Source organism: Ictidomys tridecemlineatus, chromosome 12 (assembly GCF_052094955.1).
Source record: "Ictidomys tridecemlineatus isolate mIctTri1 chromosome 12, mIctTri1.hap1, whole genome shotgun sequence".
Taxonomy (NCBI): domain Eukaryota; kingdom Metazoa; phylum Chordata; class Mammalia; order Rodentia; family Sciuridae; genus Ictidomys; species Ictidomys tridecemlineatus.
This window is the reverse complement of record NC_135488.1, coordinates 83,472,124-83,594,019: the sequence shown is the minus strand read 5'-3', so window position 1 is coordinate 83,594,019 and position 121,896 is coordinate 83,472,124. Positions and strand designations below refer to the sequence as shown.

At 47.1% G+C, this 121,896-nt stretch overlaps 1 protein-coding gene across 2 annotated transcripts; it reads right to left on the bottom strand.

Moving 5' to 3' along the window:
* Window positions 1-20,956: 20,956 nt before the first annotated feature.
* Kcnk12 (potassium two pore domain channel subfamily K member 12) lies at window positions 20,957-66,331 on the bottom strand. Of its 2 annotated transcripts, XM_021725829.3 has the most exons (3): window positions 64,310-66,331; window positions 25,061-25,958; window positions 20,957-21,694 (listed from the first exon to the last, which is right to left on the bottom strand). In XM_021725829.3, the coding sequence occupies exons 1-3, from the start codon at window positions 64,698-64,700 to the stop codon at window positions 21,652-21,654; spliced, it is 1,332 nt and encodes a 443-aa protein (XP_021581504.1). In that variant the 5' UTR covers window positions 64,701-66,331; the 3' UTR covers window positions 20,957-21,651. The 2 variants fall into 2 exon arrangements, with proteins under 2 accessions (XP_021581504.1, XP_005324543.1); XM_005324486.5 differs by having other exon boundaries at window positions 20,957-25,958; window positions 64,310-66,327.
* Window positions 66,332-121,896: the final 55,565 nt, after the last annotated feature.

The window sequence follows — 121,896 nt, the reverse complement described above, 5'->3', positions numbered from 1 at the left end:
TTTCCTGGAATTAAAAAAATTTTTTTGGTTGAACTTGGACACAATACATTTGTTTTACTTACTTATTTTATGTGGTGCTGAGGATCCAACCCGGTGCCTCATATGTGCAAAGCAATTGCTCTTCCACTGAGCCACAATCCCAGCCCCTATTTCCTGAAATTTTTTGACACTTAATTGTTAGATAAATTTTATGAATGATCTTGAATGGAGATATCTTAAATGATAAACGCAGCCAATTCCCTCTTAAGATTGGGAGCCATCTCCTCACAAAGGCATGAAAAGTTAATTTCGGCTTGACTAGTAGTTATTATTTACATTGTATAGATGAAATCTAGGTTCAGAAGGTCAGTCATGTACCCAGGTCACACAGCCAGTAAGTGACAAAGTTGAGATTTGTACCTCAGCACCCTGTCTCCAGAACGTACATTTTTTTTTTTAATTTAAAAACTTAAATATGGTTGGGAATCTGAGATGCACATGTGTGATCTCATCTTTCTAAATAATAAATGTCAAAATGAGTGATGTAGGCAATGCAACTGGAATTAAGAAAAACAGAGGTGTTGTGATTGTGATGGGCAAAAGGTGCGACTTATGCAGTCCAGGGGGAGAAATAAAGAATGTCCACGTGCTTCTGCCCTTTTCAATGCTGTATTCACTCAAAGCACTCAATATAATTTCACTCTATAGGGCAATTCTAGATTAATTAATTCACAGTAAACAATTCTAGATTAATTCTAAGCATTGCAAATATAATCATGACAGGCTCATGACAGACATTCCCTCTGCGTGTTAAATTCAGGTGTCAATCAAAAGTCCCAAGCCTTAGGCTTGAAGTCCAGCAGATGTACACTCAGACCACGGTGATCAGGTCTGGAACCAAGGCAGGCTTCTCCCGGGGTGGAGTTGTGGCTCTCACCAGGGTCAAGATGTGGCTGTAGAGTTTGAGAGCGGTGAGGAAGATGCAGAGGATCAACAAATGATGAAAAGTATTAGGATGTCAGTCCAGATCCTCATAGGCTCTCCAGCTTGTGTACATCAATATTGGCTGGCTGAATGTCTGTTCATTTGCTCTATTATTTGTACTAAATGTGGAGGCTTTTGACACTCCCTCCCCCCCTTTCAATCCTTATCAGCTGCCACTGGATTTCTAGTGACATCATTTACCCTGGGGTTAAACATTAGGTCTGGTGGTCCCCACCCAGATCTTTTTTGTCTTTCCCTGTAATGGGGCAAGGACATCCTGCAAGAGGCTTCACTTGGAGTTTATAGGGGCAGGGGGGAAGTGACTTGTTTGTGCCTGAGGGCCATACTGGAGGGCTCTGTTAGACGCCTCTTCAGGTTTCATTGGAGTTTTTAAAATGGAGTTGCTTAAGCTCAGGCCCAAGGCCATCCTCACAGGTGTGTACCAGAAGATCTGTATGTTCTATTATACACCAAGAATGCTCCCCAAACTGTAAGGAATAACCCTGGTGATTCTTTTTATTACTCTGCTTTGAATATGCGCTTACTGAGTAAATTTTGGATGACCAAGTGTTCTGGGTTGGATATGCGGTCGGTGTCCCCCAAAAGCTCCTCTGTTAATGCAGAAATGTTCAGAGGTGAAGTGATTGCATTTTGAGAGCTGTGACCTAATCAGCCCATCCTAATTTGAATGGACTGACTGGGTGGTAACTCTCATCTCCCCTCCCCTTCCCACCCCTCTTGGCTACCATAAACTGAGCAGCTTCCTTCCACCACACCCTCGGTTCCCAAAAGCTTGGTCTTTGCCCCTCCAGGCAATCCAATAAGGAGGACAATGTTTTGAGTAAAAGGAAAAAAAGAAGGTTTATTGCTTTGCTAGTAAAGGAGAAACACAGAGGGAGGACTCCTGTCCCAAAGGCTGTGATTCTGCCTGTCAGCAGGAACAGGGGACTTTTAAGGAGGTGATTCAAAGGCTCCGTTCTCTGTGTTCTCTGTTGTAATTCACTTGTTAATTTGGGAGATAGTCCTTTCTGAGATCTTTGGGTACCATCCCCAAAGTCTGGATTACTTCCTATGGTGGGTGTGTACTCAGGGACTGATAACTCTGCCTACTTGGGAAAGAAAGGTAATCCTGTGTCCCCTGAGATTAGGGAGAAGAAGATCAGGGAGGACCAGGGAGAGAGGAAGAGAAAGAATCGTCCATTTTAAGAATCAGTAGCAGTGGCAGAGCAGCAAGGGCTGTATTCAAAGCATAAAGTGGGTCACTGTTAACTTCTGCCATGAAATTTTGCCTCTCCTTGGACCCAGAGCAATGGAATTGGCTGACCGTGGACTGAATCTCTGAAACTGAGCCCAAATAAACTTTCCCTTCTCTTAAATTGTCTTTTGATCACAGAGATGCAAAGCCAACCAACACAGTGAGCCACTGTGGTCTGGACACACTGGGAATTGAAGCGAGCGCCACTGTGGGGTTTTTTATTTTTATTTTTTTTATTTTTATTTTTTGGTACGGGGTTTGAATTCAGATTTGTATTTTATTTAGAGACAGGGTCTCACTGAGTTGATTAGCACCTCTCTTTTGTTGAGGCTGACTTTGAACTTTGATCCTCCTGCCTCAGCCTCCTGAGCTGCTGGGATTACAGGCGTGCGCCACCGCACCCATCACCCAGCGGCATTGTGGTTTATTAAGAAAACTGTTTGCCTTGGGATGAATCCTTGATTCACCATTTAGCTGTATGACTTGTAAATTGGTTACTTCTCTTCCTGTTTTTGTTGTTGTGTTTTTTCCCCCTTTTCTGTAATTTAAGGGAAGCGGATGATTAGAGTTCTCAAATGCCATACTTGTGTTACCGCTGTTGACCAGTGATGAGTCCTTGCTTCCCCAATGTTGAGGAATAACACCAGTGAGCACGCTGAGGCAAGGTCAGAGTAGAAATTAAAAGTTTATTAAAGGACAGCAGAAAAGACTTCTCCCGGAGGAAGAAGGGGACCCAAGAGGTAGAATCCGTGGAAGTGCAATTGTCTCCCCTTTTTATAGTTCTGGTGATGGAATGTAAGGGGGAAGGGTTGGGACACAGGTGGGCCAAACAAGTAATCTGGGCAGGAAGGACTTCATTAACACTTCTTTGGGATGGGCTATCTCCCAATCTGTTGGGGACTGTTTCCTGGGTTCCATTAACATTCCTTTGGGGTGGACTTTGGCCTAGGGCCTTTCCATTCCATGAGTTGTCCTGCATTTCCCGGAATCATTATCAGCATGGCCTCCATTTTAGATTTCACTCGATATGATATTAGACCCTGTTTACCTAACTACACTGACTACCTAATTTTAAATCTGGCTTCACTTGTAAGGCCAGGAAGGTGCAAGATATAAATAGTGGAATTAAGGTGAGATTCCCAACCTAAAAACAGTGGCTTCTGTTAGGTCGGTGGCAGCGACTTAGAACAAAGAAGCCTGCATGGGAAAAGAACATCAATCAGGCGCCCAGTGGAAACGCCTGTCAATCAGCAGGACCCCCTGGCCAATCCTGGAGTTCAGCCAACTCCCCTGACCAACTTCAACGGGACAAGGGACCCTAAGAACACCTTTTCCTGTCCCAAGCCCTTCCATTCCTGCTGGAAGCCCCATAAAAGTCCAGTCTGGTCAAGCTCCAACATGGTTTCTCCTCAGACCCTTCTCCTGTGCCCTCTGTGGGCCTGATCAAGTTTCACCCAGGAGTTGTAAGGGTTCGGCGAAACGTCGGAGGAAGAGACCACCAAGAGACTGACTCATGCAATTGCAGAAAGGGATTTATTGAGGATCCATTCCAGCGTGCTGGGCCTCCGTGCTCACCCAAGAAGGGAGAGCAGCCCAGAGCCCAGAGCAAAGGTCAAGCAGTGCTTAAGTACACTTTTTGGGGAGGGCAGGGGCTTTGCATACATGGGAACAAATCAGCATGAGGCTCGGGAAAATTGAACAACAACTCTGAGACGTGATTAGCACATTCATTGTCGGGAACAGGTCGGGCGGGGGTGATTGGTCACTCCTAAGCAGGTTACACATTTAAACTGATTGGTTTGGGCCTTGAATGCCTACGTGCCAGGCTACACAGGGTTCTAGGTTATTAAACAACCAGAGGGTCAGGGGGAATATTTACTGGGCAGTTCCGGGTATTGTCCTAACAGCTACAGGAATTTCAGGTTCTGTGTGCAGTTCAGAAACTTTACAATACCTAGTCCTTTACTTTTTAACTCAGGCTTTGCAGCTTAGAAACTTTACCCTTTCAGAGTGATATCTCAATAAAGCAGCCCTTTTTAAATCTGCCTCCTTTGGTCGCCGCCCGCCTCGCCTGATCTGACAGCTTTAGACCTGAATCTGGTTGAAGATGACTAGTTTTGTACCCTCGGATGTTCTCTAATAGTTCACGATTCTGTGAAATGACTTATTTCATTCACAATGAAAAGAAGCTCCAGCTGCAGTCTGTGTCAGCATCCAAATAGCCACCCCAAGGTGGTCTCCCACCTCTGTCCTCCTCTAAGTATTAATATTTCAGGTTATATTAGAAAATCAGCAATGGAGCACTTTGCTGCTCCATTTGTTGTAATTAGCTGTGATCCTAGTGTTACCGATGTTTACCGGTAACGAGTCCTTGCTTCCCCGAATGCTGAAATGCAACGCCAGAGAAGGGCGACGAGGCAGGTGTAGAGTGGAAAGTAGAAGCTTTATTAAAGGACAGCAGAAAAGACTTCTCCCTGGAGGAAGAAGGGGACCCAAAAGGGTGATGTCTTCCCTTTTTTATAGCTAAGGTCTTCTTTCAGCTTTCTCACACTCCTTTTCTTTGTTTCCCTTTATCTTTCAGTGATAGAATGCTGGTGGGAAGGTCCAAAAGGTGGGAGATAGGTGGGCTGGAGGAGTAACAAGGGCAGGAGGGGCCTGGGGCAGCTTTTGATTAGCACCTCCTTGTCTTATGAGAGCTGCTTCATTAATATTTCCTTAGGATGGGTTCAGAGGACTTGGGGACATTCAGTTTCCCCAAGTGCTGCTTTGCTTTCCTGGACTCCATTCTCTATAATGGCCTCCATTCTTTATTTTATTCATATTTATATTAGACCTGATTTACCTAACTACACTAACTGCCTATCTTTAAATCTGGCTTCATTAGCAGCCCTGGTCCATTGAGGCTTAGAAACATTCTAAGTGTTTTCCCTGAGGCCTTCTTGGTGACCACTTCACAAGAATCAGACTAGGAGCTGGGGGTGGGGTGGGGTAGGGGAGGGGATTGGTGGCACACACCTATAATCCCAGCTATTCAGAAGACTCAGGCAGGAAAATGGAAAGCTCAAGGCCAGACTGGGCAATATAGCCAGACTGCCTCAAAAAATAAAAAGGGCTGGGGTATAGCTCAATGGTAGAGCATCCCTGGGGTCAGTCCCTAGTACAAACACGGAGGGAAAAAAAGACGTAATGAGTTAGGCAGGGTGGTTCATGCCTGTAATCCCAGCAGTTTGGAAGGCTGAGGCAGGAAGATCTCGAGTTCAAGGCCAGCTTCAGCAATTTAGCAAGGCCCTAAGCAACTCAGTGAGACCCTGTCTCTAAATACCAAATGGGGCTGGGGATGTGGTTCAGTGGTCGAGTGCCCTTGAGTTCAAAAAATACTTTAAAAAATATTTTTAAAAAAAGACCTAATGAATTCCAAGCAGAGGGGAACAGGGGAGGAGCTAGTGAACAATCTGTGATTACCTGATTACTGTAGGAAGAGAAGGCAAGATGGTTGGAATAAAGTAACACTTCCAAGCCTATAGTAATCAGGTAATCACAGACTTAGGGGGAATAAGAAAGTAATTTGGGCCCTTCAGCATTGAGTATGACTCAGGTAGCTTGCAAGATTGGCTAATAGGAGTTTAAACATGGACAGGTCCTGAGGAGGGATGAGTACAAGTTAAAACAGATGATGTTGAATCACGATGAGACCACTGACTCCAATTTTAAATCAAATTAAAATGAGCTTGTATTTGTGTGCACTGGAGCTGGCCAGGACTGTCTCCCCTGAAAGCCCTGGGCTGGAGATCAGTACCCCAGCTCTCCAGGAACAAAGTTTAGTTGTAGGTGGGCACAATACTTTCATTTCATTTTTATGTGGTGCTGAGGATCAAACCCAGCGCCCCACACATGCCAGGTGAGCGCTCTACCTGTGAACCACAACCTCAGCCCCACATTTTTTAAAAAATGTCTTTATTTATTTATATATTTATTTATGGAGTACGGGGGATTGAACTCAGGGGCACTCGACCACTAAGCAACATCTCCAGCCTGATGGAGACAGGGTCTCACTGAGTTGCTTAGTGACTCGCTTTTGCAGGGCTGGCTTTGAACTTGCGATCCTCCTGTCTCAGTCTCCCGAGCTGCAGGGATTACAGGCATGTACCACCATGCCTAGCTGTCATCACATTTGAGGTGGGACTTCCCTGAACAGGTGTGTAGGGAAAAACCAGGCAGGACACCAGATGGGAAACAGAAAGCAGGTTTATTTGGCTGCAGCCAGGTTCAAAGGGCACAGCTTTCGCTGTAATCAATTGTAAGGGTCTGGCGAAACGTCGGAGGGAGAGACCACCCAAGAGACTGACTCCATGCAATTGGCAAAAGGGGATATTTATTGAGGATCCATTCCAGCGCGCTGGGACTCTGTGCCCACTCAAGAAGGGAGAGCAGCCCAGAGCCCAGAGCAAAGGTCAAGCAGAGCTTAAGTACACTTTCTGGAGAGGGCGGTGGGCGGTGGGCTTTGCATACATCAGAACAAATCATCATGAGGCACGGGGAAATTGAACAACAACTCTGAGACGTGATTGGCACATTCATTGGCGGGAACAGGTCGGGCGGGGGTGATTGGTCATTCCTAAGCGGGTTACACATTCAAACTGATTGGTTCGGGCCCTGTGACGAACTGCACAGGGCCCTAGGCTAAATGGCCAGTAGGGCATTGTTTTAACTATCTCAGGAATCTGGGTGTAACAGAGGAATTTAATAATACCTAATCTTTTACATTCAAGCTTTCCAGCTTAGAAACTTTACCCTTTCACAATCAATCCCCCAACCCTGAGTTCAGTTTCAAAACTTTATGTAAGGGGAGGGGCTCAGAACTTCACAGTCTGCAGAAGTTCACATAAAAGCAGCTTTTTCTTTTACTGTTTTGGACAAGTGAACCCTTCAAGGACAGCACCCTGAGAAGAGGAGGGCTTCTGGGGCCCTTTCTTCCCTCCCCCGGCCAGCTGTTACCCAGGAGCCCAATTAGTAACTTCTTCTCTTCTCTTTGAAATGTAAACATCTCTGTGTAGCTCAGGCTCTAGGCCGGTGGCCTTGTTAAAGGATCTGCCTTTCTTATCACACTTTGCATTCGCAAACACTTCTACAAACTATTGTGTTTGTTGTTACTTACACTAGATAGTCCATACATGTTTGTGACCGACTAGGAAAGGGATGTTCAGCACCTGGAGTGCTGATCCCTTCCAGGCCAGTGTAAGATGGAGCAACAGGAAATAGGAAATTTAACTACATGGAATCCTTTTGTAGAGACTTTTCTCAATTATGGTGAAGGTTTCTGGAGAAGCTTAATTAAGGTTTTCTGTGGAGGGGGGTGCAGCTACACTGTGATAACCAGTAACCAGGTAACTGTGGGTAGATGCATTTGCCCCTCTCCAGATTCCCCTTATCATCTTGGGAAAGTTTCTAATATTATTTTGGGGGTAGAGCAAACCCTGCTCTGTCTGCCGTTAGCTGACATTTCTGCTGACCACAGGGTCTCAGAAGCTGAACTCTCTTGCCCAGCTTCCTTTCTCCCGGTCTGTTTTCCCACTCCCATCTCCGTGAAGGGCAATTCATCTTTTAACTTCTAATTTTCTAGTATGGCCGCTAAACCTGTAAGTCTGAGAGCTGGCTTAGCTGTCTAATTTCCCCTGAGAGGTGTTCTTCCCTTAATTCTGAAGGGTCTTGTTCTTCATCAAGTCCAAGGACATTTCCCCCAAGCTTTTGTCATTTAAAATCCCAGGCCTCAGCCAGAGCCACTTGACCCTTCACCCTAATGGGTCACCCAAAGCCAATACATTAAGCCCCAGTGAACGGGTAAAGTTTCTAAACTGGAAGGCTTGAATTAAAATGTAAAAGATTAGGTATTATTGAGTTCCTCTGTTACACCCAGATTCCTGAGATAGTTAAGACAACACCCTACTAGCCATTTAGCCTAGGGCCCTGTGCAGTTGTCACAGGGCCCGAACCAATCAGTTTGAATGTGTACCCCGCTTAGGAATGACCAATCACCCCTGCCCGAGCTGTTCCCGCCAATGAATTTGCCAATCACGTCTCAGAGTTGTTGTTCAATTTCCCCGTGCCTCATGATGATTTGTTCTGATGTATGCAAAGCCCACCGCCCTCTCCAAAAAGTGTACTTAAGCTCTGCTTGACCTTGGCTCTGGGCTCTGGGCTGCTCTCCCTTCTTGAGTGGGCACAGAGTCCCAGCGCGCTGGAATGGATCCCCAATAAATCCCCTTTTGCCAATTGCATGGAGTAAGTCTCTTGTGTGGTCTCTCCCTCCGATGATCTGCTGGACCCCCCTTACACCAGGAATTCCCTATTCGTATTCCTGTCCCACCCTAAAGGAGGCCTACATAACTCAGAAGCTGGCTTCCGCCAGCAGCTGGAGATGTAGCTCAGTTGGTACGGTATTTGCCTCGAATGCACAAGGCCCTGGGTTCAATGCCCAGCATTAGCAAAAAAAAAAAAAAAAAAAAACTTAAAAAAGATATTTGCCAGGTGTGATGGAGCACATTTGTAATCCTAGTGTGTAATCCCATCGGCACTGGAGGCCGAGACGTGTGTGTCATTTGCCTTAACAGGGTCCCTGTAGTTTCATCAGTACAGCATTTATTTGCCTAACACTCCTGAGGCCCTGGGTCCCATCCCCAGCATGGCAAAAAAGAAAAACCCCAAACCCACACCTAGATCTGGGGAGAAGGAATAAGGAAATGTGGAGTGACTGCTGTGGGGTACAGGTTTCCTTGGGGCATGATAGAAATGTACTAAAATTATATAAAACTCTCTAAATACACTGGGAATCACTGAAGTGTATGCTTTAAATGGGAAAACTACGTGGTATATAAATTATAGCTCAATAAAATTGTTTTTAAAATGTTAGGTAAAACTTGACATAGGCAACGCCATTTTGAAGCATATCCTCCATTTTAGAACTAGAGTCACCTCAAGGTCATTCTGACTCAACCTGACCTAAACCCCAGACAATACTCCACCATCAGGCAAAGAAACCCCAGATGCATCATAAGAAAGGAAATGGTTATCTGGGACTAAAAACACCCAGTTCCTTATGCAGGTGACACCACCCAGACCCTTCCCTGAAAAGCCCCTAGCAAGGACTTAATTCCCCTCCCTTAATCCTCCATATCTACCTCAAACTGTAAGTGGAGGATGGTCTCAGGCTCCTCTGGGCACCTCCCTGCAGGTTTGTCCCAAATAAACTTGTTACTGTTGAGCCCTTGTTACTGCCAGGGAGTCCCAAACAAAGAATTGAGCAGTTCACACAAGTAACAGGCAAAGGATGGATTTTTTTGAAGGTGGAGGTGAAAAACCAGCCTCTACTTCAGAGCAAAGCCTGTCCAAGGAAGGGACATGACCTTTGTCCTTGGAAAGATTCACAGAGCACTCCTAGGCACATTTCCACCCTGCTAAGTTGTTTATCTACAAATAACAGGAGAGATCTGCTGTGCTAGGTGTCCCTGACTCAGTCAAGCTAGGTGGGGACCCATAGCAACCCCCTAGCAACCATCAATCAGCATGAGACAGGGAAATACCTGGGATGCCAGATGACCCTCCCAGTAGTTTATGGTGTTGGGAAACCATGTAGTTCAGCACGTACACCCCTCTTGGCTTAAACCAATCAGTTCAAATGAATTCCCCTCTTGTAGTAACCAATCACCCCTACCCAACTTGTTCCCGCCAGTGAATGTTTTAGAGTTGTTTTATGATTTTCCTGCGGTGTGTGATGATTTGCTAAGAGATGCTATGATGTATGTGGGGGTCCCTGCCTTCTCAAAGAATGTATAAAACTGCTGCAAACTCTGGGCTTGGGAGCCTTTCAGCATCACCAGTTGCTGTGTGTGCGTGTGGAGGACCGAGCTAGCTCGCAATAAACACCTCTTTGCTGTTTACATCGATCTTGGTCTCTGGTGGTCTTTTGGGGGTCCCGAATTTGAGCATAACAGAGGTGGAAGTAGCAATCTGCAAGGTAGAGCGGAGTGGGCTAAGGGGACACAACTTGTCTCCCTGTTTCGTCCTCCTGCTGTATCCTTCTTATACTCTGCCTCCGCCATCTTGGTGTCCCTGAACTCCTACCTAACACAGCCTCTCCTCTCCTCTCTATTTCCTTCATTTGCTTCTTTCCTTACCAAAAAAAAAAAAAAAAAAAAGGAGCAGTTTAGTTGAGTGCTGTGGCACTATAATCCCAGCAACTCAGGAGGCTGAGGCAGGGGGATTGCAAGTTTGAGGACAGCCTCAGTAAGCTAAAGAGACCTGCCGCGGCAACTTTGCAAAAGCCTGTCTCAAATTAAAAAGTAAAAAAAAAAAAGAACTGAGGATGTAGTGCCTCTGGCTTTTGTCCTCAGTGCAGAAAGAAGGGAAGAAGGGAGGAAGATAGCTCCTAATCCTCCGGCCCCTCCTTCTGCTAAAGGAGCCACCTTCCACCAATTTCCACACAGAGTCTGATCACAGGGTCATTAAGTAAAATAGAAAAGGATAATAAATTTTTATGTGTTCAGAAACGGTATCTCTCCTCCCCTGCTCTTGGAGTTGATTAACTTCATTGGAAATAATGATTTTCAGCCTGGGATCTAAGTGGTAATTACCGAGTGTGCACCTTGTTTATAGACTTTCTTTGGAAGACCATAATCCTTATTAACAGGGTCCTTTTCTCTCCCCCACTCTCTCCATTTTTCCTTGGTGTGAGAACTGACAAGCTGGAAAATAAATGAGCTGGAAGAAAAGTGGTTTCTTTTTTCAAAGAGTTGTGTCATATTTCCAAAGGGCAGTGCTATAAGTACGGTTGGTCCTCCCTTTGGAAGAGAATCTGTGTTTCAATGACACTTCAATGACAGCCGCTGCAGGGGAGAAATGCAGTTCAGGACTTACCCAGGCAGTCACTGGCCAAATTCCTTCCTTCCTAGAATTTTGCTGACAGAGGCCCCACCATCATCTCCAGCAGCTTTTTGAGGCCATTACCACTTGAGATTTTTCTCAGTAGACCGTGAGGGTTCTCTTAATGATACTCTGGCTCAGACCTGCTTGAACTCATTCCACCTCTGTCTCTTGTTCCTCTTTATATGACAGAGACCCCTATTTGTCCTTAACTGGCTGGCACAGGCCTCAAAGCCAACCTTTCCTCTGAGGCTCAGGGGTAGGGATTTGGGACACTTGGCAGTTCTGAAGGGGCTGTTAGTCACAGGTTCTGTTGTACTGGCCACAGAGGTGGCCAGTGGTCCAAGCTGTGACATCAGAGTTTATATGTAGATTCAGGAGGGAGATGCTCTTCTTCCTCCACCCTGGTTTGACTTGGATGTTTCTGGGACTGTTTATAGACATGTCCCCACACCCCACATATCATGTAACCATCCCAAGGAAACCATCAGCAGGAAATAAGAATGAGGTCAACACACAGAGGGAGGAGAGCTAGAGATGCTGGGGAAAGGTGGAAATGAAGCAAAAGTGAGCTGATCACGGTAATGGGATTCTTAGGGTTTCTGAGGCCAGCTCCACTTCTGGACTTCTGATTCATAAGGCCAACCAGTGCCCTTTTGTGTTAGCTGGTCTCTGATTCTCCGACACCAGCTTGGTATCCAACATTTCCATCTAATTCTGATACTGTCTGGAGTCAACTGAGATCACATAGGGGTTAAGGGCTCAATCCCAAAAGACTGCTCCCATTTCAGATGCCAGTCCCAAATAGCATCCTGGACATGAGGGGAGCCACTGGCAAGTGGAGCCATATCCCATCCTCCCTGCACTGGGTCCTAGTGGGGAGCTTGGGCTGCTTGGAGCACCTTCTTTATATCACCCAGAGATACCTTGGGAGCTAGCAAAACCCTGGAAGGAAGATGAAATCTTTGCACTGAAGCATAAAGAGCTAAAATCCCTGAGTTCTGCTGCACATAGTGGAACACGCCTGTATTCCCAGCAAGGAGGTTGAGGTAGGAGGATCACAAGTCTGAGGCCAGCCTCAGTATTTTGGCAAGGCTCTAAGTAGCTCAAACAAGACCCTGGCTCAAAATTTAAAAAATATATACAAAGAGCTGGGGATGAGAGTCAGTGGTAAACCACCTCTGATTCAATTCCCAGTACCTAAATAAATAAATAAATAAAAATCCCTGAGGTCACTAAAGACCAGAGTTACAGTATGAGTTTAATGGCTTGCAATGAAAGCATGAATTGGATCATGAATTTGCTGCTGGTGGGATAGCACAATGAGGAAGGGTTTTGGTAAATCATTCTCCAGGAGCCAGAAGCTGCTGAGCCTAGATTGGGTTTTCAGTGGGAATCGGACCAGGGCATCAGACGAGGTGGACACCATACATGCAGACAGACCCTCCACCTCCTGTCTGTAACCCCAGGGGACTCTGCAGAGGGGTCCTGGCAGATGTCTAGGGGAAGGGAACTAACACTTTTGAGACTAGTGTGTGTCAGGAACGCTGCCGATAGCTGGCTTTACCTGTAATGTTACACAGGTAAAAACACAGAGGCTCAGAACATTATGTGACCAAGGTCATCGAGCTAATGGGAGGCAGGACTGGCTTCTCACTGTATGTCCTGCCTCTTGTGAGTGGCTCATGGAGAGGGCATTGTCACCATCACCGTGGCTCTAGCACTCGAGCTGGTTACCTGGGCAAGGCCGATGATTTCCCCACCAACAGCCACGTGAGGGAAGATGCCCAGAGGGCCCTTACCCACACTCACCACCTCGTGAGCAGCAGGGCTGGGCCCTTTGCCTCTAAATACACCACACTGAACAGCTCAACTGGCAGCACTTTCTTAGTAATGTCTTTGCAGGAATCTTAAGGTCCAACTTCCCCCTTCATGGGTCAAGGGTATAGCTCAGCAGTAGAGTGCTTGCCTACCATGGGTTCAAAACCGAGCACCTCACATACACACACAGAAAATTCTCCCAGTAGGGGGTGCATGGCAGCTGTGGAGGATGGGGCAGGGGGAAGGTTTCACTCTGCATGTCAGTGGGCCTTTGTTCTCCCTGTGCCAATGGAATGTGTGCGGTTTCTTTTTCTCCTGCATCAGCTGTGAACTATGCTTGTAATCCAGAACATTCGTGGGAGACATTTTTTCCCTTATTTTTCCTGGAGTTGACCTCAAGTGAGGGCAGGACTCAGGAGACAGGGAGAGGTCATAAGGGGTAGAAGTTACTGCTGACGCTGCACAGCCCTTACCCTAGGGCCGACCTGCTCACTGTCGTGCAGGGAATGTCAGGCCCTAAAAAGGGCATCTCTAATGGACCCATCATCTCATTTAGATCATTTTGTGGGTTTCAAAATCCCTCGTGGAAGGTCCAATTAAAATCTTGGAAGAAATCTAGGCTGTGTACATTGCCCTCAGTGGAGCAACTTAGTGCTGAATACAGTAAAATGAGAAACAAGACGAAGCCATTGCCCAGATTACGATAATTAGAATTGGAGGCATCTTCCTGTGTGAAAAGGAAAAAAAATGTCCTGGTGGTCTTCATTAGAAAGAGAAAGGATTTCTCAAATAAAATGAAATCCTGGCACTTGCCTTTGATTGGAGCTTGAAGTCTCCCAATGCAGCCTCTGCACATCTCTTATGACAATTTTCACTTCCTGCCAAGTTATTTATATCCAGGTTTGGATATTTACTTTTTGCTTCTAGATTATATTGTCCCATATCTACGTCTGTGGACAAATTGCAGCGGTTTGTGCTCAATAAATGATGCAATAAAAATATACAAATGGGTAGATGGATGAATGGATGAGTGGATGGATGGATGGATGGGTGGGTGGACAGATGCATGGATGAAGGATGCTGGGGAGTCAGGTTGGGCTGGGCAAAGCTAAATTGTGGGCTGATGAGAGAAGGGAAGAAGGGAGGTGATACTTGGTATGTCTGAGTTAAATACTGTCTGGCACTTTATAAACATCACTTCAGTTAAGACTCGTACCAATGCAGCCTGTTGTTTTTCTATTTCAACATTTCTATTTAGGCAGGTTAAGAATTTGCCCAGTGGGACCTTCATCTAGGTCAGTGTGAACAAAAATGCCTACTATACTCTAAAAGTCAACTGAGTACCAAACAGACACCAAAAAGTTGATTTCTGTGATGTCGTTTACTCAGAGGCATTGGCTCAGGACACATGTGACTACAGGATTAAAGTGAAGCAGGTTCAGCCGTGACTTGGGGTCAGTGGCAGGGACCAAAAAGTTGGCTTCCCCAAGGCCTGTGTGACTCAAGTGCCCATCCCCTGCTTGCTGCAAGAGGAGTCTTAGAATAGGTATAGTGGAACTCTCAGCAGCCCTGTCCTAGAACATTGTGCTGGGTTCCAGGCTGAAGTGGCACCCCCTTTCTCCACAGAAAAGCCCTCTTCCCCATGGCTGATTTTAGGACTGTCAGCAAAAGAGTCTCTGCAAAAGAGTCCAATGTAGATAATCTTCCTATTTTCATGTCACCCTGTTTTACTTGGCCGCTGGACGGGAAGATACCATCACTCCAGGTGCTGGACACCCCCTTAATAGCTTTTCACAAACGTATCCAGTAGAGTACTTTGAAGAAATGAGCAAACAAGGCCTCTGGCCTTGAGCTGGGCTTCCCAGAGATGTCTAAATTTTTAAGATAAGTTACAAATGGGGCTCCATGGTAACAGCTGGCAGGGGGAAGATAGAAAGGGGAGAAGAAGCTCCCCCCTTCTCAGGTGTTGTCTTTGAAGAGTTAATTTGCCCAGAACAATGAAAGAAAAAGCTGCTTTTATGTGAACTTCTGCAGACTGTGAACTTCTGAGCCCCTCCCCTTACATGCTGGGTATAAAATTCTGAAACTCCCTGAACTCGGGGTTCAGGGGTTTGATTGATTATGGCAAAAGCTGTGCCCTCTGAACCTGGCTGCAGCCAAATAAAACTGTTTCCTGCTATCTTTGGTGCCTTGCCTCGTTTGTCCCTACAACAAGGCCACTACCAGCTGGCCCTGTCTACCATGGCCCTTCTCCACTCCCTCGTCCCCCAGACTGGTCTCTCTGAGGGGTTGCAGACAATATCCGCTCTGTTTATTCCAGAGCATAGAAGCTGAGAGCAGGTGTCATTTGTGTGAGCAGGCCTCAGAGGAGGCGAGAGAAGAGGGGCTGTCCACACACTCTGTCTCAAGGCCTGGCTTCAAGCTGATGTCACCATCGGAAGGAACAGCTCTAGGGTGCCAGGAGATGCCGGAGTTTGGGGACCTGTAATGTGGATGTGCTTCTGGAGATGGGTCCTCGGTGTGACTTTCACAGAACCCTGGTTCCAAAGCCTGTTCCCCACCCTGGCTGCAGGCCTGTCTCTCAGAAGTGGTGTCCAGGGGAGCTTGTGATCCTCCTGTTTCAGCCTCCGGAGTCACTGGCATTATAGGCGTGCATTGCCACGCCCAACCTTACTAATTTTTGGTCATGTGATAAATAGTTCTCTGCAAGGATTCTGTTATCAGTCATTTGGAATGTAGTATAACTGAAAACCACAGTGTCTCCCTCCTCTAGGATTTCTAGTTTAAATCATTGTGGAGAAAAGTTTCTGTTAACCAAGCAAACAAACAACCCCCGAAAAAAGAAACATACAAAGCGTAACCCTCCTCATTTCTAATTTTATGACTTCCAGTAGTTGACACGTTTTTTTCACATGTCTTCTTTAGGGGATGGATTAACATAACCCCGTTTTACTCATCTCCCTGTGGGAAGTGCATTTATTTATGTGACAGGTTCTGGCAGGCAGAACTGAAATGTATTTGTACAAGGACCTTCAGGAGTCCTCATGGGCTTTGGAAAGGATGCTCACAGGTCCTCGAAACACACCCCCCTCCAAAGATGGAGGACAGAGATTCCCCCTTCCCATCCACCAGGGAGTTGGCAAGGTTGCAGACTGAAGGCACCTGCATCCGACCTTGAAATTCTCTGGGAAGAGGTCCCTGCTTGCACTGGCTGGTGCTACCCCATGAACTTCACCTTGCTGATCCTTCTTTAACTCCACCTGCTGAGTCAAGCAAATGCTCCCTTGTTTGTCCCCTCTGCCACTGCATTGCACAATGAATGTCTGAACCAAAGGAAGCAGTCCCTGAAGTTTTGATTTTGTATCCTACAATTCCTGGAACTAGGATTTTTTTTTTTAAATTTAACCTTTATTTTATTTATTTGCTTTTTATGTGGTACTGAGGATTGAACCTAGGGCCTCATCTGTGCTAGGCAAGCATTCTACCAGAGCTACAACCCCAGCCACTGGAACTAGGCTTTTAATATAATCGTGTGTGTGAGGACAGAAATATTCTGTTTGTGCTGTCCAATATGGTGGCTGTTAGCCACAGGTGGCTATTGAGCACTTTAAAAATCGTTAGTGCAGCCAAAGAGTTGCAAAATAATTTAAATAACTGTGGGTAGCTAGTGGCTACCTTAGTAGGCAGCACAACTCTAGAGAACAGAACTTTACTGGTCTCCCAGGAAACAGAAACTAGTGAAAACAAGAACTGGGCTTGCAATACCTCATGGAGCAGGGTATGTGTGTTGAAAATACATCTTCGGCAGGAAGATGGCCCACCCTCAATGGAGGACATTTCCTTCCATCCTGCATCCAGGTGGCTCAATGCAGTTCACCTGCCAAACTGGGTTACACAGTTGGCAGATGATTGCTAAATGTGGTTCTTGGTGGAAATCCCTGTGGACTCTTACATTTGCCTCCACTCCTTCCTTTCCCTTCAGAACCTCAGAGTGACAGAGCCCAAAGGTCAGATTCATTTTGCTTATATGGAAAATAATTGCTTGTGGTTAGTTGGAGAGGCAGAGCCAAGGGGGTGTCTGGTGTTTCCTGGTTAAGATTTTCTTTAGTGATTCTGTGAACATTTCCCTCAAAATGGAGTAGAAATTCTAAAAAATGGTGACACACTGTAGTCCCAGCTGCTTGGGAGGCTTGAGGCAAGAGAATAGCTTGAGCCCAGGATTTGTCTCAAAAAACAAAACCCCAAACCATCCAACCAAACAAAGGACTAGCAATGTAACTTTCTTTGCCCAGACTACAGTTCTTACAGTAAGAAAACCCTTTCTGTGAACTTGAGATGGTGGCTAAGTTGCCCTAGTAGGATGTTGGTGCTGTTATACCTACTGTCTCTGAGCTCTGCTCTGTACTGTTCAGGCTAGAAGTCTGCAAACTCCACTTCCCATAATTTCTTTGCCAGTTTCCTTCCAAATAAGTTTGCAAGTGGAAGTCGGGGAAGAGGTAGGGACTCATTTCTTGTTTCCAGCCAGGATCTGAATCACTCTATCAGCATCAGGCAACTATGATGCCAGCCTCATTGTGGGTTCTCTGAGGTACCACTATACTGCCTGTTGTCCCTTCAGTGGCCTGAACATGAGCTGATTCTCACCCTTACTTTGTTCATGGCTACCTTGAAGGAAAACTACATTTTTCAGCTCTCTTTGCAACTATATTAGGTCATATGGGAAAGTTCTGGCCAATGGCAATGGAGAAAAAGTGATGTGTATAATTTCAGTGCCAGGTCTTGAAAGGAAGGGATGAGCTCATCCTCTTCCCTTTCCCTTTCCTTTCTTGGAAATGTGGATGTTGATAGTGATCATCTTTGACCATGAAAACCAGAAACACCATTGAGTATAGTGAGGGAATTAGGTAGGAGAGGCTGGGAGCTGATGTTATGGAGCCTCCATACTGGATAGATTATGCTTGAACTCTTAGAGAAATAAACTTTTACTTTTTGAAGACAGTGTTGTTTAGAATCTGTTAACACCACCCATCTGTATTCTAAGGTGTGACCCATGAAAATTAGACATGGCGGCCCCACTACAAAGGAGCTCACAGGCACCTGCACCTGCTCTTACTGAGGCCACTGAGATCCTCCTCACCACTAAGCCCAGGAGGCATTTTTCAGCCTGTTTTACTAAATCTTTCAGTGGTACTTGGCATTTATTCCTTCTCAAAACCCTGCCTTCCCTGGGCTCTGTGGCATCCATACACTTGACTTTGCTCCTACATCTCCGACCTTTCTTTCTTAGTTTGTTTTGCCTATTCTTCTGCATGTCAATGAAGTGTTGGTTATGATCCTCTTTTTGTCTCTTTCTACTCACGATCTGAGTGATTTCATTTACCATCTTGAAGCTGAGAACTTCTGGAATGTTTGTCCAACCCAGATCATTGCTCTCAGCTCTAGACTCCTATGGCCAATTGCTTAATGGAAACCTCCTCTGGCATACCTCATAGGCCCATTAAACCAAACCTCTCTCTCCTTGCGCTCCTGTCTCTCCTGTCTAAGCCTGTTCTTCCTCCTGGGTTCTCAGGCTGTGGCAGCCCCATTGACCACACAGTTGCTTAGTTTGAAACTTGCAGTCATCTTGATTCTCAGTCTTTTGCCCACATCCAGGCAAAGTATTGATTCCGTTGACCTGCTCTTTTAGGTGTCTCTCAAACCTGTCCACATGTCCCCATTCTCACTGCCCTCGACACCCCTCCATTCCCTTATTTCCCAGCCCTGTGGCCCCAGCCATTCTTCTATAGCAGAGACATCCTTCAAAACCTTGTACCATCTTCTCAATATCCTCAATATTAAGCAAAAATACTTTGATTTACAAGGCCCTTCATGGTCTGGTCCTTGTCATCTCCTTATTCTGCAGGTCCAGTCCTACACAGTTCCAAGACCAGCCCCCTTCATACACTGCTCCTTCTGCAGGCAACCCTCCTGCTTCTCATAAGCAAGCTCCCTGTGGTTTCCTCTCAGGTTCAGCTTGGGCAGCCTGCTTCCCAGAACCTTTGCTGCCTGCAGGCTTAGGGTGGCTGTGTCCCCTTGCTGTGCCCCAGCAACTCAGGCTGGCCCATGGCCATGGAATCCTCCCCACGGTACACAGCACTCTGTCTCTTGTAGGGTACCTTGAACCTGGAATGCAGGAATAGTACTGTCCTTCCCACCTTTGTCTTTCTGACCCCTAACTCAGTGGTGCCTGGCCCCAAACTGGACAAGGCACTTAACATTTCTGATCCAGGAAAAAAATAGAGGAAAAGTATCAATTTCCTAGGGCTGTGTATTTATGTATTTATTTTATAATGAAATAAATAGGCAAGTCTCTTGTTCAAAGACCTGGCTTGGTAAATACAAGTTCCCTTTTCTTTTTCGATTTTGGTACCAGGGATTGAACTCAGGGGCACTTAACCTCTGAGCCACATTCCAGCTCTATTTTGTATTTTATTTAGAGACAGGGTCTCACTGAGTTGCTTAGTGCCTCACTTTTGCTGAGGCTGGCTTTGAATTTGTGATCCTCTTGTCTCAGGCTCCCAAGCCACTGGGGATGCAGGTGTGTGTCACTGTGCCCAGCAGTTCCCTTTTCTTATCTCCCTATGCAGAAAACAGGAAGGTAACTGATTATAGAAGGGAGAGGGTTGGCATCCAGATATTTCCCAGTTGCCCAGTGGATGTTGAAATGTCACAGGAATCACAGGCGTTAGAATGGAAAGGAAGGTGAGGACCCTCTGACATCTTCATGCATCCATCACATGCTTGGGCCATAGTGGAGACCCCAACAGGGAGGAGAGCTGCTGGGTGAGCTGGACCCAGCGCCCTTCACTGTCGGAACCTAGCTCTTGGGTCTTGGCTGGAAGCGGGGCAATTGGAAGCCCTCTCTCCAAAAACTCCGTTGGCAAAGTGTTCTTTCAAGTACTGGATGAGGTTCATAGGTGGATCATGAAATCAACTTAGTAGCTTTGTCTAGCACTAAAACAAAACAAAAACTCAAATGGAAAATGATACCGTATATTATACAGTGTGGTTTTATGAAAATTCTTGTTCCATTCTATCACATGATATCAGGAAGGCCCCTGCTCTAGACAGAGGAGGTATATTTGGTGGCTTTGGCCAGCAGGTTGGGAGAGGACTGGAGAGTGAGTTCATAGATTGTAATAGGAGGGGCCTTCAATGTATGTGACTTAATACTGTCTCTAGGACACCTGGAAGGAAAAGGATGGTGCGGGAGGGGGATGTGGAGGCAGAAGGAAGCCTTTGCAGACTTGGCACAATTATGGCGGTGACTAAGGTGGTACTGAAAGGAAGTTCACAAAAGCACCTGGGCAGAGCAATTACCTGGAAGGAGCAGTTTCCCCTGAAGAAGCAAGAGGGGCTACCTGGTCCCGTTATCCTCATGAAATGCCTTTAATTATGGTGACACCTTGCAATGGTGCAACAAATTACACTTTCTAGAGTCCCCAGCTCTGCTTACTTCTGGGAGGTCAGGGGAGGGTATCATTAACTCATATCAGAGATGGGGAAATGGAGGAGCTGAGTGGTGATGCCAGGCCTCCTCATTTCTCAGCGGGCACCCTGCCCACCTCCCTATGATGTGAGTGTGATGGTGCAGGTTCAAGACCCTGGCTGCCCATTAGAATTACCTGGGCAACTTCTGTAAAAGTTCCCAGTGCTTTCCCATGATATCGAAATCTCCAGAATCTCCAAGGTTGGGCCTGGCCTCTTTCAAAGCTTCATTTGGAGAATCAAGGGCAAGTGTGCAGTGGGCAGTTGGGTTGAAGAGCAGGGCCACGGTCCCCCACCCAGGCTCAGGCCACTCTGGCCTGGTTGATGCACAGGCTCAAATGGAGTCACTGTTTTGCAGAGTAAGTCCCCTGTGGGGTTGCCACATATCTCCAGGGACCTCCAGAGAGGAGGTGTGAACAGGAAGATGGGGAGGCAGGCGGTTCTGACAGGCAGAAAGCAAACAGCTCACAGGGGTGGCAGGCTGCATTTTATTCATCGTTAATTTAAACACCCTTCAAGTCCTCTCTTGAAGTGCCGCTTAGAAAAAGAAACGTGTTGTTGAAGAAGCCCTGCATGCTCCACCCCCCTCCTGAGAGACCGAGTAGCATAGAAAATGAGTTGTAAAGCAGGGGCAGCTTCCTCTGGGAGGAAAGGGAGGGGGCCAGGCGAGTCCAGACCCCTCATGGCTTCTCAATGCACGTGATGAGGCTGGCTTTGCTCTGCGTTGCATGAAAGATATCACAGAGTGATGTCACACCCTGGGGTGCCCGAGGGTGACAGAGCTCCTCCAGGAGTCCAGGCTCCAAGTCCCCCGCTGCTGAACCTGCTGGGAGTCAGGAATGGCTTCATTAGTCCCTCCCACCCCATAGGAGGAGCTTTAGGAATCACCAAGGCCAGGGTTATTCAACTGCTGTAGCAAACAGAGCCCCGCAGAAGTGCCCTCAGCTGCAGTCTGGATGTGCTTTCCAGGCGGTGATGTAGAATTGTGCTTTTTATTTTTGAGAGTGTAAAAGGTTACAGTAAGATGAAACTGCATGGCCCACAGCTCCTCGGTGGCCTCTGTGGACTGTCTTCTGCCTCCGTTTCCCGTGAAGGCTCAGCCACTCCTCACCCCAGAGCCTGCAGGAAGAGGACTCTGCTAGAAGGCTTGAGGGACAGAGGCCCCCGGGTCAGCTGCTGCTCAGGACGTGGCTTGATTTTGGGTGCTGGCTTCTGTGTAAAACAAACACATGCACATGGTACATAAAGCTCCGCCAAGGCAGAGAGGGGCTTCCCAGGTCCTAGCAGACCTCTAGAGAATCAAACATGAACCATCTTTCTTCTTAAAGCAGCCCAGACTGATTTTTCCTTGCAGAGAAGGGCTAATAGCTCTTTGTAAGGCTGATGTGTGTGCAGGTACACCTGTCCCAGGGCTGTCTGACCTTTTCCACAGGCTGAGGGTTGAGACTCCCTGAGCCTTAGGACTCCTTCACCAGGCCTGGGCCTCCGGCTTCACTCAACAGAATGAAGGAATCTGTCACCCAGCATTAGCAAGCAGGTGCACCACAGTGGCTTCTTAACCTGTCTCTGAGAGGGCCCAGCACCAAGACCCTTCTTGGCCACAGCTAAAATGGCAAGGGCTTCTTGGAGTCAGGCTGCCTTGATGGAGCCCCATAGTTCAGCCTGAGATGGGTGAGTGTGGGCCTGAGGTTAGGAACAGCTCCCAGAGCCTGTGCAAGTTGCAGGTTGAAGTGAGCTACCAGCTGTGGGTCAATCTAGAGAGCCCTTGGCATCTGACAGAATCGAACCCTTCTTAGCCCAAAGTTGGAAAGAAACTGCATGAAGGAAAGGGATCCCTATCAATGTCATTGTTCCTGAAATTATGTGAAGACCCCATCCCATCCCTGCTTCTCATTTTAGGCCCTCAAGCAGGATATTAACCAAACATCTTTTAGGGGTGGGTTAGTAGAATGTCCCACCCAGTCCTCTGGCCCAGCTTTTGAAGGCAACAGCCCTAAGCCTTTTGGTCTAAGGGGAAGGACAATGATGTGCTATACCCTCCAGTGTCACTGAGACTGGGGTAGAGGGATGGGGACTTGGGGGAAAATGCGCATGTGGTCCTGGATCCTGAGCTACCACCATACTTGGAGGATTAATGTTTCTCTGGGAAGTTGGGAGGCTTATGGCTCCTTTACAAATTTGCTCAGTTGGGCCCAACTGCCTCCCTCCAAAGCAAAAACATAGGGAAGGAAGAGAAAACATCTAAGGCTGGAGCATAAGCAACTTAGGATTGACTCTAGGAAGCACTATTGACAGAGGAAACTGCCAAGGAATGTTTTGTATTTCTCTTCTCTGGAGGCAGAGCCGTCCCTCCCAGGGGGACAGGATTCCATCATTGCTGTGCACCTGTTGGTGGGATGGAAACTTGGTAGCTGGGCCTTTGCCCCTCTGTGCTGTTGCCCAGGGCTCCATGGCCCTAGGTAGGCTGCTATTTTGCCTGTAACTGAGTTCTTATGTCCAGATGCCTCTACCCTGGGGATCTTTACTTCCTCCCCTGGATAGCTCAGATCTCCAAGTTATTTCCCGTTGCCTAGGTGACATCTCTAATTGGATGCCTTTTAATGGTTCCTTCTTTAAAAGAGATGAACCTGGCACTTTATTTCCAAGTCACACTAGACATGTGTCTCTCTGAGCGCATGCAGTCCCTTTTGTGTGAATACAGCCAGCATTCAGATGGGTGTTCACAGGGCTGACCTGACTGACAATCATGGTGGATCCCAGAAGCTGAACTCTTGGAGGAGCTTACCTCTCAGGATTTAGCAAGACTGACTCCCCTCCTGGTCAGCCCTGCCTCACTGGCTTCATCTCAGATGAAGTCCTATGTTTAAAAACCAACCCCAACCCAAGTTAAGAATTACCCAAAGTAACTGGAGAGTGCCTGAGATCTCAGCTAATTTTTTTCCTTCTTGCCATAAACCTGAAGGGGAGAGAGGAGTTTGATATTCAACATGATTCTTAATGCTGTGTGTACATGAGTGTGCAGGTGTGCATATTTGGGTGTAGGTATGAGTGTGTAAGAGTCTGTTCCTGTGTGTGCTCTAGACACAGTTGCCAGGGAGGGAGATGTCATAGCATCCCTGCAGCTGGTGGTGAAGTGGTACTTTTCTAAGACTTCCCAACAGAAATAGTATATAGCCTCAAGCCACCAACTTTTCAATGAAGCCTGAATATAGAGGGGGCTCTTCTGGGAGAATCTGTCCCTCAGCTTGAGGATCATCCAGACCATAATTTTAATCCAAAAATTACTCTAATCCATAGGTTCCCCCAGCTCCCTTCCTCCTGTCTTTCTCCACCTTTGATGCAAACTGTGCATGAGAAAACAAAAACAAAAACTGATTTGAGGGGCACATAGGATTTAGAATGGAACTCTGCTACTGCTGACCCCAAATACCTTATGAGCACTGAAGCCAAATGCTCTGACATTTGCAGGAAGGCTACTTTGGGTTTATGGTGACACAGGCCCTGGGTCCCCAAGGGAGTAGCTGGCAGAGCCCTAACTTGGGAGGAGGAGGGATACTAGGGGGCCATGCTCTGCACCAACAGGCTCTCTAATAATGGTAAAATGTCAAACTGTCAACAGTAGTTAAAAAAAGAAGAAGAAAATGACAACAATAACAAAAAATCTTGTCTGAGAAGAATCAAATATTCCTGGTTAATAATGAAGAAGAGCATTCCTATATGTGGATGAAGCTTGTGAATGAAAGGAGGGTTGGGGGACTTAACATGTGCCTCAGAGATGAGCCAGCTGAAGCAGAGCAGGGCTCCTGCAGTCTGAGAGCCCGGCTCCTGCGGGCCACCCTGGGCTTTCCACCATTAGAAGTAGCTGCCCGGTGTGTTGTGCTAAGTGGACTCACTCCAGGCTGAGAAAGGCCAGCTAAGCCCCTTACCATTTGCAATTTCCAAATCTGGGGGAAATGCCACAGTCTGCAAGTTGGTGCTATGTTTCATCTCATTGCATAATACTACACCATTCTCCGTGTGTAGTGGCTGTTCTATATATATACATGGGGAGGCAACATATGGCTCTCCCCACCCCCACCTGTCAAAACTGTGACTATATCACTTCTGACGACCAGAAGGAAGCTGCTAGGCTGGGCCAGGATTCTAAATGCTGAGGAGGTAATTCAGAGCCATGAAAAGCTGCACCATATGCTTTGGGGTTGCCAGCTGCTTATGTGCATGGGGAAAGGTTTAGTGCCAGTCAGCAGACCCCGAGAATGGCATTCTCCTTGCTGCAGTGTGCACTGAATGGGGGTCTGGGGTGTCATTGTTTTCTCTCTCTGGAGAAAAATCTGTTGGGGGCCACGGTTCTCCAAGAGGGGACTCACAAGGGACACAGGCTCCTCCAAAACCTGTCCTTGATAACATCAGGCCTGGCCAAATAGTATTTCTTTTTTAAAAAATAATTTTTTTTTGGTTTCATTTTATTGGATAAAGATTAAGAAAGCGCCAGCTCTGAGAGAAGTGAAGCCAATCACGCCCGGTGGCCCCGCAGCCTGGGGAGGGTCCACGGCGTTGGCAGGCAGGCGGGTGGTCTACCTGGAGGAACTGGTCTCTGCCAGCCGGTTGTTCATGATGCCCAGCGCGCCCACGCCGCCCGAGAAGCCGTTCTGGCGCGTGTTGACGCAAACGCTGCGCGGGTAGCCGTTGGCCGTCTCCGACAGCTGCTTCTGCAGCAGCGCCAGCGACACTTTGTTGGAGGCCGTGAGGTCGCGCATGGAGATGAGCTCGCCCGACAGGCGGCGGCCTTCGGTGTCGCTGTCGCGGGCCGCGGGGTCTGCGCCGAGCGCGGCCAGGCGGCGACGCAGCCGCGAGCCCGGTGTGATGGCGTTGCGCCGGGCCAGGGGCGCGCCGGTCGCGGGGCAGCAGTGCGCACAGCAGCGGCAGCTCAGCTTGCGCAGCATCCAGTTGAGCACCTGCTTGATGAGGATGGAGATGACGTTGAAGAGGGAGTAGATGCAGCACACGCCGAGGAGAATGAAGAGGAAGTTGCCCAGGCGGTAGAGCCCCTGGTTCCGGTAGGCGGCGTGCTGGCTGCTCACCAGGTCCCCGAAGCCGATGGTGCTGAAGGTGACGAAGCAGAAGTAGAGCGAGTCCACGTAGTCCCATCCCTCCACGCTGGTGTACATGGCTGAGGCGCAGCACGACAGCAGCACGGCGAACAGGCCCAGGATGAGCAGCACGTGGTACACCGAGGGCTTCCAGCCCGCCAGGCTGTCGGCCTCCGAGAGCGCAGAGCCTCGGCGGAAGGTGGCGGGCAGCAGGCCGCTGCGGCGCAGCTGGCGCTCCCGGCACGTGCGCATGATGAAGGCCAGCAGCGAGATGATGCGTTCCAGAAAGAGGTTGAAGAAAAGGATGGTCCCTGCGCAGCCAAACAGCCCATAGGCGATGAGGAAGGCCTTCCCACCCACTGTGGCAGGGGTGGTCATGCCGAAACCTGTGGAGACACAGCGCGGGTCAGCAAGGGCAGGTGGACCCTACCAGGTGTGGGTGTGTGGCAGGTGAATGCAGGTGCTGAGTGGGCAGCTATTGTGAGTGGCTCCACTTAGGTGTGTACTTTTGTCTCCCTTGGAGATTGATACTAGATCGGGTTCCTCATGTTGGCAACCCCCAAACTATAAATGAACATGGTGGAGCAGGATCATTAGGAAGGACCCAGTCCTCAGGACACACAAACCAGAAACCACTGCTCAGGTGCAAATCACTGACATGCCCAAAAGCCAACAAGTGACACCTGTTTTCCCACCCGCCAAACTGATTTAAAAATATATATTTATTTTTTAGTTGTAGGTGGACACAATATCTTTATTTCATTTTTATGTGGTGCTGAGGATTGAATCCAGTGCTTTATAAGTGCTAGGTGAACACTCTACTACTGAACCACAACCCCAGCCCCTCAAAACTGATTTTTTTTTTTTAATGAAACTTTAGCATACCTGAGTAGACAGCCTTGTTAGAATTCCATGCAACCTTCACTGTCATTGGGATTGCTCACTCTGGAACAAGGTAGACTGTACTCAGGTGGCTACAGTTTATGGTCTCTGAAACAGGATTTATGAAGCAGACAAAAGGATCATGGGAAAGTGAGTCCACCCACAGCCTTCAGAGTGCCAGCATGACTCTGCCATGGGGGGTCAGCTTCTATTCTTACAAGGATCATTATCAATCACCCTTGTGCACTGTTATGGTTCAGTTGTGTCTCCCAAAAGCTTAATGTGTGTGACATTGCAAGAAGGTTCAGATAAGCAATGATTGGGTTGTGAGAGCTTAACCTATCAGTGATTTAATCCCCTGATAGGGATTAACTGAATGGTAATAGGGTATGGCTGGAGGAGGTGGGAATTGGGACATGGCTTTGGGGTATATATTTGTATCTGGTAAGTGGAGTCTCTCTCTCTGCTTCCTGATCTCATGTGAGCTGTTTCCCTCAGCCATACTCTTCCACCATGATGTTCAGCTTTCTCCTCAAGCCCCAAGGAATAGAACAGGTCTTCTAAGGACTAAGACCTCTGAAACCGTGAGCCCCCAGATAAATTTTTCCTCCTCTAAAATCGTTCTGGTCAGATCCTTTAGTCATGGCAGTGAAAAAGCTGACTAAAACACACCCTGTGGCCAAGGATGAAGATCTGGGCCCAGCTGCTGATTGTGTGTCTAGGATTGGTCCTGGGAGGTCTGACTTGTACCTGGGCAGCTGCTTATTGCTTTAAAATCTTATATAACTATTAAGTTACCCATTTGTTCAAATCACAGGCTTTAAAGGAGTCTTTATCAATTGATTTCTACAGAAGGCCTGGCTGCCCATCTGTGCACTCACCCCAGACATCCTGGGCAGTACAGAGAGGCGAATCTGCTCCTGCAACCTGAGCTCTGTCTGAGCTAGCTGTGGTCTCTCTGTGGGACCCAAGAGGAGGGGATTTAATCTCTTGACAGGAAGAATCACTAGTTGTTTGGAGCCTGAGCTGAAAATGGACCCCCTGTCTAAGAAGCACCATGGTGCATTTCGGTAGCTGTGGCAGCAAAACTTCGGGGGCATTTCTGTCCAATTCATGCCCAATCGCAGGAAGCCAAGCTGCCCATGGAGTAGGACAACCCTGGGAAAGGGGCAGAGAAGAATTTGGTCCCATTTGGCTATTTTTCCTAAACAGACAGAGAAAACATCTCTTGTAATTTTTCATAGTACATTTCTTAAACCTATATTCTAATCATTCTCTAGATTCCCTGAGGAAATGCCTAAATGCCTGACTATGGTGTTCATTTATGTTTAATGACTCAAGTTTGGGGGAAATCTTATGCTATTATCCATGTTAAAGAAGATGGGTTATGTTCTTACATGCACACTTTGTCCACAGAAGAGTGAAAAACAAAACAAGCAAACAAAAACAACAGTGAAAACCAACCCCAAGCTAGCAGTTTACTCAGGAACTTGAGAGAAGGATTGTTATATTGAAAAGCCATACTCAAGTCCTTGATTCATTAAGAAATCACCTCTGGGCTGGGCAGGGTGGTGCATGCCTGTAGTCCCAGCCAGTCAGGAGGTTGAGTTAAGAGAGTCAAAAGTTTGAGGCCATTCTCAGTGACTTAGTGAGCAACTTAACAAGATCCTCTCCCAACAGCAAATAAAAAAGGACTAGGGATTAGTATGTAGGCCAGAGATAAAGCACCCCTGGATTCAATCCCTAGCAACCACCAAAAAAGAAAGAAATCATCTCTAAATCTATATGGCTTCATGTGGAGTGGGAGTATGAGTTTGTATTTTTAAAAAGTTCTAGCTTTTTAGCCAGAGTGACCAGCAACAGAAGAGAATACTATACAGCCATAAAAATGCAAACCACACCACAGCTACTTACAGCAACATGGATGAGTCTCAAAAAAAAAAGAATGTTGAACAAAAGAAGCTGGACACTTAAGAATACATTCTGCAGGCTGGGATTGTAGCTCAGTGGTAGAGCACTTGCCTAGCATGTAGGAAGTCCTGGGTTTGATCTCCAGCACCATATAAAACTAAACTACAACTAAAAATATTAAAAACAAACACCAAACCCCCCAAAAAAGAATACATTCTGCATTTTCCCACTAATATAACATCTAAGACCAGGTTAAAAACACACTAAAATCTCAGATTTTTTTTAGGGAAATATACTTCATTGGTCAAATTATTTTTATTGTTTGTGGTACTGGGGATTGAATTCAGGAGCACTCTACCACTGAGCCACATTTGTAGCCCTTTTTATTTTTTATTTTGAGATAGGGCCTCACTAAGCTGCCAAGACTGAGCTTGAACTTGCAATCCTGCCTCAGCCTCTCATGGTGAGATTGCAGGTGTGTGCCTTGTGCCCTGTGGCTTATAAGAAAAAAACAAAAAAGATGGTACACACAGGCTCCACTCAACAGACAAGGAAACTGCTGCTGGAAATGGAACTGAGACTGAAGCCCACGTCTGCTGACATCTGTAGTCCATGCTGCCCACCACATAAGACTGTCCCTCGGAGCTGTCTTAAGACAGCTCCACTATCTTGGGGAACCAAATCGCAGTCCTCCAGGGCTGCTGCCAGGAGAGTATTTTCACGGGGGAGTGGCTGTTCCCAAGTCCTCTGTTATGGCTCTTTGTACTGATCACTGCTGCCTCGTTGGCCAGGATCAGGACCCTGCTTTTCCTTTAATGTTCCTGCTGATTTGGGTTCATTGACTGAGAGAATCTGACCATTTAGATGAGCCTGACCCAGGACCTAGGGATAGCACATGGGAGAAGATGCGAGGGGACTGCAGCTCCTGGTAACAGCCTGATTGACCCCAGGTGGGGTACTTATCTGACCCTTGGGGTCCCCACAGTTATGCCCTGCCTGACCTACTTCCACATGGCCAAGGCTGTTTCTTCTACCACCAGGGGCATTCTCAGACTCCAGAATCCTCCATGCCTCGACATCTTCTGCCTAAGGCCTCCTTTGGAGTTTGGGTTTCCGGTTGAAGATCTGCCTTTTGCCTGGATGACTGAACCTAGGAGATCTGCCTCTCCATCCACCATTCTACCCAACTCCCTGCCACATGGGGTGGCCTTATCAGTACCTCAGCAAGATGACAATGCCAGATATGCAGCTGTTTACCCCAATCTCCACCCATCGTTCCTTTAGTGAACATTTATTAAGAACCAAGATTGGCAGCGGCTCAGAGAGATGGTGGGAAGCCAGACAGATGCTGCTCCTGTCCTCACAGACAATCTGGGCTGCCTGCTTGGAGGTTCCTTGCAACATTTCTTAGGGTTTTGTACAGAAACCCCATCTATGCTACCAGCAGGCTCATCCCTGAGACAGAGCACAGCTCTTCCCGGCTGTCCCACATAGTCTTGGCTAGAATTCATCCTGGGGTCTTGTGGCTCTGGCTCAGCTTGCATTCTGCACACCCCTTAGTCAAGTGGTGATTGCAGGCCCCACATGAAGCCAGAAGTGTGATCAGATGTGTGGTATTCTCTAGAATGAAGGGGACAGACAGGTCTGGAGTTATCTCTGACAGAGCAGAAAGCATCCAGTGAAAGTGTCCCTCTTACTACCTGATTCCTGAGGTCTGGCTCCTGCGTCTTTCCTATATAGAGTCCTATATAGCTCAGGAGACAGGCAGGGAATGGACAGTCCATTCTCTTTCCCCATCGATATCAATAGGCACCAACTTCAGGATGCCGAGGTCCCAGGTCAGGTCTGTGTGGTTCCGCTGCTTAGTCAGTTGCCTTCCAGAGTTGGGGAGTAGCCCCCTAAGCTCTGAGAACTTGTGAGAATCCAGATGGGATCTAGAGAGAGGCCTTGAAGCTTCAGCCAGGGAAAAGGTAAACCCTGCCACCCTGAGAATCTCCTCCTCCCAGTAACACCCTGCAGAGGTGTAATCAGTCCCTGGGTTCACAGCACGCCTGTGATTTTGTTTATGCCACAATTGATCTGCCATTCCAGTCTGCAAAGAGCAGACACTTGGGGGCTTTATTATGCCACTTTAACAAAAGCTGTGAAGTTGTTCCCACAGCCTGTCTGGTGCTGCCTTCGCAAATAGGCCCTGGTGACAGGGCCCTTGGAGTTCAGCTCAAGGAGCCTGGGAGTGAGACAGGATGCATTGTGCACCCCTGGGTGGCAGCCTCTGTTGGACATTCACCATGCTTCTATTCAGTTTCCCAACCTCCTACGAAGAAGGCACTGTCACATCAGCCACTTAGCAAGCGAGTGGGCCAGAGAGGCAAAGGTTGTCACCAGGTTAGCTTGCAAGAGGCTGAGCAGCCCATGCCCTTTCGGCTGGGCCAGACAGATGGGAAGTCTTGGCTCATTACCCTCTGGGTCCTTTTCCTGCTGGGCCCCGCACTGTCAACTCCAGGGAGGGAATATAATTTATAGTCCAATCTGAAGTATTTTTGAAAGTAAAACTGGCACTACTCATAATTACTCCAGGATGCATGTGTGAACCATTGTTCCAAGCAATGAAGCTGTGTGGTTACAATGCAAATTCCAAAGTTGGACCCCTTCCAGAGGCGGGTTAGGTTAGGGACCCAGGAATCTGCATTCTAGCTAATTTCCCAGACAAACCTGATATAAATAAATTAGTTTAAGATACAATGTTAATAAGGTATCTCCGATAACCCTCCTGGTTGGAATATGTCCAACTGTCACTATCTGACTTGAATATCCATTGACCCAACACCCTAGTGGCAGACATTGTATCATCTCCTTAACAATCATTCCCCAACCCTTTACTGAGCTGCAAGCCAGGCTACTTTCAGAATGACCCACCTCCAGGAATGAGCACTGATAGTCCAGGTCAATCAGGATAATCTAGTCTCTTACCATGATTGGCTCAAGGATGGGGAAGTCTAAGCCAATCAGTGCAGGGCATTTTCTTGGCTGCAGAGATGGCTTAGGAATTGGCATGTGACCTCCTTCAGGCCAAAGAGAAGAGAATTTTTCTGAGTGTTTCCAGTTAAAAGTTTCTCCCTGTTACCAGAGCTGTCCTGGACCCAGGGAGCAGGAGGTGAACCTCCTTCAGGAGCCAGGAGGAGAACCAGCTTTAGCAGGAAGCTGATGCTATAGAAAGACAATTGAGATACACCACAATTTTTCATATCTCTGTTTGTATATAAACTTTAAAACAATAAAATCAATAAAACTAAAAAAAGAAAACAAAAGGGAAAAACATAAAAGTTGAAAGCATAAAATTGTCACAAATTAAAAGAAAACAAATAAATCAATCCTGAAAAAAAAAAAAAGTCAAGATTGAGGAAATCTGATGGTCCTGGTATCTAGTTAAACAGGGAGTGATATTGCTTGTTTTACTTCTGGAATCCCATTTACATGAGCACATAAATCCCTTTCCTGCTTCAGCTTTTTGTGGCACAAACCTAGACACATTTTGGGGGCTAGCGATGGTTTGGGGACCTGGCTAAACAGTTCAGTGTCCCGGAAAAGCACCAGATTTAAATTCAAAAGTTTGAATTCTGTTGTGGCCTCCGTCAGCTAAGTGATTGAAGCAGGTCACTACAGCTAACTTCTCTGTAAAATGTAAACCACCCTGTGTGCCCTGTTTGTAAACTGCAATACTTTATTCCAAAATATGTTCTTAGGATGAGAAAAAGATGGAATGGGGGTGGGAGGTGGGGAGAAATCCTCTGATTAAAGAAAGATGACTTAAAGTGAGCAAATACAAAATGTATTTGCTTGGAGACTTTTCAGAGTGCTTACTGTGCTGATGTGCCCCATGTGATTTGTGTGTATCCTAACACTACCTGGGGGTCCCCAAACCATTTTGACCACAGAGTGTATTTGATCATTTCAATCTTTGGGAAATGTTGCACTTCATCCTCATGAAGAAGTAAGGATGAGACATTTTAAAACACAAGAGGATTTCTCATATTTGAAAAAAATCACTGTGACCCTGCAATGCCTGGAATGGTGCCTGGTATGGAGAATGGTTGAATGAATAAATAGACATCTTACTATACTTGTTTGGAGCAAGGATTCTTAAACCAACATGCCTAAGCACCCCCTGGGGATCTCAGTTGACCAGTCTGGATAATCCCAGACCATCTGGGAGAGCAAGTGCTAAAAGGATAGCTAGGAAAAGTCACGAAGGGGTAGAAATGTGGAGGGATGAGAGCTGACATGGATGGAGTCCTCACCACTTCCTGGCACTGTGCCAAGTGCTTCACGCATAGCAATTTTCATTTAATGCCCACAACAATTCTTGGAGGCACTGACCATGTGATCGTGTTTCATTGAATCTAAGTCCCAGCATTTTTCTCACGTTTCAACATCTCCGAAATCACAATGTACGTTACAATCAATGGCCTGACGTGATATATTTAGCGGCATTTAAAATTCTTCATGATACATACAATGCTGCTGCATTTATAATGGATGGTGTCTTAGATTTGATGAATGACAATGAGTGTTGTTATCATCCTGTTTGTGAGATTTGTAAACTGAGTCTATGTGATGGATAGACATTGAAATCAAGTAACTTGCCCAAGATGGCTGAGCGACGGGCAGAGAACACATCTGCAAAAAGAGGAAGGAGCTTGTGATGTGATACGGGAAAGAGGCAGATACGCAAGTTTGGCAGTTCTCAACTCTGGCTGCACAACAGAATCACCTGGAGAATTTAGAACAATTCTCAGTGCAGAGAGACCAGTTTAGATGAGAACAAAGCTGAGGTCCTCCTGGTGGAGTGATTGAGAAGATGGGGTGGGATTTCAAGAGCAAAGGAGCAGAGAAACAGGCTTGAGAAAGGCATTCTTGCTAGAAGTACTGTGTACAGGGTCTGGGGTGAGTGTGGGTTTAGCCTGCCAGTGCCCACATGTGGCTCAGTGTTCAGTAATTCTGGCTGATGGAGAAAGTGAACCTGTGGAAGAGGAAAACACTGGGGGAAGCTTCCATCCGCCTTGCACGCAGCCTGAACCTGCAGGAGCTTTGTGGGAGTGAGCGCTGCCCGGCACCTCTAGGAGCCTCTCCAGCAACCTGCCCTGCTCTGGAGAAAGTAGGAAGCCCTGGGAACTCAGGCTCAGAGGAGGACTCGGGCAGTTTCCATTCCCCAGATTCTGGAAGGGCCAACACCATCTTTCTCAGAGGGTAGAGTTGGGGCAGCAGGCTCTGGCATCCCACCTGTCTGTGGGGCCACCTGTCTATGGGGCTACATGTCCATGGGGTCACATCTCCCTCTAAGACGGTCCAGTGCTTGCTCATCTCTGGATGTTGTGAGGATAGAGGACACGCCTCCCACAGTGCCTAGCATGTGGGAAGTGACCCCAAGGCACCAGGGTGAATTGGCAAAGCATGACACATCACAACCAAAATGCCCCAGGTGAAGCATGCAAGGAACGGGCTCATCATGACATCATGGAGGAATTTTGGTGGTAAGGAAAAGCCCCATGCATGCGATTAAACCCCGCTCTACCATTGACTTGCTGTCTTCTCACAGCACCATGACTGTTTCTCCACCTCTGGGTTTCCTTCTATCTTTGGCCCTGGCGCTGGGTAGGAGGCCTAGCTAGAGGTAAGCATCAAATCCAGTGTGTGTGTGTGTGTGTGTGTGTGTGTGTGTGTGTGTGTGTGTGTGCGTGCACGTAAAGGGGGGGTGGTTAAAAATGGAAAAGCTGCAACTGTAGGCTGCTCTATTTGTTGGCATTTATGGATTTGTCTAATTTGCAGATCTAGCTGCCTTGCTCCCTGAGGACAGAAGCCCACAATTACCTTCCCTCCACTGTGGGGGTGGGACTCACCCTGGATGCTCAGTATAAAGAGGCACCACGTGTGAGAAGGTGCCCCTTCCCCTGTTTTGCACACATTTGGCTTGTTCTTTGAGGTCTTGGGGATGATTTTCTTTGTTTAATGACAGCAGGAGGAGAGGCGGGGATGGCTGAGGGGGCTGGGAGCTAGGAACAGAGGACTGAACCCAGCAGGTGCTGGCCAGTAATTTTTTTTTTCTTCCTTGGTGTTGGGGTTCTTGCCCAGGGCCTGGGACATGCTCAGAGCTCTACCACTGGCCACCCTCACACACACACTGGCCAGTGATTTTTTAACGTGGGAAAGGATTTGATAAACGGTGAACAAAGGCAAGTGACTCCCTGGAGTGGGCTCTGGGAGGCTCTGCGTTGGCACAGCCTCGCTGCCAGTGAGCTGCCTCCGACCCCCCTTCTCTGTGCTTCATCTCTGGGATTAAGCTCTTCTCTCCTCACCAGAAATCATTCAGCAAAATGAGTTATTAAAAGCCGGTTAACTACTCCTGCCTCGGGGTAGCTCCTGCTTAACAACCTCTCCTGGGGAGCAGCTGTCAAGAGCAGGCCCCGCGGAGCTGGCGGGAAGATGACTCATTTACATAGAGCTGGGCTCCATCCTGCCCCCCAGATCTGTCTCTGCTTCTTGGATGACTAATTCTCTTCAGGGGATGAGATCACACCCCTTCTGTCCCCTCATAAAAAGAGCAGAGCCCTCTACCTCAGCCCAGGACCTGGGGGGGGTGGGGAGACCAAATCCAAGACCAGAGAAGGTCTTTGATGGGACAAGACCTGGCAACAGGAGCCCTGAGTTAGGGGCCCCGTGATGCAGAAGCTCGGGCCTCCCTGGCTCTCTCCTCATTCGTCCCATCTCAGGGCTGCAGTGGGGCAACTCTGGGAAAAGAAGGAGGTGGACTGGGCTTTGGTGAGAAGGCAGGTTGATCCTCACCCCGACTGGAGTGTCAATAGAATGCCAACGCAATCGCGTCGCCTCCCTCCAGTGCGGTCCTAGAGGAGCAGGTTTTTTAAGGGAAGCTGGTGGTGGTTCTGGAAAGCGAGGGAGCTGCTCTCAGTGGGAGCTCAACTCTTCTCCGTCAGTTCAGGCTTTACATCCCTGCAGAGCACACCCTCATGGCCACCATGCAGCCAGGAGCCCCATTTGAGGGTCTCTATGCTCAGGCGGAGGGGGCACCTTGGGAAGGCAGAGCCCCTGAGAGGCTCAGTATGGAGGGGCCCTTGGGGACAACTGCTAATACACAGAGACCAGTCCTCTGGGGTCTGGCTCCATCTGACTGAGGTGTCCTGGAACTTGGCCTTCTCCCCCAGCCTCTTCCCACAGACAGTGGATGTTTTGGAGGAGTAATAAGGACAAGAAGTCACAATGAAAACACTGTAATCTGGAGCTGTAGCTGGGGAAGAACCCTGGAGGGCCCACAGAGAGCCTGGTGTTTGCCCTGCTAACCCACTGACATGCCTACCCTGGGGCACCCCCAGCACCTCAGTGCCGGGGTCTCTGTTGGGCCTGGCAGGGATTAGCAGGGTGAGGACTTAGCCTCTGGGCTGGGGCTGAACTGTGACCCTCCTCCCAGCAGGCTGGGCTGGTGCTGACTGCACAGCTTTCAGCTGCCACCGTGGGGAAGGTGGATGCCTGGTGCACAGGAGGTGAGGGTGGAGGGAAATGGATCCATGGGGCTCCTATCCCAGGCACTCTGCTGGTGTTCTTAAAGGCGCAGTCTCCAGGAGGACTTGCAGAGGAGGTGTCATCATTCACAGGCGAGGAACCAGAACTCAGGTGATAGGAGTGAAAGAGGCAGAGTGCAGGTCTAGGCCCCACAGCTACAGCTCCCTCCATGGCACCCTTTGAAGTCCCACTCAGCCTTAGATTCAGAGAATGCAACTGGGATTTTGCTCTGAAACCTGCCCCCACGGGAGTGAGGTGCGAGGGGAGGCTTGGTGTGGTCAAATGCCTGCCCTGAGTCTGAGTTGGAACCACCTCCCATGTGATAAAAGGCCATGGAAGCTGAAGGTTCAAAGACTTAATGACCTTGTCCAAGGTCAGAGAAAATGGCACCACTGGAATTGCCACTCAGGACTGCTCAGCTCCAGACCCACATTCTTTCCCTGTGTTGCTTTGCCTTTTCCCCTCTGCATGTGCACAGAGAGGCCCTGATGGCTGGGAGCACTGTGCCTCAGTCTGTACACAGCTTCACAGTGGTGTCCCTGAAGCACAGCTCTGCTGGTGTCTCCTGCTCAAGCCTCCCTGAGATCCTGCGACTCACCTTCCCAAGGCAGGAGTGACTGACTTCCTTTTCCCTTCACCTGTCTGAATCCTTTTCCTCATCTGGAAGCACTTTCAGGTCATCAGGCACTTGGTTAGGCACAGCCTTCTGCTCCTGTCCTGTTGCCTCTTGTCCCAGAGTACTATTTAGCCCTTTGCATTTTACTCTGTTACCTTGCCACGAGGACGTGCCCATGTCTTAGATGTTCTCCCACCTTCTACACCACAGGAATGTGGGGGACAGCAGCCTCATTCCTGACAGGCTCCTTGTCTAGTGATCACCCACAGATGCTACCAGGATGGTGGCTTCCATCTTGGTTTGAGTGTCATCCTTTCAATGTTTCTAAGACATAAGGGCAAGGAAGGAATACCGTGATGAGTAATACTGCCCGTGCTCCACAGCCAGACACCACTAGGAACACACTTGTGGTTGAACAATATTGGATTTATGGGCTCGTGGTGACAAGAGCTCATTATCCACCATGATAATGAGGCATCAGAAAGGACTAATTCTGAGATTTGGGCTTGAGTTAAATGAGTTAGGGGAGGGCTCATGGAAGCAGGCTTTACCCTGGATGCTACCAGGGACCAAGGTGATTCTCTGATTGGATAATTCTTGGCTAGAGGGTGGGAACAACAGAACATAGTTAGTCATTTATATTAGACACATATGAAAATGTTCAGTCATTTTTGTGGCTTGGGTGATGATGTTTTTTTGACCAGGGTTTGGAATTGAATATGGGTGAAGGTCTTGTTTTCAGCTTACTCTGTCATGGCGGAATCTGGCCTTGTCTAATGCAGGTGTTCTGTGTAATCCTCTGGGTCCTATGTGGGCACAGTCCAGCTGTGGTGTGCCAGCCCAGCTTCTGGTTCCCAGGAGCTGCCTTCACCTTTCTCTAAATGACTCTGCCCTCAGCCCCCATCACAGCATCTTAGTGGATGCCATTCATTATTTTTGGTGAAGGATTCTTTCCCAGTCTTCCTGTTTATTGGGTGATGGATGTACATGTGTGTGGGCCTGGATGTATTTGATTCCATATGTGGAACATGCCTCTAGGTTGTGGAAATATAAGGTTTTTATTTTGTTTCTTCTTTTACAAATATTCCACATTTTCTGCGGTACAAATGGGGTAGTTCCTATTTTTGAAACCATAACTTCACCCAACAAGGACTGTTATTTTTTTTTGAGTTGATGAGTAAAAATGACTAAGGTTCCTGTTCTGAAGACAATGACCATAACACTCTATGAAAATGGCAGGGGATGCCTGGGAGCAAGAAAACAGGCCAGAAGGGCTTCCCAGAGGAGGTACCGCTAGAGCAGGATAGTGAAGACAAGCAGGTGGAGGTGTTGGGGGACAGGGTCTGTGTCGGGACAGTGATGGGGTCATGTGGATAAGAATTCCAGGGAGCATGTCTGGTATGAGAAGTGTCCCTGGGGAATCCCAGCACTTAAAGAGTTACAGCCTAAGGAGAAGGTGCCATTCATCTGGCAATGTTTATCCGGGGCCTTCTGTGGCAAGGCATGGTGCTAGGCCCTTGGGATTCGTCAGTGATACAAACAAAGTCCCCTGCCCTCATGAAGCTTACCTTGCAGCACAAAGATGGGCACAAAACTATGAATAATATACAAGTACATAATGTAGCGTGATAGAAAATGTTACAGAAAATAGAACCTCTTCCTATCCCCCCCCAAACAACAACAACAACAAAACCAGAGCAGGTATAGCGGGTGGGAGTGCTGAGGGGTGTGGGGGGGTAGGTTGTGGTCATTTTGTGGGGTGGATCAGGGCAGGTCATATTATGGAAGTGACATTTTTTTAATATTTATTTTTTAGGTGTAGATGGACACAACACAATGCCTTTTATTTATTTATTTTTTAGGTGGTGCTGAGGATAGAACCCGGGTCCTGCCCTTGCTAGGCGAGCACTCTACCACTGAGCCACAATCCCAGCCCTAGAAGTGACAATTTGATGAAGGACTGGAAGCAGGTGACATTTTGGATAAGAGAGTCCCACTCAACAGCCAGAGCAAAGGCCCTGAAGCAGGAGGGTTGGAGACAGAGAAAAGGGGAAAAAGAAAGAAAATACTGCACAAAAGAAGAGTCAGGAATTGTCCCCCTCCATACACACTGTCTCTGGTGATACAGATGCCCCAGGGAGAAAACGTGTCACTCTTACTGATTTTAGCATGAAGGATAAACAGATAAACCAATGGTTTCATATATAAAAAGAAAGAAATATAATAAATATCCAAGAAAATTTCAAGCAACAATGGAGATGCTCAATATATTTGATAACTGTCTTTTTTTTTTCCTCTGACAGAAGACTCTCATGTGATTCTCAAAGGAAATTAGATTATAAGAACAACCATCAACATTTTTAATAGCTCTGGACAGTGTGGAGTAAATTTCTATGTCTTATCTAATTTAGTCGTCACTATAACCCGGTAAAGACAATGTCATCATTGTCCCCATTTGGTAGATGAGGAAATTGAATCCATAAGAAATAATGTAGCTTACAGGACATGTGACTTCCTTGGATCTGGGCTGGCATTTGTCTCTCCCTTCTCAACTCCATCTCTCCAGCCTAAAATCTTTCAATGACAACAAGACAGCTGTTTAAGAAACATCAGTTTGTGTTTTGTACTTAGTATTGTACGGTCTCCATCCAGGGTTATCTGTTAGAATTTTTATGTGGCAGGATAAAAAAGCATGTCTGTCTGTGTGGAGGACAGTGGCAGAGGCAGGATCAGGGAGTCCAGTTCAAAGCTGCAGATGGCAAAGGTGGTGGTGGGGGGCCCAGACCAGAGCCATAGCTGGAAGGGGCTAAGGAAGGGAGCCCCCAAAAACGTCCACAAAACATGAGAGAATGAACCTCGAGGACGTAGGTGGGTTGAGAAGAAAGGAAGGGGGCAGAAACCTCTAGAAGGGTCTAGTAAGAGGGAAACGTAACAGTTCCCCTGGGATTTGGCAACTGGGAGGAAGCCATCCCAAGGCCTGAGGAGAGGGAACATGATTTCATGGATATCAGACTGCACAGTGGCTTCAGAAGGGGCTGAAGGGGAAGAAATGGACACAGGGAAGCCAGTGGACTTTGCAACCACTTCCTGGGGAGGACAAGGACACCGGGACAGGGGAATTGCTCAGGACCAGGATAGTCATGTGGCTTATTTTACCTCAGAAGGGTTGAGTACCCTGCCCATGTTTCAGGGTACAGTGGCCAAAAGATAGGCTCTGGAGTCAGGGCTTTGGGTCCAACCAGCCCCATTACTCACCGAGGCCTTCAGCAAGCTACTCACTAACCCTCGGTTTCCTCTTCTATCAAATGGAGATAGTATGACCTCCAGGGGAGTCGAGGGTTAGATGGGCAGTTCATGTACTTAGCTGAGTGTTTGGTGCAGAGCGAACGCTCAGTATCACAGCTCATCAGCTCACCGTCAGGTTAGGCACCCACAAAAGGCAGGGCGGGGAAGAGGAGGCCTATCTGGGCAGGTCTCCATCGCTGCAGGAGACACGAACAACCATGAACGGCATGTCACCTCCTCATGTGTGCCCTATATTAGGAAGATGTGCCAGCCATGAGGTGTGGTCTTATGCCAACGGGCTCGCATCTGGCCTGGGATGTGACAGGGCAGAGGCTCATCATCAGGGTTTGCATGAGAGCCTGGCAACCCTGAGCAGTGAGTCTCCTCTGGTGGGAACTTCAAGTGCCATCTCTATATTTAGACTAGCAAGTCAGAAATCAGCAACCAGGGACCATGGTGTCCTTGATCCCAAAAGAAATGTCTTCTCTATGATTAAATGTGATTCCTTCTACCTTATGAAGGAATGGTAGGGATATTAATTTCAAGACATTTCTGTCTTCTGCAAAACTGAAAAAAAAGCCATTTTCCCCCATGAGCCAGGTGTGGTGGTGCATGTCTAGAATCCCAGGGACTCTGGAGGCTGAGGCAGGAGGATCATGGGTTTAGAGCCAGCCTCAGCAACTTAGTGAGACCCTAACAAAAAATTCTTAGAAATTTTTTTTAAAAGGGTAGGGATGTGGCTAAGTGGTAAAGTACCCCTGGGTTCAGTCCCTGGTACTTAAAAAAAAAAAGATCCATGAGATTGGGGCTGGGGCATACCTCAGTCATAGAGCATGTCCTTAGCAGGCACAAGGCACTAAGTTTGATCCCCAGGGAAAAAAAATTCCAAGATTCCTTCCTCCTGGAACTTGGTGTCTGAAGCATTGGTTTCCTAGGGTGCTTGTTCACTGACTTCCTCTATGGAACCCTGGGCTGGGCTCTCTTGTGCCCAGTTTGATGGTTCCAGTGGGAAGCCCAAGCCAGTGGAGCAATGGATTGCTCCAAATGTGATCCATCTCTCATTCCTTCTTCTTTTTTGTACTGGGGGTCGAATCCAGGGGTACTTTACCACTGAGCTCTATCCCCAGTGCCCCCCACCTTTTTTTTTTGAGACAGGGTTACCCTAAGTTGCTGAGGCTGGCCTGGAACTTGTGATCCTCTTGCATCAGCCTCCCTAACAGCTCCCACCAAGGCCAGCATCTAAACACCTGTCTTTTAAGCCATCCAGTCAGGGTGCTGCTATGGCAGCCCAGCAGAGCCACAAGGCCTTGCTTGGCTGCAGAAGCCCCACAGATCTGCACCCTCTCTCATTTGTTTCTGCAGCAGCAGAGGCAGCAGGAAGCCCAGGATGCAAAGCTTAGTTCCTGAGCTCTGGTGGGGAGGCTGTGTTTATATTTATCCTGCTAACTGCAGGGGACTGTTTATACCCAGAGAAATAACCTCCTCTGAGAGATGGGGGCAGCCAAGCAACCAGCTGCTTCCACCAGTCCCTCTGGGCTCAGGTTCTCATGCCCCCGACCCCAGGCTTGTTCTGATGCTGGTCTCTTTACCCCCTCAGTGGGCTTGGGGTCCAGTCTTCCTGGAGACACGTGGATTGTGCTGAGGCCAACTACCAAGGATTGAACTCAGGGGCACTCAACCACTAAGCCACATCCCCAGCCTTTTTTTTTTTTTTTTTGTATTTTATTTAGAGACAGGGACTCACTGAGTTGCTTAGCACCTCGCTGTTGCTGAGGTTGGCTTTGAACTTGTGATCCTCCTCTCTCAGCCTCCTGAGCAGCTGGGAAGGTTTTGCTTTTTAAAAATTAGTCTGCTCATACCTTAAGCTCTTAAATGCCTCTGCTGTCCATCCACCTTTCTTTCTTTTTTTTGGAGGGGGGATACTAGGGATTGAACTCAGGGGCATTTAACCACTGAGCCACATCCACAGCCCTTTTTTTGTATTTAGAGACAGGGTCTCACTGAGTTGTTTAGCACCTCATTAAGTTGCTGAGGCTGGTTTTGAACTTGCAATCCTCCTGCCTCAGCCTCCCAAACTGCTGGGATTACAGGCGTGCAACACCGAGCTTGGCTTTACCTCTCTTTCTATGGGACAGGCTGCATGACCTCAGCAGATCACGAAGAACAAGACAGTGCTCCACTGTGACATAAGACACACAGACACCACGCACTGGCTTCTTGAGCTGCTCTGGGTTCTTGCCTCCCCCTTTACATACGCAGGGTGTCTCAGGGACAAAACTATATCAAAGGGATTCTCATCATGTCAAACCTCAGGACAGTCTTGGCCAGTGATACCTCCCTTTATCAAGGACTCACCCTGGGGGATGCTGGCACCGCTGCACATAAGCCCATCTTGGTGATGGGTCTCAGGCGTTGTATGCTGCAAACAGCAGCTGGGAAAACCTTCCTTGTTCAGCCCTCCCCTCCCTGGCCCTAGTGATGGTCAACATCATTGTTCCCAGAGTCCTTATTAAAATACATGGGTCTTTTGTACTTTCCTGTCTGAGTAACTTGTAGAATGCAAAAGCTATAATTTCCCAGGATTTGTTTAACATGCCCTTTGTTGGCAAACGTGGGCTCAGTATGAGCACTCTGTAATTTTCTAGCTCCCTAAATGGACCCTCTGTAGCTAATATGTAGCACGCACAAACACAATCCACCCCCCGGGACTACCCAGTTACTCACATGGTCTTCACCAAAGCTCTCCTGAGTGGGTGCCCTGAGCTAGATTCTATGGGGGCTCTATTAATGCTTATGACACCCTGGTATATACTCCCCAAGGAACACTATGTACCTGGTGTTATGGTTTAGATATAAGGTATCTTCCAAAAGCTCATGTGTGAGTCAATGCAAGAAACTTTGGAGGCGAGATGACTGGGCTATGAGAGCTTGACCTAATCAGTGCATTAATCCACTTGAATGGATTAACTGGGTGGGAACTGCAGGCAGACAGGTGGATAGGAAAAGATGGGCCACTGGGGGCGTGCCTTGGGGTTTGTATTTTGTCCCTGGTGAGGAGAGCTTTCTCTCTCTGTTTCCTGATCCTCTTGTCCTGAACTGCTTTCCCCCTTCATCATGCCTTCTGCCTTGATGTTCTGCCTTACCTCAGGCCCAGAGCAATGGAGTTGACTGTCTATGGAGTGAGACCTCTGAAACTGAGCACCAAATAAACTTCTCTTCCTCTATGTTGTTCTTGCCAGTCTTTTGGTCACAGTGGTGAAAAGCTAATTAAAATACCTAGTAACAGGGATGCTTTAAAAAGTTCATTTCTATATTATATGTCAAAACAGGGAAAGAAAGACCCCAAATTTTTTATCCAGAAAGAAAGAATTAAAGGCAAATCTCTGTAGTATTATTTCAGTGGTGGAAATATGAGGCTTTTCTCTCTTTCACTTCTTTGTGCTGCTCTCTTCTTAAAATGTTCTATAATAAGCACATATTATTCGAATGAACTAAACACTTTGTTATTAGTTTTTAAAGGCAGGGTCTAATAATCTGAGTGGGGAGGGAGGTAATACCTTCGAGAGGAGATGGCAAGGATGTAATAGGGTTGGATTATCAGTGGCAGAAGCTAAATGGAACAGGAGGGCCCAAATGATCAGGTAGCTCTGCTGAGGAAGCGGCCCTGGAGTGCTTTGTGGACTTTGGATATTGAATCGGGAGGGAAGGTCGGAGGTAATTTGTGAGTAAAGACCTAGAGGTGGATGGTACCAGGGCTGTGGACCTTGGCTAGAGTTGAGGCTGCAGCGAGAGCAACATTAGCTTTGCTGGACTTGGAAAGGCTGGGGACAGTTTGTGAAACACAGAAAAGCAAAAGAGGGTCACCTGAAGGAAACCAGAGAGACTGCCATCAAGGTCTGGACACAGATTGATGTCATTCCCAAAGCAGTCATTCACAAGCAGCTTTAGGTCTCTAAACTCCTCCACAGTCAGGCAGCACCAACGTTGGGGGAGGGGGTGAGGACCAGCCATGGGATTGGGGACACCTGGGTTAGGATCTCAGCTGCTATTTGTGAACTCTTCGATCTCAGAAAGGCATCGAGTCCCTCTTTAGCAGTCTCCTCATTGACACACGATGACATGAATCGTTCCCCCTCCACAGGACAGCAGTGAGGACTGCAGCGCAGTGGGTAAAGCGTTTAGCATAGCGCCAGCACCTCGAATGCCCACCCCAGGTGTGACCAGCGGAGAGCAAGAAGCAGAATTTCCAACAACAGAGGATAAGGAGGGATGGGGAAGAGGAGGTGGTAGAATAAAACCCCCAGACTGAATTTTTCTGGGAGAGCGTACCAGGGGCACTCGACCACTGAGCCACATCCCCAGCACTATTTTGTGTTTTATTTAGAGGCAGGGTCTCAATGAGTTGCTTAGTGCCTTGCTATTGCTGAGGCTGGCTTTGAACTCGTGATCCTCCTACCTCAGCGTCCCGAGCCGCTAGGATTACAGAGCAACCCAGGGTCTCATGCTTGCTAGACAAGCATTCTATCACTGAGCGATGTCCCTAGTCCTACTTTTAGCTTTTAAAATGATTGTTCACATTAGCTAGGTGCAGTCGCACATGCTTATAATCCCAGCACTTTGGGAGGTTGAGACAGGAGGATCGAAAGTTCAAGGCCAGCCTCAGCAATAGCAAAGCCATAAGCCACTGTGCCCGGCCCCCAGACTTAATTTGATTTAACTTCCTTTGTTTTCTTTGGGCAAATAATTGGCTCTGGGCTGATGTCAGCTGCCATCATCCATGAGTCCTTTGGGGAGGACGCCACCTGGCATTAATCTCCTGAGTCAGAGACGGCTATGGACAGGGAAGATCGGTCGGGAAGCAAGCTTCCTCAGTTCCTCATGGCAGCCCCTCTTCCATTCATAAACCAACACCTTCGCAGGCCTGGAACTGTGGGTCCCCGTGATCTGGCTTGGACTCCTGCCTGTGGAAACTGCAGTTACCGGAAAGGGGTGCGAATCTACTTGCTCACCCAGAGTTGTCCACTGCCTTAAATTTCTCCTGCATGTTTAAGCTGTTAATTTCCAATTACATGTAAGTGGTTTTATGATGAGAAAAGATGCACTCAAAGTGCTATTGAATTAATTCAGAAGACTTTGTGAGTCGATTGTATTTTTCCTGTTAATTAGTGGAAACTAGAAGTACATATAACTTCTACCATCTGGTGCTGTGAAAATATTTGTAGCCTTTCTCTCTTGGGTGTTGTTTAGCATTAAACTCAGGGTCTCATGCTTGCTAGACAAGCACTCTATCACTGGGCGATGTCCCTAGTCCTACTTTTAGCTTTTAAAATGATGTTCACATTAGCTAGGTGCAGTGACACATGCTTATAATCCCAGCACTTTGGGAGGTTGAGACAGGAGGATCGAAAGTTCAAGACCAGCCTCAGCAATAGCAAGGCCATAAGCAACTTAGTGACACCCTGTCTCAAAATAAAAAATAAAAAGGTTAAATTCCTCCCCCCCCTCCAAAAAAAAGATGTTACATTTGAAAAGGTTGGGAGACTTGTGGTTGAAGATGATCATCTAATCACTTGAATTTATCTATTCTCCCTATTAAAATGATGATAAAAAAACATAAAGATGTAACCAGCATCTTTATTTTTATTTATTTATTTTTATGTGATGCTGAGAATGAACAGTTTGAAAGCTCTCCAGATGTTTCTAATGTGAAAATTAGACACAGAGAATGGGTGGGCACCGCCTCATAGATAATGACTGACCGCTCCACCTGGTGGCCCAAAGAGTAAGCTGGCAGTCCACAAGGCCACCTATGTGCACCAAGCTTCCAGGCAGAATTTCTGTTTTTAATTCCCCTACCCTACCCCAACGCCTGCCTGCCTGCCTGCCTGCCTGCCTGGTTGAAATTGGGAGTGTTCTACCACTGAACTGCATCCCCAGCCTTTTAAATTTTTTAATGTTGAGACAGGGCCCCACTAAGTTGCTTAGGAACTCATTCAGTTACTTGTGATCCTTCTGCCTCAGCTTCCTGGGTCACTGGGATTGTAGGTGTGCATTACCATGCCCAGCTCATTTTAAATTCTTAAATGAAAATGGACAGCTATAGCTCAAACCCTGGAGGAAACCCTGCAACCTATGTCTTTTGGATCTCTTTCTAGCTAAGCCTTCATCTTGAAGAGCTCTGAGACTCAGTCTTCAGATCTCATCTCTTGTGGCTGCCACAATCACATGCTGGATTCCAAACTTGACTGCAATTGGAATTATCTGGGGAGTTGTACAGCATGCTAATTTCTAAGTCCTGCCGCCAGAGAGGATGATGCAATTGGTTGGAGGGGTGTAGGGCGCAATCTGGGCATCAAGACTTAAAACCTTAGGGCTGGGGTCGTGACTTAGTGGTAGAGCGCTTGCCTGGCATGTGTGAGGCACTGGGTTTGATTCTCAGCATCACATAAAAATAAATAAATAAATAAAAATAAAGGTTCTTTCATGACTAAAAAATATACATATGTTAAAAAAAAAGACTTTTACAAAGCTTGTTAGGTGGGGCTGGGGATGTGGCTCAAGGGGTAGCGCGCTCGCCTGGCATGCATGAGGCCCGGGTTCGATCCTCAGCACCACAGACAAAAACAAAGATGTTGTGTCCGCCAAAAACTAAAAAATAAATATTAAAAAATTCTCTCTCTCTCTCTCTAAACAAACAAACAAACAAACAAAAAAAGCTGTTAGGTAAGGGCTTGGGATATAGCTCTTATTTAACATGTGAAAGCCCCTGGGTTCTATCCCGTGCACCACAATCCTTCCAGGGATGAGAACCGCTGCTCTAGCTGGTCTTGGAAGGCTTTAAATAATGCTTACACAAGTGGTTCTACCTGGCCCACATTAGAAACATCTGGAGAGCTTTCAAAATATTCAATTCCCAGGCCTGACCCCCAGAGATTCTGAGTGAATGAGCCTTGTTTTGTGTGTTTTTTTACATTTTAGTCCTAACCTACCCTTTGAGTTCTCAACTTGCATATCTAATTGGCATCCAGCTTGGAAGTCCAAGAATCATCTCAAAATTAAAATTCTCCAGCTGAGCACAGTGGCATATGCCTGTAATCCTAGTGGCTTGGGAGGCAGAGACAGGAGGATTACAAGTTCAAAGCCAGTCTCAGCAACAACAAGGTGTTAAGCAACTCAGGGAGTTCCTGTCTCTAAATAAAATACAAAATAGGGCTGGGGATGTGGCTCAGTGGTTGAGTTCAATACCCAGTACCAAAAAAAAAAAAAAAAAAAAAAATCCTCAAACTGAGGTCTTGAATCTCTGTGGCTCTCAATCCTTCTGCTCCTAGCTCCCACTTCAGCTTTCCCTCTCTCTAAATAGCAAATCCATTTTTCCAGTTTCTCGGGTCAAAATTATTATTATTTTTTTTCCCAGTACTGGGGATTGAACCCATGCATGCTAGGCAAACTTCTACCACTGAGTTATATCCCCAGATCTTGATTCTTTTCTTTCTCTCACTGCCCGTATCTGATCCGTTAAAAAACCTTGCCACTCTACTTTCAAAATATCTCCAAGATCTAACCACACTTATGCTTCAGGCTGTGAGGGAACTGAATGCAGCGCTCTCTCCCACCATAATCAACTAGAAAACTGGACAAAATCTGAATGGACCGGGCTTGTAGCTCAGTGATAGAGCACTTGTCTAGCACGTGTGAGGCACTGGATTTGATTGATTCATGGCACCAAATAAAAAAGAAAATAAAATAAAGGTGTCGTGTCCATCAATAACTAAAAAAAATATTTTAAAAAAATCTATGAGATTATTCTTCCAATGCTGGAAAACAGGCAGCATAGAACTATGATCACTGAGAGGAGGAAAACCAACAAGGTGGGCCCTACAACTGCTCTGGTTTTCTTTTTTTTTTTTTTAAAGAGAGAGAGAGAGAATTTTTTAATATTTATTTTCCATTTCTCGGCGAACACAACATCGTTGTTTGTATGTGGTGCTGAGGATGGAACTTGGGCCACACACATGCCAGGCGAGCACGCTACCACTTGAGCCACATCCCCAGCCCCTGCTCTAGTTTTCTATCTGAAGGCAGGTTTCAGATGGTGACAGAGGGAGGGGATCTAAACAGTGCCTCATGTCATCAGCCCAGCTGAATGGAGGAGACAGAGATTTGAGCTCAGGGAAGACAAGACCTGGAACCATCCTGGGAGTAGCATGCTGGAGAAGGAACTACCAAGAGAAAGCTCCAGAAATCTGCAGGGGTTCCCTTGAATCTTTGCGGGTGTCAGTAAAACTCCTCAGACCAGGAAAAAAACAACTTCCTGGAAAGAACAATTCTCAGAGCTCTCACAGGGCCAGGAGTCCCTTGAGTTTCCACCAGCTGAAGGTTGGGAAAGGTTTCACTGCAGACACAAGGCATCCAGTAGAGACCCCAGAAAGCGAGTGCCTGAACAGCCAGGCTGAACTGGTCCCAGAGAAAAGGCTCCTTTAGATCTGCCTTTAAAAAGATCAAAAGTAAGATCTGGGGTTGTGGCTCAGTGATAGAGGACTTACCTAAAATGAGCAACCCTGGTTCAATCCCAAGTACCACAATAAATCCCTTAAAAATAAACCTGGTTCCTGATCGTAACTCAACAATCTGCCAGAACAAAGCCCAAACCTGAGGGCTGGGAATGCAGCTCTGCAGTAGAGTGCGTGCCTCGCATGCTTGAAGCCCTGGGTTAAATCCACAGTGAAACAAAACAAGACAACGAAACAAACAAAAGCCCAAGCCTATTCAAAGAAGCACAAAACAATCCAGCATCAAGAATGTGTATTCATAATGTTCTATTCTCCAATAACAAAATGGTCAGACCTGAGCCAGGCACAGTGGCACACACCTATAATCCCAGCAGCTCTCAAGAGTTCAAAGCCAGCCTCAGCAAAAGTGAGGTGCTAAGCAACTCAGTGAGACCCTGTCTCTAAATAAAGTACAAAATAGGGCTGGGGTTGTGCCTCAGTGCTCGAGTGGCCCTAAATTCAATCCCTGGTACCCTGCTCCCCCCAAAAAAGATCAGACTTGCATTTGGAACATATGACCCTCAAGAGAAAAAAGAATGAATAGAAACAGACCCAGAAATGCCAGAGATTATAGGGAATGGGCAAGGACATTTAGATACTTGTTATAAACATGCTCATATTTAAGGAAAAAGATAAACATAATAAGGAGAGAAGTGGAAAAAAAATAAAGAGCTAAGTAGAATCTCTAGGGATGAAAAATATAATATCTGAAATGAATATTTTACTAGATGGGATTAACAACTAATGAGACTGTAGAAAAGACAGCAATAGAAAATATCTAAAATAGAGTGAGTTACAAAAAGACTGAGAAAAAGAAGCCTCAGCAACTATGGGGCACTATAAAATACACCAACATATATGTCACTGGAACCCCAAAAGATCAGATCCTGTCACCCCTCTTCTTGGGGCCCTCCAGCGGCTCCTGTTTCACACAGGGCAAAATCCAAAGTCCTTGACCTACGTAATCTAGTGTCTGGCAACTGCTCCGACTTCAGATTTGAACACTGCTGCCATCACCATCCCAGCCTCTCTAGCCTTCTGGCTGCTCCTGCTTAGGGACACAGCAGTTGACTGGGACCTTGTCCTCCTAGAAGGCCGCATGGTTTACTCCCTTGCTCCATCGAGTCTTCACACAAAGGTCATATCAGAGACACCCTTTCAGACCACCTAATCAAAAATAGCACCCCCATTTCACTGCTCTATACTGTGGGGGACTTGTTTATGTGTTCATTGCTAAATCCTTTAGGATTTTTTTTTTTTTTTTTTTTTTTTTGGTACCAGGGATTGAGCCCAGGGGTGCTTAAGTACTGAGAAACATCCCTAGCCCTTTTTACTTTTTATTTTGAGTCAGGGTCTCACTAAGTTGCTTAGGGTCTTGCTAAATAGCCAAGGCTGGCTTTGAACTTGTGATCCTCCTCCCTCAGCCTCCAGAGTCACTGGGATTATAGGTGTGCACCACCACACCCAGCCTCCCTGGGGATTTTTAGCAGTTTCTAGCACCCAGTGGGCACCCAGTAAGTGTTCATTAAGTACACTGATGAACAGGGATCGTGTTTTCTGGATGTCAAATTGAAACACAGGGCCTGGTAAATGTTCTAGAAAACGTAGATGGGAGATCAGTAACTGTCTCTGTCTCCTCGCTGCATGGCCATACCTGAAGATTTTCTGGAGCTCTCTAGTTTTAGACTCCTTTGTTCTCAAGACCATTTTGGTGCTGAATCTGGGGAAGGCAAGGTATTGGATTCAGGCTCAGCTCCAGTCACAGACTGCCCTATGCATAGGTCCAAAGGGCTGAAAAGAGCCCTGAACGATGTGTCCCTCATTACAGTGGCCTCAAGGGGCAGCCTGGAAACATCCCAAGGAGCAGGGCCAGGACCTTGCAGATGCTGGCTCTTTCCATCCTGTAACAGAGCAGCGGGGCCTCTCTCTGTAGGGTCTTTATCACCCCCTTCCTCCCTCTTCACTTCTGGGGTGGGAGCAGGGTCAGGAGCTGGGCTAGAATTAATCAGAGCATCAGCTTGGAGTCTGCAGCGTGGGTGCCCTCCAGTCATAAACAGCTATAAAAGAAGAAGATTTATGGAAAAAAAACATTAAAAAGAAATCAAGTAGGGATTTAGATGAAGGTGGAAGGAGATTGTAGGGACAAAGATGCCATGAATTAAGGCCATTGGTTGATGATCTTGCTACATAATATTCAGCCCCCAATGTCATCCCCACTCGCAGGACACAGAAGGCTGCCCTCGGCGTTTCTGAGCCAGGAGGCGGCCTTGCCAAGCCCTGCCTTGGAGGAGGGGCTTCTGCCTCCAGCCCAGCCTGACTCTACTCCCCACCTCCCCTGGGGTTGCAGCGTCCTGTCTGCCTTCTGTCCTTATTTGACTCGCACCTTCATCTCCAGATGCATTGCTGAGACCCCAGGCTCACTGCCAGCCCCTTTCCCTGGCCCTTCACTTGTGACCTTGATGCCAAAAATGGAGGAATAAAAGAGTAAGAGGACCTAGAATTAGCCAAGGTCACATAGAGTCACTAGAGAGTGCTAATCAATAAATCATACACTGGCCCCCTGAAAACGTCATTAACTCCTTCTCTTCTGCTCATCTCTAAAGGCCACATGACCGCCCCCCCACAGCTCCTATCCCCAGTGTCCTCCACCCAATTCATTCCGCACTCAAAGATTCAGCATCTTGATTTGCCATATAAACCAAATAAACACCATTTATCGACCCTCAGTCTATTCCACCAGGGGTCTCCCCATGACCCTGTGATGTCCTCCCCACAATGTCACTGTGAGAAAAATCTTTTAAAGCTTTCAATTCTAATGTGCTCTTAGGTCCAGATTCCACTAGCTGTTCAAAGTGTGTACCCAGAACCTACAAAATAAATAACCGCCGGGAGTTCAGGAGCCACTTAGAGCTCAGGAAGCAATACAGGTTGGCCATCCTCTTGAATGAGCTGGGAATCAGATTGCAATTTAAAGCTCAATAGACAAACAAAGTCCACGTTCCTCAAGGACTTACTACCAACAGAGATGTGTAAGCTCTTGACAAAGTGAGGGGACAGCTGGCAGCGGGCTGATTTAAATGTTGGACATAATGGCCAAGACAAAGGACAATTTAGGCTAACCAAATTGCCTGACATATTGGCATAACTACGTAGTGACTACCCAGCCAGAACCCTTTCCTAAAACACTCATCATCGAATTATACCCCTGCTCAAGAACTTACAATGGCTCCCGATTGCTCCCACTCCAAATTGAAACATTTCTGCCTGCTCTTCAAGCCCCTCCGATATGACCTCAACCTAGTAAGACAGTCTCGTGCATTGGTCCTGACTTCACACAGTTTCACCAGGCCTGGTAGGTGGCATTGGGAGTAGGAAAGAAAAGATTTGCATCAAGCACCTTGGCCATGGTATAGCTTTGCTACTCACTGTGGGATCTCAGCCAAACTGTCTATTAATAAAAACTTGAGTCCACTTTACAGTGCTCGTTAAATACAACAGCCGGTATTCCATTATCTACATTCATTGTTTCCTATAATTTTCCCAATAACCAAGTGAGACAGTTGCTCTTACTATTCCCATTTTATAGATGTTAAAACTAAAGCTTTGGAAGTTCATTCATTTATTCTACAAACACCTCAGGGAGTAACATTTTTAGCTTTAGACATTGAAGCTTAAATGTAATTAGGAAGAAGTCAGCCATGCCATGACTCATGCAGGGGTGCTCCAAGGAGCGGGACAGCAAGTGCAAATGCCCTGAGGTCTAATAAGAAGCCTATTGTGGCTGTTATGAATTGAGCAAAGAGGAAAGTAATACCAGGGCCTTGCAGGTCATGGAGAAGAGCCAGACTTCATGCAAGATCTTGGCTACTGTATGGGAATAGGTTGTCAAGAAGGTGAGAGGAAGCAGGAGGGTTGGTGAAGAAATGGAGTTGCCCCAGTTGACAATGATGGTGGTGACCATAGTAGACTGGAGTGATGGGCAGGGAGAAAAGCAGAGGGAATCAGAATGTGTTCTGCCAATTGAGCTGACGAGATTTGATGACGGATTCGATATAGAAGGTTAGAAGACAGAGGAATCGAGACAAGTCCTTGTGTTGGCGACATTTACTGAGATGAAGATTGAGGAGGGAATAGTCAAGAGTGGAGAGGGCTCTGAGTTACCTGGCTACACACAGAAGCCCTGGAGTGAATCCCTCGAAAACTGATGTTTCTTTTACAAAGTGAATCATCATCTGGTTTGTTAAGTGGAGGTTTTCATATTTGTACTTTTACTTAAAACAGGTGCCTAGGTAGAGTTAAGAATCTTGGCCATTTACCCAAATTTACATTCTTTCCAAAAACTATCTCTGAAGCTCCTGTGCACCATACCTGGTCCCAGGTGCTGAAAAACAGGCAGCAGAGAGACAGGGTCCTCGTTGTTCAGGAACCCAGATTTGGGCAAGAGAGGCAGATGCTAAACAGATAGCCACACAGGCAAGTAGGTGCCATACAACAGGAAGTGGGTGGGGGTGGGGTGGGCAGGGCACTGGAGGTCCAGGCCCTGCAGTCCCACTGCTTGTGCTGAAGTGGGCAGTGCCCTCTTTCCTGCCTATCGCCAGGGTGGCCAGACCTCTGTCTTGATTGGCTCACATACTATCTCAGCTTCCACTCCTGGCCTTCCATTTTAGGGGAGAACCCAACAATCCCACACTGCCCGTTCCCCCAGGAAGGGCCAAGCCACCAGCATGAGCAGAGTCTCGTGTTTTTTCAGGCCTGGGCTGTCCCCGCAGCATTTCTGGCAGGACCTGGTGATAGAAGCTAAACAGGCTCACACAAGGTGCTCAGAATTCAGAACACTTGGCAGCAGGGAAAGAGACCGTGGCCATTTGGAACAGGTTGGGAGAAGTCATGCGGAGAGCAATTTGGGGTTTGCGTTGGTCTCAACTGTAACTTTCCAGAAAGCTGGGACACCCGATTCCAATAAAAGCTTCCCCAAGTATTTCTGGAGGCATGGTGGAGGTTCTGGGCTGTGTGGGTGGGGGTGGCTTTTCTTGGTTTGTAGAATTGCACTTCTTACTGATAAAACTTCCATCCAATTTATGAACCTATGTCTGGTTTCCAAGGCTTGTGACCTGGGCAGGTGAAGGGAGGTGGGACTCTGAAGTAGAATTCACTGGGGTTGGGACTTATGGCTAAAGGATGTTGCAGATACCAGAGCCAGATAGGGAATCTAAGTCAGTGGGAGAAATGGGACCAGAAGCCAGTCCTCCTTGTTCAGAACTGAAATTCCCCGACCGCACCCGGGGGGTGTCAAAAACTGAGGTATGAGATTGTCCGCTTCAGTTTTTGCTCTAGGAATTCTGGATTGACCAAGCACCCTCACTCTTGTGGGGCCCTGGGCATGGTCAGAACAAGAACCCTGCTGACCCAGAGAGCACTCCCAGGCAGGAGAGCCCCAGAGTAAATGAGCTGGCTGCCCTGCTACCCCTCTGCCAGTCACCGAGAGATCATTAATCTAGTAGCCCCGCACAAGAGCCAGACACAGCCAGGCCCTTTGGTCACAGCGACAGGGAGTGGGGGCAGGGGGCTCTAGGAGGTTCCTGGAGACCTGCCTGGGCCCAGCTTAGCTGTTTCTCCAGCAGTCCAAGGTTTTCAGGCATTCTTTCGTTGCATCCATCCAACATAGGTTGATTAATCACCTACTTTGTGCCAAGCATGATGCTCCATGATTGACAGAAACTACCTCTGTGTTTTACCCACCTCCTTCTCTAGACAGTGCCGACATCATGGTGGTCATTTGATGCATGGCTGTGGCTGTGATCGTATTTTGTTAAGTGTAGCAGTGATCAGCACTACTAAGACAGAGCTTCTGACCTGGATGAAGAGAAGAAACTTCTTTTCTTGCACACCCACTATGTGTCAGGTCCCCTGCCATCTTCTAACACACTTTATTCCACTGCATAGAAGCTTTTGTTAGAGCTGGAGGACCCTAGCAGCACCCTGGCTTCTGTCTCCAAAGGGGCTGTGTGCTGCAGCACATGTCTGGGGCAGTAAGATGGACTTCATAGCGGGTCCCTCGCTAGGGGCTCCATTTGATTTGGGCCTTGAAGATCAAGTTGAGCAGGTGGAAAACGGGGAGAAAGAAAAGGGCATTGCAAGTGGAGAGAACAGCATGAGCAGCAGCCCAGGGGCTCAAGGGGCCTGGAGAGCAAGTGCCAGGGCCATGTGTAAGCATGGGGGGATTGAGGGGCTCAGGTTGTGGCTCAGGGGAAAAGCGCTCGCCTAGCATGTGTGAAGCACTGGGTTCGATCCCCAACACCACATAAAAACTAAATAAAGACATTGTGTCCACCTACATCTAAGAATATATATTTTTTTAAGAATGGAGGATTGAGGTACAATGAGGTGGGGTGGCCAGGAGTTAAGAATGGCTAGAGGGGGAACACTGGCAGACGCTCTGTTCCATGTATTCCCCAATGTCTGCCAGGCTAGAACCTTGGGCAAACCAAGCAGCCTGTAGGAAGCTGGGTCCTGAGTTGGTCATGTCCTCAGACTTTCTCAGTGGTGGAGGAACTTCTTTGGTTATTGCTGTCTTCATGCCCGTTGTTGCTGTCCCAAGTGCAAAGAAGCAGAACCTCAGGTCCTGGAGTCCCCTCTGGGCAGAAACTGAGTGCAATGGGCTTCCAAAAATTCCCGTCAACCACAAGCTTCCAGAATGCTGGTGAGCTGTGCATGCAGCACCATGCTGTCTGCTCAGCACCCTCCTCTAAGAGAAGCCCTGGGAGGCAGGCAGCCCTCACTTCAGTGTAGCCACGGAGGCTGCAAAGGAGCACAGCACAGCCAGATCCCACAGTCCCCAAATTGTACTTCAGCCCTTGCTGAAACCACCTCCTCCCCCTCATCCACCAGCATAGCCCAGACTGGGCTGAGGTTCTTTCTACTATGGTAGTGCACAATTCAGGACCATCAGAGAAAATCCTGGGCAGTCAGGAGCCCCAATCCTCTATCCTGCCATTGACTGATTTGCTGCATGATGCCAAGAAAGTCACTTAGCTTCTCTGAGCCTGTCTCTTCATCTATGAAGGGGGATATCATCTTTGCAGTCTTAGGGTTTGGGGGAGGTTTCTTGGAAAACATAGATAAAAACAGTAGACTGGCCATAATGACACATGACATTAATGAGATTTATGTGTCAATGAGAGTGTTGCATCCTTCACTCCCGGAATGCAAGCCTGGCTGCTGGTGCAACAGTCTGGAAAGGGGAGAGGTCAGCAGGTCCCGCAGACTCTTTCTGCCCCAGGAGGCTTCTGATTGGAAATGAAGCCCTGGTGCTTTCTCCACCCACCAAGGAGCTATGGTAGTCTGGGGTGAAGAGTGCAGCACCCTGACTCCCCAAGAGGCTCAGATACACCTGGGAAACAAGGAGGGTGGGCAGGGCGTGGCCAGGCAGGGCTCTGCTCTGGGGCTGGGGTGGGTTTGTGGTAGGAGGAGGCAGCAGAGGAGCACTGTCTTAACCTACCACTTGATCGATCTTGCAGTCATTCACCAGATCTTCAAAGTTATTAAAAAGCACCACCATGTGAGGAATGATTATGACACTGTAGCTGAGGGCTCAAAGAAAATGCATTTTAAAAATGCACCCTTCTGCCTGCATGATGATACATGACAACTCAAAAGGCTGAGACAGGAGGATCTCAAGTTCAAGGTCAGTCCGGGCAACTCAGCAAGACCCTGTCTCAAAATAAAAAATGGATTGGAAATGTAGCTACTGGCAAACTAACCCTTGGTTCAATTTTCAGAACCGCAGTTAAATAAATAAATAAACAAAACAAAATAAAATCACTCTTCTAGGCCAGTTATGTAACAGCACAGGACAGCAACAGTAGGAGAAACAGTGGCCAGAGTGCAGCGGATGCCACACTGCAGGAGTGGAGACCCGGAGGGCTCTGTGCAGGGTGGTGGGCTGCAGGGGATGAGGAGTGCTCTGGTCTCCCCCAGTACCGAGAGGCAGCACTCACAGGGTGTGTCCAGCTCTGGGACCTGATGCTCCTGCAGGTGTACCACGAAGGCCCATGTGGACTAGCTCCTCAGTCTTTAACCCAGTGGGACAAGAAGCATCATTATCTTCACTTCATAAAGGAGGAAAGTGAGGCGAGGAGTTCATTCCTCGCAGGAGCACAGAGCTTGAAAGGGGGAGAATCAGGCCTGGAACCCCAGCAGGTAGGTGGCAGAGCTGGTGCCTCAGAGTCCAGTCCACACTAGCCCAAACTGGGGTTCCCCAAGACATGACAGAAGCAGGGATGGAAGGGACCCAAGTGACCCCAGGCATTTCCTACTTTAGGGGAGTTAGAAACAGAGCCAGTGGGTGGTGATGTATCCTGCCCAAAGCCACATCACTAGTGAGCGGCAAAGCCGGGTCTAGGTTCCCAGGCCCCAATCCACCATTGGTTCCCTACACCATGGCTCTAAAGTGTGGTCTGGGGCCCAGCAGCCTGGACGTTGCTGGAGCTCATGAGGAATGAGGAATTGCAGTTCCCATCCTTGACCTACAGAACCTGCAGGGAGGTGCCAGGATCCCAGGTGATTCACCTGCATTCTATTTGGTTTGAGAAGCACTGATAAATGCTACCCTTCCCTTTCTAGCCTGTAACTTCTGTTACTGGGAGTATAAAGACGCTGGATCTGGATATTGTAAAATCTGAAATGGCAAGATTCTGGACACTCTGTGGAAGTCACCTCGTGATGAATCCTCTGAGACCCAGAGAAAATAGATGGAGCAAAGCCTTCAAAGGGCCCAGGCACACCTGTCACCAGGGACCTGCTAATGAGCCAGGAGCTAGAGATTGCCCAGGCCCAAGGAGGTGACACTCTCAGGAAGAGTCTAGATCATCCTCCACCACAGCTGGCCACTAGAGGGGGCCGAGTTGTCCTGAAGAAAGCACTAGACCTAGCAGTTGCTAGGGAGTAGCAGAGGTTAAGGCAGGACTTCTTGGGGCCAGAGTTCATGGCAGGAGTGGCAGACAAGAGCTGGCCTGGGGGTGAGGGCTATGGGTTCCAATCCCCCTTTTCCCCTCCACCACCACTTCCCTGGGACTGTGATTTGGAGTTTCTCAATCCCATGGAAAGTATGGTGCTCCGTAGCTTCAAGCCCCTGCACTCCTCCCTATATAGAAAGTTGGATTCTGTATCCTCACTATCAGAAGCAGGGACCCTGCCCAGCACAGCCTCCTTGGGCTCCACACACTTTCTGTTTGCTGGGGGCTGGCTCACACCTCAGCTCCAGAGCCTGGGGAGGGCAGTGAGCTGGACAGTGGTAAGAAAGGGTAGTGGGAAGTTTAGGGAAAACCAGGGGCTGGACAACCCCAGAGCAGACCAACGGCCTGTGGCTCTCTCCCAGTTCCCCTAAGTCTGAGACAGTCAAGTAGCGGGAGGGAAGTCCCACTTCGGTTGGCAGGAACGGGGCACTGAACTTTACCTCCAAACACAGACCCAAAGGCTGCCACCACAACCTTCAGATAGAGAAGCTTTGACGTAACTCCACCTCCAGGTCACTTGGCTGTGCTTCCCCTGGGCACCCTCACCCCACTCTCAGCAAGCTCTTCCCTTCCTTTACGTGCAGCTGAATGCCTGCCCCTCAGGACAACCTCAGCTGGATTCTGTACCCTGTCTCCCTGGGTGAGCAGGTGTGAGGAAGTCTGTGTGGTGTGTGTGTGTGTGGGGGGGTGGGGATTCATCTATCCCCAGCTACACTGACAAAACGCTTCTGGGGCAGGGTGGGAGCGCAGGCTCTCAGCTAATGCCCTTCCTGCATGCTGGGTAACATTGGGCAACCTCTCCCCCTCTCCAAACCTTGGGTAAAATGAAGAATGGGGGAAAATCGGCCCTCACTGGGCTCGTCTTGGAGGAGCTCTAGAAAAGACTTTTGGGAGTAGTTGGCATCTGAGGGGCTGCCCTGTTGTCAGGGCTCCAGCCCTCACCCCTACTGAGCAGCTCCGCCACTGTGTTTTCTATGATGGGCTGCTCTCTGGCTTTTGTTGGCAAAATGGTTTAAATGCTTGGGGTAAGTTCTGGGGGGCATTTTAATGGATACTTTAAGGGTGTACTTTTGCTCCAATGGGCCCAATTCAAGGCCATTCAAGGCTAGAGTCCTTGGGCATAGTCAGGACTGAGTGGAAGGAACAAGGGGACAGGGGAGGAGGATCCAGGTACCCTTCCATGTCTTAGTCTTGGATGGCCTGGCAGCTGCTCTAGTCTATTCCTCCTCCTTTCTCTTCTCCTCTCCCCAAAGCCTTCCCAATGGAAATAGCTCTCATTAAAGCCAACACCATAGGCTTGTTCAGGAGGCAGCTCTTCCCCTGGAATGGAGTGTGCTCCTGGAGAAAACCTAGTGGATTTGTGGTCTGCTTCCATGCAACAATTAGCCGGGTAGCTGTCCAGCTCTGATAGGCTTTGTAGAGGCAGAGGCTCAGCTTAGGAGAGACCAGACAGTTCCTTGCTCCAAAAGGGCTGAACATAAACACCCTGAAGACAGCAGTGCCCACTGACTCAGCAGTTTCACTGCTGGAAACTCATCCCAAGGAGGAACTACAGAAAGAAAGGCAAATGCATAAAGATGATCACTGTGGCATTTCTCAAAATAGCCCTACACTGGGAACCACCCAGCTACCCAGCAGCAGGGGCAGTGAATTACAGAACATTAACTAGATGGAATGGTATGCACCCACTAAAATCAGCATATGAAGGCCACATGGAAACATGGAACCAACATTGATAAAATGTTATAAAAAGGGGAAGCAGTTCAGCTTAGCTCCCTTTCTTTTCCCTAAATAAAGGCGTGACAAGAAACTGCCAGGGAACCTGAAGAAGTAAAGAGTTGTGTTAGGGCAGTAGTCTAAGTGACTTGTTCTCTGATTCATTTAAATAATCACTGAGTGGGTCGGGGTTGTGGTTCAGAGGTAGAGCGCTCGCCTAGCATGTGTGAGGCTCTGGGTTCCATCCTCAGCACCTTATAAAAATAAAACAAAGACATTGTGTCCACCTAGAACTAAAAAATAAATATATAAATAGAAAATCACTGAGTGTTTACTATGTTCTGGGTGCTGAGGATGGGGCAGTGGATGGAAATCACTCCATCTCCGGCTTCAAATGCAATGTTTTTTCGTACATGGTCTTCGAGTCTGTCACATGATCTTTCGATGAACAAAACAAACAAACAAACAACCCATTAATACTAGAAATAAGTCAGGAAAGGTGCTCCCTCCTTCTGGGCAAGGTATTTCATTCCAGGTATCAGAGCCATCTCCAGCTGGATTACATACATGTTATAAGAATCCCAAATGTAAATGTGGGAGTGACATTTCAGTCTTATAACATTTTAGTTTCCTCTGCAGGAAAAACATTTTTTTTCCCCCCAGAAAAACCCATGTTAAAAAAGAGGAAAAAAGTTAGGACTTGTTACTAAGCTCATGGTTGAATAATTAAGTGCGCCTAATTCTGAAAGTAGCAAGCTAAATTATGCAGTGCCAAAAGCGACAACTCTCATACCTACACCATCCCGTCTATACCGGCGTGGTTTCAGCTTTACAGCTGAAAAGCATTGCCAGAAAACCTAATAAAAGGAAGCAAAAATATTTCTGTTTCTATCAAGCTGCCATTTGAGAAAGACTTTAAAATATGTTCTTCCCTATGTGTAAATCTGACAGCAGATGCATAATTAAAACCCCAGTGGAGAGCTTCTTTTTAATCTTTTCAAAGTAAACCAATAATACATCCTTTAGGATGTGAAATGATGGATTAATACTCTTTGGATGGTTCAGAATATCTCTGAGGTGGAGTGATCTCTTTAAGAACATAGTTTAGAACCAGAGGAACACAAGCCACCGGCTTCACCTTTAGTTCATGCACTCACCGAAGATGCAGATAATGACATGCCAAAGGCCACACACTCATCTGCAAAGAGTTATGCTTGTCTTGGATATCTGTTAATTGGAGGAATGAATGAATGGATTCATTCACATTAAAACAAACTTCATTTCAAGCCCCCGGGAATATGTCACATAGCTCAAATGGGAGAAATAATTACCCAGGATTTCAGTTCCATGTAAGCAATCAGTATGAATAATTTAGACCACAAAATGGATTTTTAATCTTGCTTGAACTAACTAGTCAGATTGACTTGTGCTTTTCTTTTTGGTACTAGAGATTGAAACCTGGGGCATTTTATCACCATCCCTTTTTATTTTTTATTTTGAGATAGGATCTCCCTAAGTTGCTTAGAGCCTTGCTAAATTGCTGAAGCTGGCCCTGATCTTGCAATCCTCCTGCCTCAGCCTCTCAGGTCACTGGGATTACAGGTTGCGCCACCATGCCTGGCCCTATGGAGGTTTCTAAACTGTCTGACCTGTAAAGCTAGAGGCTATGCCTTGATCTGTAGTCCAGCTACTTGGAAGCTTAAGGCAATAGGATTGCTAGTTCAAATCCAGCCTGGGCAACTTAGCCAGATCTTGCAAAAAAGAAAAAAAAAATTATCTCCCTGACCTATAAGATCTGTGTGCTACTTCCAGTTTTCTCGGGATTAATCAGTGGCTGGTCTGACCAACAGACCAGTCCTTGCCATAGTGTCAGATACACAGACACAAACATTAAATACTTATATTAAATAGTCTCAAAAAGGAATGTTCCCACCAGTTATATGCATGAAATTGATGGAATATACAATGAATAATTTGGATTCAGGACCCAGGTAACCCCCTCATTAACTGTGTGACTTTAGACAAGTCCATTTACACTATGCCACACGGGCTTTAACCAAAAATGCCCTTACTCCAATTATCTTTAGTGAGGATGTCAACATTTGCTACCAATCCCACTATACATGTTGGAATATACTTTAATTTTTGCCATATAAAATAAGCTTTAATCCTCTAAACTGTGGCTCTAGGCTGGACACACACAACACATGGTATTTATGGAATGAATGAAGTGTTCTCTATACAAACGACTTGATGAATCAGGCAGGGTCTATACAACACAAAAAGAAATATTCTATATTGATTAGACAATGTAAACAATTGAACCAAATCATTTGGGTCCCCTGAATTCCACATTGCTGCATGAACTATACATACTGTGATATTCACTGATCAAATAAAACTGAGTATGAACTAATTTTCCTCTTCTTTGGATGAGGTGGCAGATAGAGAATCCTGACTGTCCATGTGGACTGAGCTTTGAATCCATAAAAGGATCAGTAATAATAATGTATCTGAAGACTCGAACATTTAAGGGAAAGGAACTATGTAAGCAGAAGAGAAACTGACATATGTAGGTCTTTAATTAAATCTCAGGCTAGGTGTAGCTTATGGTAGAGCACTTACCTGGTGTGTGCAAGGGCCTATGTTCAATCCCCAGCAGTGGGGGAAAAAAAAATCTCATCCAAGTACATTTTTGCAAAAAGAAGGTTGAAATGATAATCATGCTAAATAGGAATTCAGCACAACTTATCTGACTGACTAAAGCAACTAACTGAAACCACTACCCAAGATTGTCACAGTGGGTGGATAGTGGGCAGAGATCTGCTACTTGTGTGGCTGTGTTTGTCTCCCTGTAGAGGGCTAGTTCAATTCTGAGTGGTCCAGAGGCTGGTTTTAATGTTTCCCTGCAGATTTTGGAAGCAATGTGCTTGGTCATTCATAATGCGGCCACATGCTTCAGTGTAGCCCTCCTACACTGCTTGCCTACATCTCAAAACACAAATCAAAAAAGAGAACATTGTTCCTTTCTACTTGATGAAAGAGTAGCCAATCCTGACAGTAGATTAAAGCCTGCATGGAACAAAATTCTAACATGCTGACTTGATTTTGTGCACAGAACTGAGAGAGAAGCTTAGAAGGCATGGCGGGGCTCAGAATCACTTCTTTCAGAGGGATGAAAGATTGATGGGAAGTCATCAGACAGAGATAGACCATAGGCCACTGGAATGGGTCATCCTATTTGCATGGACTCACAGCCCATATGGGAAGAGGACACTGCCAATAGCTTCCCTTTGGCCTACAGGGTTCCATTAGCAAGCTAGAGCATATCACCAGGGAAAAGATGATGTGATTACCCAATGTGTTCACAATTGTGCTTTTAGGTGGAAGAAAGCAAAAGGACATGTTTACAAGAGGAAGAGCACAAGTCAACGAGCTATGAATACATGATGTCATCCCCAGGACTAAGCATCTTTAGTACTTTTAAAGCACTTAAAAAAACTCTAGTTGCTATAGCAACTTGATGCAGCTCTTAAAAGGGGATTTTTTTGAGGGGGTCATTTTTTTATCTTCAATCACCATAACAACATGATATAGCTTTTAAAAGGTATTTTTATCCAATTTGTGTATGCTTTGGACTCTGGCCATATTTGCCTTTTCTATTTAAAATAATCAAATCAAGCATGACACATGAAAAAAAAATCATTGAAGACAAGGAAGCCCTTTCACAGACTTTACATATACACTCAGAGAGGCATTTCTTGCTGCTCATATCCTGCACGTGGATGCACCCTCTCTCCCTGCCTCCAAACAGCCACGCACTTGGCTTTCACTGATCAGTTTGTCCATGCCCCATGCTCTTAGATGGCATACCAAACCAGCCCAGAACCCACCCAAAGAAGGTATGTCCATAAACTCCCTCTCTTTTCAGGTTCAGTAAGTACAGCCCCCTCCTCCAAAACTGCACCACCAAGAGGCAGTGCCTTGGATGGATATTGTGACCAGCCATGGGCCTTCTCCCATTCTAGGACTCAAATAGGAGCTGGTGGCTCATCAAGTCTTGCAGAAGTGAAAAGCTTGGATTTATTCTATGCTCTGTACAAAGGAATCATTGGGGAGGAGGGATTGTGTTTCACATGATGCCCAGGGAAAGGAGTGGGTAGGGGGAAGTGAAGCAGGCAAGGGGCAAAGAGGTGGAGAAAGCAGCAGTGGTGGCTCCAGAATCTCTCCAGGAAGCGTTTGGAGCTGCAATCTAGCTAAAAAGGGAGGAATGGAGGCTCATAGAAGTATCTGCACAACATTTTTCATAAGGTTGAGAAAACACGAACTGTTTATGTTAAAAGTGGCAAGACGGGGTAATGAAAAGTATAGGGGAATCGTCCCTGCTCCTGGCTACCCACTTGGGACCACTTCCGGTTGGAAAAAGTGGCAAGGGAAAAAAGAAAAAGACGTCAAAAAATTGGAGGAGAGGCCCGGGGTGTGGGGAGAAAACCAAGGAGGGAAGGAGTGTAGAGCCACCAGAGCTCAAGTCCTGGCCTCTGACTAACGGGCTTTTCACTGTGCGGGGGTGGGGAGTGTAAACTGCAGAAGTGGATGGGTAAGAGATCCAGGGAAAGTGATTCCGGGCCAGTGGTCACCCACCACCGGGTAAAACCCGCTGAGAGAAAAACACGGGATAAAGGAAGAGAGTGAGAAAGAAGAGGAAATTAAAAAGCTGAGAGAGAAGGAGAAAAGGTGCTTATAAAATATCTGGGTGACGACACTGAGGTCTGCGGTGATGTGGGAATAGGAAGGAACTAATGGCACTTGACACATTCTCACAAATTCTCTTATAGAGGAGAAAATTGGGGCGCCCAGAGATTAGGATATGGAGCCTGCAAGCGCTAAAGCTCAGGCGACCAGGATCTGCCTGGAGCCTGAGTGAGGCTCTCCCCATTCAGCAACGCTATCAGAAGAGTCACCGTTGGGTGAATGCCGAAGAAAGGCGGTTCAGGCCACCTTCTGCACCGAAAACCAGGAAAGAAGAGAGGAGCAGGAGAAGGGAGTTGGGCGGAGAGGAGAGGGCGAGACAAAAGTAGGCAATGGGGCATTGGAAGTGAAGGGAGGAGTCGCGGACAGAGCCCCAGAACGATGGAAAGGGCAGCAAGAGAAAGGAGCACAGAAAAAAGAAGCGCGCGGTGCGCGCCGCTCACCTATGGTCGACACCACGGTGCCCACGAAGTAGAAGGCACCAGGGAAGTCCCAGCGCGGGCGCAGCGCGTCGGCTCGGACACCAGCGGCCAACGCGGCCTCGTAGTGCCGGAGGAAGGCGCGCAGCTCCGGTTCGGCCACGCCGTGCGCGGCGCTGAAGTTGCGCAGCGTGGCGCCCCAGCGCGCCCGCGCCTCCGCCTCGCCGGGGCTCTCCAGCGCGGAGAAGACTGTGGCGCCCGCCACAAGGTAAAGGCCGATGAGCGCCGCCAGCAGCACGAAGCGACCGGTGTCCTCGTTGAGGTGCGAACGGCGGCAGCAGCAGCAGCAGCAGGAGGGGCGCGGCAGGCGGCGGCGACAGCGGCGGGGAGGGGGCCGGGGACTGCGGGAGGACATGGTCCGGAGCTCAGCCCCGGGGCCGGGGCGGCGCTTGGAGCCCGGGCCGCGACATCCCCCCGCGGGAACAGAAGCGTGAGGATGGTGGCCAGGGGTCGGGGGCCGCCGCGGAGCCCCTTTGCAGCCTTTCTAGAGCCCGGACGGCCGGGCGCCTCCGCCTCCTCCCGGGCGCTCAGGCCACGCACAGGTTCCGCGGCCCAGCGGGCGACCGGTCTGGGACGCTCCTCTCCGCGCCCCGACGCCTCTCCGGCTCCCGCGGCTCCTTACCCACCGCGCTTGGGCGCGGGGCTCCGCAGCTAGGCCCTTGCCCTCCTGTGGCCGGCGTCCGCGGGGCCCCGGGCCTCATACTCCTCTCCAGACAGGCCGCGGGCTGTGCGCGAGGCGGGCGGTGGAGTCTGGGTGCCTAGGACTGGGACGCGGTCGTGGGGCACGGAGATAGTCCCCGGGGGCGTCCCATGAGGCTTTCCGGGTTTGGCGGCTCCTAGGCGCAGGCTGCGCGGGCAGTCCTGCTCCCGCCCCCGGGGCTGAGCTGGCGGCGACGGCTGCGGAGCCTCAGAGCTAAGCGGAGTCCGGGGAAGCGCTCCCTTTCCAGCTCCAGCCGGAGAGCCGCCCGGCAAGGAGAGGCGGAGTCACTGGAGCCCGGGGCGGGGTGTTGGGGAGGGGTGAGTTAGGAAGGGAGGGAGGGGTGGAGAGATGGGCCTCTGGGACGCCTCCGGGTCGTTCTGGTGGCACCAATGCGGGACACCGGAGCAGGTGTCCGACTGCGGTGCTAGTTACCACCCCGCTGGGAACGGCGTCCTGTCTCTCCCTGCCCTTCAGCTTCGAAATCCTGGAGAAACTTTGCTCAACTTGATAGTGCTTTTGAGGTCTCAGGGGCTGGGGGGCTCCCGACGCGAATCCCAGATACTGGATTCTTGGGTTCCGGTCCGAAGTTTACGTTCCCTTCTCTCACTCCTTTGCCCTGGATCCAGCCACAGCGCCAGGACCCAGAGGAGTCTTTTGGGGGGAAATGACACCGTTTTAGGAAGAGGGTAGAGGCAGTCACCGGGCTCCGGGCGACCGGGAGCGAGGGTGTTTGCTCCCCCTCCCGACCGAGCGGGCGGCGGGCGTCAGCACCGCGGACAGCGCATCGTTGCGGCAGCCGCTGGGCGGGCAGCTTCGGGGCTGCGGGGGCCGCCTGTGGTCGGCTAGGCGGTTTGCCCCGCTGCTCCTGGTTCCCCAAATCCTCCCTGTTTTTCTTTTTACCTTCCCTATGTCCCCTATCCCGAGGCAGGTGCGGTAGCCGAAGCTGTTGACAGGGCGGAGACGCTGCGGAACAGAGACGGAGGAGGAGTCAGGCGCCGACAGGGGACTGAGGGCTACCAGAGCCGGAGATGCACAGGCCCAGCGGGCTGCAGGGTCTCCTCTCGCCACCCCAGCTTACCAACCCCTCTAGCTCAGGGTAGGGGAGCGTGGATACGATCCTGGCTGCGGTAGAGGGGTAGAGGAGGTTAGGAGAAGCTAGCTTGTGGCTCCCCCATGGCTGGTGCCTGCAAGGGTGTGCTCCGTAGTGCCCCCCGGAAAGGGTCGCCCCCTCCGCGGGGAAAGATAGCGGGTGCTTGGCTCTGCCTGGGACTCTTCTCCACTCGACACAAGTTGGCTTGGCTGGGTCCAAGGAGAGGAACGCCCTTGCTGCAGACGGAAAACTGTCCTCTTTGGGTAGCCAGTCCCTTCTCTGTCCTCCTCCCCGCCTTTGTACGGGCTGTGGATGGAAGACCCTGATGATGTTACAATACAGATGATGGAAAATAAAGATAACGGTGGAGATAGTGCTTAGATACTCCAAGTGGATGAACTGTGGCAAAATTCAGAGCTGCCCCTGCCCCTGCCTCTACCCCAGCCCCAATCCTAGGCCCCTTGACCCCACAGGAAAACTCCAAGCTAAAGTCTACTCAGTCGTGGCCACAGCGTCAGTTTCCTATGGTTGGGGTGCTCATCGTGGTCTCTGAATAAGCCTCCACCGCTCATTGAGCATTTCACAGCCTTGAAATTAGGGTCCTGTGCCTGATCCCTCAAGGGAGGCAGATTGAGGCAGAGACTTTGGATCCTTCCAGAAATGCTGCTGCTGCAGGGCATGAATAGAGCCCACTGTGCTCTTCTCTGTGTTAGTGTAGATGGGAAGAAATCCCACCTCCCACCACCACCACCATTGTTAGAGCTGGGCTTCCTGGCACTGGATGACATGGGGCTAGTTTCGCAATGATCTTTTTAGAATGGTACAGGGAAGCCCTTGTGTGAGGAGAAATCTGGGCCCACTCCTCCATTTCTGTAGTATACTGGGAGCTTTACATACCCACAAATTACTGTCATTGCAAACTATTATTATTGTCAACTGTTTCTTTCCAAGCCTTTGCCTCCCCTGGCCTCTCCACAGCAGTGCCCCAGGTCTTTTTCTCCACAGGTCCTGTTCCCTCCCCTTTGTCCCTCATACATACAACCCCAGTGGGCAGTGAGGACAGCCTAGCCATGGACCTCTGGGACTGAATTCCACTTGGTGGAAAGAAGCTCTGAAAGAAGCCATGTGAGACATCACTTGATTCTCGAGCCTCCAGATACAGCTGAAGGGCATTGCCAGACCTCTCAATGGCTGTTCTTGCCCCAGCTTCCAGATTAGGGACAGGTTGCTTTGCTGCAGTGTTCTGGGACCAGCTTCTTGCTCAGTTGGCAGAGGGCCTGCCCTGTCCTCATATTTGTTATTCTAGCTTGATTAAGAGCAAACCACTGGCATAAATTTCAACTCTGAATGACCTAATCAATTTATGTAATAGGGAAATGATAAGTACCTGCACATAGTCCTGGGTCCTTTAGGGAACTAACCACATGATGAATGTGGTTTTTATCCACTGGATCAATATTTAAGCCTTTGACTGCTGTAGGGCTATCTTCAAAACCTTTGCCTCCACCCTGAGTTGCTTCAAGAGCCTCCTAATGGTAGAACTGGCTATTGTAGATGTCTCCTCACTTGGGTCCATTCTGCTGCCCCTGCCAGTCATTGCTGTAATCCTACCTGTCTGATCTGACACTGCATCTGAAGTCTCTAAACCGGTCTCCAGTGGTTCCCCCAAAGTTACAAAAATTCAATGTTTAAGCTCTAGAGGCTGCCATTCAAAGCCTTTGATGACATGATTCCCAACAAGTCATTCCTACTACCTACTGCTTCTTAGAGTAACAGGGAGTTAGAGGCTGCTTTCGCTAAAAAGCACTGACTCTTCACTTGGGCCTACAGCTGCCTAATGAATAATTAAATTTTTATTAGCTCATCTAATACAGAATAAAAGGATAAAAGCTTGGAATCTCTGCTTTCATTTTGCATTTGTTCCCTTTGCTACCTTAAACTTTGGTTCAGATTTCTGCTTAATTCTGCAGGTAGATACAATAATCATTTAAGGAGTTTTTGTTTAAATCTGGCAACACTCCTCATCATGGCTGAATACACTAAGATAAAAGTAACTAAAATGTTCTCAAGATTATTTATTTTTTAAATCTCAAAATTTGAAGGCATGTCAGTCAATAGTGTCAGCTACCAACTCTTATTTCCTGTACCAGACCACTGTAATGGTTCTTACAAGTCTCCAGTCATTGCCCTAATCCACCTTGCCATTCTGACTTGTTCCTTCTCAGAGTCATTTTCTTCTGTCGTCACCTTGGATTCTAAGACAACATGTGTGATTGGTAAACATGCCATGACAGGAGTAAAAAACACACCCAAGCCAGGCAGGGTGGCTCATGCCTGTAAACCCAGTGGCTCGGGAAGTTGAGGTAGGAGGATAGCAGATCAAAGCCAGCCTCAGCAATTTAGGGAGTCCCTGAACAATTTAGCAAGACCCTACCTCAAAATAACATTAAAAAAAAGGGCTGGGGATGTAACAAGGTGGTAAAGCATCCTTGGGTTAAATCCTTGCTATCAAACGAATGAACAACAGTAACAAAAAGACACCCAGGTAGCAATGCGTTTCTTACCATGGACAAGGCTCTGCTTGACCATCCTTAAACAATGATCAGTCAGACCAGTTTTACCACAACTGCTTGACTATGCATACTTCCCACACCCAAACTTTGTTCTTTCTCTATATATTCCCCAAGTTTGTCTTAGCTCCTCTAATCCAAGGCTTGGGATTCTAGTCCTCCTGCTTCCTAGTGTGGCTACACTGAATAATACATTACTTTCCTATTTCACCATTACTTTTTATGTTTGATTTTGTAGCCAGTGACCAGACCTGGTCTGTTGGGGACCCCCAGAGTCAGGTAACCCATTGAACATCCTTATTCCTCAAGTACTCCATACCAACCCAATCACCAGGCCTTTGCTCCTCCTGTGTGGCCAGCGTCAGCACTGGTTACATTGGAGTGTCACCTTTTTTTCTCCAGCTCTACAAATATAAAGCCCAACTCAGCTCTCAGACCTTTTCCAGAAAAGCTTTCCTTTTGGAGTATATTTTGAGCCAATCACTTTGACAAGGTCATTTGAATCCCAAGTTTACTGAATCTGCCATGCACTCAAGAATTTCATATCCTACCTCCCCCTTTCCCTCTCTCTTTCTACCTTTCTGTGTTTTATAGAAGAAAATACCATGCAGGAGTTTTAATCAGGAAAATTAGGTAAGGTTAAATGCAACAAATTGGCAAGTCCACTTTACGCATATAGTTAAGATAAACAAAAACATACACCCACACAAAAACTTGTACATCGATGTTCATGGCAACAAAAAGTGGAAACAACTGACAAGTCCATCAACAGATAAATGGAGAAATAAAATGAAGTCTATCCATACAACAAAATATTTGACAACAAAGAGTGGGGGGAGTATTAATATGTGCTACAATGTAAATGAATCTTGAAAATTATACTAAGTGAAAGAAACCAGTCACAAAAGACAATAAATTATATGATTCTGGGTGGGGGCTGTGGCTCAGTGGTAGTCAACATGCCTGGCATGCATGAGGCAGTAGGTTAAATCCTCAGCACCACATAAAAATAATTAAATAAAGATATTGTGTCCATCTACAACTATAAAAGTATTTTAAAAATTATGATTCTATTTATATAAGAAAATCCATTAAGAAAAACATTTTAGTTGTTGCTGGGGGATTGAGGAGAAATGGAAATGATTGCTGATGGGGATGGGGTTTCTTTGGGATGATACAAACGTTCTACCTGGGTTTGACAGCCAGCACCCCACCACCACCACACACACACAGGTTTCTAAAGTTGATTGTGGTAATGATTGCATAGCTCTGTAAATACACTTAAAAAACATCAATGTGTACCCTTTAAATGGCTAAATTATATGGTATGCAAATTATATATCAATAAATCTATTTAAAAAGACAACTTATGGTCTACATATTGACAAGTGACTGTGTAACAACATACTTGTTAAATATTAATTTGTTTCTATCCTACAAAAGACCACTTGAATCGCCTTCTTGGTTGTATATAAATGCAGCAACTCTCTTCTCTAACTCTCTTGGAATTAGGCTTTTATAAAACCTTTTATATAAAACTTTATATATTTATAATTATTATTTCTTCTTTCTCCTCTTCTTCTCTTCCTCCTCCTCATTTTCTCCTCCTCCTTCCTCTCCTCCTGCTTGTCTTCTTAGTGCTTAACCACTAAGCCATATCCCCAGGCCGTTTTAGTTTTATTTTGAGATAGGGCCTTGCTAACTAGCTTAGGGCTCGCTAAGTTGCTGAGACTGGCTTTGAATTTGTGATCCTCCTGCCTCAGCTTCCCAAATCACTGGGATTACAGGCATGGATCACACCACTGGTCTTATTATATCTTCTTGATAGATTTACCCTTTAATTAATATACAATATCCCTTTTTTGTCTCTTGTAGCAGATTTTTTTTTTTTTTTTTTTTTTTTTTTTTGGTACTGAGGAACATCCCCAGCCATTTTATTTGGAGACAGGGTCTCACTGAGTTTCTAAAGGGCCTTGCTAAATTGCTGAGGCTGACCTTGAACTCACAATCCTCCTGCCTCAGCATCCCAAGCTGCTGGGATTACAGGCCTGTGCCACTACACCCAGCTCAGGCTGTTTTTAAATCCATAACTTCATTGGCTGACTCTCAGCCCCTCACTAAGACTTTAGTTTGTAGTTCATGCCTAACTGACTCAGTAAACCCCAAAGGTGAGTGAGAGTTGAATAGCTCATACAGGTGGACTTGGAATTAATGAAGACAAGTTCATGTCCACTTCCTGTTTCCCCCATAGACACTGCCACACTGAGAGGAGTCAACTGGGTCTTTGAAGGAAAAGCAAGACAAATGAGTTACATATGGAGGGTGGGGTCACAAGCTCTGGAGTTCAAGCCTCCCAGTGCTCCAGTTTCCACAGCGGACTTTGTGAAGAACACACTATTTCATCTTTTTTTTTTTTTTTTAAAGAGAGAGAGAGAATTTTTTTTTTGAGAGAGAGAGAATTTTTAATATTTATTTTTTAGTTTTCAGTGGACACAACATCTTTGTATGCGGTGCTGAGGATTGAACCCGGGGCCGCACGCATGCCAGGCGAGCGCCCTACCGCTTGAGCCACATCCCCAGCCCCAAGAGAGAGAGAATTTTAATATTTATTTTTTAGTTTTCGGCGGACACAACATCTTTGTTTGTATGTGGTGCTGAGGATCGAACCTGGGCTGCACGCATGCCAGGCAGCGAGCTACGGTGTGAGCCACATCCCCAGCCCCACACTATTTCATCTTTATGTCACCATGATATTTGAGTATTAACAAGTCACCAATCACTCCATTTACTAAGAGTTTAGAAGTGAAGACCAGAATCCTAGGGTGGAGAGGAGTCATAAGGCCATTAGAGATTACTTTTATCTTCTGATCTGATCCAGAAGGCTGTGGGTTCCTTGTCTAAAACGTCCATGAAGTCCTCCTTTGCAACACCAGATCATTCCATATTGAGAAGCACTTTTAAAATGTCTGTTTCAACTCTTTCTTACTTTAAAATATGATTCAGACTTTTTTTTTGTAGGTAAGGCTGATAAATGTATTGATTTTGTCTCAAATGGATTTGGATATAACTTCTAAAGACTATTTAAGTTATGCACAGTTAACTTAGAACAATTGGAAAATTTAGAAAAGCAAAAATAAGAAAATACAAATTACCCAAGTTCTATTCTATTATTTCATTATTGTAGAGAATTACTATAATCAATCATTTTGATAACTCTTCTGACTGGTTGGCTGGCTATGTCTATCTTCTCTCATACATCATTTATCTAATCTATTTTCACATGTACATACACAAATTTGATTTGATTAAAATCCTAGGATAGGATATTTTACATGCTGCTTTACTATCTGTCATTCAAAAATATTTTAAACACTTGGATTCTAACATATTTGTTGAGAACATACTACATGCTGAATACTGTTCAAGGTGCCTGGAGTTGACCAATCAACATGGAGCTTGCATTGCTTTCATGCCAATAGGCATATATGCAGCATTATTTGCATAGCGTCTTCATAATGTCCTGTCAAATGAAGTTTTAGCTGAGTTTCATGTTGACAGGTTTTGTTAGATTTTTTCAGGTTCCTTCTTCCTTTTTCTCTATCCTTTTCAATTATTTAATCACTTATTTAATTAATTACTTATTTATTGGTACTGAGGATTGAATCCAGGGGCACTTTACCACTGAGTTATGTCCCTAGTCTTTTTTAAATTTTTTATCTTGAGACAGGGTCTCACTAAATTGCCCAGGCTGGCTTTGAACTTATGATCCTCCTGTCTTAACTTCCTAATTAGCTGTGATTACAGGTGTGTGCCACCACGCCTGGCTGGTTTTAGCTTCTTAATGAAACTTCTAATTCCTACCCAAATATATGCTTCATCTCTTTATTTGGATGTCAATGGACTCAATTAAAAAGCCCTATTTTGCAGGCTCCCTCATAATTAGGTGAGACTGAATTATTAATTTCTAGCAAAATATTATGTGGGACTTTCAGGAAGGCTGCATAAAGGAAGCCAAATTCCACCTGGAGAGGTACCTTTTGCTTTTCCACCATTTCTCCTTCCTCAGCCATGCTTCCTAGATGTGGTGCAATGTGGGTGGATTTGATGGCTGGGGTTTCAGCTGCCATTTTAATCACGAGGTGACTTTAAGGATGAAAGTCACAGTGTGGAGAAGCAAAATGTTGAAGTCTTTTGCAGGAGAGAATTATATGTCTGACCCGCTGTCATCTAGTCTCTTGCCGATTGGATATTCTGATATTCAAGAGTCCCTGTTTGAAATGAATCTGAGAGAGAAATCCAGACTCAGTAGGCCCAACTCATTCATTTGTTTGAAGTTTTCCCTCCATCCTCCGTTGTCCCTTCTCCCAGGCATCTTGTAATCTCACCATGGCTGACTCTCCTGTGGTTTTCTGCCCACTTGATTCCTCCAGATTCTTCAAATTGGGAAAGATTAAATGATGGTAAATTTTCTTATCCAAAAACATTAGGCTTGTCAGGACTAAGTGCAAAACCAAGCAGGGGAGGAGATCCCCAGGAGAAAGGGGCTTTGGGGTTGTCATCACTGACATCTCTTTGTTTGAACGAGTTGGAGTTCTGATAATATTGTTCTGATGCTTTTAGAGTGTTCAAGCATTTGCTTTTTGATAGGAAACTTTTAAAATGGGAGTGAGACCTGATGGAGAAGGAATGAAACCCAGCATGAAAGAGTAGACAGAGATGATGGAAACGATTGTTCTTGTAACCCAACCACTCTTCACATTCTCAACCTGGCTGTGGGCTGTGAACATCTCGTGCAAGGGCAAGAGATTTGCTCATTAGACGGTAATTAAAACTCCTGCTTAGCATGAGCATAGCACAGAACATCATATTCAACTTGAAGAACAGAGAGGGAACCCGGGGACAACAGCTCTCCTTGTAATAACCCAGGAAAGGCTGGAGGGCTGAGAATTGAGAAGGGGTATGGAGGGGGATGGTGTCCACAGGGGGAGGGTTTGTAGAGGTAGGAGTGGGGATGGGATGGGTAGAAGAGTCTTGAGGACAACTTTGTGAGTATGGGCGTCAACAGAGCCTATGGGGAAAGGGATGTTTCTTCAGAATAGAAGTTCTCTAAAGCTAGTGATGTGCTTCCCTCCCTTCTTTCCTTCCTCTCCCCTTCTTTCCTCAACCTCTCCTCTGTGCCAGGGACTGTGCTACTAAGGGTTCTAACTCATTACAAATTGACTTTATTTTCATGACTGGATAGGAAAGAGTTGGGGAGTGACACTGGGGGCAGTTGATTCTCAAATAAGGAATCTAAGGCCCAGGGGAGCAGTCAGAGGTAATCCCCTTGTTAAGCAGGAGCTCAAGGACACCCAGATGGCGGAGGCAAGGTGTAAGAAAGATGCCACTGGAGGACAAGACAGGGAGACAAGTCATGTCCCTGTTTATGATAAGTCCCATTCATGACAACCCCTGACAAACAAGGACTTATCATCAAGACAGCTCCAGACACAGGGTAGTAGGCAATGGGAGTAAAGTGGGCAGTATTCTAATGAGGTTTTCTAAAGTGACCAGTGGGGCAAATCGGATAATGTTCCAATCAGTTATCATAAAGTAACCAATGGGAGCAAGTGGGGTAAGGTCTTCCATCCAGGCCATACAAGAAAGAGAACATGCTGGGAGTGGTGGCACCCACCTGTAATCAGGAGGCTGAGGTAGGAGGATCTCGAGTGCAAAGCAAAATAGGGCTGGGGACTCGGTTTGAGAAACTAATGTGACTCCATCTTTAAAAATAAATAAATAACAGCAGCTTCTACCTCAAGGCCTGTCCCAAGGAAGGGGGCGTGACCCTTGTCCTTGGAAAAACCCACAGAGTACCCCTAAGCACATACCCAACCTGCTGAGTTGTTTGTCTGTAAATAATAGGAGAGATCTGCTGCACCAGGTGTCCCTGACTCAGTTAGGCTAGGTGAGGACCCATAGCAACCCCCCTAGGAACCTCCAATCAGCATGAGACAGGGAAAATACCTGGAATGCCAGATGACACCCCCAGTAGTTTATGGTGGTTGATAACATGTTGGGAAACCATGTAGTTTAGCACGTACACCCCTCGTGGCCTAAACCAATCAGTTCAAAGGAATCCCCCTCTTGTACTAACCAATCACCCCTACCCAACTCGTTCCCGCCATTGAATGTGCTAATCAATGTTAAGAGTTGTTGTTTGACTTTCCTGTGGTATGGAATGATTTGCTGTGTGATGTTGTGATGCATAGAGTATCCCCCCAAAACCTATAAAATCTCACTGGACAAAGGACTGGGACTCACTCCCTGGGACTGCTGCGTTGAGAACGGTTGTGAGTCCAGGCTCAAGCTTGCAATAAAGACTCTTGTGTGATTGCATCGGATTCGGCTCCTGGAGGTCTACTGGGGTCCCACGAATCGGGCATTACAGGTTCAGTGGACAAGTGCCCCTGAGTATCCCAAATTGCCCCCAGCAAAAAAAGAAAAAAGAAAGGAAAGAAAGAAAGAAAGAAAGAAAGAAAGAACGAACGAAGGAACTCCTCACTGACTTCAGACATGGGGGCCGTGAGCCTCTCCCTTGCTCAGCACACTCCACTCGACCTTACAAAGTACTACTTCCACTTTCACCTTCAATAAATCTCTACTTTGCTTTTTACTTGTTCAATTCTTCATTTGGGACACCTAGGACCTGGACCCCATCTAGATACCCCAACGATAACACCTACGCGGAACATTTTCCATCTCCATCAACACAAGTGTCCACCGGACTGGCTCAGCTGAGAGTGGACTGAAGATCCTCCATTTAGCATGTTCAGCATCTCACTCCCTTACAGGAGACTAAATGGAGGAAAATGATCAGGTGGGGACAAGAGGGAGGAGGAAAAGGGAGACCGAGGAACCATCTCCAAGAAAGTTTGCTGGAGAAGTTCAAGTCTTTCTGAGCAAGTTGAGCAAGAAGGAAAGTGCTGAGTAAACCCACTTTCAGACACAATAACAATCTAGGAGGTGTTTTCTCACTATGTGTGTCCTCATTATATTCTACGTAAAAAGCATAATATACTGCAACCTGGGGATGATAAGCCAGCCAAGCACCAGCTGGACTCACCCTGGGAGCTGCTGTTCCCTTGGCATTCCTCAATAAACAGATTTTAGCAGGAGAAAGGCCTGATCAAATCCATAGTAGAGGAGTCCTCACACCATGAAAATGCTGGAATTCCAGCGATCTCTCTGCTTGTCCCAATACCCATAATGGAAACAAGATCTCAAGTGGCCCCAGGGTCCTTAGAAAGATTCCAGTTTCATGTTCTCATTTGTCTTTCTAATAAGTAGAGTGGGGGAACAACTGCCTACCAGCTATGTTGCTACGTGCTGGATGCAGGAGCCGAAATTGGCTTGGTTCCTGCCTTCATGGGGCTTCAGGATCAGTAATTATACAAGCAATTGAGAACTGGCCATTGTGACAGTGCGCTGAAGGAAAACTGTGTGACAAGATGCACACAGAGAAGGGCAGGCAGTGGCCAGGAGGGGGGACGTGTGAGTGCCAGGGATCGGCCACACAGAGGGAACAACAGCATGTGCTGAGGCCACTAACAGGAGGGCACAGCTGAAGAAGGCCCTTGTGGGACCAGATGGAGCGGGCAGAAGCCCGATCCTGTGGGACTTTGGAAACACACAGGCATTCCTAAAAAACAAACAATAAAACCCAGAGTCAGGGTCGGGGGATGGCACCGTGTTCCAGACAGAGGGCAATGGATTAAGAGGCTGCTTCTGCCTCCCCCAAGATTTCTTTGCTCATCCAAAGGAGCTCAGTCCGGAGGCCTGACTCCCTCTCTCTTTCACCTTCCCTATCTAGACGGATACCCAATTCCTGCTATTCAGTCTTTGAAATCCCTCTCTGATGGCCTCTTCCTGTTCCCTGATCCCTGCCACTGCCAGAGTGAGAGTGCTGGTCCTCCTCCTCTGGGGCTGCTCTAGTTCCTCTGCCTCTCCAGGGCAGTTTTTCTTCTCAGTATCCACCCTCTGTACCTGTTTCCTTCCCCAAACACACACTGATCCCTGACTGGCTTGTGTCCCTCTCTTGGCCCCCCAGAGCCTAGATGAGCCATCCCAGTCTCCCTATAGGAGTCCCTGGGGCTCTGTTCTTTCTGACACAACCTGCCCATTGCACAATCTCCCTCCTCCCCAGCATCCCCAGCTGCGCCCCCTCCACCTGTTGCTACCCCCCCCAGGAACTCCTCCACGGTCTCCAAATATACACCAGTTCTTTGTCGTTCCTTCTTCCTGGAATGCCCTTCCCTCTTCTTTACTAGAAAAGTCTTGTCGACATAGCAACAGAAATGCCAGGGCACCACCGGCACTCCCAGGCAGAGCAAGCTCCCAGACTGCTGCAGGTCAGTCTCTCTGACTGCATTTGACCTCTGGAGGGTAGACACTCACCTAGTATTGCCCATGGTGGGTGTTCAATGAGAGGCCACATCATGGACTGCCATTTATATGAAACTTCCAGAATAAACAAATCCATGGAGATTTGTTAGTTTAGTTGCCAGGGGATGGGGGAGGAAGCAACTGGAAGGCACAGGGTTCTTTCTGGTGTAATGGAAAATGTTCTAGAATTAGTGGGGAATGATCATCCAATATTGTGAATATATTAAAATCTTCTGAATTGTTTACTTTAAAATAAATGGTGTGGGTTTTTTTTGTTATATGACTTTTATTTCAATATTTTTGTAGAAGAAATGTTAAATAAAATGTACCGGAGGCTGGACTTGAGCTCCTGCATAGGTCACAAAAGATCAAAATGGAGTCACTCATGCTTAAGTTTCACATCACTAAACTGAATTAAAGTGGTTTTAAAACAACTTTGTTTTCTTAGAAGTCGTCACTGGGCGTGGTGCTTTAGCTCTTATAATGAAAATAACCTTAAGTAAGCGGATACTAATGTTTCTCTCCACTCTTTGGAAGTTTGATAATTGAGTCTGCTAAAGTAAACTCACAATAGACATATTAACTGGAGAGAAGGTATATAAGCTTATTAACATGCACATGTGCACAGGAACCCTAGAAAATAGAAAGTTCTTGGGCTGTGGGCCGAGGATGTAGCTCGATAGTAGAGCTTGCCTAGTGTATGCAAAACTCTTGCAAGACCCTTGGTTCAATTCTCAGCACTGAAAAAAAAAAAAAAAAGAAGCAAAAGAAAGTTAAAAAAAAAGAGTCAAATATTTGATATTTGAAGCTTAAATACCCTCTTCAAGGGAAGAGGGAAGGAGATGTGTGAGTAAATAATTTTTTTTGTTTTATTGATATTGGAGATTTAACTCAGTGGTGCTTTATCACTGAGCCACATCCCCAACCCTCTTTCTTTCTTTCTTCCTTTTTTTTTTTTTTTTTTTAATTTTTGAGATAGGGTTTCACGAAGTTGCTTAGGACCTTGCTAAATTACTGAGGCTGATCTTCAACTTGCCATCCTTCTGTTTCAGCCTCCAGAGCCACTGGGATTACAGGCATGGGCCACCATGCCTGGCTCCTCAGCCTTTTTTATTTTTTATTTTGAGGTAGGATTTACTAAATTGTTGAGGGCTGGCCTCAAACTTGTAGTACTTTTTTTTTTTTTTTTTTTTTTTTGGTGTGGTGGTAAGATTGAACCCAGGGCCAAGGCAAGCACTCTATCAACTGAGCTATACCCCCAGCCTTGGCCTCAAACTCTTGCCTCAGCCTCCCAGAAGCTGGGATAACAGGCATGCACCACCTTGCCAGGTAAACAAACTTTCTCAGGTAACAGCCTGGGTTGAGTAGGTGTAGTGACCACCTTCTGTGATTAACCTTCCCTGGTTAAGGAGATTTCAGGGATGGAGTCCAATGCAGCTGCATTTCTTTTGGAAGAAGTTACTTCGGTCAGATAAGGGTACGCTGGAGAGTCCTTTCCTTCGCATGGTGGGAGGAACAAAGAAGGTCAGAGAGACGTGAATCTGAGACAACCTCTAAGCCTTCCAATTTCCATTAATTCAAAATGCTCAGCCTCCAAGTGGACAGATTAGGGTCTGGTTTTCTGAGCCCCGGCATTAGCAGATCCACTTTCTGTTCCCATTTATGCTTTCTTCCGTCCTATTTGCCTGTCTAGCCATCCCTTGTGCAGCTCATCCAAACAACTTTTCTACATTTTTAGAGGAGATGCTGCCCCAATTCATGAATTGCAAATAGAAGTCAATTAGATCATTTAACTATATTTGTTGTAATTTTGTTTTTGCCAGAAGTGATAAAAAATGAATAAAATGTTTGTTTTCTAATTTGCTTTCATCCTAAACTCTTTGCTCATTCTCCAGCCACTCCCCCATTGGCAACCATTACAATTTAAATGGAGAATTACCCAAGAATAGACCACATCCGAAACATAATAAAACACCAATTAGTTGTCTTGGATCAATGGGATTTGGTTCTTTTGCTGTTTGTCTTTTTCTTGTTGAAGTAGAAACTCCAAAGAGAATACAGTGGCTCAGGTCTGATTTTGGAACTCAGGAGACAGGGGTGGGAGGAGCGCAAGTTAGAGGCTAGCCTAATCAATTTAACAAGACCCCATCTCAAAAGAAAAAATGAAAGGGAAGGATGTAGCTCAGTGGTAAAGCTCCCCTGGGTTCAATCCCCTATACAAAAAAAAAAAAGGAAAGAAAGAAAGAAAGAAACTCTGAAGAGAGAAGCTAAGCTATGCAGACTGGTGTATATCATCTAATCCATCCATCCATCCATCCATCCATCCATCCATCCATCCATCCATCTATCTTACTTGAGACCACACTGGGTCTACCTACAAACCAAAAGCCATCTAGAAAGTCATCCTCAGGATTGTAGTTAGATTGGGACAAAAATAAAATTTTCAAAGCCCTATACACACATAGGCTCATTGACTCATTATGAGAATGGGGTGGGGGACAGATGAAGAAAGCAAGCTTGTGACTTGCTCTTGCTGCTAGTGACCTGAGAAGGCCAGTGGGATTCTTCTGACTCATTGGTCATTTACGCTGGTGAATGTGTGTGAGACTTCTCCTGTGTGTGGGATTGTACTTGTTACTCTCAAATTTCCTTCGCAGGGGTGGGCCTCCCTGAACATCAGAAAACACGAGGAGGTACAGGCATTGAAGACACCCTTGGGGCTACTTCAGGAGAAAATGGCAGAGAGACCCTAATTACTGAATTTGCTTATGGCAACTCCACCTGAGACAACTGAGTCAGGTTGCTCTGTCTTCAGCCCCTAGAAACCTATGAGACACACCATGAAGTGTCAATCACAGTGACCCCTCTTTGAGGCAGAAGAAAGGGTTAAAATGGACTGCAGGAAACTTGGGCTCCTTTGAGGTCTGGTTTCTTTGTAGCAGAGCTGAGAGACTATAGTCACAAGTCAGGCCTCATCAAAGTCAGGCCAACTCCTGTGTAAGCAGGAAAAGAAAAAAAAAAAGAACTAACTGCAGTGTTACAGGTGAAGAGTTGAAGAACCCAAGTCAGGACCAGCAGGGTTCTTGGCATACAGGATAGGTAAGAATTTCAGCACAAGCCTCAGTTTGGGCTGAGGATCCAATATTTATAGATGGGTTGTAGTTAGGGGCCGGCCTGGAGGAGGAGCCAATTTACACAGCCTGGATATTTCCCTCATTTTACAAGGGCCTGATGCTCAAGAGTCACAACTGTGTCCTCTGCATCTCAATGGCTCATGGACATTTCCTTTAAGTCTCAGTATCTATCTCTTTATCCTAAATCTCAGTCTGACTCTGGAATCTGTTCAACAAATGGAGCCCAAAGGGCTGTGTGGTTGGTAAGACAGGCAGTCCATGAATTGTGGGATTTGGGCCGACCCATTTCAGGGGATGAACAGCCCACAGAGGTAAATCTTCATTTAATAGGACTTCCCACAAGAGTGATTGCTGATTGTAAAATGCTTTCTGTCGTGTGGTTGTTGGATTTTATTTTGTTTTGTTTTTCCCAGAGAAAAAACAATCTGCACGGGCCATTTTCATGCTCATGAGCTGACCAGTTACCACCAGGAGAGGTCAGAGTCGGGGCTGTGGGGAAGGGAACAGAGCTGGGGGGAGGGAGTGTGGACGGAGGCCCTCTCTCCTGCAGAGCACCCCCAAGATCAAATTCTTCACCAGCCTCCTGTCTTGTCCCCTGCACTAGATTCCTTCCACTTTCATAAAAACAGTGAATCACTTTCCTGTCCTCTGTGGAGAAGAAGTGTTCCGTTTCCTAGTCAAAGAGCTAGACAGAGTTAGTTCATTATTAGATTTTCAAGTAAGTAGGCAAGGGTTTTCTCAGTTCCCTGATGTGAGGGTCAGCCTGAATTCTTCAAAAAGAATATTGTGGCAGAAACCCCCAGGTTCCATCTCCAGCACAGAAAAAAGAAACAAAACCCCCAAACAACACACATACAATCCCAACCCCCCAAACAAAAAAACCTCAGCAGATTTTTTTGGGGGGAGTACTGGAGATTGAATCCATGGGTACTTTACCACTGAGCTACATCCCCAACCCTTTTTATTGTTTATTATTTGAGACAGAGTCTTGCTATGTTGCCCAGACTGACCTCTAGCTTGTGATCTTCCTGCCTCACAGAGGGAGTCACTGGATGGCAGACCTGGCAAGAGATTCTTCAGATACCTGCCTGATTTGAGCTAGGACAAAGGGCCTGGTACCCTCTTTCTTGTTGCTCTTCACTTCCTGCCAAGGACAACTCAGCCTAGGACTATGGGAGGTCATCTCCTACTCTAGAGAGCAGAAGTTTTCTGAATGAATACCTTCTGCCAGGCATCTCCCTTGGTCAATCCATCACTGTCTATAATTGGTACTGTGGTGGCCTAACTATGTGTGCCAGGAAGGAAGGCCCTGGAGTGGGCTGCAGAAGAAGGACTGTGAAGCAGGACTTGAATCTGTGGCCCCCAGGAGCAAAGGAGCAGGTTTCCTGTCTCTCTCTCTCTCTCTTGCTCTCTCACCAGCTTTATCCTCCTGGTCTAAAGTTTATTACTGATCATCAAAATAAAATTCATGAGGATCGGCTTGTTCTGGCATGGCCAGGTCAGTTAGATGGTTGGAGGGGAGATGATAAGAGGAAGGTGGGCCTGGTGGGACTGTTAGGGATCTGATCATGGTTCCTAACCTTCATTCAGGATACAAGGTCTGACTTCCATGTAGCATTGGAACAGATAACTGAAAACCAGGAAACCGGAGACCAGGGCACGTAAGGAGGAATCATTCCCTTCATGCTGTCTCCTTCAAAAAATGTTTCGGCACAAGAAGGGGCAATGAAAAAGAAGCTGTTCTTTCTAGGGTCCTGGAGGACATTGGCTATTTCTGCCCCATCCAGACTCCATTGCCTTTGGGAAAACTTCCTCCCCATCCCCAGTCCCTCTGATTTGGGTGGAGGAGGTCCCATGATGTTTACCCGACCCTGTCACAGGGATGGGCCAAGACTCAGTCTGGCCTGCCAGGGCATAACATCTGCCTAATCTCAGGAACTGGCTCAGAAAAAATGGGATTCAAACCTGGGAACTTTGGCAGTTCTACTGGGGGAAATGAAGCTCTCATTTAATAGGAATGGTTAGTTCTAGGGAGAGTGAGTGGGTGTCCAGAGGCCAGCATGTGGCCAAACCTGTCAAGGGGAAAGCAGAACTGAGGGATGGAGGAGGAGAGAGACCAAGTCATGAAGAGATTCTTGGAGTGCCTTGGTTTTTTTTTTTTTTGGTTATACCAGCCCACATTTTTTTTCTTTTTTAAATTAACCGCTAAATTAAAGGGAACAAATCAGTGGCATTGAGTATAGTCCTAATGTTGTGCAGACACGACCTTGAACTAATTTCAAAACAGTTTGATCACCCCAGAATAAAACTGCTCATTAAACTCTTCCTCCGAATCCTCCCCATGCTCAACCCAGACAACTGCCAGTCTACATTCCCCAGCAGCTCAGAGGCTAGGATAGGAGAATTGAAAGTTCAAGGTCACCTTAGCAACTTTGCCAGTCTACTTTCTAATTCTATGAATTTGCCTATTCTGGACATTTCCTATAAATGGACTACTATGATATGTGGCATTTTGTGACTGGCTTCTTTCACTCAGCACAATGTATTAGAAGTCATCCTCATGGTAACATGTTGGTACTTCCTTCCCTTAGATGGTTGGATACAATTCTAACGCGTGGATAAACAGCATTTTGTTTATCCATTCATCTATTGATGGACATTTAGTTGTTTCTGCCTTTGGCTCTCATGAATCAGGCCACTACAAATATTCAGGTACAACTGTTTGTTTGAACCCCCGTGTTATGGTTTATATGTGATGTGCCCCCAAATGCTCACATGTGAGACAATGCAAGCTTTGGAAAAAAAATGATTGGGTTATAGCCTTAACCTACTAGTTGAATTAATCCCTGATGGGATTAACTGAGTGGTAACACGAGGCAGGTGGGGTATGGTTGGAGGAAGTGGTTCATTGGGGGCATGGCTGTGGGGTATATATTTGTGTTTGGCAAAGGGAGACCTCTCTGTCTCTCTGCTATCTGATCACCATGTGAGTTGCTTCCCTCTGCCACACTCTTCCGCCATGATGTTCTTCCCCACCTCAAGCCCCGAGGAATGGAGTTAGCCTTCTGTGGACTGAGATCTCTGAAACTGCCAGCCCTCAAATAAACTTTTCCTCCTCTACAATTGTGTTGGTTCAGTCTTTTAGTCACAGCAGCGAAAAAGTTGACTAAAACACCCTGTCTTTGGTTCTTTTGGATATGATGTAGGAGCAGAATTGCTGGATCACATGATAATTCTCTGTCCAATTTTTTGGAAAAACTGCCAGACTCTTTTCCACAGTGGCTGAGCCCAAAGTCCTTTTTTACTGTCTCATTTACTCAATGACATGGGCAAGCTACATGCCAAAGATGTCCCTTTGCCCCCAGGGCCTCCAGCCAAATGTCCCTCACTACTCTGGAACCATACCTTGGCTGGTGAACCATGAAGGTGTGATTCATAACCCAGGAATGATCCCAGCTAAGGATCCGCATCTCAGAACAGCTTCTGTCTTCAACTGTTGGGAGAGAGGCCCAGCCCAGCTGTGTCTGTCAGCCCAAGCATTCTGCCTGGTGGCCTCCCCCAGAGTTGTGCTAAAAGGTTATAAGCTGATGAGAGCTGAGTTTCAGCTTGGGTCAAGGCTGTGGAAGGTCTGTCTTCAGATCCAGGTCTTTGGAGCTGAGGTGGGCAGTGTTAACAGCTGTGCATTCACCATCAGGTGTAGAAAGCCTGATGAAGGTGTCATGGTCTAAATGCTGTGTCCCCACCAAATTCATATATTGAAATCCTCACCTCCAAGGGATGACATTAAGAGGTGGCGCCTTTGGAGGTTGTTAGATTGTGATGGTGGGTCCCTTCTGCATGAGTTTAGAACTCTCATTAAAAAGATCCCATAGAGCTACCCAGCTACTCCGCCACGTGAGAACGCAGTGAGAACCTGCTGTCTGTGAGAAACAGCTTTCACCAGATACCACATCTGCCAGCTCATTGATCTTGGACTTCCCAGACTCCAGAATTGTGAGAAGTAAGCGTCTGTTGTTTGTATAATGCCCAGTTTATGGTACTTTGTTATTGCAACCTGAATGGACTAAGAGAGTGACCATGGAGAGAGCTGAACCAGGGTCAGGACCCTTGGGCTGTGCCTACTCAGTATGTAACCTTCAGCAGGTCACATAATGTCTCTAGGTCTCAGTTTCTCAAGTGTCAAATGAGAGGGACCTAGTAAATGGTCACACCAATAGCCTCACATCCTGGCGCATCTCATGTTACCTTGCTCCCAAGCGTTCACCCTTGCTCTCTGAATCTTCATTAAAATCCATCTGGCTGGCTGGATAATAATCCACTGGCCCCCTTTCCCTGAACTCCTGTGAGCATGCTGGGTTCATAGGCTGACCACTGCATGTGGGGGCGGCTCCTGGAGGGCATTTATGACAAGCTCTAGTAAGCTTCTGCAGAAGATGAAATCCACGCAAGCAGCAGCTGCCACAGGAAATGAAGCCATTGTTACTGACGGAGAGATGATGATGTGCTCCCCACCACTGGCCCTTAGTGACGTTGGAGCTCCCCAGGCCAGCATGGGGGAAGTGACTTCCTGTTTAAATGTCAACCGGAGACATCAGGTTTATTCACATCACCAGCAGCACAGTAAGTGCTACACACACACCCAATCTCAGGCAGGGTCCTTGGTGGGCTGAGCGGTATTTGGGTGTATCTCTCTTTCTCTGCCTTTCTTTCATACACACACACACACACACACACACACACACACACATACACACACACACACACCGCCATCCTGAAGCTCACCTTCTGTGAACTCAGTGATTACCTGAGAATGACTCTTTCTTTCTTTTTTAAAAAAATTTTTTTAGTAATACATGGACATAATACCTTTATTTATTTATTTATTTATTTTTATGTGGTGCTGAGAATTGACCCCAGTGCCTCATACATGCTTGGCAAGTGCTCTACCACTGAGCTACAACCCCAGTCCAAGAATGACTCTCTTTTAACATTTCATTCTTCTAATCAAAGGTTCATTCTGTTTTACAACAGATATAAATGTATTTGACATACAAAAGAGAAATGCTATAATAGAATACTGTTATTGTTTTGTTGTTGTGCTGGGGATTGATCCCAAGGCCACGTGCATGGTAGGTAAGCACTCTATAAGTGAGTTGCCTCCCCAGTCTTAGAATAAGTTGTTTTATTACTATTATTATTTCTATTGCCCAACTCTTATAAATCCAAGAGATACAAATCATCACTATTTTTTTTTTTTTTTGGTACCAGGGATTGAAACCAGGAGTGCTTAACCACTAAGCCACATCCCTAGCCCTTTTTATTTTTTATTTTGAGACAGGGTCTTGCTAAGTTGCTTAGGGCTTTGCTGAGTTGCTGAGGCTGGCTTAGAACTTGCCATCTTCCTGCCTCAGTTTCCAGAGCCTCTGGGATTACAGGTGTGCACCATCAAGACTGGCTAAAAATGAACAGTTCTTAATCGTGGTTTCAACATTAATTTCTTTTTCTTTCGTGTTTTTTTTTTTTTTTTTTGTACTAGAGATTGAACCCAGGGCACTTTACTGCAGAGTTACATCCCCAGTTCTTTTTTAAATTTTGAGACAGGGTCTAGTTAAATTGCTGAGGTTGGCCATGGACTTTCGATACCCAAACACTTGAACTGGTATTTTACTTTTACCTCCATGGGGGTGAGGACTTTGACCTCAGGCAGTGCCAAGCATGTTTGGTAATGAAGGGCAGTGAGCAATGGACAAGGCCGTGGGTAAAGAAGGCTAGGGCACGGGGCACTCCTGTTCTTTAAGGGGCAGAATGTCGGCAAGGGGTGTGGGTGAAGGACAAGACTGGGTGATTAAATAGCCCCCAGGCAGTTTCCACTTTGAGATCCAGGGTCTGTGAGTTCAGCTCTTTAGGACTGCAGACCTGAGGGTTTGTGCCTGTGGTTCCACCCTGCCTGCCAGGCACTCTTGGGCTCTATTTCCAAGCCATCTGCAGCTCCCCAACCACTGCAGGAGATATGGTCTTCTCCTTTGAAGGTGAGAAAAGGCCACAGAAAGAACTCACCCTTGACCATTTCACTAATGGGGGAAGTTGTGGGCATTTGGGGACATCCATCCAGCAATTCAGTGGGCCAATGCAATGCAGGTTCCTCCTTGGGCCACTCACTGTTCTGCCCCCACCAGCTAGGGATATGAATTGGTCAAGGCCAGTTGAGTACTAAATGGAGATGGTGAGCCGAGTATAGAGCCCCTTCTCATTTCTCCAGTGAGCCAGGGTCTTATGCCCAGTAGGGGCCTATGTTGCTCTTCGCATAGGCAAAATAGACAACTGCACTGTGGTATATATTAAGAATCAGAAAAGCCAGGCATGGTGGCGCACGTCTGTAATCCCAGTGGTTTCAAAGGCTGAGGCAGGAGGATTGTGAGTTCAAAGCCAGCCTTAGCAAAAGCAAGGTGCTAAGCAACTCAGTGACATCCTGTCTCGAAATATAATACAAAATAGGGCTTACGATGTGGTAAAGTGCCCCTGGATTCAATCCCTGGTTAAAAAAAAAAAAAAGAGTTAGAAAAGACTCCAATGCCACCTCAATATCCTTCTCTTTTGTGCCTGATACCTCCATCATTAGTGGGTCTCACTTTTGAAGTTTAACTGTTTCAAATGGATATGTTTATGGAAAGAGGGAGGTGTCACTCTTGAAGATCCTGCTCTTCTGCACTGTATTTCTCCCTTGATGGAATGGCTTTGGGTGCCATATCCCCATCCCCTGAGGCAGGTTGTGGGTAGAGGTCCCTGGGGAGGGGGACAGGAGTGTAGAAGCCCAAGCCTCTTGACTTCCCTGAGCTGCTGTGAGCTTCCCAGGACAGGCAGGGAAAGAGGTAGGCATGCAGTGAGTGACTGCTGTGAATTTTAATTCAACCCAGCCTGTCTGGCTGACTAAATCAATGTTGGGAAAACACAGCACTCTCCTGGGAGGAGAGGTGTTTGGTATAAATAGAAGGTATCATCATTGTGAGGCAACTGGAGGATGTCACGTTGCTCCATGCAGCTCAACACAGCAGCCAGAGCCCAGTCGTGGGCTGCAGGGTTGCCAACCACCTGCTCCCATTTGCTCGTCCCTGGAGAAAGAGCTCTTCCTCTGCTCAGTGCTCACCATCAGGGTGACCTGAGCAAACCCAGTGTCCTCTCTGGGCCCTTCGCCCCTTCTCTGCCAGAAAAACTGAGCCACTCCCATTCTCAGGGCACACTTACAGGGGACCCAACCATGCTGTTGAAGTGACAGTAAGAGGGGGCTACCGTCCACCACCCTCCACTGGAACTGAGCCAGAGCTGGGCCTTCCCCATACGCCACCTCATTCATGATCTTTAAACAGTTTATTGAGATGTAACTTATACAACACACAATCCAACTACAGTGTATGAGGCAATGATTTTTTAGTATATTCACAGATATGTGCAATCTCCACAATATAGATCATTTTCAGCACCCCAAAAAGAAACCTTTTAGCTATCACCTCCCTGTCTGCCCATTGCCCTGGCCTTAAGACATTTCTATTTTCTGTCCCTGTTGAGTCTGCTTCTGGACATTTCATAAAAATGGAATCAGATAAAATGTGGTCTTCTGTGATTGACTTCTTTGACTTAGCATGTTTAGGTTTCGCTCATGTTTTGGCATGACATTAACAGCACTCCGTTCCTTTTTATGGTCAGATACTCTTCCGCTGTATGGACATGCTGCATTTTGTTTTCATTTCATCAGTTGATGGACATTTGGCTTGTATCTACATATTGGCTACTACAAACAATTTCTGCACAGACATGTGTTTTTATTTCTCTTGGGAATATACCTATGAGTGGAGTTATGGGGTTACATAGTAACTGTGTTTAGTCATTTAAGGAGCTCCATTCTGTTCAATTATCGAACAACAACTGTTAATTAGGGGCCTGCTAGACAGTTACTCAATAAATACTTATTAAGCTTTTTTAATGTTCCAGGAATCATTGTTGACACTGGGGAAACAGCACTATGATTAGAGGTCCGTGAGGACAAAACTTTGCCACTTTAAGGACTTTGGCTTTTATCCTGATTGAAAAGCAGAAAACTTGAATGTGGGTTTTTCCCTATAGGTTCATGGACATATAATGGACAAACAAAACTGACAAGCTTCACACATGTAAAGTGCACGATTTCATAAGGTTTGATGTGTGTGTGTATCTAACCATGAAACCATCACCACCATCAAAATACTGAATATCTTCCCCAAAGTTTTCTTGCACCCCTTTATAATTCCTTCCCCTGCCACTCCCCACCCACACATCCACAGACACCAACTAATCAAAATACAGATTAGTTGCATTTCTTTCTTTCTTTTCTTTTTTTTTGGGGGGGGGATTGAACCCAGGGGTGCCTTAATCTTTGAATTACATCCTCAGCTCATTTTATTTTTGAGGCAGGGTCATGCTAAATTACTGAGGCTAGCCTTAAATGTGCAATTCCTCTGCCTCAGTCTCTAGAGTAGCTGGGATTACAGATATGTGCCACCGTGCCCAGCTAGATAAGTTGTGTTTTCTAGAACAGAACAGGATGTGTTCTTTTTAGTGTGGCTTCTTGAATTAGCATACTTATTTTGAACTTCATTCATATTGTCACTTATATTAATAGTTAATTCCTTTTTATTGTTGAGTAGTATATCCACTGTATGGATATACCACAATTTGTCCATTTCTCAGTTGATGGACATTGGAGTTGTTTCCATGCAGAACCACTGCCTTCCATTGTACCATTTATATTCCCACCAGCAGCATATAAGATTTCCAAATGCCTCATATTCTTTCCATCACTTAGAATGGTGAGTCCTCAAAATTTGAGCCTTTCTAATAGGTATATATTATATCACATCATGATTTTAATTTGCATTTTTCAATGACTAGTGATGTTGAGCATATTTTCCTCTGCTCAGTGCTCACTGAGTGTCATCTACATATCTTCTTTAAAGAAGCGCCTGTTTAAATCTTTTCCCACTTAAAAAAATTGAGTGATGAGCTGGGCACAGTGGCTCAGGCCTGTCATTCCAATGATTCGGGAGGCTTCAGCAGGAAGATCTCAAGTTCAAGGCCAGCCTCTGCAACTTAGCAAGGCCCTAAGCAATTAGCCAGACCCTCTATTAAAAAAAAAAAAAGGCGGGGGGCTGGGGATGTGACTCAGTGGTTAAGTGTCCCTAGGTTCAATCCCTGGAAATGATAAAAAAAATTGAGCGATGGGCATATGCCTATGTGGGAGGCTGAGACAGGTAAATTGCAAATTCAAGGCCTTCCCTGGCAATTTAGCAAGATCTTGTCTCAAAATAAGAAATAAAAAGGATGGGAGATATAGTTCAGTGGTGAAGTGCCCCTGGGTTCAATCCTCAGTATTGGGGGAGGGGGCGGGAAAAAAAGAGCCCAGTGTAGTAGCCCATGTCTGTAATCCCAGCAGCTCCAAAGACCGAGATTTAGGCAGCAGGATTGCGAGTTCAAAGTCAGCCTCAGCTACTTACCCAGACACTGAGAAACTGGGCAAGACCCTGACTCTAGATAAAATATTTAAAAAGGGCTAGGGATGTGGCTCAGTGGTTGAAAACCCCTGAGTTCAATCACCGGCACCCGCTCCCCAAAAAAAGTCAATTAAAAGAAAATAACAAAGCAAGTGCAGCTCGAGGTTTTCCTCTGGTTTCACTCTCTTCATGTTTGATAACTTGCCACAACAGTCACAGAACTCAGAGAAGCGTTTGCTTACATTTGCTGTTTATCATAAAGGATACTAGACAGGGTACAGATGAAGGGTCAGAAGGAGGAGATGCACAGGTGAGGATTGGGGAGAGGAGCAGGGCTCTCATTTGCTCTCTGGAGCACTACTCTCCCAGCATCCCCACGTGTCCATCGACCCAGAAGTTCTCCAAGCCTGTGGCTCAGGGGTTTTATGGAGATCCTGCTAAATAGGACAATTGATTAGATCACTGACCATTGGTAATTGATCTCAATCTCCAGCCCCTTTCCCCACACCAGATGGCTCTGGGGCTGAAAATTCCAACCTAATCACATGGCCAGTTCCTCTGGCTAACAGTTGTCATCCTCCAAAGTTCCTCAATAGCCATGAACTCAGGCCTGGTTGAAAGGAGCGCCTTACAATAATAAAAGATGCACCTTACAATAAAAGATGGTGGTGATGGTTTCATGGGTAGATATACACACTTTATGAGCAATAAACTGCTTTCTCACTCAGGGAGGTACATGGGTATTTTAAAGTTCTGTGCCAAGCTAGGTGTGGTGGCACACGCCTACAATCCTAGCAATTCAGGAGGATGAGGCAGAAGGATCACGAGTTCAAAGCCAGCCTTAGCAACTTAACAAAACCCTGTCTCAAAATAAAATGTAAAAAGGTCAGGGGATGTCGCTCCGTGGTTAAGTGCCCCTGGGCTTAATCCCTGTTATCATCATCATCATCATCATCATCATCTATGCCAAATATTTCATTCTTATTATGTCCCAATTATATATTCTGGATGTATACCTTTATCAGATATTATAAATATTTTCTCCCAATCTGCAGCTTATTTTTTTTCATTCTCCTAACACTGTCTTTCAAATAGCAGGGTTTTAATTTTTATGAAGTCAAATACATTAGTTTCTTTCTTTTCTGAATCATGCTTTTGGTGTTTTGTATATAAGAACACATTGCCTAACCCACAGCCACAAAGATTTGCTCTTATTTTCTTCTAGGTTTGATAGTTGTTGGTTTTGCATGTAAGCCAATGGCTCATTCTGAGTTATTTTTATAGTCAGGGGTATGGACTGAAGTTCATTCTTTTGCACTTGGCTCTCCAGGCATTCCAGCACTATTTGTGCAGAAAATTGATTTCTCCACCGCATTTGTGCCTTTATTGAAAATCACTTGCCCGTATGGATGTGGATCTACTTTTGGACCCTCTTATGTTCCATTGTTCTATGTGTATACTTTTATACCAGTACCACCTGTCTTGATGAACTTTACAATAAACTTCAAATCAGGCAGTGTTCCTCCAATTTTGTTATTTTTCAAAGTTACTTTTGCTATTCCATGTGAGTTTTCAAATCAGCTTGTCAATTTCTACCAAAAAAAAAAAATCCTGGGATTTTAATTGGGATTACATTGACTCTACAGAACAATTCAGAGAGAATTGGCCTCTTAATAATACAGAGTCTTGCAAGCTACCAACCTGGACTATTTCTCCATTCATTTGGATTTCCTTTAGTTGCTCTAATGCTTTGCAGTTTCTAGCGAGTAGGTCTCTGCAGAATATGTGTGCTTCCACGTAGATTAGCATGGAGTGGTCAGCTACTGGGTAGGCTTCAGGATTCTTGAAAAAGTCATTCTGAGAGCAAGGGTCCTCTCCTGGGGCCACTTGCCAGGAATGTGGAGACAGTGATCAATGTGTGTGTCAGTGGCTGCTGACTTTCCCTGCCAGAGCACTGCCACTTGGGGATTAATGAATCCTCCTGGCTGCCGGCCAGCAGACCTACAGAAGCAGTCCAAGTGCCTGGAGCCTCATGTCCAATCTGAACCTGGCATCCAAATCCACAGAAGCAAGGTAGGGCCTGTAAGGGAGGAAAAATATCTTTCCCTCTCCTAGCCTAGGTTCATTGCTGAGGCCCCTCTAACAAAAGACAAATTAACAAGAGAAAACATGCAGACTTATTTAATACAAGTTTTACCTGCCTTGGGAGCCTTCATAAATAAATAAAGCTGGGATGGTGTGTGGTGTACACCTGTAATTCCAGCAGCTTGGGAGACGGAGGCAGAGGATCTCAAGTTCAAGGAAGACTTATCAGCTTAGTGAGACCCTATCTCCAAATAAAAATGTAAAATGACTGGGGATGTCGGTCAGTGATAGGGCACCCTTGGGTTCAATCCCCAGTACCACCAAGATAAAAGAAGTAAATGAAGCTGGGCACAGTGGCAACAACTGGAATCCCAGCTTCTCAGAAAGTTGAGGCCAGAGGATCTCAAGTTTGAGGCCAGCCGCAGCAACATAGTGAGACACTGTCTCAGAAACACAAAAGAAACAAACAGACAAAAATAGATGAAGACCCAATGAAAGAGATTAACTTGTATATTTTCCATGTTGAGTTTGATGAAAAACTAAATAAGGGTAGAGAAGTATGAACCAATTAAAAAAGTATGATCGGATGATAATAAACTGTGACTTTGCAGTGATCTTGTGTCCCTGGAGATGAGGATGTTCCTTTCTTTATGATATAGGGAGGGTCCTCGGACCTGCTTTAGGGGAAGGTCAGGAAAATTCTTTCTAGGTCTTAGGACCTGCTTCCAGAGAGAATGGGGGGATGAAATCAGCCTCCAGCTTCTGTTTCCTCAACGACCAAACTGCCATATTTTGGGGCAGTGTGTCCTGAACTCCAGAAAGCCAGCTCCTTCCTCTCTCTCAGCTTTGTGCACATCCTTCTTATTATGGGTTCAGCTCCGTTTCTGTCCCCTGAATCATTTTCTTGGCCACCACTCTTGAGTTTTTCCAGGAAATACCCACAGATGAGAAATAGCTACACCATTGTTGTGGATGCCAAAAGCCAAGAAGGAGTGGTGTCAGGGTGAGTCTGGAACCCTGAAGAACTTCTGTGAATTCTTCCGCTGTGTGTTTCTAAGATTAGTCTGTTCCTGTCACTCATGTCCTGTTATCCTCAATGCAGGGTTAAAGTCACAGAAGCCAGAGTGGTCTTGCCTCTGACTCTTATTTCCAAATCATTTATGCACCAGGGAGGATAGATCTGCTCTCCCATGTTACATGATTTATATTATTATTCCCCCCCCATTCACGAATCATTCATTTCTCCAGAATATCCTCAGGATAAGGTCAAAACTCCTTGACCCTGCATGCAAGAAAGCCCCAAATCTGGTACTTCCCCATGTTCCCCAAATGCTCTGCTCTGGTTAGACCAATCTTTTAACCAAGCATGCCCCCACCCCTACACCTTTGCTCATGCATGTCCTGCCCTGCCCCTTGCTGCCCCCATCTTCCCAAATCTTACTTCTCCTTAAAGGTCAGTTCAAATCCCATTTTTCTATGAAGTGTTACTGACAATTATGACCCATTTGGCCATCTTCTGTTCCTTGGGTTTAGAAGGAGCTTCATTTTACAACTTGCCTTCACCTTAATCCGTTTTATTAATTTTTTAGTAAGTGTTAGTTCTATAAGCTCCCTTTAAACACATCTATACCAAACATTGCATAGGCACCCCTCCATGAACACATGCCTGCATATTTGATTGGTTTATAAATGTTTGTTTCCTTATAAAAGTTGTTAATAACTCAAATCTCAAAAGTCTGGGCTTCTAACAACTCTCTTTGTACATAATGACAGAGAGCCAAGTGACATGTGCCTGTCTCACAGCAAGTGAGTGTTGTGGGCTTTGAGCCCATAGCCATGTCTTTCCCGCTTGAACACAGCCCTGGAAGATAAGCAGGGCCAAGAGCTTCGTGGTATAGGGAAAGAAGACTGAAGCTCAGCGAGGCCAGAGAGCCCACTCCCTTAAAAGTCACGCAGGAAAGCAATGAGCCCTCTCATGTAAAAAAATAAATATATTTATTTATTTTTTTAAAACCAGAAGCTGTGGCACGTGCCTGTAATCCCAACCTCTTACGAGGCTGAAGCGGGAAATTTGCAAGTTCTAGGCCATGGGGAACTTAGTGGGACCCTGCTTCCAAGTAAAAATAAAAATAACTGGGGATGTAGCTTAGTGGTAGAGCAACCCTGAGTTCAATCCTCAGTATCTCAAAAAATTTGGAAAAAGAATATAAAATGATATGTATTATTTTAATCATTTAATCATTAATCAATAAAGTGAACAATCTAGTGGCATTAAGTATACTCCCAGTATTATACAACCTCACTCTCTAGTTCCAAAACATTTTCATCATTCAAAAGGGTAACCTTGCACCCATTAAGGTAACACTCTCTGTTACCATCCCCCCTCCCCCTGCCTCTTTTAAAAAAAATTATTATTTTTAATACCTTTGTTTGTATTGATTTATTTTTAAGTGGTGCTGAGGATCGAACCCAGGGCCTCACATGAGCTAGGCAAGTGCTCTATCACTGAACTACAACCCCAGTGCCCGCCCTCATGCCTCTTAATCACTAATCTGCCTTCTATCTCTGTAAATTTTGCTGATTCTGGACATTTCAAATAATTAGAATCATATGATATGTAGTCTTTTGTGTATTTTTCACTGCACCCATTTATTTTGCTGCTGCCATTTGAGATACCTTATCGGTCTTGCAGTGTGAAATCATGTGTCAAATGTGTCAAAGCAGTCCCAACCCCAAGTGGTGCTCAGCCTGGAATCCAGGTTTCCTGATGCGTAGTGCCCATCAAGCTGCATCCTGCTTTTTAAGTGTGACTGTGTTAGTCAGATTTTTGTTGCTGTGATCCAAATGCCTGATCAGAACAACTGAGGAGAAGAAAAGTTTATTTGGGCTCATGGTTTCAGAGCTCTAAATCCATGGTTGGTTGAATTCATTGTTCTGGGCAATGAATTCAAATGATTAATCCATCAAGTGAATTAATCCACTGATGAAAGTTACAGCTCTCATAATCTAACCATTTCACCTTTAAACACTCCTGCATGGGACATTAAAAACCCAGACCATAACAGTGACCCACAGCTTTGCCTTGCCTCTGTCACGAGGAGATCTGTCTTCTTGCTTTTCTTCTGGTCTCCACTTCCACACCAACACACAGCATCCAACTCATCTAGGCCCTTATGAGTTGAACAGCAGTGGCTGACTTGCTACTTCTGCCTTCCTCCCGCAGAGTTCCCAGGGGGCAGAGCCCAGGGCTGCCTTCTGTGTCCCAGCCCTGGTCCCCACATAGCTCTCTTTGGGACAAAACACTGGCATTTAAACTTAAGGATTTTCCCACATGCCTGTATCCTCTCTTGGGTGGCATCACCCTGGACCAAGGTTTCTATCTGGAAGAATCTCTCCTCAGCAAAAACATCACTCACAGATGAACCCCGAGTCTGTGCTAATACAAACAGCAGTTAGATACAGAATGCAGCAGTCACCCGGGTCCTCTGCTGACTCAGTCACTGGAGGAGCAGGTGACCAGCCCCCTGCCTTCTAGAAAGCACTGCCTGGCTGAGCACAGTTGTTCACGCCTGTAATCCCAGCAACTCGGGGATGTGAGCCAGGAGGATCACAAGTTCAAAGCCAGCCTCAGCAACTTAGTGAGGCCCTGTCACAAAATAAAAAATTAAAAGGTCTTGAGCTGTGGCTCATTGGTAGAGTACCCCTGGGTTCAATCCCAGTACCTAAAAGAAAAAAAGAAAAAGAAAGCACTGACCACACAGCCATGACTTCGCCTTCCTGATTTCCTCGTGGAAAGTCATTTCCAGCCACTCTTGTCAACCTATCCATCTCACTAAGCCACAGAACATATTTCGTTGCAAGATTTGTGAGCACTACTTTCTGCTCTCAGGGAACCTCTCCATCAAGCCTAATTTCCTGTCCTACCTCTGGCACCTGCAACCCACCATTGGAATGTCCTTTTGGGATATGGCACTGTCCTCTTCACTCTCCTTCAGGGTCTAATACAGGTAATTCCAAACAGTGCTGGGATAGTGGCTAGCTAGAATTTTAATTTTAATTCAGTTAATATGCCTTGTGTTTGGCAGATTAACACTTTTTCAACCCAAGTAGGCCAGTTTCCTGCTTCCAACAAATTGTTCCTCCCAACTTTTTTTTTTGTGGTGCTGAGGATTGAACTGAGGGCCTCATTCATGCCCGGCAGGTGCTGTACCACTGAGTTACATCCTCCCCCAGCCCCACCAGGCACATTTTTCTTTTCTGTGACAGGGTCTCACTAAGTTACTTAGGCCTTACTAAGTTTCTGAGACTGGCCTCAAACTTGCAATCCTCCTGACTCAGCTTCCCAAATCACGGGTATTACAGGCATATGCCACCAAACCCAGCCCCAATTCTTTTCTAGATAGACATTCTAGGCCCACCACAGCCCCTCAGTATGAATGAGTTTATCCAGGCCTTTCCCTGTGAGGGAGTCACAGCTTGCAGGACCATTCTAGTTGCAAGGTTTTTGAATCTTTAGCCCTTGGCATGGATGTGAGGCTCAGTCTTCACCAGGGTCCTGCACACCTCTGTGTACCCGTGACATGCATCTACTGTTCCAGGCAGCTTACAGGCTTCTTCGGGCAGCACTGGATAGTAAGAAGTTGTGTGGGTGCTCAGATTCCAAGTTCTGCTCTGGGTTTGAGATCTCCATACCTCTACTTTTTTCTAGGTTTTCCCAGGACAGTGCACAGAGTGTCTGCTCCCTCGCTGCCTCACCCTGAGTGTGACCTAGTTGAGATCCCACAATTTCTTTCCTGGTCATTTCATTGGTTTTCAATTGTTAGTCTGTTATAATAGGCTTGATGTTAAAAGAATGATCTTTGTGCTTCTGTCATTGATGTGACCTCATTGGGAGCCAGACAGAAGGGAGGCTCAGAATTCATTTGGACTGAAATATGTTTGAGAAGTGTGGCCTGGCCACATTGGCAGAGCACGGAAAGAATTCAGAATAGCATTAGGCAGTCAACAGAGGTTCTCCTGTAGTGAGGTGGGATCTGGGGAAGGTGGGTAGCTTTGCAAACTCAAATCAGACTTGATAATTTGGGAGTGTATGGAAAGTACATGGAAAGACTGGATTGTGAGACCACCTTGTTTGGAGGGCTGGGACTAGAGACTGCAAAGTTTAAACAGAGCTTCCATATAATTGAGTTTAAGTTATCTATTGTATAATGAGAAAAATCTCCTGAAGTGTCTATAGCTCCAGATCTTAGGTCCCAGCCAGCAATAGGATCTGTGGGCAACTCCAGCCTAGCAAGAAGCTCATCCCCCAATTCCTTGGAATGGTAAAAATATGGTTCTCTTAGTGAGTTAGAGTTTTAGAATTAAATAGGGGCATGAAAAAAGCAAATTGAAATCATGGTGTTACTATTACTAATTGTTGTGAATTTTTAAAAGTAAGGAAAAATCTATGTATATTTATTTAGTTAGTTTTTAGGTGCTGGTTTGAAGTGATTGATAGATTCACGTTGAGAGTCCTTCTTTCCCGACCCCTCCCCTACCGTGCTGAACACAAGAACAGCATTAACTTTGTTCTGTTCATCTACAAAATTTAGGTCAATTCAGTCTCCAGGGGTGGGAAATAAAGCTCCTACTTCTCCAGTGAAGAATACTTGAGATTAGAAGTATAGCTATAGGCCTCCTGGGCTATCAGCTTCTCTGACAGTCTCCTGAGGCCCTTTTGGCTTTCATTCATCCTTCCATCAAAGTACTTCCAGCCCCCACGGGAACCTAATCCAAAGCCCCGGTGTTTGGGTTTCTTTCTGGTAGCACCCCACTTCCCGGTCCTGAAATCTACATAAGGCTTCTGTTACTGTACCATAACCCATTCCTAAACATAGTGGCTCAAAACAATGACAACACTAATTTTTTCATGGAGCTTCAACTTGGGTGGGACTTGGGGAAGATGGCTCATCTGGGCTCCACTCCATGGCAATCAGCGCAGCGGGAAAACTGGGGCCTGGAATCCTTTGGAGGCCCAGTGTGTCTGGAAATGGGTCCTGGATGTGGGCTGGGATGTTGACTGGGGCTGCAGCAAATCCACGCTTTCCTTCCCCATGTGGTCTGGGAGTCCTCACCACATGGTGGCTGGATTCCAAGGGCCCACGTCCTGAGAGACAGAGAGAGGGAGAGCAGCAGTATCCCCTTTAATGGCCTAAACTCAAACCAGGCAGCATGGCTCTCTCTCCACATTCTGCTGAAGTCATCAGAAAGACCCACCCAATTTCAAGGAAAGAGGAAGCCGACTCAGACTCCACCTCTTGGTGAGAGGAACAACAATGTTCTGGAAGAACATGTGGGACCACAGATATTGCTATGGAAACTGCCATCTGCCACGCTTCTGTACCAGCCTGTCATTGTCAGTGAGCTACCTTGGTGTGGGGGTGAGGGTGAGGGAATCCAGATGCCGGGGTGACTTCATCTAGGAAAAAGCCTCCAGTATCCCAGGGTTAGTCTCCTAAGATAGGCTCTGGAGTCGGGTGTGTGGAAGGCCCCTGAAAGTTGGGGAGAGGTACACAGAAGTACCCAAAGATAAGTTCAGGATTTATAGAAAGAGAGTCTGTTTGAGGATCATAAAATGAAATGCTAATGGATGGACAATCAGCATAAATAACCTTATGTGACAGGACTGTGAACGGAAGGTCAGCTGGAGGCCCGGGTTTAATGAGAAGTTGGTTTGACCCAGCACGTCCATCTCTCACACCCCTCCTGTCTCCATCCATTGAGAGGTAGGCCAGTGGTTCTCCTTAAGTTATGCCCTCATTTAACGGTGACTTGTTTCTATCCAAAAATGGTCTAGAGCTGGGAGTGGTGGTGCATCCCTGGAATCCCAGTGACTACGAAGGCTGAGGCAGGAGGATCACAAGTTGAAGGCCAGTCTTGGCAATTTACTGAGGCCCTGAGTAACTCAGCAAGACCCTGTCTCAAAATAAATAAAGAAAAATAAACAAAAAATTAAAAGAGTCTGTGGACGTGGCTCACCAGAAAAGCACCCCTGGGTTCGAGCCCCAGTACAAAAATAAATAAATAAATAAATAAATAAATAAATAAATAAATAAATTTAAAAAAAACAGGCTGGACACCCATATTTTGTTTTTACACATGGTTCCATATACACACAAAACAAGGAAGTCTTTATTCAGTGAACCTGCTGTTTAAACAGTAGCTACCCATAAGCATGTATAGACCTTTATTGGGCCACTGAGACTGTGGTGTTTTGGGTGTGGAACTAGCTTCTTTGAGAAAATGATGGGAAAGATATTTTTTCCTCAGGATGAGCAGGCGAGAGGACAGAAGTGGACACAAAAGACACAAAGAGTGCCCACCTTGGCTGTTAAAAGCAGGACCTTGTGTATCTGCCAAGGCAGAGCCGTGGAATAGAATTCTCTGCTAGATGACAGAGAGATTTTGCTCTTCCCTAAACCTAGATGTTTTTCTCTTATTGGCAAAACTTCACAGAAAAACTTCTAGGTCATTTAGATGCCTCCCTCACCACAGTGTAGCCATTAGGAAAGAAGAGAGGACTCACTGAAGGGCTCCGGGGAGGCAGGGAGTAAGTGGGAAGCCATTCCTACACAGGTCACACATCCTGAGCTCTGAAGGAGGCCTCTGAGTTAGCCACTGCCTTGGTTTCCTCAATGCAACAGTCTGAAGAGGCGGGCAGGATCACTCAGGGCTTGGCTGTGCCACCCGGCCAACAGGTGAGCCACATTGTAGGTTTTCTCCTGGAGGACAATGACACTCGTGATCTTACGTACACCTCCATTATTGTTTCTGGAGACCACCAGGCTCCCACCACTCTCAGGTCCCAGGCCTGTGACTAGAGTCACGTGATGAGGTGCTATTTCTCCTCTAAATCAAGGCTTTGTCAAAGTCAAAACAAAAATAGAAAAACAAAGCAGGCACAGTGGTGTGCACCTGTAATTTCAGCGACTCAAGAGGCTGAGGCAGGAGGATCGCAAATTCAAAGCCAGCTCAGCAACTTAGCGAGGCCCTAAGCAACTCAGTGAGACCCTGACTTAAAAAATAATAAGGGTTGGGGATGTAGTTCAATGGTTAAGTGCCCTGAGTTCAATCCTTGGTACCCGTCCCCACAAACAAACAAACGAATCTCCAATATAGGATCTTTTAGAGGGGAATAAACAAAAAATAGGATTGCAACCCAGGACACACAGACACAGGCCAGAGTGGCCTCTAGAATGTCTAGAGTACAAGGGATAGTCTGGGTGATTTTATTAGGACAGAAAAATCTGTGCAAGTTATTTTGAGTGTAAGTTCATTGACACTTTTGGTGCTTGCAGGAACGGGCGCGCCCTGATTGGCCAGCAGCAGGAGTTACAAGGTAAAGCTAGGTGAAAGGTCATGTACATTCCATGTCAGGGGCTAAACAAAAACAGTCTTGAAGATAGAGCAGGCCAGGTGTGGTAGCACACACCTGTAATCCCAGCCACTTGAAAGGCTGAGGCAGGAGGATCACAAGTTCAAGGCCAGTCTGGGCAATTTAGCAAGACCCTGCCTCAAAAGAAGAAAGGGCTAGGATGTAGCTTAGTGGTAAAGTGCTTCTGGGTTCAATATTCAGTTTAAAAAAAAAAAAAAAAAGACTGGGCAAACTGTTTCATTGGGTTGATTTCTGAGATAATTCCTGAAGCAGAGCTATTTGTGACCTGAGTATTTCCTTTTAATTCCCAAGGATCCTCAACACTATTTTAGAGGGATGTAAAAGAAACGACTTCATTTTATGTAAGGGATTTTCATAACTCTCTCCTCCTGGCCCATTTCAGAATCTTTTCTCAACGAAGAAAACTATCAATGTATAAAACCCCGTCTCTGAGGAGATTGCTCATCTAATTCCAGGCCTCCGTCCTGTTGGAAAGGGAGTGAATAATCCATCCCCTGCCATAAGAGAGAGCTGCTGTAAAATCCCAACACAAGTCTGTATAGCACAGAGGGAGAAGCAGGGCCGATGCTGGGGAACAGCACCCTTCCACTGGATTCCAGCTGGGACTCGGCCCAGGCCCTCCCTCCCTCCTCTTGCTCTGGTGGATGCCCTGGGAATATATACCTGCTCTATGCTTTCCTGTTCCCACTGTCTCCTTGGGCAATGGAGGGTGGACCAGATCTGGGGATGCAAGACCTGGGGACAACCCCCGAGTCCTCTTTACTAGTTGTGACCTTGTCTCTCTGAGCCTGCTTCCCCATCTAAGCCTGGGTCCCCTTCCTCATGCGTTGAGGTGAACCAGATGAGATGGCCTGGGAAAGAGCTTGGTAAATTCCAAACCTCTGTCCAAATAAGAAGGTCATGTGGGGCACTGGCTCAGCACAAATTTGAGTTCCCCATCTTGGAACACAGCACAGAGCGGGCTCTGAGTCCCCTGCAGGATCCTGGAGGCAGAATCCTGGAGGCAAAATCAGGTGCTCCTAGCTGAGCACTGGCTGCTCTAGAGACAGACACCCAGCCCTCCCTCCTCCCATGCGTCCCTTGAGTCTCTCAGTCACAGTGTGTTAGAGCAGTGCTGCTGTCAGTGGTAGACTCCTTTGTGCCTAGGGACTGGAATAGATTGATCCTGTAACCAGCCACTGACACAGAATACAGAGGGTTGGTTCCTAGAATTAATGAAGACCTCAGACAAAAGTAAAAGTTGGGATGAACTTCCAGCACTGGGCCAGGTGACAGGGTAGGCAACAAACTCGCTGGGCACCCTCCCTCCTCAGCTGCCCAGAACTCCCACCTACCAGGACCCACCCCAGGAAAGGCCTGCTGTCAGCTAGTCACTTTACCTTTGATGTGAATGAAGGTCACTTGGCCCTCTTCCTTGAGGCACTGCAGACCAGATGCAGAATGGAGAGTGTTGACCCTGGGTCCAGGGCCGTCAGCCTTCAACTAGCAGGTTGAAGAGGAGTTTTCAGGACAGGAAGGTCTCCCTGGTGTCCCCCAAATGCCTCCGTTTCTCTGTCTGAAATTTCAGGGCGGAGGACAGAAGAGGCCAATAGAATCAGAGGGGGAAGGATAGGGGCCAGGGCAGCAGGTGGAACGTCAGGCTGTGAGCATCTTAACGTGCAGCCCCAGGGCCTCACAGAGAGGCTCTTCCAAATCACCCTCAAGCCGCTGAGTGCTCTGGAGAGTGGTTGGTGTTCTGAGTCTAGAAAGAAGGAAAACCAATCTTGCAAGTCATCAAGGAGCTTTCTGAAACACACAGTGCTGGGTCCCATTCCCGGAATGTTTAACTCATAAGTGTTAGGAGGAGAGATGAGATTTGCCATCAGAACCATTTCCTACATGATATCAATGCTGTTGATCTGGGGACTGCACTTTGCAAGCCACTGAGCTAGTGTGTATCAGGGAGTTTCTGCTTCAGGACAGGACAAGTACCTGCAAACCAGCAGAGAGCTTTCTAGAGATGGGGTGAGATGAGGCTGCCATGATAAGAAGACCCAACACTAAATCAAGGACTTAAAGATGGAAGTGTCTCCCTTCTGTGACAGTCCACAGCAGGTCCTGTGATGCACCTCCACTGGGCTGGGGCACCTTCCCCCAGCTGCCGGATGGTTGATTATTGAAGACTCCAAGTTGAGTCCTTCTCTGGAGATTGCCCTTGGAAAAAGGGAACTGCCTCACCCAAGATGCATGCCCTGGCAGGAGCAGTTGCATCCAAGACGGAGTAGTAGGCATGGGAAAAAAAAGGTAGTAGGCCTGGACTGAGGACTACACTTTGCAAACCACTGAGCTCGTGCATATGAGGCACTGTCCCCAGTCTCAGTCCACGACAACTGGAAAGACCTATTCCAGCTCCAGAGCCTCCACCGGGTCAGCAGAGGGCTCCCATCCAACTTCATTGCAGTTCAGTGCCTTTTTCCTTGCCACCCGCAGGTGCTGTTCCCCATAGCTCAGTCGGTGGAGTCTGTTCCCAGTCAGGAGGCTTAAGACAGTCAAGGTTCCTGGTTGGCAGGCAGCTGAGGGGCCAGCTTCTTTCCATCTTGTTTCTTCATTATCCCTTGGGCTTCCCCACCCCCTGGGTCAGAGCCTGGTTGCGGGCCCTTCTGTAGAGAAGCACACTATACTTTAAGACATCTGTCTGAGGACAGCCACACGAACACCGGGAGCCTGGGAAACATCAGACAGCTGGGCTGTAACTCAGCTTTGGAAGAAGAAGAAAAGAGATGATGGTGGATGGCCAGGAGTCTCCATGACAACCTCTTCACTATAAATTTGTGTGACTCTGACTCTATGTGTCACAAACTGCAGCTGAAATAGCAATGTGAGCCATTGATGGGGCATAAAGTCCCCCAAAGCATTGTCATTCGTGTGGATGAAAACCCTTAGCACTCCTTGGGGACGGCTCACTCCGGCTCTGCATAAACAGCTTCCCCTGCAGATTTTACACAATACCTTGAGCTTGGGTCATAACTCTAGTCATTTCTCTGCCATGCAAGAAGGCTTAGCTAAATAAATGTGAGATAAAGTGACATGATAGAGAGAACGTTCAACAGACTCAGTAAAATGAAAGTAGTTCCCAAGTTTCATTTTTTTTTCATTAGCCACAAATTACTTGTACAAATCTTTCTTCTGATGGTGACACACAGTTGCTGGCTTTTGCCTGAGACCTCCCCACTGGAGGGAGAGGACCAACAGCAGAGTAGGGTGGCCGGTGCCCAGGTGGAGAACTGCCCTGCCACATCTGGATGGGGATAACTGCCCTTGGTGGTTCCAGAGGATATGGCTAAAGGCCTGGGGCCCAGGTCACCCCACACCAATGCTCTCCCCATCCAGCTTAGAACCCATGGCTCATTTTGTTCTAACTTTTGTGCAAATGTCTTTAACTTACTCTCCTTCCTCCCACTCTGTGAAGCTCTAGTCCCCTCCCCTCTGTGCCCAAGGAGGCCTAGTGGCGCGGGAGCAGGTCCTGCATCAGGGCTGACTCTGTCACCGCATTTCTCATTTGTTTATGATCCCAGATCTCAAGTTTGCAGTCAGTGCTGTCAGCAAACCTCCTGCCTTCTGAGAAATTCCTTCCCACCTGTCCTCATGCTACTGCCACCACCTCCCTCTTTGCACCCACACACCCTCTCCACCCACTCTACCAGGGGCCTCGTCCTTGGCAGACAGAATAGAAACCATCAGGCGGACTCCTGTACCCACCCATTGCCAGTGCCACATGCCCATGCCCCTCGCTGTCACCCTTGAGGATCTGCAGCTGTAAATCCTATCCCCAGCCCAGGCTCCACCCTTGTCTGACCTGCCCTGAGCCGCAGATCTGCATCCTGCTGCCTGCTCAGGATCTGCACTCCTGTCTGAGGGCACTGAGCTGGGGAGCTCAGTGACGGGGGAGAGTCCCGGGGGAGGCCATCTCCACCAGCAGGGAGCCCCCATGTCCTTCCAGACACCTCCTGTGCCACTGCAGAAGGGTCACAATGGGACTTTAGGCAAAGCCCCACCAATTCTGCTCCCAACAGGCCATCCCAGTGGCCTCCCTTGTACCCCAGAGGTGACCCTCCTCTCTGGGATGACGTCAAAGCTGGCTCTCCTCCTGAGCAGGTAGAAGAGCGGGGTCAGCATGCAGTGTTTGTCCCAGGGGGTGGCAAGCTGCCCGGGGTGCAGCAGCTCCAGGAGGACTTGCTGACAGGCCTTGTCCTGGTGCTGCTTCTGGGGACAGGAAGCCAGCACCAGGGGATGAAGGGACGGCTGCAGAGGACCCCACACCCTCCCTGGGGGCTTTGGAGCTCCAGATTTCTACCCTCAGCAGAAGAACCTTGCCCAGAAGCTGCTTGGCTTTTCTTCATAAAAAATGTAATAGGTGGCTGCTGGTCACCCCAGTGTGCTGTGGAACACTAGGACGATCCCCATCATCCCACCTCCCTCAGTCCTCCCCTCTGTCCCTGCTTTCCCAAGTAAATAGAAAGGATGAGGAGATGGAAATGCTAATAACCCTGATTTAATCGGTAAATGCTCTCATACATGTGTTGAATTTCACAGTGTATTCCATAAATAGGTATAATTATTACATGCTATCAAAAAATTTAATTCTCTTGCATTAATAAACAGTAAGGAAGAAAAACAAAGATGAGGAGGAAAGGAGGGGGAGGGGAGGAGGGGAGGGAGAAGAGGGAGTCGCTTGGCACCACTGGGTGAGAGGTGGGCTGCTCGTCCACCCTGGTCACTGACCTGTCCTCTCTCCAATTCCCCACACTGTCCAACCAGCTTGTCCCTTGGCCAGTATCTGGGAGCCAATTTATTTGAGTCCCGAGGTTTGTTTTGTTAAGGACTTTAAAATGTATTAGGAAATGAACTTTGTCATCACTTTTCCCTCTCAAACACCTGAGCAATTGGATCAGGCCCTGCCTGGCTCTTTCTGTGGCAGACCACCAAGGCTAGTCCATGTCCCAGGGTGAGGCAAGGAGCTGGGCTCAGTGCCCACGACATGGCACAATAAAGATTTGAGTTGTGAGGTTGCACTGAGTGCCAATCTGCACCCACCTACCTTATGGGCCAGTTTCAATCCCCCACCCCAGAGGCGTCTTCAGACAGTTTACAGGCCTGGACCAGAGGTGGCCAGGGTCTCTCCTAGCGTTTTTATTTTATTTTTTTCCTGACTGGGGAGAATATATTTGATGCTGCTCTAATCTGAGCTCAAGAATTGAAGAGAGCAATGTGTCTCAGAGTGGATGGATATAAAGGCTTTGGATTTTATTGTGCCCCGCGCCCCAGCCCCTGCCAAAGATACACTGAAGTCCTAGCCTCCGGTACCTCAGCTTGTGAGATTATCTGAAATGGGGCTGTTGCAAAAGTAATTAGCTAGGATGCAGTAATACTGGAGCAGAGGGGGTCCCTGATCAATGCCCTTATAAGTCACCCAGGCTGAAGCCAGCCATGTGACAACAGAGGCAGGGGCAAGAGTCTACAAGCCAAGGAATGCCAAGGGCTGTTGGCAGCACCAGAAACTGAAAGGGCTCTCTTTGCAGGTTGCAGAGGGGACATTACCCTGCTGACACCTTCATTGAACTCCCAGCCTCCAGGATGAGGAGGCCAAGCCTCGTTGTTGTGCTAAGTCACCTGTTTATGATACTTTGCTATAGCAGCCCTAGGAAACAAAAAGGTGAAAGCAACTTCACCCCCAGCACCCACTTAAATGGCATTAACATGGTCTGTGCCCTGCCAATTGATGGTGTCAATACGTCTTGGAGGCTTACTCTACTCATCGGTCATTCACTCAATTCCCAGAAAGCCTTTGGAGGAACCCAGTCCCAACCTGGTAGTCATCAGAGTTGACTACAGAACACTCGGCACTGTGAGTGTTAAGTTTGGGGGGATGGGGACTGTGGCAGTGAATCAGGCACCCTGATACTCTGCCAGCACGTCTCCCCCCCTGCCCCATGGGCATCATGCCTGGGAACTCTGCTATACAGCAGTCACGCACACATACCCCCAACCCAGCAAAACCCAGCTTCCTCCAAACCACACTGGGATAATCCAAGAACATACTCAAGTTCTCTGCAATAGCAATAAGTCCCATTTGCTCACTTCTTCCATCTGTTCCAATAAATGTTCCCTTTTATGACTCTGTGAAGTGGCTTGTTATCCCCTTGTTACAGATGAGAACACAACACCTCCGAGAGGCTGTGGACTTGATCGAAGATCACACAGCTAGTGGTAGAGAGGGCCAGAACATGAGCCCCAGTCTTTGATGTCAAAGCCCCAACTCTCCACTTTATCTGTTTGGGGGAGTCACTGTTCTCTTCCCAGGACAGATGCCTACTTTCTGACAAGGGCCATTTACAAAACCACTTCCTTTAGGAATTTTAGGCATCATGACATGCTGTGGATGGAAATGTTGGAGAAGCAAATCCTTCTGGGGCATCTTTATACCTATGAATATAAAAAAGTCTCAATGCTCAGTTCTGGTCTATTTTTAGCTCTACTCAATCTTCAGTGGCCCAGGTGTGGCCTGAAACCGTTAGCCTCCTCAGGCAGAACTGTAAGCAGATTGGTCTTTACCCATTGAAATGCGTGTGGCATTTGAGATGAGTTGCTTTTTCTAGTTAATTCTAACCTGTCAGTTTTCATTTTTTCCTAGAAGCCCAAATAGCAACATGTCACCTCCCTAAACACAGGCCCAGCATTGACTTTCACTCCTCTGAATTAAAATCATGGAAGTTGCCAGAATTAAAGAATTGGGGCCCATGATGGTACACGCAGGGGAGAAATCCAGGGTTACAGAAATTATGGGCACCTGAAAGCAGTACAGAGAGTAAAATGCCGACGTATTTCTTGAGATGAAAAGATATTTACAACATATTGTGGTATGAAAAGAATCAATTACAAGACTATATGCAACATGACTCATTTTGTATTTAAGAAATATAGCTGTTTATCAAAATTGTCAGGAAGGTAGATTCTGAAATCTACATCTGGGTGGTGTGATTGGGGGTGATTTTACTTTCTTTTATCTACTTAATTTGTTTCTAATTTTTCACCCAAATTAATTATGTTTAAGTTTAAATACAACAATATTACCTGTGATATAGAGTTGTAACAGAAACCCTTGACCCTGAATTTCTGTGGACGTTGGTCCCTCAAATCAGCCAGAGGAAATTTATGTTTGAATGAATTCTATGCAGACCCATGTTCTATTTCTTTCTTTTTCTACTTTTCTATTTTGAAAAACCTTAAAACTCACAGAAAGATTTCAAGAGTGGTACAATCAGTATCCCAGCCTTTTCAGCTGGGCGGATGGAGTACCAACATTTTGGCCACTTGCTTTCCTTCTCTTTGTGGTTGTATTTCTTGGTAAACTCCCAACAGCCACCATGTACCCAGCAAATGCATGAACAGCTGGAGTGGCAGGAAGGCCAGTCCTAGGGGCAGGGCAGAGGGTGCTACCTGGGGGTCAGGGGTGGTCAGAGGAGAACCAGAGACCAAGGACACCGGGGGTGGGGGGAGCAGAGGCAGAGAGCCTCAGGAGCTCTACAGAGCTGGCCATCAGGGACTGGAGGACAAGTGGACTGAAGGCCAGAGACATGAGCACTGCAGAGACCCTGAAGGGTTCAGATATCACCCAAGTGTCAAAGTGTGAGGGGAGCCACCCAAAGAAGTGACAAGAGCAATTTTGTGCATTTGAAAGATTTCTCTGTCACGGTGATGAAGACGAACTTTAGAGATACAGACGGAAGGATGAAAGGATGCGAGACCAGTTAGAAGGCTGTCAACTAATGTGATCCAGGGCAAAGCCAAGGAGGCCTGAACAGGTGGGACGGGCCACAGCAGGCAGCAAGGCAGCTCTGGTAGTGAGTGCCTAGGTGTGATCAGTGGGGTGGAATCCAGGACACAACCAGGATCTGGGTGGGGACTGGTGGGTGGACGCCAGGGCTGTTTCTCTCCAGGGAGAATACAGGAACAGGAGGAGCCTTGGTGAGGGAGAAGGGGTGGGGGACTTCAAGGTTGGATGTGTTGTGGTTGAGTAGCCCACAGGGTATCCAAATGGAAATACCCAGCAGGCAATGGAGGGTGGGTCTGGATGTCAGGGCCAAGGGCAGGCAGGAGGCAGACACTGCTGAAGCGTAGGATTTGCAAGGGCAGGGTGAGTACCATCCTGGATGGCAGGATAGCTGCTGTCCATGCCTATGTGGAGTATTTATTTATTATGATTTATTTATTATTAATTAACAGCTCCACCTTCCTCTTGTCCAGTTTGGACCTGCACTGCTGTCAGTTAGACTCAAATTCTCTCCAGAGCTGACTCCAACGTGACCTGGTGCTCCAGGAGACTGTCTTGGAGTCTCCCTGCCCACGCAGCAGCATTCCCTCCATCTGGAGACAAAATCTCCAGATGGGAGGGCACCATTGAGGGTTGTAGAATAAGCAATGACAGGATGAAAGAGAAATTGCACTGATTCATTCATTCAACAAACATTTTTTCAACTCTTGGTACTCGTCACTATGTTGCATAATGAATTTAGAGAAATACTACTTTCAAGCACCCCCTCCCTGTTTAAAAGAAGAAGGGAACAAGACAGAGGAATTAAACAAAGACCCTTACTAAACAATGCAATAATGACCGTAACAGTAGGAAGATCAAGTGCACAAGCAGAGGAACTAATTCTGTCTCATAGAATTGGAAAGGGTCTCACCTCGGAAATAACATTGAAGTTGGGTCTTGAAGCATGCATAGGAGTTTGCAGAAAAATGTTACTGCTGGCAGAGGGAACAGCAAAAGCAAAAGCTCTGAAGCCCAGAAAGGTTCAAGTAGGAACTGAAGACATTCACAGGGAGGAGGGAAGGGAGTAGGAACTGGAGTAGGGGAGACAGAAAGTGCTGGGGAGACGAAGTAGGTGGAAGGAGGAGGGGGGTCCAGTATTATAGACAAAGGGCAGGTTTGTAGGAGAGCTAAACCTCAGTGACTGAGGCAGCAAGAAGAGGGAAGAAGAGAGCTGGTCCTGAACACCCACCTCCATGTTGACCTGGGCTGCCCTGAATTCCCAGTCCTGGCTGCTTGGCTTCGGTTGAGAGTCCATATGCAGAACTGCCCACCCCACGCCCATGAGTTGCCAGCAGCTGCTACAGATTTTAGCCACCTCCTCCCCCACTCTCCTCCATCAGTACTTCTGGGGACAGAGTCCTTGCCAGCAGGTCTTCAGGACATTCCTTTTCCACCAGCAGGGAGATGCCTGTGCCCCTAGGGCAGGCAGATGGCAAGGCCTGCCCTCCCTGTTGGGCAGCTCCCTGGGCCTGCAGTGTCCTTTCAAGTGTGCAGGAGATGGCGGGAGCCCACAAGCAATATCCGGCCACCCAGCTCGCCATGCTTGGCAGCCTCACCGTCTCCAGCCAACTGTATTCAGGCAGGTGACACCAGCAGCAGGAAGGGGCTGGGCCCCAGCAGGTTCTCTGTTTTTAATAATCACAATATTGATGGTTTCTCTTCTTCTGGGTAAAACCATTAGTCCTAGTTTACTACTTCTCAGTGCCCCACTATAGGGTGCTGGTCACTGGGGTGCAAGGACTGTCCCTCCCTCTAGCCCCTAGGACTTACCAGCCTCTGGTCCTATCGGCTGCCCGTCTTACGAACGTTTATACAAATGGAAAATATCAATGTGTGGTCTAAAGGGAGCCCAGGTTGTGAAGCTCCAAAAGTAAACATCTGACAGGGCAGCGAGCTTCCCTCGGTGTGGGATGCCACCAGGTGATGTCACCTTGCACCAGGGACTCCGTACCCTGGGTAGGACCCATGCAAGATGGGGAAGGCTCCCCGCCCTTCTGGAGCTTCCCAAATGAAAAGATAAATGGATGGCCTGTGAAATCCCCAAGTCAATGTCAGAGCTGAGGTCAGGACGGCTGGGGCACCCAGGGTGACTCGTCCTGTGCCAGGCAGGAAGGTTCGCTGGAGGGAGGGCATCAGGGCCCACAGTGGCTGGGCTGGGAACTGGGGTGAGGAAGGGACTGAGGAGCTTCCAAGAGTTAGGAGACATGAGGGAGGTGAGGAAATTTCAGGAGGGAGCCGGGGTCTGACCAAAAGGCTGAGGGGACTCAGGGTATGAGGGGCCGGGAGGCTCCGGAGCCTTGGACAAAGTTGGGCCCTGCTGTGTATGGAGAGGAGCTGCGCCCATCCCTCCTGGCCCTGCCCCGAATCAGCAGAGTCTTGTGTTAGTTACTTCCCCTCAGGTCAGATGAGGTCAGTGCACCAGAGCAGAAGTCCCCAACTAGGAGGAGAGAGGTGCTTTTTTTTTTTTTTTTTTAAAGAGAGAGAGAGAGAGAGAGAGAGAGAGAGAGAGAGAGAGAGAGAGAGAGAGAGAGAGAGAGAGAATTTTTAATATTTATTTCTTAGTTCTCGGCAGACACAACATCTTTGTTGGTATATGGTGCTGAGGATCGAACCCGGGCCGCACGCATGCCAGTCGAGTGCGCTACCGCTGAGCCACATCCCCAGCCCAGAGAGAGGTGCTCTTGAAAAACCCTCTCCTCTGGAGCTGGTCCTGCTGGTGGACATCTCTGGGATGTGGCTCAGACGTACCTATGTTTTAAACAATGCTGGTGCTTCTGGTGTGTATCGCTGGATTAATCCACTCCTAAAATTCTAACAGCTCTAAAGCAATCATTCTTCTGAGGCTTAAAAACTTGGTGATATGGCCAATGTAAAGGAATTCCTGAGCAGCCTGGCTTTCATAGCCGGAGGAAACCGGGCTGAGGATTCATCTCACTGTGTAGACCACACATCCCTCCAGGGATCTAGAATGACTTCAGAACAAAGCTGAGGCTGGGGGCGGAGAGACATCCTGAGCCTGAATGATTCAGATAATTGCAGTGGTGGAGCTGCCCTCTCAGCATGCCCTGGGGTGTGGGGAGCCCATTAGTCTTGGCTTGGGGTGAGGAGAGGTGGCTGAGGAACAGGGAATAAATAAAGGAGTGAGCAGTCATGTCTCAAGCAGGCCTGCGAGGGTGGGGTGGGGGGTGGCTGCCAGTGTCCCAGGCAGGGAGGCTGAGACATGAGTCACACTCAGAGACGCTGACCTGGCAGCACCCAGCCTCTCTAGGAGGAGGGAGGAGGCAGGCAGTGGAGGTTCTGAATGTCAGGCTTTGCCTCTAGCTGTCTCCTAGAGGGGCTTGAGAACTTTGTCATCCCTTATCACTACCTTTGCAAAGCTTCAAAGATTGAGAGACCTCTGTTCCCAGTTCTTCTGCCACTCTTCATCCCCAAGCCATCAGAAGCTCCACGCTGACCTTCGGAGCTGTACCACCCAATCACTGTTCCAGACTCTAGGAACCAGAGTATTCTTACCCCATGGGACCTCCTCTGTTTCAGACAGAGGAGTGAAGGTGTGAAGATGGGAGGAAGGAATGACGTCTGTTGCTACATTCTCGGCAGCATGTTTCTCTGCCAGGCCTCAGTTTGCTCTTGTTCCCTGCTGCCCAGAGAGAAGGTCTTTTCTAATAATGTTCTGACAAGATCCCCACCTCACCCTTGGGCCTTGTGACCTGATCTTTGGGGCATCTGAAAAGCCAGCTATATGCAGCTGGGGGCACTGTCTGGTCAACCATGTGCAATAGCCACAGCCACAGTTCTCCTCTTTCTTCTGGGACAGACACACTTTCAAGGGAACCCCAGGCCAGCATTGCATGTGAGCTCCCCTCCTTCCAGATCTTCCCGGTGTTGATGCTGGAGGCTGGGCCGCCTACTCCTCAGCTATTTCATGGCCTCCTGGTCAAAACGTCATCCAGCCCAGCATAGCATCCTCTCCTTCACCTAGATCTGCTCCCACACCCTGCTCCAAGCCTTGCCAAGGGCAGCCTGGGTGGAAGCTGACGTTGGAGGTCTTTTGCCAACTTGGGCAGTGAAGTGCAGAGTCTGTCTACAGTCCTGAAGGCTCTTTGCTCTTGTGTGAGGAGTTCTGCTGGCCATTGTTGGCAGCCCTCTTGGGCGACCTGTTTTTCCACCATTGGATGTTGGCAGTATCTAAGCACTTGCCTTTTTAAAAAAAATGTCCTCCTAGGTAGCGTTTCTTCTATTTTATGTTTGATCTTCCTTTTTATCTTTTCAGTGGTAAGTGGAGAGAGCAAAGGAGGAGTGATCGTGAGGTGTGCCTGTGCTCCAAGTGAGGCACAAGATTCTTTTAACCCTCAGTCTGCCCCTGCATGTTCCTTCCAGAGCTACAGAGCTGAGCTTGTACTGCAGCCATGGACAGGCCCCTTGACCTTGAACCCAGTGGGCTGACAGCCCTGGCACACTCGTGCTTCTATGAAACAACTGATACTCACCCAGAGCAGTGAAGAGCCTAGAAGGAGCCAGGGTGCTTCCCATCCCAGTCTCTGGCTTACAAAGCACCTCTGCTGCCCCAGGACCATCCACAGCAGCCGTCCCACCCAGGAAGGGGCTCTTGGAGAGTTGCCTCCATCCCAGCATTGAGATGTGACCGATCACTGGAGATTCCCCAAGGGTTGGCTCTCCAGTATGGGGGTCACAGGCTTGTGTGGCTGTTTAAACCTAAATTTAAATTAATTAAAATTAAATAAAGTTTTCAAACCCATTCCTTAGTCGTACTACACACATTGCAAGAGTTCATAAGCCACACGAGGCTGGTGGCTATCTCACTGGACGTGCAGGGACAAGAAATCTTCTGTCGGCCCAGGGTTCCTGACCTGAAATGGAATTGATCCGACCTTTGGGTGATGTTTGGAGGCTTCATTTGCCCTGCAGACTCTCCCAGGCTTCTTTCCCAACTTAGGGAACTGGCTGCGGGGGGTGGGGGGGTCTTGTGAGGCCTCCCTTTTGGGAAGAATAGGGAGTCAGCCTCTAGTAACCAGGATGACCAGGCACCTTCCAGGATGAGCAAACGGCCTGACATTTACTGCCCAAGCTAACGGCTCTCTGTGTCCAGCAGTGACACCTCTCATTGAGATTGTCCTCCTGCCTCAGTGCTACTGAGTTTGACACTGGAGAAGAGACCATCAGACACTCCAGTTCTTTACAATTTTCCCCCTTTGGCACCTCAGTGTCACCCTTCTCTTCCCCCAGACATCACCATCAGTCCCCCGCCACCAATGCTGTCTGTTGATATCTAAGGTACAGTCCATGACGCTCAGGTACAGAAAGGCTTAGAGGGGAGGGGCTTGTTTAAATGTACAGTTTGGGGCATGGTGCCAAGCTGATGGAATTGGAATCTCTGTGAATTGTGCTGAATTGCTAGTGAGGAAGTGGAGCAGAAAGCACCCTTGAGTCCCCTAGAAACTAGAAATCAGCCTCCTTTGCATTCTGGGATATTGCAGATTATGCTGCCCCTGGGGCTGAGCCACTTGGAGCTGATGGTGGCGATAGTGACAGGATATTTCCCATCTTCTCCTTTATTCCTCCAGCCCTCTCCACCTGCACACACACACAGGTGTGTAGTGACACACAGGCATGTACACAACATCTACATATTCTCTCTCTCTCTCTCTCTCTCTCTCTCTCTCTCTCTCTCTCTCACACACACACACACACACACACACACACACCACTCAGTTGGAAGGTCTTCTGGGTAACTAATAGACCCTGGGTTAAGGAAAGGCTGTGCCCATGTGGGGCAGGGTAAGACCCTGGCTTTCCCTGGTTATGTGGGGGTTGGGGGGCCAGATTTCTCTTCCTCGCCATCAGAAGGTTTATAGCTGAGATATCTATAGTAAAAGACAAATAAATAAGAGAAAAGTATATGGATGGCTTTACTACCTAGGTTTGATGACTCTGACATGGGAGCCTTCAGAAACAAAGACCCAGTGAAACAGGAACAGCTACGTGTTTTTCTGCTTAGGTTTGATGAGGAGCAGACAGTGGTGCAGGAGTATGAGCCGACCAGGGGGCCACGATCTCCTCCAATCTGGGGGAGCTCAGCAAGGTCTGATTGTTGAGTCTTCACTGCGTCCCAGTTGCCAAGGCCAATGTCTCTGCTTGGCACCAGAATCACGAGGCACTCACAGCTTTGTAGGTTCAAACAGCAATTCTTTATTCCAGCTCTCACACCACCTCCACGCAGGTCCAGGGGCAAACGCGTTCTCCCGTCTCCCGCACAATTCACCTACTCCACGAGGCTCTCTCCAAATCCCATTTTAATCTCATGAGAACTCAATGGGAACAAGCAGCAGGAACACCCTAATCCCGGCAATAATCTTCAACAGCCAACTTCCCTAAAACCCATTATCTTAAACTGGCAACGCCTTAAACTCAAGGAGCCGGTTACTTCCTCAAACCTGATCAGCTTTAAACCCGAATCCGCCTTGGTCCTTGAGCAAGGTCACCTTATTAAAGCATGCATGCAATGTTCCATCAAATGTCCTCTAAGCAGCATGGGGTACGCTTGGCAAGGAAATTTCGATGCGTCATTCCTACTTGGTAATGGCCCTCAGCACCCAGTGAAGAAATAATCAGAAATAAGGATGTTCCTTCCTTTCGTCCAGGTATGGTGGGGATGTCTCTCCCATGAGGGTCTACTGACCTGCATTAGAGGAAGGTTAGGCAACTCTTCCATGGTCTGTTCAGGGAGAAGATTGGGGGGATGACAGAGAGATCTTCCTGTTTCTCTGCTTCTGCTCTTTCCTCAAACCTGCCAAGGGGCCATCTTTTGGGGTATCATGCCCTGAATCACACCCTTCAGCAAGAACTTCTGAGACCTCCCTCCGGAAGACCTTGTTTCTTTTCTCTAAACCAGTGTTTTACAATCTTTAAAAATTCGTGCCCACTTTGGTGAATGTCAAACTCTGTCTCTGAGGTTTTAATATGCTTTGTTTCCCCTCTTGGACTCCCAAATATTCAATTGTTTGTGTTACAAAAAAATAGTTTCCACCTCATTTTCCAAAAAGAAATTACATGCACATGATACTTAAAAGAAGATTAAGGTAGAGTTTATGACAGAAAGAAAGTCATACTGGTAAAGCAGTTTCCCCAGCACGAGTCTGCATCAGAATTCTGACTTGTTGGCACCCAGCGCTGGGTGGGGCTTGAGAATTTGCATTTCTAACAAGTTCCTGGGTGATGCTGATGCTGCTGGCTGGGGAAACCACAGGGAGAATCACTGATCTAGAGTGAGTCTAGTCACACGCTCCCTCCCTAGAGCCAGAGAGAAGATCAGGCCTTGGAGTTGACAGATGTGCACCCAGATCATCTGATGCGACTTTCTTCTCGCTGGGATCCCTCTCTCTTCAAAGTGGAACATCTACAGACAGACCAAGAGTGGTCTCAAAGATGCTGATGGCTGGATCTCTGCATTGTCACGCTGACCCAGTCTCTGTCTGGGCAAGGATTCCACTCCCTTCACTTCTCCTAGGTGAAGGGAGAAAGGGAAGGAGGAGAGAAGGCAGAACTCTTCCTTGCCAAAGCAATATCGGTCATACACGTTTTCAAGTTGCACATCCAGGAGGTTTGGGGTATGTGAGTGTATTTATTTTTTCTTATATTTTTTCTGGGCACGAAGTGAGAAATCAAAGTAAAAAACTCACATGGTGAATCAGAACGGTTCTGATAGAGAATGCAGGCCTTCTATTCCAGCCAGGGCTCAGGAGGAAATAATAGCATAGCCTGAATATTTATCTGGACCTTGGCATCTCAGTAATGAAAAAAGTTTATGGAGTAAAGGAACAAAAAAAGATGGAGAACTTTCTGGCTAGGAGTCTATGGGTTTTGGCTTTGCCCAAACAATCCATCTCCAGCTCTCCCCATAAAACAGGCAAGGGACTCACTCTCTGACACTCCTATCTTGTTGGAAGTCTTATGCTTTTTTTTTTTTTTTTTTTTTGCTCTGGGAAAGGATCTCGGTCTCTACCAACGAGGCTTGTCAGGCAGTGACAGAGAGCGTGAGCTTGTTCGATTATTCATGGGGCTTTCTCTGAAATTCTCAGCCCTTCCCTACAGATGGGAAACATAATGGAAAGTCTCTTAGCAACCCCTGAGCAAGGCTCAGGCGTCCTGATATGATCCTGGCTTAGTATCTGTCTCATTGCCGAGATGGTCCTTTTCTACTGTGGACTGGCCAGTCACACCTGGAATGTCACACTCAGAGAAAGAAACTTTGAGAGGAAAAAGACCAATATGGTGAAGGTCTCTATAGGAGGTCTTATAAGGAAATGAAGAGGGAACGTGGAAGGTATCGTCTGGAAGAGGATACTCAGAAGGACACAACCCCTTTTTCTAAACATCCATAGCACTGAACTTGAACTTGTGTCCTGGGGTTCTAAAGAGAAAGTTATCATACCAGTTCCTGGCCAGGGTCTCCTCCTCTACCAGCCTCTAATGTTAGTTCCTGGGAGTCTTTTTTTTTTTTTTCTCTCTCTCTCTCTTCCCTCTCTCCCTAGGCAACCTCATCTCTTCTTGTGGCTTTAAATATCATCTCTAGGCGGATGACTCCCAAATGTATATCCTAGCCCAGATCCCTTTTCTAAAATGTAAACTTGTATATTCAACTGCCTACTCACATCTCCACTCGATATCTTCCTGACACCTCCAGCTTTGCATGTGCAAAAGTGAACTCTTGATCTGTGCCCCCTAACCCAAATCTCCTCCTCCCACGGTTTCCCCGTCTTAGTAAATGCCACCAGCCTCCACCCCGTTGTCAAGTCGGGAATCTGGGAGTCATGTTGGCACTTCCTTCTCATTCACACCAGACATCACCAGGTTCTGTGTATTCTACCTCCAAATAGGCTTAAGCTCCTCCACCTCTGTCCACCTTCCTATTGGCCTTGCCCATGCAAGCCCTTATCACCTGTCCCAGAGACCACTGCAATGGCCCTGCAATTGGTGGACCCGCTTTCCTGTGACCTGATTGTGATGCAGGCTCCCACACAGTAGCTAGAGGGACATCTGAAAACTCAGCATCTTCTCAGTCTTCCCTCTGCTTAAAAACCTTCCATGGTGTTCCCTGCAAGGGAATAAAGTCTAGGTTTTTTTCTAAGTAAGACCTAGAGGTCTTGAATGTTCTGGCCCTTTCTGCCCTCTCTCATCGCCTCTTATCTGGTACTGCCCTCCCGTCTCTCTGAGTTTGAGCCACACTGGCCTTTTTCAGATCTTCAAGTGTCCCAAGCTCTTTCTCAACACCTCTGCCTTGGCTGGTCTTTCCCCAGGCTCCCCCGCCCCTCCCCTCAACCTTGCAGTTCTTATCTTAGATGCCACCTCCTTAAAGAAGCCTTGTCTCTCAGTTATTTATTGCTGTAGAACAAACCCATCCAAAACTTGGTGGCTGAGCACAACCACCATCATAACACGGTTGGAGCTGCTGGGAGTTGAGTAGCCTGAGGCTTAGCCGGCTGGTTCTTCTGCTGATCTTACTTGGGGCTCCATCAAGTGGCAGCCTGAGGTGCAGCTGGGACTGAAAGTCCCTGTGGCTTCCTTCACAAGCCTGGCCTCTGGGCGGGAACATCCTAGGTGGTCAAAGGTATGGCTGGGCCTCTCTCTCGGTCATCCTAGGGGCTCAACCTTCGCACGGCTTGTCCACATGGTTCTATTTCCAGCAGGACAGCCAGACTGATTTAGGCCTGACACAATCCCATGAAAAGTCTTGTTAGAACTAAGAACTGTGAGTATGTATCCTCTATCAGCGCGAATACGTGTGGTATAGCTGGGGGCGGGTGGACCAAAACAGAATTCCAGAGTGCAAAGTTAAATCTCATGTCTACCACGCAATTCTTGCTTATTAGGACTCCTCTGGCTGGTAGGTAAGCCTCCTCAAGGGTGGGGACTTGTTATGTTCTTTTTACCCTTCTGCATCTACAAGTGTGTCTGTATATACTAAATGCTTGAAGCCAGGCATGGCAGCACATGCCTGTAATCCCAGTGATTCAGGAGGCTGAGGCATGAGGCTAGCAAGTTCAAGGTCAGCCTGGTGAGACCCTGTCTCCTACCCTCCACCCCTGCAAAAAAAAAAAAAAAGTGCTCCCTACTTGATTAACTGAATGAATTTGCTGTGTCTTAATTGTTGTTACTTTATAATATCTATTTTCTATTTAATCCAAGTGATATTGATTGAAATGCCCACTACTATTTTATCTATTTAGTAGTACTGGGGACTAAACCCAAGGGTGCTTTAGCATTGAGCTATATCCTCTATAAAAATCCTTTTTATTTTTGATTTTGAAGGGTATCACTAAGTTGCTGAGGCCGGCCTAGGACTTGAGATCCTCCTGCCTCAGCCTCCAGAGTAGCTGGGATTGCAGCCGTGCACCTTTGTGTTCAGCTCTTGTTTCTTCTTATAAAGCCACTCATCTTTATGACCTCATTAACCTTAATTTCTTCCTTAAAGTCCTCATCTCCAAATACAGCTACACTGGGGATTAGGACTTCAGCATATATGTTCCACTGGGGGAACCCAAAACATTTTGTTCAAAACACTAAGGAAGAGAACCCTGTGAATAACATCCTACTTGGTGGGGTCATGGGGGAGAGTGAGTAGTACCTGGATACCTGAACCAGGCCTGGCCTCAATACCTGAAGCAATTAAGCCAGAGGATTTATATCTGTGTTTAAGACCAGCAATATTATGTTTCTGGCAGGAAAAATCTATAGTCTAATTATGAACCTGGACATCCTAGAATTGTAGGGAGAAGCCCGTTTTCAATTTGTTTTAACAGAGCTTCTCTCTGGCAATTCCAGCCAATTAAGCCAACCCTGCAGGTTCAGGCAGAGAGGGCTCTGTGCTTGGGCTATATTTAGTGCCCAGGTGGCAGATGGGCATCAGCCACGCTCAGCACAGCACCACTGCTCACCACCGCAGCATGTCAGGATGACCCCCGAGGGTCGTATGGCCACCAGGGGGTGCCTGCTGACTCAGACCCTTCCCTACCTGCCCCAGATGGCTTTGGAAAAGCATCCTCACCTGGCACTGGGCCTCTCTTTATGGGCACCATGCCGAGGGCCTGCTGGCTTTTTAAGGACCCAAAGAATTAAAAATTTATTGGCTCTAAGAGACAAAATTTTCTAGATTGAAATTAGTAAATGTTACTTAAACATCCAGAAAATGTCCATGGTCACCTACATTTCAACTCTCAATTGTTATAGTTATAGAAAATATATCTACTAAATATGTAGCTAGAGCATAATATGCTCATATATGATAGTATGAACAACATAGGTTTTTTTTTTGTTGTTTTTTTTTTTAGTACTGGGGATTGAATCCAGGGATGTTTTATCATTGTTACATCCCTATTCATCTCCTCCTCCTCCTCTTCAATCTTGAGACAAGGTCTTTCTGAATTGCTGAGGGTCTCACTGAATTGGTAAGGCTGGCCTCCAACTTGAGAAAGGTATGGTGGGAAGGTGGAAAGGTATGGTGGGGGAGAGTCACTGTGCTCATGGTGGCCAGGAAGTGGAGGTGGGGACTGGGAATGGGACTATAACATAGATGAACCCTTCCAGGGCACATCCCCAGTGTCCCACCTCCTCCAGCCATATCCCACTTGCTTATAGTCACCACCCAGTCAGATGGACTGATTTAGTTCACATCTTTCATAATCCAGTCATTTCACCTCCAAACATTACCTGCATTGACATAGGAGATTTCAGGGAACAATTCATATCCCAGTCATAACAGTGCTCAAAAAATATCTGATGAATGAATGGGAAAGCAGGTACATTCCCTCCTGTGCATGTTCTAAAGGGTCTATCTTTGCAGCAGGAGTCATAGGAAGTTCATTTTCATAGATTTGAGAAGAAACTTAGAGAATAAGAGAGTTGGGTTAGTAATCTACTACTGGGTAACAAGTTATTCCAAAATTTAGCATCTGACAACAGTAAACATGTCTCTGTAGGTCAGGGATTTAGAAATATTTTCTGGGTGTCTGTCTCCAGGTTTCTCGTGAGATTGTGTCAACATGTCAGCCAAAGCTGCAGTCATCTGAAGGATTGACCAGGGCAGGAAGATCCACTTCTAAGACAACTTCAAGTTAGTTCTGGTTGCTGCCTGGTCATCTCAGATCATCACCATGTGAAATTCTCCACAGGACTATTTAGATATCCCACTGACATGGTGGCTAAATTCTTCCAGAGCAAAAAACACCAGAGAGAACACAAGCCTGAAACCAAAGCATCTTATATGACCTAGTGTTGGAATTCATACTGTGTCCTTTCTGCTCCACGCTGCTGGTTACATAGGTCAACTCTAATCATAGAGGGAAACTCCCCAGGGGTATGAAGATCAGGAGCTGGGGAATCACTGGGGACCATCCAAGAAGGTGGCTGGCTACCAAGTACTCAAGTACATTACCCTATTATGTAAATGTGGACTCAGCAGAGAGAACAATCTCTGGGATAAAAAAGATAGGTTTGATGAAAGAAATTGTTTTTCTGTATCCTGAAGAATAACTAGAAACTAGAGAGTTGGAGGAAAGGTAAGCCAGGAAGGAGCACAGCATGAGCAAAGACACAGAAGCAGGAACAGGCGGTGTGAATTTGTTAATCAAAGAGAAGACTTGTCTGGCTGGAGCAGAGGACATATTTGGTGATGTAGAGGTAATAAGACAATGGAGCTGAGTGACATCCAACCACGAGGGCTTCAGGCAGTGGCTTTCAGTGTTGACATGTGGTTAAGAATAGTGGTGAGTGTGATGATGGTCATGAGGATGAGAGCAGTGCTTTTAGAAAGCATGATCAGAGGCAGCTGGCAGGAGAGCTCAGCTGGGGGAGAGATGGAAGCAGAGACACGAACATTGGCCCGCTGAGAAGCTGGATTAAGATACTAGCATTTGGAATATAAGATGAGGCAGAGTTTTAAGTGAAATAGTTGACACTACCCAGAAAGTCTGAAAGTAAAGAGATAGATGGATCTGAGTGTGGTGGTGCACACCTGTAATCCCAGAAACTTGGAAGGCTGAGCAAGAGGAATGCAAGTTCCAAGCCAGCCTCAACAATTTAGCAAGGACCTAAGCAACTCAGCAAGACCCTTTCTCCAAATAAAATATAACAAAAGCACTGGGGATGTGGCTCAGTGGTTCAGCACCCCTGGGTTCAACCCCTGGCACCAAAGGAAAAAAAAATGGATCAGGTTCTCCATATACAAAATGGCGGAGTAGTACCTGCTCCGCACCCTCCCAGTACTAATCTGAGCTTCTTATAATACAATGGCTGTAAAACCATTTGGATGATACAGAAGTTGTAGACACCCAAGGGATTACTATTGTTGTAGGAATGATTCACTTGGTGAGAAGTGTTTATTTTAGGACAGAGGGAGCTGAGGATGAGAAAAGGAGGGTACACTTGTGGGCACGTCTGCCCAGTTCCTGCTCCCTCGCATCTCTTCTCCCCTTTCGTTGTCTGTTCACCATCATTCTCCTAGTTACCAGCTTCAATCTGGGCATTTCACTCCAGGAACCTTAGGGACCTGAAATCTTCTCCTTTCCCTTTACCCTGCTGCAAACACACAAAGAACTGTGCCAGGGACAACATTTGGCTTGGCCAGTTCTGGCCAGCTACTGCTGTTGACTAAGCAGCCTAGGAGACTAGATCATTTGGAGCCTGAATGACCTGAAATGGCCTGGTCAAAGGAGATTCGGACTCA

Bases quoted from the DNA above. Each gene is read 5' to 3' on its own strand.
- Kcnk12 (XM_021725829.3), bottom strand. From the start codon at position 64,700: ATGTCCTCCCGCAGTCCCCGGCCCCCTCCCCGCCGCTGTCGCCGCCGC. The intron at 25,959-64,309 runs GTGAGCGGCGCG...GTGTCTCCACAG, and splicing joins CACCGTGGTGTCGACCATAG to GTTTCGGCATGACCACCCCT. The intron at 21,695-25,060 runs GTAGACCACCCG...TGTTTTACACAG, and splicing joins GCAGAGACCAGTTCCTCCAG to AAGCCAGCACCCAAAATCAA.